The following is a 144179-nucleotide window of genomic DNA, read 5'->3' on the forward strand; positions in this document are numbered from 1 at the left end:
GGCGACACCTAAGGACGCTGATTGATTCTGCACTGATGCCTGACTGGATGCTCTGGACACAGCGGCTATTGAAACTTCCCCCACACATCCAGCACTGCTGTCACATGAGGATGATCCCCTCAACGCCAGACTACGCCTCGCAGACCAAATTCATGCCTGGCGCAGCATCGTACTCTCATCAACAGCTACTCTGGCGTCAGCATACCCATTGCCCTGCTCAGCTACAAGGTGACCAAGGCTAATCGCCGACTACTGCCGAGCTGGCCCAAGCTCTACCAATCGCAGCTGGCCGCCATCATTTCCTCTACTCCATACAGCCGCAACACGTCCGAGGTCATCAACCAACTCTGGCAGATCCAGTCTGCCTCCCCCCCCCCCCCCCCCCCTCCGCTCCCACTGCCGTGCCTCGCAACCTTCACAGTGCCGAAAGACAACAATCGCTGAATGATGCAGTGAATACACTCACCTCCCCTGCCTGCTGTTCCCCCCCCCTCTCCCCTCACCAACAGGCACTGTTTAGAAACAGACGCCACTTCAGAGGACAATGCTGTCCATGTCCAACCCTTCAATGGCCAAGCGATACTGTTGGTTCCACAGCATATTCGGACAGGAGGCTAGCAACTGCAGAGTGCCTTGTGCTTACCCACAAGAGCACAGTGGCCTGCTGTAGGTGCATGAGGTCACTCTACAACCACAAGAGGTCTTAATTAACCACACCTGCACAATTCCACCACCTCACGTTGCCCTTCTGTTGGCTCATGCTTATATGTTTATGACGGTCTGATCCAAACCCACTTCCTCATCAACACAGGTGCTGACGTCAGCACCCTCCCACCAGCTCAAGTGCCAACTACTCTCTAATCATCGTGGCATCAGTTACATGCCACAAATGACTCTGTCATTGCTGTTGCCAGCACCACCTCAGTCATTGTAGTTATCAGCGAAGTTCTCCTGGAACATTTTGTCCACCTTCCACCACTTCATCACACAGAAATACACCACTGGACTTCCTCCTAAAGTGTTTAGTGGTCTTCAGCAAACTTCGCTCTCTGATGTCCAACTATTCTTTGCTATGCACAGCAAATGACATCACAAGGTGCAGAAACACAAATCTTTGGCAGGCAATTGCTGACACTACAGCATCACTTCACATTCCCAATCACAACCTTGCTGTTCTCTGACATTCTCAACAGCCATGCTGCATGTCTCCCTCTTTGGAGGACACTAACATATTTCCAGAGCCTATCTGCAAGGAATCTGAACAGGTTAGTGAAGTGCTGTATCCAATTTCATTGCATGGTTCTGACAGTGTACCCACTGCTCTACCCAGTGACAAGGCTCTACAACATGGCATTTTCCTGGCCACAGATGTGCACCGTACTACCAGACCACATGCAGTTTGAGCTATTCACTATGGTACTGTTCATGGTCCGTAAATTACACCCAGCCCTCCTGTCCAATATAAACCTTCATGCCTCCCTCCCCACATACTGAGAGTGGCAAAGACCGCCACGGACAAACTAATGGAGGCAGGCATCATCCATCCATCGGACAGCCCCTGGGCTTCAACTTTAAAGCTCATTTTAAAGAAAGACAAATCGTGGTGCCTGTGTGGTGACTACAGGCGGCTCAGTGACTGAACTGTTATAGACAATTATCCAGTCCCTAAGTTACAGGACTTCACTCAGTTGTTAGCTGATGCCAAAATATTAAGAGTTATTGACTGTAAAACAGTGTATGTCCAGATTCACATGGTGGAAGAAGACATACCAAAGACAGCAATCACTACACCTTTTGGACTCTTTGAGTTTTTGTATATGTCTTATAGATTAAAAAACGTTGCACAAATGTGGCAATGTTTTATTGACAAAGTTTTGTTCAGTCTACCATTTTGTTATGCCTACATAGACGATGACGTTATATTCTCAACATCTGTGGAAGAGCATAAGGCTCACTTAGAACAAGTCTTTGGCAGACTATCTGCCTGTGGGGTTGTCATTAATGAAGACAAATGTAAGTTATGGCAAGCACACCTGACATTCATCCACCATCATGTAGATGCCTCAGGCATCTGCCCAACACCGAAGAAGACCAACAACTCTTTCCACCTCCTTCCAGCTACGAAGAGCTACATAGATTTTTAGGCGTCATAAATTTCTACAGGAGACACAGCCTGCACACGGCTGGGACTCTCCTTCCTCTGACCAAAGTCCTGCACGGGAAGAATACGGTGTGAAAATACTGCCTCAAGTGCTCAGTCTTTGATGAAATCAAGAATGGCTTACTGCACGCGACTACACTGGCTCATCCATATCCCGACACCCAACCTACTATAACAGCAGACACAAGTGACCTCACTATAGGTGCCATGTTACAACAGGAGACAGCCTACATTCCCTACCCTCTGCAGATTTGGTCTTGTAAACGTTCAGATGCACAGCATAAGTATTCAACATTTGACCGTGAGCTGCTCACCATCTACAAGGCCGTCTGCTACTTCCGACAAGAGATAAAGGGCAGACCCCTTACTGTTTATGCAAATCACCATTCCCTGGCTGACGTGTTACACAACCCATCTGAGGACCCGTCCCCCTGACATTTTCGATACCTCATTTTCATTTCACAGTTTATGACTGACGTGTGCTACATCGAAGGCTTTGACAACATTGTGATGGACTATTTGTTGTACATCATCTGTTCCTCTGATGACCAGATTGCTGAGGTGCAAGACTCGGCTCAAGACTTATAGAACCTCCTTCGTGACCCGCACAAGCCACAAACTTGAGCAACATACTTCCCTGGCTTCACCAAACCAGTTTGGTGCAATGTGTCCTGTGACTGGGTCTGACCAGTTGTCCCAAAACCTTTTTATAAAAAAACTCTTCAATCTCATCCACAAACACACACATTCTGGGGAATGGTCCTCTGTACTTTTAGTGGCAGAACATTTTGTGTGGCCCCATATGCGGAAAGACTGTGTCACATGAACCAGAGCATGCATCCCATACCAAAAGAGTAAAACAGACTGCCATGCTCAGTCCCCCCTTGGCAAATTCCCAATACACAAGGGGAGGTTCCAACACGTGCCCATGGGCATAATATGACCACATCTAGTCTCACATGGACAGCATTACATTATATCACTAATTGATAGAGTTACACAGTGGTTCGAGACCACACCTACTGCTGATACATCCGCCAAAACTATCAACAAAGTTTTCGTCAACATGTGGATTAAACGATTTAGTTGCCCTGTGTCGCTCACTACTGACCAGGGCAGAAAATCTCAGTCCTCTCTATTCAATGGACTGTGTCATCTTTGCGGCTGCAACCATTTTTGTACCACCACAGTCAAACAGACTTGTTGAAAGATTGCACCACATGTTAAAAGCGGTGCTAATGTGTCATTCTGAACCATGGACAGAAGCCCTTCCCTGGGTACTGCTTGGCATCTGCACCAACCATAAGGAAGACCTTGGTGCATCTTTAGCCGAGATCCTGTGCAGCGAGACATTCTCTCTTCCCACTGATTTCGTCAGATAGACTACATCCCCCTCTGATCATGACCTACCAGAGCTCGTCGCCCACATCAGATGCCACATACAGAACCTGCTTATACCCCCCCATCACATCATGCAATGCCATGCGTCTTCTTCCATAAGGACCCATCCAGTTGCTCACATGTGATGCTACGCTTTGACGCTGTGTGACTGGCAGTGCACCTGCTGTAGGCAGACCCTCATAAGGTAACTGCTCCCACCACAAATTCAACATCATGTTCGGGGCAAATGATCAACAGTCTCAGTTAACAGACTGAAGTCACCTTGGAACATCGCAAAACTGTCTCCACAGCTGCCATCTAGCCCTGCACTCAACCAACCATCTTTCACCCCTTTCACAATGCAGCTCAACCTTTCCAACTTTCTCCCTGAGGATATATTTGTGACACTCATTTACAAAAACATGTTCATCTTCATGCAGTCTGAAGACAGGAGATCCGGGATCAGCACGATTTCACACCGTTACCACCACTCCTCGCCTATACCAGGTGACACCTGGACACAGTGTAATTGACATCCTGACTCACTACCGAGGGCTCCCTCATAACTGCCCCGGTTTATGGTACAGCTGTCCCATCAACAGCCGACAATAGAACTATACCACTGGCCACTCCACCCTCAATGCCGACAGCCATGGCTGCTACCGACAACAGTGCACTGGTACAGACTACTTCCCGATATGGACATGCCCTATGGCCTCGTGCCAGCTTCAAAGAATACGAGATCTCTGGCATCACAGTGGCTATTGCCCACCACAGATCAACGCCGACACCTCGCTTCCTTGTAACATTTTTCCATCTCCTGTACTCTGCACTATGGGGGAAGGGGGCTCTGTGGTGCCATAGCGACTATACATGACCTCTGACTGACAAAATAAACATCACTGCCCTGTGCAGTAGAGTGAACAATAATATCTGTGATGGTTTAGTATGTGTTGAGCCCCTGACAATGTAATTCTGTTCATGAGATAAAGTAAGGATTTGTCTACTACATCCGGTATACCGTTTATTACTTATGCAGTCCCACTAGTACCACATTTCGTACAAAACTACACTACATTGTTTTATAAACTTTTTTTCATCAAAAGCTTTAGTTTCCTTTGAGAAACAAAAATCCCTTTTCATTTGTGTAATTTTTTAGTTCAAAAATGTTTCTCACTCAATTTTGAAGAAAGTATACAGTTAAAAAAATATGACTTCTTTCACAGGTGGTAGCACAAAATCTTAGCTTCTTTTCATAATTTGTAACAGTCATTGTGGAATAATACCATCTGTCAAGCATGTGCACTTAATTTGCAAATCTTATATTGAAAAAGTTTAATAGCATGCAACTTACTGAGCACTATGTTTTAGAATGAATATCAGTGCGAGTAAAACATAGCTAAAAGTACAAAAGAGATTTTGAAGTCGCAGTGACACTGATATCTATCTTCCTTCATGAGTAACTGTTAGTTATTAAATGGCATAAATGCTGTGATGGCAAGCTGACAGAGTCTGCACAGTTTTAACATAGTGTCAAACACTTCAGGGGAGAAAAACTAATTACTATCAAATTATTCAGGCCTAGTATCTCAGGTGATCTTAATCATCCATGTTCAGAAAACTCCAAACATATATGAGTTTTTCCCTTGGCAATGACATTATGTGGGAGAATCATCTGCTACCAAATTACAGTAGCCTATATGTTATATCATAAAAGCAATTAATTTTTCTCCATTTCTCGTGAAACTGCAGAAGCTCTTCATGCCTCTCCCTTCTTAAATTGATGTTGTAAACAGGGGCTTCTAAACATTTGAGCCTAAGGGTTACACGGCATCTTCCAGTAAGTCCCAAGAGCTGAGACCTAACTATAATCTAAGTTTTCTTGAGGCCTGATACCCTGCTAGTACTGCTTGGAACTCCTCGGTACAGTACAGAAGTTTTTGTGGTGCTTACCACTGCTGCCAATCTTTATGAGGTGACAATGAATGGCACTGTAGTAGTCACTACGCAGTGAACAGCTTATTGTTTGATCTTGAGCTGTGGCCTTAATTTCATTTCATATTCATTGTTACATATACCACTCTTGAAAGTAGTTGTAATGCATTTTCAAGAAATCTGGTTACTTCCATGTGTCATTAACATTGCAGCAAGTGATGAGAATGTAGCACAAAGTGCATATGGTGTCAGCACTGTGAGACATCCTCCCACCGAAGCACTCCTCGCTGCACAGCAGCAGTAGTGATTGCCTCTTTGTAATCTGAAGACACCTTTGGCATGGCTCAAGAAAACTTTGACAGATTATTCTTGTAGTTCACACTAACATAATGTAGTTTTAGAGTGGCGGTGGATTCCACTCTGCAATTTCTGTCGGCACTTATGAGCAAGTGTCCAGGTCATTTCACTGCCATGGTAGTAGCCTATGCACATGTTGCGTACTGTGGTAATAGCCGATGTGTGTACTGCGTACCGTGGTAATAGCCAATGCACCTGCTGCATATTATTATGACTACTTTATAACTGCCTCTGACAATGCTGAATGGGTAGCACTGAAGTCTTGCAGAGAGTAGAGAAGTGCAATAATACAGCAATTTGTGCTAGTTTCTGCATGGCTCACTCAATAGATAAATATGAAAACTTGACAGTGAATTAATAAAGGATTGCATGATTGCAGCAGTTGAAGAAACATGTCCAGAAAAAGCTAATTTATTTGAAAATATAATATTGTCAGCAAACATTGTGGCTTGGAGAAGTCCCGCTAGGGTCATCTTTGCTTTTGATTTTCCTTTGGCCAGCCTTGAGTCAGTTGTTCATTGTGGGTCCAGCAAGGGTGGTGTGTGGTCTGTTGGTCAACTACAAAGTTGGGAGGTTGGCCCTTACTTGATGTGCATGCTCATTGCTCATGTTACGAATGGTATGCTGCAGCCGGAGACGGCGGCAAAGTTGGGTTCTGGCAGGATGCATGGTGTTTGGTTTTGTGCTCACCATGCAGTGAACAATGAAAAGAACAGTTTGCCAGAGCATCACCTGGATTAACTGTCCACCTGCTCATATGGTTTGATTAAAGCAGGTGCAACTGTGTGCTTAGTTATATCTATTAATGGTTAATCAATGTTGTCTGCAGTCTGTGAGTTTGGTCCCAAGTGAGCCATGGCAAGTTAAGTCACACATGCCATGATAACGGGCCTTAGGCATTCCATCTTGGTTTCTTACTACTTGATAAAGGATCCGCATATATATGTGTGGAAGGCTGCTGAGCTGCTCACTATTTAGTGATTGTATGTTTATGTATGTGCTAACCGTGCCTTTTAAATACAAGTATCTACACGTTTGTGATGAGTAACAGAAGATGATGCTGTCTCATCAAATCACATCATATTTCATGAAAATGTAATTCTGCTTGTCCTTGTCCTTAAAATAAACTCAGCTGTTACTATCATGTGGCGTTATGGTGTTTAAATGAATGTTTAAGTTGCTGAGTAAATTTCTTTATTAACGAGTTTTCCTGTTTTAAATGTTAGTGTTTTATGTTTTGTGTAGTATGAATGTGGAAGTGCAAGTGTGCTGTTGTAGTTGATTTATGTTTCAGTTACGTGGAGTACACTGCATTTCGTCTGACTTGGCCGTTGCCAACAGAACTGTAATTGTTTGACTGGTTCCATGTGGAGGCCCTATTCCTCAGTATATCTTAAGTCTGCATCTCTGGCTCCATCAGGTCGCTAAGCTTGGTACCCCATTCCCCTGCCAATGTACTTTCGGGTTGATGTACAGCTTTGAACTTGTAATGTTAAGTAGCACTATGTCATTAGTGACCGATCAGATTCATTAAGGCTCCACTTGGTTAATTGTCCTTTTTTTATCATTCAGGATGTTGTTATTTGTACCTTGTGTGTGAGTTATAAAGGCTTAAATTTTTATAAAGCAAGGGGTTTTATGTGTTTATCTTACCAAGCAATCTTTAGATGCAAAGGATCTCTTTTATTAATTGTTTGTTATTTTAATTAGTGTTTATCTGTACTGGCACCTACTTGATTATTCTGTAGTCAGAAGTTTGGGCATTGGCTGCCTTCAGTAGGGAGCGTTAAGATTTTAGAGGAGACCTTTTTATTCCTTGGGTTTTGTAATATTTATTTACTTTATTCCTTTGGTATGAAATAATATTGCAAATGGAAGTCATTGTATAGCCTAGTCTTGCCAGTTTTGAGTTTGGCAAGTTTTGGTTTTATTAAATGTTTGTGCCAGGAGCAACTTTAATTAATGATTTATACATTGGTTAAGTCCCCCCCCCCCCTCCCCATGAACCATGGACCTTGGCGTTGGTGGGGAGGCTTGCGTGCCTCAGCGATACAGATAGCCGTACCGTAGGTGCACCCACAGCGGAGGGGTGTCTGTTCAGAGACCAGACAAACATGTGCTTCCTGAAGAGGGGCAGCAGCCTTTTCAGTAGTTGCAGGGGCTACGGTCTGGATGATTGACTGATCTGGCCTTGTAACACTAACCAAAATGGCCTTGCTGTGCTGGTACTGCGAACAGCTGAAAGCAAGGGGAAAATACAGCCATAATTTTTCCCGAGGGCATGCAGCTTTACTGTATGGTTAAATGATGATAGCGTCCTCTTGGGTAAAATATTCCGGAAGTAAAATAGTGCCCCATTCGGATCTCCGGGCGGGGACTACTCAGGAGGACGTTGTTATCAGGAGAAAGAAAACTGGCGTTCTACGGGTCGGAGCGAGGAATGTCAGATCCCTTAATCGGGCAGGTAGGTTAGAAAATTTAAAAAGGGAAATGGATAGGTTAAAGTTAGATATAGTGGGAATTAGTTAAGTTTGGTGGCAGGAGGAACAAGACTTCTGGTCAGGTGAATACAGGGTTATAATACAAAATCAAATAAGGGTAATGCAGGAGTAGGTTTAATAATGAATAAAAAATAGGAATGCAGATAAGCTACTACAAACAGCATAGTGAATGCATTATTGTGGCCAAGATAGATACGAAGCCCACACCTACCACAGTAGTACAAGTTTATATGCTGACCAGCTCCGCAGATGATGAAGAGATTGATGAAATGTATGATGAGATAAAGGAAATTATTCAGATAGTGAAGGGAGATGAAAATTTAATAGACATGGGTGACTGGAATTCGACAGTAGGAAAAGGAAGAGAAGGAAATGTAGTAGGTGAATATGGAATGGGGGTAAGGAATGAAAGAGGAAGTCTCCTGGTAGAATTTTGCACAGAGCATAACTTAATCATAGCTAACACATGGTTCAAGAATCATAAAAGAAGGTTGTACACATGGAAGAAGCCTGAAGATACTGAAAGGTTTCAAATAGATTGTGAGACAGAGATGGTAAGACAATCAACAAGAGACAAGAGACAATGAGACAATGGTAAGACAGAGATTTAGGAACCAGGTTTTAAATTGTAAGACATTTCCAGGTGCAGATGTTGACTCTGACCACATTCTATTGGTTATGAACTGTAGATTAAAACTGAAGAAACTGAAAAAAGGTGGGAATTTAAGGAGATGGGACCTGGATAAACTGACAGAACCAGAGGTTGTAGAGAGTTTCAGGGAGAGCATTAGGGAATGATTGACAAGAATGGGGGAAAGAAATACAGTAGAAGAAGAATGGGTGGCTTTGAGAGATGAAATAATGAAGGCAGCAGAGGATCAAGTACGTAAAAAGATGAGAGCTAATAGAAATCTTAGGGTAACAGAAGAGATGCTGAATTTAATTGATGAAAGGAGAAAATACAAAAATGCAATAAATGAAGCAGGCAAAAAGGAATACAAAAGTCTCAAAAATGAGATCGACAGGAAGTGCAAAATGGCTAAATGGCTAAGCAGGGATGGCTAGTGGACAAATGTAAGGATGCAGAGGCGTATATTACTAGGGGTAAGATAGATACTGCCTACAGGAAAATTAAAGAGACCTTTGGTGAAAAGAGAACCACTTGCATGAATATCAAGAGCTCAGACGGAAACCCAGTTCCAAGCAAAGAAGGGAAAGCAGAGAGGTGGAAGGAGTATATACAGGGTCTATACAAGGGCGATGTTCTTGAGGACAATATTATGGAAATGGAAGAGAATGTAGATGAAGATGAAATGGGAGATATGATACTGCGTGAAGACTTTGACAGAGCACTGAAAGACCTAAGTCGAAACAAGGCCCTGGGAGAAGACAACATTCGATTAGAACTACTGATGGCCTTGGGAGAGCCATCCCTGACAAAACTCTACCATCAGGTGAACAAGATGTATGAGACAGGCGAAATACCCTCAGACTTCAAGAAGAATATAATGATTCCAATCCCAAAGAAGGCAGGTGTTGACAGATGTGAAAATTACCGAACTATCAGTTTAATAAGCCACGGCTGCAAAATACTAACACGAATTCTTTACAGATGAATGGAAAAACTGGTAGAAGCCAACCTCAAGGAAGATCAGTTTGGATTCCGTAGAAATGTTGGAACACGTGAGGCAATAATGACACTACGACTCATCTTAGGAGCTAGATTAAGGGCGGGCAAACCTATGTTTCTAGGATTTTTAGACTTTGAGAAAGCTTTTGACAACTTTGACTTGAATACTCTCTTTCAAATTCTGAAGGTGGCAGGGGTAAAATACAGGGAGTGAAAGGCTATTTACAATTTGTACAGAAACAAGATGGCAGTTATAAGAGTCAAGGGGCATGAAAGGGAAGCAGTGGTTGGGAAGGGAGTGAGACAGGGTTGTAGCCTCTCCCCAATGTTATTCAATCTGTATATTGAGCAAGCAGTAAAGGAAACAAAAGAAAAATTTGGAGTAGGAATTAAAATCCATGGAGAAGAAATAAAAACTTTGAGGTCCACTGATGACATTGTAATTCTGTCAGAGACAGCAAAGGACCTGGAAGAGCAGCTGAACGAAATGGACAGTGTCTTGGAAGGAGGATATAAGATGAACATCAACAAAAGCAAAACGAGGATAATGGAATGTAGTCGAATTAAATCGGGTGATGCTGAGGGTATTAGATTAGTAAATGAGACGCTTAAAGTAGTAAATGAGTTTTGCTATTTGGGGAGCAAAATAACTGATGATGGACAAAGTAGAGAGGATACAAAATGTAGACTGGCTATGGCAAGGAAAGCATTTCTGAAGAAGAGAAATTTGTTAACATTGAGTATAGATTTAAGTGTCAGGAAGTCGTTTCTGAAAGTATTTGTATGGTGTGTAGCCACGTATGGAAGTGAAATGTGGATGATGAATAGTTTAGACAAGATGAGAATAGAAGCTTTCATAATGTGGTGCTACAGAAGAATGCTGAAGATTAGATGGGTAGATCACATAACTAATGAGGAGGTATTGAATAGAATTGGGGGGAAGAGAAATTTGTGGCACACCTTGACTAGAAGAAGGGATCGGTTGGTAGGACATATTCTAGGCATCAAGGGATCACCAATTTAGTATTGGAGGGCAGCACGGAGGGTAAAAATCATAGAGGGAGACCAAGAGATGAATACACTAAACAGATTCAGAAGGATGTAGGTTGCAGTAGGTACTAGGAGATGAAGAACCTTGCACAGGATAGAGTAGCATGGAGAGCTGCATCAAAGCAGTCTCTGGACTTAAGACCACAACAACAACATTGGTTAAGTAAATGTTCGTAGGGGTTTGAGAAAAGTCATATTGTAACGGTGGTGAGATTATTAAACTCCAAGCTGTCTTGTTGTATTACATTGTGTAAGGTAAATAAAATTGTTTAACACAAGCTATGTATGTTTGATATTATGGCCCTGCTGCTTTCTGTGTAATGCTAAGATGAAAATGTGTGTAACAAATGGTAGCAGAGCCTTCTATTCCTTAAAAAGGGGGTGGGGGTGGGGGTGGGGGGGGTGTGCAGATACATACATCATACATAGCTTGTGGTGTAGTTTTTATGTGCTGTTGATTGTGACCTTGTATATATATTCATCTATACTAATTCTGTTGTGTTTTGCAGTTACCATGGTCATGGTTAATGCACATGCAGTTCCCAGCATTGCTCATTTACGCAAGTAACATCTGGTATATGAACTCCAGATCAGAGGATTATCTGCCAAAGGAGAAGTGTCTAATCTTGCCGCCTGTCTCTGTGCCACAGTACAAACATGAATTACCTTCTCTCCGGAACTTTTGCTGCTCTTGGTGTCTCAGTAGCAGTTCGGGAAGTAACACAAACTGCAGAATTTTTAGAATTGTCTCGACCTACCCAGCATCAGGTGTATCATGTTCAGGATCATTTGGCACATTGCAGTGATTATTTGGCTGATATAACAATCATCAATCTGATGGGGTTGGATAACCACCTTCATCAGAAATTATGCGATAAACTGCGCTCATTGCAGATTCGCCTGTGTCCTGAACCTGAGGCCGAGATACAACCTTTATTGACTGAACAGTCGGCACTGGATAGTTTAGCTGATCAATTTGCTCATATGCCTAACCTGATATTGTTGCTTATTAAGGATATCAAGGAACTATTCTTGGATTCTGTGAGTGGTTGTTTGTATGCCTTCAGGTTCATGTGAATGCCTTACAGGTTTTTCACCCCATTTTGCTAGCCTTGCTTTATCCAGTAACTAAAGGCGGGTTAAGTATACTTTGGGCAGAAGTCTTGCAGGAACTTGGGTTGTTAGGGCAGCTTAGGCAACGTGTGTTTAATCAAAAACTGTCAGCATGTATGCATGCTCATTTAGAGCGAGAATATTATTGGAAAGTGCAGGCGCAGCAGGAAACCTCGGGACAATATTTTGATTGAGTATTGCTGTCGACACATTAGACATGCACATCCCAGAAGCACAGAGCATTGACCACATTACTGAGCAGATGTGGCCCTAGATCCATTCACATTTTATGTTTGCGAATAAGCCTTCCTCATGAAGACAGTTGCAAGATCTTGTAGATACAGCAGAAACTCGTGTGTTAGTGAGTCCGCGTATAAACAGAAGCAAACACCCAAGATCCAACCTTGTTTTCACTGTGGCGTTGATGACCATTTCGTTCACCAGGGTTCGAAGCTACGAGCTTCCCATCCTAATAGTTTACATTTAAAGAAGAGTGGGTCGGCTCATTGTAGGAATTGGCCAGTTAATTGCAGGGCTATTGGCCCATTGGCCACCCGCTCCCTCCCTTGTATTTGTACACACATTGGCAATAAACCTATATGTGCCCTACTTGATTCCAGCAGTTCAGTTTCTCTCATTGATCAGGGCTGGAAACTGGAGTATCGACATTTATGTCGATTTTCTGTTCTGAGGCTGGTCCCACAAAGATGTAGACTTGCGGACAGCCATGAGTTGCATTTGTTAGGCAAGATGCGTGGCAGTTTAGTGGTGCAGGGATTTTCATGGCCCATGGAATTTGCTATTGCTAAAAACTAGTGCATACCAGTCATCCTAGGCTGTGATTTTATGCATCATACTGGGTTAGTACTTGATTATCCTGGCAGTACCTTCCACTTTCAGTTCTCACCTGGAGACTGTTTTGGTTTCTGTGTCTGCTGCAAGGTCAGTGGGGTGCATACTGTGCACAGCTGTGAGGGCAACATTGATCTTAGTCACTTAGTTGATCTGCAGTGTAAGTCTATGAGGGAATGGTTGAATCATTATCCTGATGTTGTATTGAACAGGCTGGGTGTCATGACCTTTATCCAGTATGATATCCGTCTTCTGGATAGAATTCCTGTGCACCAGGCACCCTACAGACTTTCTCCTCCTAAGATTAAAATCCTGCAGGCTAAAATCGACTGTTTGTTGGAGGACGGTGTTATTCGTTGTTCTACCTTTCTTTATGCTTTGTTGGTCTTGCTTGTGCCTAAAGGGCAGGATGGCAATTTTCAAGCTGTCATTGATTATAGGGAACTGAACAAGAAAGTCATCCTGGAATCAGTTCCCTTGCTCGACCTTCAAAATTGTTTCACTTGGTTTTCGGGAGCACACTTCTTACCCATTTTGGACTTAAATCAGGCAAACTATCAAACTCTGCTGGCTGAGGACTCGAAGGTGGCTACAATGTTCTGTACCAATTGGAACTTATTTGAGTTCAATTGAGATCCTATCAACCTTGCAACTGGCGCAGCTGTTATTTCCCGTCTGTTGGATAATGTTCTGGGAGATCATAAGCATAACTGTGTTTATAATTATCTAGGTGACTTGGTTATTTTTAGCAAATCTTTCTCTGACCATCTTGACCAGGTTTTTTCTAGACTGTGGAGGGCTGGTCTTATGGTCAAGCCAAATAAGATTAGCCTGTGTCAGCCTTGTATTTCATTTTTGGGACGTGTGGTCTCTGCCAATGGTGTTAGAATTGATCAAGAGCGTACTAAGGCTTTCAGGCAATGTCCTCCCCCCAAAGATAAGAAGGGCATCACCAGGTTTATTGGCATGATGAATTTCTTTTGTAAGTTCATTGCTAATTTTGCGCAACTGGCCTCGCCACTTAGTGAGCTGCTTAAGAAGCATCACCCGTTTGTTTGAGGGGAAGAGCAGAAGCATGCCTTTGAAGCAATTAAAACTGCTACCTCCAATCCTCTGGTTTTAGCAGTACCTAACTTTAATGAGACTTTCATTGTGCAGACTGATGTTTCTCATGAAGGAACTGCCACCATTATTCTTCAAGAACACAAGACGAAAGGCGTCCTGTAGTGTCTCATTAGCCTACTTTGGCCGAGGCTAATTATTCCATTTATAAATGTGAGGCTTTGGCGGTCTTGGTCATGCTCACTCTTGAGAAGTTTATTTTTTATTTGGAACACCAACAGTTTCTTCTTGAGATGGACAATCAAGCCTTGAGTTGGATGTTAGCCAGACCTTGCAAGACCAGTCAGATAGCCCATTGGGCAGTCCGAATATCTGCCTTCCACTTTGCTGATGCTCTTAGCCAGATGCTCACAGAAGAGTTGGGGAACGTGAGGAGAAATCTCAGGTGGTTCTTGGAGTGAATAACATCCTAACTGAGGCACCTGGGCTCTTTGGTGATCTGAAGGCAAAGCAGGGAGAAGATCCCATATGGGGACCCATTCGCCAGCACCTTGAGGCGGGAGAGTGGAGTGCAGAGTACTTCCTGAGTAAGGGCATTTTATGTAAAAGGGTGGGAGCCCGGCAGGAGTTGAGGGTCTACCTATCTGGTGATTTGGTACCCATGGTGCTGCACTATTTTCATGATTCTGCTGTTGGCAGCCATCTTGGACTTTATAAAACTCTGAACCGGGTCCATGTGGGATTTGTGTGGCCATATACACTCCTGGAAATTGAAATAAGAACACTGTGAATTCATTGTCCCAGCAAGGGGAAACTTTATTGACACATTCCTGGGGTCAGATACATCACATGATCACACTGACAGAACCACAGGCACATAGACACAGGCAACAGAGCATGCACAATGTCGGCACTAGTACAGTGTATATCCACCTTTCGCAGCAATGCAGGCTGCTATTCTCCCATGGAGACGATCGTAGAGATGCTGGATGTAGTCCTGTGGAACGGCTTGCCATGCCATTTCCACCTGGCGCCTCAGTTGGACAAGCGTTCGTGCTGGACGTGCAGACCGCGTGAGACGACGCTTCATCCAGTCCCAAACATGCTCAATGGGGGACAGATCCGGAGATCTTGCTGGCCAGGGTAGTTGACTTACACCTTCTAGAGCACGTTGGGTGGCACGGGATACATGCGGACGTGCATTGTCCTGTTGGAACAGCAAGTTCCCTTGCCGGTCTAGGAATGGTAGAACGATGGGTTCGATGACGGTTTGGATGTACCGTGCACTATTCAGTGTCCCCTCGACGATCACCAGTGGTGTACGGCCAGTGTAGGAGATCGCTCCCCACACCATGATGCCGGGTGTTGGCCCTGTGTGCCTCGGTCGTATGCAGTCCTGATTGTGGCGCTCACCTGCACGGCGCCAAACACGCATACGACCATCATTGGCACCAAGGCAGAAGCGACTCTCATCGCTGAAGACGACACGTCTCCATTCATCCCTCCATTCACGCCTGTCGCGACACCACTGGAGGCGGGCTGCACGATGTTGGGGCATGAGCGAAAGACGGCCTAACGATGTGCGGGACCGTAGCCCAGCTTCATGGAGACGGTTGCGAATGGTCCTCGCCGATACCCCAGGAGCAACAGTGTCCCTAATTTGCTGGGAAGTGGTGGTGCGGTCCCCTACGGCACTGCGTAGGATCCTACGGTCTTGGCGTGCATCCGTGCGTCGCTGCAGTCCGGTCCCGGGTCGACGGGCACGTGCACCTTCCGCCGACCACTGGCGACAACATCGATGTACTGTGGAGACCTCACGCCCCACGTGTTGAGCAATTCGGCGGTACGTCCACCCGGCCTCCCGCATGCCCCCTATACGCCCTCGCTCAAAGTCCGTCAACTGCACATACGGTTCACGTCCACGCTGTCGCGGCATGCTACCAGTGTTAAAGACTGCGATGGAGCTCCGTATGCCACGGCAAACTGGCTGACACTGACGGCGGCGGTGCACAAATGCTGCGCAGCTAGCGCCATTCGACGGCCAACACCGCGGTTCCTGGTGTGTCCGCTGTGCCGTGCGTGTGATCATTGCTTGTACAGCCCTCTCGCAGTGTCCGGAGCAAGTATGGTGGGTCTGACACACCGGTGTCAATGTGTTCTTTTTTCCATTTCCAGGAGTGTATGTATCACATTACTCATCAATTTGTGGTGAGGTGTGATCACTGCAAACACGCCAAGCCTGTTTTGGGTGCCCATAAAGGTCTTCTTCAGCCACAGAGGGAACTCTATCTGCTAGATAGCTTCATCATGGATTATATAGGTCCTCTGCCTTGTAGGAGGAGAGGTAATTGTTACATCTTAGTAGTTTTTGATGCATTTTCGTGCTTCATGTGGTTGCTCCCTACTCACAGTGTTACAGCCGAGAACACTATCAACCAGTTGTCTAAAGTCTTCTCTTGGTTTGGTCCTCCGAAATCTCTTGTGCGTGATAATAATCCTGCTCTTGGTTCTAGGCTCTTTAAGAATTTTTTGCTTTAACAATGGGATTAAACACATCACCACCACACCATATTATCCTAACCCATCTTTTGCAGAATGGGTTAATAGGAACCTTAAGGCTGCTCTTAGTATTTACCATGCCACGACTCCAACCCACTGGGATGCGACTTTACTGTGGCTTAACCAGGCTTTTAATTCAGCCCGCCATGAGGCTACCGGGGCAATGCCTGTGTCACTTACGTTTGCCTACACTCTCAATTCTCCATTATCTAATCTCTGGAGTATTAGTGACCTTTTCCCTGCGACCATTACTCTGGTGGCCCAAAGAGAACATTGGGATTGAGCCAGGTGAAATATTACTGAAAAGGCTTCTAAGAAATCTGAGTCCATCTAGTGAGTTCTGTCTTTTCGTAAGATTTGTCAGTTGACACAGTTACAGTGTGTTTTGTGAAAAGGACGGCTTGAAATGTCTTCTGACTGGCGCCACAGAAGAAGGAAGTGTGTTGACTATCTGCATATCCATAAAACAGTGATATATAAGACAAACAAAAAATAGGACTTTGTTCAGGTTGGGAATAAGTGTTCTCATTTGAAGACTCTGTTTAAAAGTGAAGATGTTTCCGGTGATGACTCGTTGTGTTCTAAATGTTTGGCAGAATAACAACAATGATAGTATCTGAACAAGGTGAAGCCTCCCATGGTACAGATGATGCAGATTTTGCGTCATTAGAGGAAGAATTAAATACCCTGAATCAGTCAACTACATAGGTAGCTATTAGTCTTGTTAAGAAACTGTGGTCAATGAAGTTGAGTCATAAGCTCTATGCATCAAGAAAGTGCAGACAAATTACCAAAGCTATGGATGAACACACTACAGCAAAACTGACCACACTCTTCTAAATATAAATTCCATCTTCAGAAGAAAATGAACCAAAGCATTCTTGCACCTCTTGCCAGGAATTTTTCACAAATATCAATTCAGCTGTTGAATATTGTGCATCCTACAGTTAAAAGGTGCACGTTTTAACTATTATTTAACATTTTCAAACAATTTTGAACCATGTTCCATCAATATCAAAGTACATGGTAGACAACTCAAGAAATGTAAGGTGTGTGAAAGGAGTCTTTGGAAGACCAGATCCCTATTATGGTCATCCTGTAGAAGCAGCTCAAGTTCAAATAGTGCAGTCATTTTATCTGGAAGATAAATGAGACTGTTCTCACCAGAGTGCCAACAAAAAAGACACACTAACTGGAACAGCTGAAGGTCAAAAAGTTGTGAAAGTGAAGAGGTACCCGAGTTACAGTATTAGAGAAACTTTTGCAATTTATAAGAACAACTATACAACTTCACATACTGGAAGATCAAAATTTTATGCATTACGACCTAAGTGGGTAGTTCCACACCCACCTAGAGATGTCTGTTAATGTGTGTACTGTGTGTATTTTGAACTTTGTGTCGTAATTTTGAAGAACTTGGTGGAGCACATGACCTATGACACCTTGGTTGGGCATGTGAAGTCATTAGTAGTCTGTGACGTAAAGCAGGAGACTTGTTTGTTTCAAGAATGTGGTGACTGCCCTGGAAAGGGACTGTCTTTACAGCCACTTGGCCTGGAAGACATAGCAGATAACTCTGCAGAAATTACATATGCAACATGGGAGGAAAATAAACTAATTAAGAAAACTTCTGCCTTTAAAGTTTCATTGATGAACTTGGTACTTGGTCAGTGAGAGCAGCAACACCAGCATCTGAAGAAATTGCAAAAACAACACATTGCAGAAGTGAAAGGGTGTGCACAGGCTGAAGAACTGTGTTTAGTGCTTCACAGTGATTTTTCTGAGAACTGGTCTGCAATTCTGCCACAGGAAGTACAAGAGTACCATTGGAGTAGTAACCAAGTTTCAATTTTTGCAGAAGTGATATATTTTCAAAACAAGGCCACAAGTGTTGCAGTTATAAGTGATGACACAGGACATGACTCAGCACACGCTTTGCTAGCAATGCGCAAAATTCTTCTATTGCAAACAGGGGCAGAGAAGATCATCTTTATTTCTGATGGTGCTCCTAGTCATTTTAAAAATCATTACCAGCTGTTTGAATTTGTCGCCTTACACCAAGCGAGGTGCCATTTGGCATTTACCGGTGTGATGAGTGGCTTATGAACAGCCGGTTGATGATGAAATCCAAGTTTTCGCACCTTCCGCCTAACTGTCATAGTACTTGCAGCGGATCCTGATGCAGTTTGGAATTCCTGTGTGATGGTCTGGATAGATGCCTGTCTATTTCACATTACAACCCTCTTCAACTGTCGATGGTCTCCGTCAAACATGCTGTAGATGTCCTTCACATTTCCATTTCACTATCACATCGGAAGCAGTGGACCTAGGGATGTTTAGGAGTGTGGAAATCTCCCTACAGATGTATGACACAAGTGACACCCAATCAACTGACCACGTTTGAAGTATGTGAGTTCCACAGAGCACCCCATTCTGCTCTCTCAATTATGTCTAATGACTACTGAGGTCGCTGATACGGAGTACCTGGCAGTACGTGGCAGCACAATGCACCTAATATGAAAAAAGTATGTTTTTTGGGGTGTCTGGATACTTTTGATCATATAGTGTATCTGCTGATACTTATCAAGTAATAAGAAACCAAGGTGGAATGCCTAAGACCTGTTACCATGGCATGTGTCACTTGACTTGCCATGGCACACTCGGAACCAAACTCACACTGCAGACAACACTGATTAACCATTAATAGATATAACTAAGCACACAGTTGCACCTGATTTAGGCATAGTCCATATCAATTCAGGCAGGCTAGGACAAAATATTACCTTCTTAGTCTCAGATGTTATTGAATATAACATTTATGTTGAATTTAAGTAAGGAACATCTATTTTTCTGTTCTGAGATACCACCCTCCAAAGATGACAAGGTGCATACCATTTTGAAGATGCGAATTTTGGAAAAAAATTTAAAATGCTGTGTTTGGAACAGTTCTAGATATTTTACTGTTTTTTTTATTATTTGAAAGATAACTGCTTTATGATTACAAAGAAATCCTCAATTTGAACTTATTTGTCAAAGTTCTTCTACTGTAGTGTTCTTAACATTTTTTGTAATTTATGGAAATTGCCAATTCATAAAATTTTGATTTTTCTGTTGATTAGTACCATATAGTTCTACATTCCCTGGAAAGGAGCAGTTCCACTTTTAGGCTGAACAGATTTTGAAAACAACTGAAATTTTTGCCATAATTAAAACCTGTTTTATTACCACATTATCACATAACAGGCTCATAAAAATAAAAACCCAGCCGTATTTAACATAATTTTAGTTTTGAAAGATGAGTAAGAGATTCATTTTTCAAGCATTTAAAATGGTTCCAAAATGTTTATGAAAAGCCCAAAGACTTAAAGGTTTCAATTTATACAACTTCTGTGCACTCTGTTTTGTACTGAAATTAGCCAGTCAATGAACTAAAAATGTGTTCCACTGCTTCAGTATCTTCCTTTGATATAGAGTGATGCTTTACTGTTGAACCAATAGGAACTGGAGCACTTACAATATTCAAAACACTGCGAACAGGAAGTGAACAATCATGGCATTGTTGCTGCCCTTCAGCTGGAAACCTATATCCAGCAGCTGGTCCATGTGGTACCATAAGTTCACTACAATTTCATTTAACTCATAACTGGTGTCTATAATCTCTGCAATCCACGAGTCACAGTTGTTCACACACGTCACAAACATCCCCCTTCTCAGGTCATGAATATGAATATTATGCCACTGTTTCTGAGGCGTTGGCCGAATGAACGAAATTTCTTCTTTCTTGCTCTTTAAAGTGCGTGAAGTATGAATTCGCCCATCACTTTGACTCCAAAAATGTGTCTTCTGAATTTCTTTCACAGGAGTAATTGTTTGGACCATTCTTCTTTTTTCTGCTCATGGAATTCTTCAATTTCCTCTTTGGACAAAATAATGAGGGCTGTGGTTGTGAAAGATTCCAGGCCAAATGGCTGAAAAGACAGTCCTCTCTTTCCAGGGCAGTCACCACATTCTTGAAACAAACAAGTCTCCTGCTTTACGTCACAGACTACTAATGACTTCACATGCCCAACCAAGGTGTCATATGTCATGTGCTCCACTAAGTTCTTCAAAATTACCACACAAAGTTCAAAATTCACGCAGTACACACATAAAGAGACATCTCTAGGTGGGTGTGGAACTACCCACTTAGGTCGTAGTGCATAAAATTTTGATCTTCCAGTATGTGAAGTTGTATAGTTGTTCTCATAAATTGCAAAAGTTTCTCTAATACTGCGAGTCTTCTACCTCGTCACTTTCACAACTTTTTGACCTTCAACTGTTACAGTTAGTGTGTCTTTTTTGTTGGCACTCTGGTGAGAACAGTCCCATTTTTCTTCGAGATAAAATGACTGCACTATTTGAACTTGAGCTGCTTCTACAGGATGACCATAATAGGGATCTGTCTTCCAAAGACTCCTTTTACAGACATCACATTTCTTGATTTGTCTACCATGTACTTTTGATACTGATGGAATGTAGTCCAAAAATGTTTTCTTTGGAAATATCATGGGAATAATAGTCAAAACTTGCATCTTTTCACTGTAGGATGTACAATATTCAACAGCTGAATTGATATTTGTGAAAAATTCCTGGCAAGAGTGCTTTGGTTCATTTTCTTCTTAAGAGTGTAGTCAGTTTTGCTGTAGTGTATTCATCCATAGCTTTGGTAATTTGTCTGCACTTTCTTGATGCATAGAGCTTATAACTCAACTTCACTGACCACGGTTTCTTAACAGGACTCAGTAGCAATTGAAACAGCCAGATCATACAGCAGTTTGTATAACTGAGCAATCTCAATCTGCAGAGGGTGTCAAACAGAACCCTGCACCTAATGCAGACCCTTTTGCAGCTTTATTACACAGAATTGTGCTCTTGCTGAACACAATGAAGTGCAGCTGCAAAAGAAAGAGAACATGAGAAATCACAAGCTGGTAGGGAAAGAGAATGTGATATGCCCATTAAGTGAATCACAGAACATGACAGGCAACACGATGAAATGCATGTGGCATAAGAAAGAGAATACAATAAAATGCAAGATCCAAGAGAAAGAAATCACAATGAAGCAATAACAGCAAAACTAAATACTAGTTTCAAAAGCATTATGAAATAAGTCTCAGTAATGCAAAAGATCACTAAATTCCTGGCTGAAACAGTAACTAAATTAATGGGCGAAGCCAGTGCTATACAAAAGGCACAGAAAACCATTGAAGAGACTATAGAATAGTGCAAAGGGCACAAAAGAAGATGGAAGAGTCTGTTGCACAATTAGCACAAGTAGTAAATAGTTTCTGTCTGAATCAGATCCAGCTGCTACAGCTAAAATAGCTGAGCAAAGTGGGACTGTAAAGAAAGAATTCCATGACTGGTTGAGAGAACAAGACAAAAGATACGTAATCTGATTAAATCCGAAGTAAAGAGCGCGATAGCCAGCACTAGCGGCTAAGAAACCGTAGAGCTAAATAAAACTAAGAAACTAATAGCCACCAAGATGGAGCAGCTTAAGCAGTTTGGGAAGGACGAAATACCAAAGTGGCGCGAAGAAATCGTGACACAAATCCAGAACATTTGTCGTGTTGCGGTAACATTACTGCAACAATCACATAGTGTACCGCAGCCTGATGTACACATGCTCGATGGGTATGAATCTGTCCAAAAAGTGCAGGATCAATTTATGATGAGTATCAGTTATATGTGGTGTGAACTCAAGAACATCCTGCAGAGGCCTGCTTAGGGAACTAGGGATACTAACTACTGCTTCCCAATATATTTATTCCTTAATTGGTCATTAAAAATATATCACTTTTTCAAATCAATAGCTCAGTTCATGGAATGAGTATTAGAAATAAGAATAATCTTCACAAGGATTTAAAGTCAGTTACTCTTGTACAAAAAGATGTGCATTATTAACACACATTTTCAGTAACTTGCCACCAGCCATAAAAAGCTTAACAACCAATGAAATTCAGTTTAAGAGAAGCCTAAAGGATTTATTGGCTGGTGGCCAGCTCCCAATCTAACTTCTGCACCATTTCATTGCAGTAATGTGTTCATTGTTAATAAGTATTGTAGTAGTTCCATTGTATGTTTATTACCTTATAAATAAAAAAGAAACTTTTTTTTTATTTTAAATTCAGTGCATTAGTGCGATCTTAGTAAATGAGTGTTGTAAAATGATCCTTTCATATAGTGTTCATTAAAAAATTAAAAAGATGATCATTCCACTTGGGACCTGTGGAAGGTACATTAGCTTTTTTGTTTTAGTTGTAAATATTTTTCATTTATTATTGTTTCTGATATGTTCTGCATACTGGGGGACCTCCTCGCTATGGATCAATTGGAATGAAAGTAAGTCTAATCTAATTCAATCAGAGATAGCACCCCCACATACAAACAATCACCTAGAGCAACGGGGGCAGGCAACACTTTGACGGGTGTTTTAATGGATGAGAGCATATTAAAATACTGGCAGTTTAAATATTCATACCAGATAAGAAGCCAGTACACCCGGTTGTATTTATGCAGTTGTTTAGGAATGTGCTTCCTAAAACATGGAATGAACGACAACGCATACAGTTTGTAGCATTGCACATCCAAGGCAATGGAGCCTTGTGGGTGGCAGAAGCTATCGAGATTTATGATACATACAGTCAATTTGCAAAGGTATTTCTGTCGAAGTATTGGTATGCAGGAGTACAAGAGATATTACAAAAAAAGGTCTTTTCACTGGAAAAGTACAAGCCAAAAGTACAAGAGTTACGTTGGTATTTCGAGAGATACATTGCTCTCACTTGGTATTGGGACGATCCAGTGGCACAGAAAGACATGCTCCAGCTGTTAAAGGTGAAGTTGCCACCCAGTATCCGAGAAATATTAATTACTGTTCCAGATGGGGACTTAGAACATTTTCTTTCGTTGCTGGACAGTATCGATTTGATACAAGAGGATGTGACAAGTAGCAACCAGAACCACAAATCACAAAATGATATGCGCAATGGATATGGCAAGAATCGCCATAACAATGGCAGCTCACACCATAATGATGGTACCTCGCACGCCAGCACATCAACAGACGGTGACGGTAACGGAAATGGTCAATGAAAACAATCATATGTGCAAAGACCACACAAGAATAACAACAGATTCCACTCTGGGTACAATAACAGGAATAACCGCAATGTTTATTAAAAAAATAACAACAATCGGAACCATAACTACAAGGGGCAAGGTAATACATCTAACGTGCATGCCCAGAATCGAAATGATGATTGAGCCAACAGGTAAGATGTGCACATAGTTGAAGTGGCAGAGGTGCCAACCTCAACTGCGATGCATCTATAAAATAAGTGTAGCTGGCTTGTGAGTCACGCTCCCTGATGACAGCCACATGATAGAATTGGGGCAGAACTTTGCTAGAGAATGTGCACATTCTCTGGTACAGTGACGACAAGGACATGAGTTATTTACAGATAAGGGAACAACTTCTGAACAGAATTGTGAATTTGTACAGGTTGTTGTGCAAGTAGGAGGTTTTCCTACAATGTTCATTTTTTACACAGGCGCAAGTGCAAATCTTATTGAAGCAAATTTTTTTCCACAGGATTATTCAGCATCGAAAAGTACCGATGTTTCCAGTACGGAATTGTGTGATATCCACTGCTATTGGCTCCAAAGACCAACGAGCTATGATACAGGCACAAGTAGGTATTAAATACGAAAGTGGAGCTGACAGATGCACGTTCTTTGTTGTGAGAGGTCTCACAGTGTCCTGTCTCGTAAGCACTGAGTATATGCTGAATAGGGACGTAGCTATCGATCTTCCTCATGGTCAATATCACTTGAGGATTGGAGGAGAATTAAAAATTCTGAACCTGATTAAAACAAAAGGCCGGCATATCAGGCTGTGAAGGTATTCATGTGAAAATCATAAATAGAAGGTTGCTATGGGTTAAGACGACCCTAGATACCATAGCCTCGCACCAGGTGAATGGGATAGCCAGCAGTATGATGTAAACTCTTATCGCCATTCAGAAAAAGTCTATAGATGCAATGTCTTTGTCAGACGAACAAAGACAAGATTAACGTTTACTTTTGGAGAGATATGTTCAGTTCTTTTCCAAAAGGCCTGGCATCAAAAAATGATACGAATACCGGATGATTGTATGCCCCCAAAAGACCTCTGCACATGCAACCTACTCCGTCCCATGGTCTAAGTGCGAGGCTGCCAAATGATTCAGTGGTGCATCATCGAACCATCTTTCTCCCCATAAGCAGCTCTCTCTTAGACGGGGGCAAAGGAGATGGAGGGGTGCAAGTTGTCCTGGATGCAAGGACAATCAACAAGATTATTGTTCCAGAGATGACTCGACCTGAGAGTTTAGAGGAACAAGGAATTTTATTGGGTACAGTACTTGTCATCACTTGACTTGTGCTGCTCATGCTGGCAAGTGGAGTTAGCAGAAGAATCTAGAAAGCATACTGCTTTCATGTTTGCTGGCAGGTCTTACTAATTTAGGGTTTTTCCCTTCGACCTTAGTGTAAGTGATGGAGAGTTTATCTACGCCCTGGACATGGCCAAGGGGCGGATCAAGTTGCTGGATCAAGTAACATTGTATGTGGATGATTTGCTAGTTGCAACACTCTTGTGGGAAGATCAATGTTACAGTTCAAGACTTATTTCTTTTTACATCTTTATTGCCATGCAATGAACCGAGTAGAGGATGTCAATGAAAAAATTCAATGCCCTCATCTAAGTGTTGCTGCTCTGGAAAAAATATATGAGGACTTGATTTGTATATTGAATGGAAGGCATGATAGTTTTGAACACTTTTGGGAATTGTGTTTAAAAGAAAAACCTTCACAAGTTGATGATTCTTCGCTTCCTCGTAATCGAAGTATACCAAAGAAGTACGAAAACAACGAAGCCAGCTTACCACACACTTTTAAAACCCAAAGGTATACTACAAAGCTATTTACATTGAAGTTTGTGAAATGGTGCAACCTTGCATTACTGAGCGGTTTGCTTCAATTGGACTCACACAGGCCATTGCAGTTGAACAAGAATGCTTGCTTTTAGTAAACAGAGGTGAAACGAATTTGGAAAAATCAACTGAGTTTTTCAAAAATGACCTAGACATTGAGAGACTGTGCTTACAGTTGAATATGTTAGCTGATATCACTAATAAAAAATAACTGGTGTTAAAAAACACGCATGATGTAAGAAGGTACATTACACATGATCCTGCAGTTGGAGAAATGTTATGTGACGTGGTGAAGTGCATTAAGCTTCTCCAAGTAGTTTCAATCACAACAGCAACAACAGAACGGTCGTTTAGTGCCCTTAGACATCTGAAGTCCTATCTCCGATCAACAATGGGACAGAAGTGACTGAACAACTTGGCTGTTCTTCATGCTCACCGAGATGTTTTGGATGAATTGGATATCCGAGCAGTCAACAACAACTTCATATTCAGTAATCCAGTCAGTCAGTCAACATTTGCACCTTTCTAAAGACACTCTAGCCCTAATAATGGCATTTAGAGCAATATTAAAAATCTTGATAAAATAGAGAATTAAATACATAAATAATGTTAAATTTTCATTTTCGAAATATTGGTACTAGTTTAGTACTGTATTAGTTACTTTCAAATACCTAAATATTTTTAGGGTGTAAGACCCAATTAAAATCTGCTATTTACATAGTTTTTGACTGAAAGTATTAGGCATACTGTATTAACTGTATTAAAGCATTAACTTTGAGATATTGTTTTTATTTAATAGTTCACTTATTGATCAAAGTGCTATTACTGTGCGACAGGAATATTTTATGTTTTATTCTTTTAATGATAGTTTAGGATTTATTTAAATATAATTTCAGTCTTTTCCAAGCTATATATTAAGTGCTCTGTAATAGTCTATAAGCATGATTATTACTGTAAATTAAATTTTTATGAAAATACCGTGCGTGTTTATGTTTTGTTTCTTTTTTCACAGCCAAAAAATGTGTCAGGCTTGTCAAGTTTCCCGGAATGTTGAGTTATCAAGAGTTTTCAGGGTTCTAATGTTGATCATATGACTCTAAAATGCTTAAAAAACTTTAAAACTCACTATTTTGCATCTAAAATTTAGAAAATTTACCAGGGCAATACCACTAGTCTGGGGCGCCCCAATATTTTTTTATAAGTCGATACCCCTGTTGCATATTGCTTTCAGGAAACTTTTGATCCCATCATACATCTCATTATACATCCTACAGAAATATATTTACTTTAGAGGGTGTCTATCTAGTACTAAATCGTGGCACTGACATCATGAAGAACGTGAGTTGAGTTTTGTACAAGTTATGTTTTCGGAATCAATGCTAATTGCAAAGTTTGATGTTTCAAGTGAGTCATCATGTTTCAACTCAGATATTCTAAGTGTCTGCTACAAACAGATGTGAGTGATATAGGACTATAATTCTGTGTATGATTTGTCAATTCTTTTTCATATATAGGTGTAAGCTGTACTCCTTTTGAATTACAGATAACACATCTCTGCTCAAGGTAAGATGTAAATTATGGACAAAAGAGGAGCTAGTTCACTCAATTTCTGTGCAGAAGTTGATAGTGGGCCCTGGGTCCTTACTGAGTTTTTGTAACTTAAGCTGCTTTTCAGTACCACTAATACCAATCACTGTTTTCCTCATCTTAGCAGTGACAAGACTATTTAATGACTATATACCACTATTTTCCTTTCAGAGGGAACATTTGAAACAAAATTAATATTTTGGATTCTGTTTTGCAATTTCCTACTTCAGTTGTTGCCTTGTCACGATTACACATGAGTGAATTTACTTGACGTTTTGGAATAGGTCCTGTGATAACATTTTGCTACGAGAGCTACAGGAAACATCACACATAACCATTTTAGTAGTCATGAGTGTTACAAATAATATCTGCCTATGAATGGATTTTAGTATTGCTTTGCAGCTATTGTACAGAAGCTGCTATTTCTTAAATAGCTTTCTGGTACTTTTTATACACAAAGTGTTCTCTGTTCCTGTAATTATTCTGCTAAGTACGTATTCTTTTTAGAGCTTGACCAACTATTTCAGCTTGAGTCATAATTCCTGTATAAGTTCACTAGGCCTTAATAAAATGATTCTAGGTGCTGATAAGAAATGAGATAAGCTACTCATTATATTTTTTACTGAATGTACGAAATTTTCTGCTTACTGGCCCAGATAGTCATGTGGGTTACAGTACCACTTCCTGGACATAGAGGTAAGTCAACCATGGATTGAATCTGCTGGGTGGATTAACAATGAGGTTTGGCGTGTCAGTCAAACTGTATGCAGTTTCCCACATCTCACTAGGTGAATACTGGGCTAATACCCAAGTCCCACACCAGTTACATGATTTCACAAATGTTAAGATAACTTTTGCACACTTCACTTGGATAATACTACGTGCAGACAACTTTAGTGCACACATTCCATTCCATCCAGGGGCAAGGGGTGCTCCTTGGTGCCTTTTTGCTTCTACAAATGTACCCCAATCTCGATATGATCGTTGTTAAATGGGTTGGATCTTTTTGTCAACAAGTATAATAACTTTCCGTAATTGTTACGAGGCCTAACGATTGGTTGTAAGTAATTTTCAGAGAATGCTTTTACAATAATTTCACAGGAGGTTCTCTATTATCTGCTCGTTGTGGAGTTGTAAATTTACCACTCAGTTGTGAGGTGATTCAAATCTACAACTGTTATAGTATGACTTGAAAACAATTGTTCTAGGGCATAAAGGTTTTCTCTGAAATTCTCATTTATTTCTGGAGCTGAGTGGTGGCAAGTAGAATGACCCTGCTATAGCTTTTATCCCAATTATAATTGTTATTCAGGCACAAACCATTTCACATATAGACAACTATGGGGGTAAATCAAATATAAATGGGATTTTGGTTCCTGAGCATCTGTGGTCAGTAGGACTGGATCCGTGCTTCTAATATGCTTGGATGGGGTCATTAGGAGTGGGGACAAATCACTGTTCCAACTTCCAATCAATTCACCAGTAGTGCTCACAATGTCAAAGCAACAGATGCATCCCCTAATTATAAAATTTCTGGCTCGTGAAGGAATTCAAGGGATGGGAATTTTTCAGAGGCTGACTACACAGTTCATGGAAAAAACACTATCAAGGACTTACGTGTTTGCCTGGCATTAAGAGTTCAAGGAATGATGAGAACAAGTGGAAAATCAGGAACATTCTCAGAGTCCTTGGACCAATATAACAGACGAAAACAATTGTGTGCTTAAAGACATTTTCGAAGTCAACAGATGTGTGTATCCAAAATTGCAGAACAGTTCAGAATAAGTTATGGGAGCTGCCAAGCAATCATCACAAATGACAAAGTTCCATTTAGACTGCGCCAGGTGGGACTCTCACCTTTTGACTGCAGATCAGAAGTTGAGGTGGTCTGTCAGGGGCTTACAGCAAGGTATGCAAAAGAGGGTGATGCATTTTTGAGTCAGATTATGATCTGTGGTGAAACATGGGCCCACCAATACACTCTTGAGTCCAAACAATCCAATAATGAGTGACAGAGAAACAGGGACACAGCCTCAGTGAAAGCCAAGACTTGACTATTGGTTAGCAAGGCTCGTTCAAGTGTTTTCTTTGATAGGTGAGGCATTTTTCTCACCGATTTTTTGCATCAGTGATGTCAATTAATGGTTTTTACTACTGTGAGCTGTTGAAACAGATAAGGGCTGCTTATTGCTGCAAAAGACATGACAATGCCACACCCAACACTGTATCTCTAATGGTATCAAAACTTGAAGAAATGCAGTGGACTCACTTGATCATCCTTCCTACAAACTTTACCTATCATCCTGCGGTTTTCATTTGTTTCAGCCACTTAAAGAAGCTATAGGAGAGTACTGATTTGAAGATGATGAGTGCATGGAGGGATTCATGCACAATTGGCTCCTGACACAGCCAGCTTCATTTGACAATGCTGGGATACAGAAACCTTTCTTTTCACTGCGAAAAATGTATTTCTAAAGGGGGAAACTATGTAGAAAAATAAACTGTATTTGCCTTTTATGTTTCAATGAATAATTTTTTAAAATAAAATACCAATAATAATTGAGTTACCTTTGTATATCTCAACCGATTAAGGATCCTTGTCTATTGGTATAAATACACTGCCTCAAACCTCATTGAATTTGTCTTTCCAGTAAACACACTTTCCCCACAGAACTCTCACTACTATTGTTTTGGCCTCTGACATGTTTATGGGGATCCTGCACCCATTAATCCTGTGACACAAATCTAGTAGTTTATGGCTTCAGTTGTCAAAGAATCTCCAAAGTCTCTGTTCAGACCTTCGGCTCAGCACAAAACTAGTGATCCAAAATCACAGTCATTTCTGAAAACAATGTTAAATAAGTTCCCTTAGCATACATACTGATGATGATGATAGGTTTCTGGGCACTCAACTGTGCGGTTATCAGCGCCCGTACGAAGTCCCAATTTTTACACAGTCCCATTTTTTTCCACAGTCCAATATAGACACTGTCACGAATGATGACGACGATGATGATGACAGCAAAAACACCCAGTCCCTGGGCAGAGAAAATCCCCAACCTGGCCATGATTCAAACCTGGGATCTCATTATCCAGAGGCAGCAACATTACATAAATATTGAGTGTGCATAGTAGTTTTCCTTTCCATACTTTGGTGCCATTTCCCAGGGGGTACCATCATTTGCCATTAAGTTTGAACTACTGATGACTAATAGACCCTTTCCGTACACACTTCCTTTGATATCATGTAGTATGTAGATGGTTTTCCAATGGTACAACTGTACACAGTAGTTCAGGTTAACTGCCAGTTTATGATAGCACTCCATACTTGTTTGTGGTGGTTGTTGATCTATGGGTTCTACCCATATTCTGCTTCCCTTGTACAGAGTACTTGGTCCTGTTGCAGATGAGCCAAGTAGGCTTCTCTGCAGAGTAAACATCATCCATGAGAGTAGACAATACTTGCTGTACGTGGGTGTGTTCAGGTACTTATTTGTTGGGATAGTTCGTCCAAAACACCCTCACACATTTGTTCACAGTTCCTTTGAGTATATTCAAGGTAGATTTCAACCACGCACAAATTTCAGCCAATCCATTCCAAGTCTGGAGACAGCATCTTCAATAGGGTTCCACCCTATTTGAGTTGCATGAATGTACATCCTTCAGGTATATTGAATGTCTACTTTTATGACATTGACTTTTAGACCACTGAAAGTTCAATATCATAAATTTGTTCGCCAACTGACAACTGACGAATAATTATACTAGTATTCTCTCACAAATCTATTTTGAATGTCACAACTATGAAAACAGATTTACTACCTCCAGACTTAAACAGGAACAAATTTTCTCAGTCTGTGTTTGATTGAGAAGAAAGATAGCGGAATATTCCCCTGAGCAAGTACACAAAAAAATTCTCTCATTTGAAAGAGTAGGAGCAATTATTGATTTTCCAAATACAAACAAAATAGCAGGTGGGACTTCCTTACATTTTAAAACCGTATGTCATACTATGACTCAAACCTGGACCTTGGCTTTTGCAGGCAATGCCATTATGAAGTTATCCACGCATCACATGCCTCAAAACTTCCCTCCTGCCTCCCGAGCTTCTCAGCAGCATTCCTCATACCTTGTTAGACTAGCATCTCTAGGAAGAAAGGATATTACAGAAAATAGCTTGGGTAAATCCTCTCTTCAGTGGAGATGATTCAAACGCCAAATATTGACCACTGTGAGCAGCTAAAACTGTCTTGCATTATTCCAACTGTAAGTTATATATAAAACAAAAATGCAGAAAAACAGATTACAAAAGAAATAAGAGAAGTCACTTTTAGGTTATTTGTGGCTTTTTATTTGTTTTCTTCCTGGCTCATGAACAATACTGATAAATCCCGTCACAGATGGCTAATGTGAGCAGAAGTGCCATCTTTCAGTTAAAAGTAGGGGCTAATACCTTAAACACCACTCTAGTGTGTATCCACTGCAGATAATGCTTTGATCAGATGCATTTTATTCTGTTAAATTCTCCTCTACCCCTTGCAATCGGGGAGAGCCCTTTGAATCCTCATTATTATTTAACATTTTATCAACCCATTCTTCATTCACTATAGGGTTCGGTCAATACACACAATTGCTAAACATGGTTGTTTATAATATACACATTACCTGGAATGTAAATACCTACAGCAACTTCTATAATAACTGTATTCCTTTTTCCTATAATTCAAATTTGTTTTCCACCTGGAAGGTCTGTCAAGCACAGTACAATGGGCCAGCATGTTTTTTATCTCTGTCTCCTCACTTGTTAATGGTTAAAAACACACGTATCATATACAAACAGTTGGGACATCAAGCAAAATGATGGCTTAAAACTAAAATATTTGTACTGTAAGCTAATTACAAAAGTCTGTTAGCATAAAGTTTTCATTCATTACATTTAAGGACACTGACTAGTAAGTGTGTGCTTCAAATAATTTGAGTTAAGCTGTTAAAATATGCTAATAATTATAAAAATTAAATATGATTAACAAAACAATATGTAATAACATAATCACATTACGGAGTATAAATACTAATCTCTTATGACAGTGGCATTGTGTGGCACCCAATACTACAAAGAGAATTTGATTGAAATTGCTTTAATGTTAATCAAACTTGAGAATAAAAACTAAATTCACCATGTTACTTCCTTCCATTCACACTATTTTTCAAAACAATTGCTTCATTATTAAGTATATTGTTACACATTTTAACAAATTAAAGACTAATGGAATGATTTTATTTTAAAATCTCTTTATGAAGCAAATGTTTTAAAATTTTGCAAAGACACAATAAAACATCACATTGACTGAACAGACTGCTTTTCTTTCTACAATCTGCAGCAAATATGTCATATAAATAAAATATTTACATTTTATAAATGCAAATAAAACTTAGGCATAAATAGAAAATCTTTCCATAAAGCCTTTACAATTATATCACATTTCTGGACAGGCATGAGAAGTTAAACTTCTACATAATTGCACAACAATAAAGCATTACAGTAGCACTATTCCATGATCACGTTCCAATCTGCGTCTAGCTTTCAATGAAACAGTTCCCATTAGGTCAGATGGTGTAGGTAAACCAGCTGTATCACCAGTACTCTGTTGGTAGAATACTTCTGTATTTCCACACTGATAACCATAAACTGTCCTATCTTCACACCTGGAATTAAAAGGATTATATTTGAAACTGTATTAGACACAGTCCAAAATCATAAAATTCCAATAGTCAAAAAGTAATTACGGTTTTCAAAATGTTTCAAACTACTGACAACAAAAAGCAAAATGTCAGGATCTCAAGCTACTGGAATCAGAAGTTCTCTTTGGAAGGAAAACACGGGCATAAGGCTGAAACCACCTGTGTCACAGAAGCCGCCACACTGATATAACAATACGAAACCATGTGATGGAATAGAATCCCATCACCAGAGGGCAACAAGTAGGAATTTAATTATTAATGAGTAAATTAGCTTCCTTGCCAGGAATAAAACAACAAAAACATGGAAGAATAGTATTTAAGATCAAATGTTGGTTGAGAGAATAGGTAGTGGAACGAGAGTGAATACAGTACCAAGACAATTTTACAAACATATTAATAATACTTCACTGATTTCATCACTAAATCCAGAAGGTGTAGTGACAATATATCACTGGCAACATGAAAAAAAGTGACTTCAAAGAAAAAGAACTGTGCTAACAACAGCACTTCACGCATTATTTCCTGTAGCATAATTTCGCATCTAATTCAGTTCCACGCACTAAGATCCTTAGTATTTTCCAGGCAAGCTGCATTTGTTCTCACCATTAATAGTTAGGTGTCACAGCTACAATGGGAGACCTGTACTTGTTTAATGCTTATCTGTGCACCTTATTCCACAATACAATGTGCAGATTTAAAAAATGCACTGTCTACCATGAACATTATTTTAGTTAAGTTAAAACTGCCAGGAATAATATTATTATCTTCAGATTTCTCTGTCACGTGTACAATGTCTAACTCTGTGTTAATTAATAAAAATTTTCAACAAATAGCACCTTTAAATTTTTATACACTTGAAAGATGATCCACACTGAGAAACTTGCATATTAAAATTATATGAAATTATGAACAAGGATTCTCATTATAACAACAGCAACACTATTTTTGTTTATATCCTTTATTGTGACTTGAGTAAGACATTAGAAAGTTGATATAAAAACTATCACTTAAAGAAATGTGAAAGAGAACTCATTCTATACTCTGGCATTACCAAAAGAATTGGTATAATGAAAGGTAAGAAGAGTTATGGAAATCACAATGATTCAGCTCAAAGCCATCATCCCACCATTCACTGTAGTCAGTTCAGATAAACCACAGAAACCCTAAACCTGAATAGGCGGACATGGATTGAACTTTGCTCTTCCTGAATGTGACTCTAGTGTCTCAATTACTATACCACCTCAATCAGTACAGGGTAAAATATCTTGGATGTTCAGAAATAAAGCTCTTCCCAGTACATCTACTTTTACTTCCTTAATTCATTCTGAAAATTATCATCTCCAGCATGAACACCTCTCATTGCCCTCACCTTACAAATTCTTGTTTACATACTTCTATATCTATTGCATTCTTTTGTGCACTGTAAAATAAATGTCTTGTATGTGAACATATTTCCTGCATAGACTGTTTTTATTAACATTGACTCTTGTAATTGTTAATAAATACAGCGTATGCAGGAAAAATGTTCTCATGTAACTAAAAGACAGAATTATTTTATCATGGATACACCACAGTGAGCTGTATATTCTTTATTGTCTGAATAACATAGTCTACATTTGATATTTTTGAAAACAGATTTCAGCCAGTATAGACCACCCTCAGAATTGAAAATGCACACCACTTGCTGCAAAGATGTTTTGGATCTGAAAATGACTTATACTGGCTGAAACTGGTTACCAGATATATAATAAAATTATTGTATATACTGTGTTATTCAGACAAGTTCTCACGTAAAACATGTACTTCAGTTAACAAGTATCTTAATTCTGCATGTTGACCCTCAGGTTAGTGAAGATGCTGTTACTCAGACAAATCATAACTAAAATTTTTTTAAAATATACATTTACCTTACAACAATTTCAGTAAGATTTGGTGAATGAATAAAGCTTTCATGTAGGCAGCTCACTGTATCAAGTTCTGATGGTCCCCATGGCCCTCCTCTATGCAGCACATCCCAGTTAGGGTCCAAACAGAGGAAACTATACTGTTCTGAAACTTCCGTGTGAGGAAAGTATTCCAGACAGTGTTTCAGACGAGCCTCCAGATGGTTTAAGCCATTGACACTGGTTTGCCACTGACAGGAAGAAAAGGCAAAATAATATTTGTAATTTTTGCAGATACATTATAAAGCATGTTGTAAATGGAGACTGTACATGTCTGAAAATATGTTCAGCATACACTAATACACTTTTCATCTAAAAAGTTGAATCAAAAGAAACACAAAACAGCTCTTCAAAATTCATGCCAGCACTGTGATGTACCTTATTTCCTAATACAGACAACAACATCATAAACATGTCATAATAGCATTGTAGCAAGAATGTCGCTACAACAGTCATAAGAACGAGTAAGATTATGTATGTAAGTGAGACGTCGATTGCAGTTTATGAATGCAGTTGGAATATTCATATAAATTGCTAGTGCAGACCATCTTGATCGTTATTGCTATGTCATGGCTCACAGACCTCCAGTACTGCAGCACTGCATCACAGGTGGCCTATGCCACAAGTCACAGGGGCTACATTGGCTAACATCCCACTGCAATTCTGAGGGCATGCCTCACTGGCAGGTGGTTGCGGTATCACTACCAAAGGGCACAGTTGGCATAGCTCTAATCGCTTATGCAGGTTCCTTTTGCTCAAAAACCGGAGTCACTGTGTTCTGGCACTTCAGTAATATTTAAACTAGTAGTCGCCATTCTCGATAGATGTGTTCTCTGCGCAATTACACAAACCACTGCTGCGGTTCCTCAGTCTGAAGCTTTCCTAGAGTCATTCCACAACCTGTCGGCCCTTATCAGCCTACCAACCACAAATCTTATGCCTCCAGTGTGATGTGGAGCACCCAGCAATCACCCCCAAGCTACACTGAGACCTCTCAGTGCGGACTCCTGTACATTCTTTGTGAACCACACATTGATTCTAATAATAGTTACTCATATTTTTTGTAGAGCGTAGTCCTCATGACTTAACGTTTCTTTTTCTCTCATTTGAAAGACAGAAACTTAATTGTGAACAATTACCTATGTTGGCTAGTTATGCTCCAAAGAAGGAGAGTTGAAGTTTTATGTTCAGTCTAATAAATTTACTTTGCATTGTCCACCTGGGCTTTGGTTTCTCTGTGCTAAAACTGGCATGAGCTGCTTCAATATGGAATGAGGTTTTCTGTGGACTCACTTTGCATATTTGTATTATGCCTCATGTAGACGTCATTTCTTTATGTGCCTTCCAAGTTTCTGGTAGACTAATGTTTGTTATTCACTCCAGTGTGTCTACATCTATGGATGCGACTATTTAGGTCTTACAACTTTTCCAAATCGTTCCATACGCTCAGGAGTTAATGTTACAGATGATGGCTGCCATCACAACCTTGCCATCAGGAATCTCCACATGGTTGTCTCACATCAACTTGTTGGTAAAGGGATCCTGGATAGAATTTTCACTGTGCCGTGTTTCACAAAAAGGTGAGGGCACAGCCCCCCTTGAACAGCACATCACCCATGGGATATCAGATGATGCCCAGCAGTGTGGTTTTTTTTTCCCCCCTAAGCAGCAGCAGAAGTTTATCATCTGTTGCAACAGCTCAATTCTGAGGTCAAGTCTCATGCTTTGCATTATGAACGTTCAGAATCCTGCTTGTTGGACTATTTTGGTTCTCAAGTGAACTCGGCAGCTACCCACAGCAAGTTTTTTAGCTGTTGTACACAAAATGGACAGTCAAATAGGGAGTGGGTAGCCCAGTTGCAAGGCCATTCGAGGGATTGCCATTTCCATTGTTCATATCCTTAGTGCAAACAGTTTTCGTGGTACTGCAGATCAAGGAACAAGCTGTTATGAGAAATGTATTGCCACCTGGGTTCCCCTCCCCTAAACCTTTTTCTATGCAGCTGTAAAGCTAAAGTAATGACACCATCGAAGTAAAGTGTTAGTTGAGCAGTCAAGTTCAGTAGCAACAGCCTCCCTGACAGCCGACATCTTTGTGGTTTACACATCCGCCGGTCCATGAACATTTTGCGATTGAATGTACTCAGTGCCCTTGGTTTGGAAGTCCACAGTTCAATCAATCGCATTAAACTGTTTGTCTCAAGCTTCTACCTGCATAAATTTTGTGCAAAATATGCCTCAGTTTTCTCACATCCATCAACCAGTGCCACCAATTTTGAAGTGCACTTATCTTTGTCCTTTAGTGAACATAGGTTTTCTTAAAGCATATAATGTTCTGTTTGCTTTGCACAACAAGCTTCATCTTTAGCTGCAATACTTGCAGGAAGGAGGAATTCTGACTCCTATTACAGTCAGTGGGCCACACCTATAGTGATTGTTAGGAAACCAAGTAGATCATTCAGGATTGGTGGAGATTTTAAGGCAACTGTCAATGCCCAGTTCATCATTGACACAAACCCTATTCTTAAAGTGAAGGATATCATGGTGCGCCTTGCTGGTGGTGAAGTTTTTGCAAAAATGGACCTACAGAATACTTGCTTGCAGCTTCCATTGGATGAAGCCTCCAAAGATATCTTGGTCATCAACATCCTATTTGATCTTTTTCAATATAATTGTCCACCCTTTGGTATCATCAGCGCACCAGACAATTTCCAACACTATTTGGAACGACTCACATGGGACATTCTAGGGACAGCAAATTATTTGGAGAATACCACTGTCACTGGTAAAGATGCGCAGGATCTCACACCTAATTTCAAATTCTTGTTTGGCTTGCTCCAATGGGCTAATTTGAAATGTAATAAGGAAAAATGTTGCAGGTGAAATATCTGGCATATGTTTTCAGCACAACTCAAATTAGGGTTAGGTCAACTGAACTACTGCAGAAAATTCATTCCCCATGTGGCAGCTATTCCCAAACCACTACATAAGCTCCTTTGCAGGAATGTTAAGTAGCAATGGTCCTCTGCTTGTGACAACACTTTTCAAGAGCACAAACAGGATCAATTCGCTCAATGTGCCTCATGGTGTACAATCCTTCCAAGTCCCTGATACTGGTGACAAATGCGTCTGACTGCGCTTGGGTGCAGGTCTTTCTCACAAATTTGACCACCTGACTGCATTTGTTTCCAAGACATCAATGCAACTGCAGCGAAATTAAAATCAAATCATGTCTGTGTTGAAAAACTTTCAGAATTATGTGTATGGATGGAGATTCATCCTGTTAACGGATCACGCTAGTACACAGACCAGGAGCAACAACTGCCTGCAGAGATGGGCAGTTTCCTCTTTGGGTACCACTATGGAATCCAGCATCGGTCCACAATGCAACACGCCACTGCAAACATCCCATCGTGTCTACCGTTGGGACAAGACCCTCAGATTGATACGGCTCCTGAAGCCTGCTTTTATATGATGCTGAAGCTGAAGCAGCAGTGGCCGGCTTGCCCTGATGCTGCAGTCATCGTATGTCGATCGCCAGAGGACACAGTCCTCCAAGAAGTAATGCAATTAGTGAAGAACAGTTTGTCACTGGACTGCAAGACTCCTGAACGTTGGGACATTCAGGCCTGTTGGTATTGTTGTTATGAGATGTCCTCTGTCAAAGACACCCTCTAGTTCCCTGGAGATAATGGCCCCACCAGAGTGGTCATTCCACAAGCACTCCAACACTGCATCATGACATTACTTCAGGAAAGCCATTGTGGTATGGTCGTCACCAAATGGTTGGCTCACCAACACATCTTCTGGAGGGGCACTGACAACAATGTCGAACACATGGTTGTGGCATACACGACATATCAAAGCAAGACGGCAGTACTGGCTCATCCGTACTTTCATTGGCCTGATGTAACGTCTCTATGGTTCTGCATTCATCTAGATTTTGCAGGGCTCTTCCTACACTACAGTCGGTTGGTCGCCATAAATGTCAACCACAGTTTCCAATACATTACATGGATACAGTCAACATCATCAACAATAATCATCCAGGCCTTATCTCACATGTTCTCAATTCAACGGCTGGGGTCCTCAGTGCACATCAGCAGAGTTTTGTAGTTTTTGTGTGACAACTGCATAGCTTTGGCACATAAAGCACCAATTAACACTTCTTAAAATGGACTGGCAGAGAAGTTAATCCACACTTTCAAAACTCAACTGGCACAGCTGCGCCAATATCATGGTCTCCTACAGTCCCTCTCTTGCCTCGCATCTGTTGTCTGTATTGTCACTGCTGGTGTCTATACTGCCATCGTTATGCCTTTCAGGATATAGTCTGGGGGAATAATTTTTTCCAGGGGTCACGAAGTGGGTACCGACTCATGCCATGCACCTTGTGGGCACAGTAATGATCAAGATCTAACTGCCTCATAGCTCCCACTGCAGAAAGCATACCAACCTGGTGTGCACTCGCAGGGTGTAGACTATCTAGACAGAATAATCCCCACAATTTTCTGTTCCAGAGTTTGCCCCATCAAGGCCCAGGAACATCGATCACGACCACGACCACAGGACTCACAGGACACAGGAGCTGAGGAAACGAGTCTTCTCATGGGCCAGGTGCACACTCCTATGGACTTTGATGGCACTCCCCTGATCCTCCATTTGCCCAGGATGCCGACAGTGGCACCACCACCTTCTGGCATGTCAAGATGTGTCACCATATCTCTTCTATGGGAGGATGTTGTGTGGGTCTGACAGCCCTCCAGCATAAAAGCAATGAATCACGGGTGGCCTACATCACAAATCACAGCAGCGACATTGGCTAAAACGGCCACTGCAAGTGCAAGTGCAGGCCTCACTGGCAGGCAGAGGCAGAATCATCATCAAAGGGCACAGTCAGTGCGCACCTACCCACGACAGAGACGTAATGGTGAACTATTACTTGTGTTGTGTAATTATGCTATGAAGAAGGAGAATTGAAATCTTGTTTTCATTCTAATAAACTTAATCTTCATCCAAAGCAAATCAGCAACCAGTGTCTTTCTTCAGGGCTCCAAAATTATGGAAATTGCATGGGGGGAGGTTGGGGCTTATGGAAGATGTGCAAGGGCTTCCCAGCAAAACTTCCAAAGCATACTCTAAACAGTTTTGGCAACTTGTGGGCAGGCAACTCTGCAATAGAATGATGTCATCCAACAACATTCCTTGGTGTTTAGACTTGATGGGGCACCTCTGTTTTTACAAAGCCACCACATACCACTGTGCATTAATTGTGGTGCCTTGTTCCAGATAGTTAATGAACAGCAGGCCCTTGCATTCAAAGAAAAAGGTTATCACAACTTTTCCAGAGGTGGCATTCGTGTTGTTTTGAGTTTGCAGCTGAAGTTTTGCTGAGAAGTCTTCACACATACTCCATATCGTTCCAACCTCTCCATGCAATTCCTGCAATTTTGGAATCCTAAAGAAAGACATTTGCAGCCTTCAATCTGCTTCAGATGAAGATGGGTCCAATCATGGTTCCACAGGCAACTGCAAACATTTTTCCACAAAGGCACTGATCATCTTGCCTCTCAGCAGGCTAAATGTGTTAACACCTATGACAATTACTTTTGAAATTATGAACAGTTTCTTACTTTTCCCAATCTGTCTTGGTTTCATTTGACTGCCCATTGTAGAAGATATACTGCATCCAAAGAAATCCATTGCGAATAATCCTCCTCATCCTTTTTAATAATAATAATAATAATAATAATACCAGATATTACAGCAAGCATATTATTAAAGATCCCAATACCACAACAGATAAATGCAGACTTTGCAAACAACAAATAGAAACAGTAGATCACATCACAAGCGGATGTACAATACTAGCAAATACAGAATACCCCAGAAGACATGACAATGTAGCAAAAATAATACATCAACAGCTTGCCTTACAACATAAACTTATAAAACAACATGTTCCCACATCCAAGTATGCACCACAAAATGTACTGGAGAATGATGAATACAAATTATACTGGAACAGAACCATTATAACAGATAAAACAACACCACATAACAAACCTGACATCATACTCACTAATAAAAAGAAGAAATTAACACAACTAATCGAAATATCCATACCCAATACAACAAATATGCAGAAGAAAACAGGAGAAAAAATTGAAAAATACATCCAACTGGCTGAGGAAGTCAAGGATATGTGGCATCAGGATAAAGTTGACATTATACCAATTATACTATCAACTACAGGAGTCATACCACACAATATCCACCAGTACATCAATGCAATACAGCTACATCCAAACTTATACACTCCTGGAAATGGAAAAAAGAACACATTGACACCGGTGTGTCAGAACCACCATACTTGCTCCGGACACTGCGAGAGGGCTGTACAAGCAATGATCACACGCACGGCACAGCGGACACACCAGGAACCGCGGTGTTGGCCGTCGAATGGCGCTAGCTGCGCAGCATTTGTGCACCGCCACCGTCAGTGTCAGCCAGTTTGCCGTGGCATACGGAGCTCCATCGCAGTCTTTAACACTGGTAGCATGCCGCGACAGCGTGGACGTGAACCGTATGTGCAGTTGACGGACTTTGAGCGAGGGCGTATAGTGGGCATGCGGGAGGCCGGGTAGACGTACCGCCGAATTGCTCAACACGTGGGGCGTGAGGTCTCCACAGTACATCGATGTTGTCGCCAGTGGTCGGCGGAAGGTGCACGTGCCCGTCGACCTGGGACCGGACCGCAGCGACGCACGGATGCACGCCAAGACCGTAGGATCCTACGCAGTGCCGTAGGGGACCACACCGCCACTTCCCAGCAAATTAGGGACACTGTTGTTCCTGGGGTATCGGCGAGGACCATTCGCAACCGTCTCCATGAAGCTGGGCTACGGTCCCGCACACCGTTAGGCCGTCTTCCGCTCACGCCCCAACATCGTGCAGCCCGCCTCCAGTGGTGTCGCGACAGGCGTGAATGGAGGGACGAATGGAGACGTGTCGTCTTCAGCGATGAGGGTCGCTTCTGCCTTGGTGCCAATGATGGTAGTATGCGTGTTTGGCGCCGTGCAGGTGAGCGCCACAATCAGGACTGCATACGACCGAGGCACACAGGGCCAACACCCGGCATCATGGTGTGGGGAGCGATCTCCTACACTGGCCGTACACCACTGGTGATCGTCGAGGGGACACTGAATAGTGCACGGTACATCCAAACCGTCATCGAACCCATCGTTCTACCATTCCTAGACCGGCAAGGGAACTTGCTGTTCCAACAGGACAATGCACGTCCGCATGTATCCCGTGCCATCCAACGTGCTCTAGAAGGTGTAAGTCAACTACCCTGGCCAGCAAGATCTCCGGATCTGTCCCCCTTTGAGCATGTTTGGGACTGGATGAAGCGTCGTCTCACGCGGTCTGCACGTCCAGCACGAACGCTGGTCCAACTGAGGCGCCAGGTGGAAATGGCATGGCAAGCCGTTCCACAGGACTACATCCAGCATCTCTACGATCGTCTCCATGGGAGAATAGCAGCCTGCATTGCTGCGAAAGGTGGATATACACTGTACTAGTGCCGACATTGTGCATGCTCTGTTGCCTGTGTCTATGTGCCTGTGGTTCTGTCAGTGTGATCATGTGATGTATCTGACCCCAGGAATGTGTCAATAAAGTTTCCCCTTCCTGGGACAATGAATTCACGGTGTTCTTATTTCAATTTCCAGGAGTGTATATACAACTACAGAAATCAGTAATTATTGATACATGTTCAATTACCCGAAAGTTCCTAAATGCAATATAACATATACCGTACTGTTAAAAGGAAGTGCCGCTTGATCAAGGTCCATGTCACTCCGTTTTTAACCAGACTTAACGTCTGGGAAAGTGAAGAAATAATAATAAAGTGATTCCTCGAGTTTTTTTTTAATTTATTTATTTATTTATTTATTTATTTTATGATTGATTAACTGTGTGCCTTTCAGTGTTTGGTCCACTTCTCATTTTAATGCACACCATTTTAAACATCCAATATAGGCATCATGTTAAGATGCTGTGAGCTGTGTTATTACTCATATTCAATGCTTGAACTCCATCTTGACTGTGAAGTTTTCTTGGTGTCATACTGCTACTGATGGCAGAGATGGACTCCTGAAGCTCACTATGCTCTTTGATGCTCTGATGACAAGATGGCTGGCAAGATCTTAATAAATTGAGTGGTTTCTTAAACTGAAACCTCTGTCTCAGTTTATTAAATTTTCCGTCATCTTTTATAATATTCAAGACAGTGTTCAGTGGCAGATGATCCAGTTCTAGTCAGGTATGTCACCGATGCTCCTTCCATTTTTGCTCAACTGTCCTAATAGTCTGATCAAAATATGACATGCCACATTCGCATGGAATGTGGTACACACATGGTTTTTGGAGACCTAGATCACTTTCAACATTACAAAGACTTATTTTTGTTGATGGGAAGGAAGGAAGATTAAGAGTTTAACATCTCGCTAACAATGAGGTCGTTGGAGATGGAGTTCAAAGCCCAGATAAAGGAATGATGAGGAAAAATCAGCCTTACCCTTTCAAGGGAACCATCCTGGGATTGCCATAAGCAAGTTAGGGACACCGTGGAAAATCAAAATCTGGATGGCTGGAGATTTGAACTCTTGAGTCCAGTGTGTTACCCACTGTGCTACCTTGCTTGGTCTTTGTTGATGGGGCTGAAACACAATGGCTGCAACGTTTCCATGGGAATCTACTGATCCTTTCCGGAGACTGGGCCAGCATAAGGCAAGTAAGTGATTCTTCACTCTTCGGTTTCTCAGTTTCAAGTTTGGCTCAAGTGTTGATTCTAAATGCAACACCCACTAAATATGCCAATCTCAGCACTGATTCTTCAGAACACTATTCATAGGTGCTGTAATTCTTCAGCGAGGCTCTCCTTGTCTGCCAGTGTTCGAGCTCTGTGGATCAAAGGCTATTATGTATATAAGTACCAGATGTAGAAGCATATATCACTAGGGATAAGATAGATACTGCATACAGGAAAACTGAAGAGATCTCCACAGAAAAGAGAAACACCTTTATGAATATCAAGAGCTCAGATGGAAACCAGTCCTAAGCAAAGAAGGGAAAGCCGAAAGGTGGAAGGAGTGTATAGAGGGTTTATATAAGGAAGATGTACTTGAGGGCAATATTATGGGAATGGAAGAGAACATAGATGAAGATGAGAAAGGAGATATGATACTGCACGAATAATTTGACAAAGCACTGAAAGACTTCAGTTGAAACAAGGCCCCGGGAGTAGACAACATTCTGTCAGAGCTTCTGATAGCCTTGGGAGAGCCAAACATGACAAAATTCTTCCACCTGGTGAGCAAGATGTATGAGACAGGTGAAATACCTACACACTCCAAGAAGAATACAATAATTTCAGTTCCAAAGAAAGCAGGTGCTCACAGGCTTGAAAATTACCAAACTATCAGTTTAATAAGTCACAGTTGCAAAATGCTAACACGATTCCTTAACAGAAGAATGGAAAAACTGGTAGAAGCCAACCTCACGGAAGATCAGTTTGGATTCTGGAGAAATGTAGGAACATGTGAAGCAATACTGACCCTATGACTTCTCGTAGAAGATAGGTTAAGAAAGACAAACTTATGTTTATAGCATTTGTAGACTTATAGAAAGCTTTTGACAATGTTGACTGGAATAATCCCATTCAAATTCTAAAGGTGGCGGGGGTAAAATACAGGGAGTGAAAGGCTATTTACAATTTGTACAAAAACCAAATGACAGTTATAAGAGTTGAGGGGTATGAGAGGGAAGCAGTGTTTAGAAGGGTGGGAGACAGGGTTGTAGCCTACCCCCAATGTTATTCAATCTGTATACTGAGCAAGAAGTAAAAGAAACAAAAGAAAAATTTGGTGTACGAATTAAAGTCCACGAATAATAAATGAAACCTTTGTGGTTTGCCAATGACACTGTAATTCTGCCAGAGATAGCAAAGGACTTGGAACAGCAATTGAAGGGAATGGGCAGTGTCTTGAAAGGATGATACAAGATGAACATCAATAAAAGCAAAATGAGGATAATGGAATGTAGTCAAATTAAATCAGGTGATGCTGAGGGGAGTAGATTAGGAAATGAGACACTTGAAGTAGTAGATGAGTTTTGCAATTTGGGAAGCAAAATAACTGATAATGGTTGAAGTAAGGAGGATATAAAATGTAGACTGGCAGTGGCAAGAGAAGCATTTCTGAAAAAGAGAAATTTGTTAATACTGAGTATAGATTTAAGTGTCAGGAAGTCCTTTCTGGAAGTATTTGTATAGAGTGTAGCCATGTATGGAAGTGAAACATGGACAAATAAATAGTTTAGACAAGAAGAGAATAGAAGTTTTTGAGATGTGAAGCTACAAAATAATGCTGAAGATTAGATGGGTAGATCATGTAACAAATGAGGTACTGAATAAAATTGGGGAAAAGAGAAATTTGTGGCACAGCCTACCTATAACAAGGGATCGGTTGGTAGGACATATTCGGAGGTATCAAGGGATCACCAATTTAGTGCTGGAAGGAAGTGTGTGTGTGTGTGTGGGGGGGGGGGGGGTAAAAATCATAGAGGGAGACCGAGAGATGAATACAGTAAGCAGATTCAGAAGGATGTAGGTTGTAGTAGTCACTTGGAGATTAGGAGGCTTGCACAGGATAGAGTAGCAAGGAGAGATGTATCAAACCAATCTTTGGACTGAAGACCACAACAACAAATACCAGGGAATGAGATCAGAAATGGGAATTAATGGAAAGCTGAAGAAAAATCAAATAAAAAAGAAATAAAAGCCAGACTTCACCATTTCTGTCAGTCCTACCAAAGTGAGAGAAACATCTCAAATTCCTTTAATGCATGTTCTTTTCCAGCCTTGCCATACAGTTTTGGAAATATTACCTGTTTGAAGACACATCTCTGCAATTTGTGTTGTGTCTTAGGGGCCTCCATGTCAAAATACAGATTGCATTACTCAAAAGTCCTGCACACACAGAATGATTCTACATGGACACAAAAATGACGGAGAACAGAATTGCTCCAACTTATTTCCACAATTAGCAGACTGAGACTACCTGTTGCTTGACTTGGTCACTCCTATGTAAGGAACAAGTAACAAGTGAAAACTGATGGACTTCAGAACCACTGCATGACAAGTTTTATCATGCTCACCCTCTGCATACTCATATGGTGTGGTTAAACATCTGCTTATGAGAAGGAGACACACACATACACTAAGATTTTCATGCCAAGTTTTCGAAAAGAAGGTGTTTTCAACAAGAAATTACCAAATATTTGAGCAGAAGGTTTCTCTGTAAAATGACAATTGCTGAAGGTGTGGTACTGCATCTGAAACCTCTACATATATAGCCAAACTGTCCACATAAACTTTATCATGCCAACACATCATGGGGGCAACAATAAAAGCAAAAATTACAATGCTGAATTAAAATACAAACTATCCCCAACCCTTGAAAACACAGAATTCCAGTAATTTGCTGACCATACACCTATCACTCACAGCTCAGCTGAGCACAATAGACCAAATACCATTTACGTAAATAAAACTCAGAAAATATAGCCTAAAAACTTTGCATTCCACATAATAGGTAAGTGGAAGCTAGTCAATGCTAAAACATTCCCATTATATCACACTCAGGAGTCATCCATACCAGGCTTCCAGAAAATCTTTCTGCAATTGACATCACGAAAAGCTTCATAATACTGATCGAAAGTCCACGAACCTTAGGGTCTGTCAAATTGTCCACAACTCTTTTACAGTGAAACAATATTAATGTTAATTTTTGTACTATTTATTATTAACAACACTCTTGTCACAAGCTTTATTAAAGTCCCTAACAGTTTTCTTGGTAATATCTTTGTCTGACTGGTCATAACAAATTGTTTTCCTTTGGTGTCATTACTGTGGTCTTCAGTTTGAAAACTGGTTTGATGTGACCTCCATGCTAGTCTATCCTGTGAAAATCTCTCTGTCTCTGAATAACTACAGCAACCTATATCAATGTAACCCACTTACTGTAGTCAAGCCTTGGCTTTCCTGTAGCTGTAGAATTACAACCCCACCCCCCCCCCTCCCCACAAACACATACATACACAAAAAACCATCCCACTATTACCATATTTGTGGTTCCTTGCTGCCTCAGGATGTGTCCTATCAACCAAAGTCGAGTTATGCAATACATTTCTTTCATCTCCAATTAAATTCAGAACCTCTTCATTAGTTATACAATCTACACATTTAATCATCAATATTCTTCTGTTCACCACTTTTCAGTAGTTTATTTTCTCTGCTTGTCTGAACTGTTTATTTTTCACGTTTTAAATCCATACACGAGTACACTCCAGACAACTACCTCCAGCAAAAGGCTCCTAACATAATTTCTTTTTTCAGGAACACTTTTTGTGCTATTATTAGTTTGAATCTTATATACTCTACTTAACTCATGATGAGTTATTTTGGTGTCCAAATAACAAATCTCAATTACTAGTTTTAGTGTTTCATTTCTTCAACCAATTCCCTTAACATCGCCTGAAATGATTTGACAACATACCATTATTCTTGTTTTACTTTTGTTGATATTCATCTTATAACCTCTTTTCAAGACACTGTCCATTCCATTCAACTGATCATCAAAGTCCTTTGCCATCTCTGACAGAACTATAATGTCAATGGCAAATTTTAAAGTTTTTATTTTTCTCACTTAACATTAATTTCCTTTCGAAATTTCTCCTCAGGTTTTGTTTACTGCTGGGTCGCTGTACAACTACTGCCTCCCTCTGAGATCCTTTGACTCATAACTGCAATCTCGTTTCTGTACAAGCTGTAGACAACATTCCACTCTCTTTATTGTATCTCAGCTGCCTTTGGTATATCAAATAATGTATTCCAATAAACGCAGTCAACAGCTGTCCCTAAATCTACAAATGCTAAAAAGTTCGTTATATCATTTACAGTCCATCTTCTACAGTAAGTTGTAAGGACAGTACTGCCTTGCATGCTTCTACATTTCTCCGCAAACCTAACTGCTCTTCCCCTAGGTTGGTTTCTACCAATCTTGCTAGTCTTTTGTAAATAATTCTTATCATTCTAGCAACCATGACTTATTAAACTGATGGTTCAGTAGCATTTTTACTTATTTTATTTATTTAAGCTAATCTGATTCCTCTTACATCGAACCATGGTTTCACACATACAGTATCATTTTTATCTAAGAAATATCAATTTTAATATGAAAAATGTTATTACACGATCTGAGTGTCTCAAGTGGCAGTGTGAGTAAATTATACTGCCTATGCAATACACTGAAGCACAAAAGAAACTGGTACACGCATGCATATTCAAAATACAGATACACTCCTGGAAATGGAAAAAAGAACACATTGACACCGGTGTGTCAGACCCACCATACTTGCTCCGGACACTGCGAGAGGGCTGTACAAGCAATGATCACACGCACGGCACAGCGGACACACCAGGAACCGCGGTGTTGGCCGTCGAATGGCGCTAGCTGCGCAGCATTTGTGCACCGCCGCCGTCAGTGTCAGCCAGTTTGCCGTGGCATACGGAGCTCTATCGCAGTCTTTAACACTGGTAGCATGCCGCGACAGCGTGGACGTGAACCGTATGTGCAGTTGACGGACTTTGAGCGAGGGCGTATAGGGGGCATGCGGGAGGCCGGGTGGACGTACCGCCGAATTGCTCAACACGTGGGGCGTGAGGTCTCCACAGTACATCGATGTTGTCGCCAGTGGTCGGCGGAAGGTGCACGTGCCCGTCGACCTGCGACTGGACCGCAGCGACGCACGGATGCACGCCAAGACCGTAGGATCCTACGCAGTGCCGTAGGGGACCGCACCGCCACTTCCCAGCAAATTAGGGACACTGTTGCTCCTGGGGTATCGGCGAGGATCATTCGCAACCGTCTCCATGAAGCTGGGCTACGGTCCCGCACACCGTTAGGCCGTCTTCCGCTCACGCCCCAACATCGTGCAGCCCGCCTCCAGTGGTGTCGTGACAGGCGTGAATGGAGGGACGAATGGAGACGTGTCGTCTTCAGCGATGAGAGTCGCTTCTGCCTTGGTGCCAATGATGGTCGTATGCGTGTTTGGCGCCGTGCAGGTGAGCGCCACAATCAGGACTGCATACGACCGAGGCACACAGGGCCAACACCCGGCATCATGGTGTGGGGAGCGATCTCCTACACTGGCCGTACACCACTGGTGATCGTCGAGGGGACACTGAATAGTGCACGGTACATCCAAACCGTCATCGAACCCATGGTTCTACCATTCCTAGACCAGCAAGGGAACTTGCTGTTCCAACAGGACAATGCACGTCCGCATGTATCCCGTGCCACCCAACGTGCTCTAGAAGGTGTAAGTCAACTACCCTGGCCAGCAAGATCTCCGGATCTGTCCCCCATTGAGCATGTTTGGGACTGGATGAAGTTTCGTCTCACGCGGTCTGCACGTCCAGCACGAACGCTGGTCCAACTGAGGCGCCAGGTGGAAATGGCATGGCAAGCCGTTCCACAGGACTACATCCAGCATCTCTACGATCGTCTCCATGGGAGAATAGCAGCCTGCATTGCTGCGAAAGGTGGATATACACTGTACTAGTGCCGACATTGTGCATGCTCTGTTGCCTGTGTCTATGTGCCTGTGGTTCTGTCAGTGTGATCATGTGATGTATCTGACCCCAGGAATGTGTCAATAAAGTTTCCCCTTCCTGGGACAATGAATTCACGGTGTTCTTATTTCAATTTCCAGGAGTGTATATGTAAACAGGCAGAATATGGCACTGTGGTCAGCAATGCCTATATAAGACAACAAGTGTCCGTCACAGTTCTTAGATTGGTTACTGCTGCTACAATGGCAGGTTATCAAGATTTAAGTGAGTCTGAACATGGTGTTATAGTCAGTGCACGAGCGATGGGGCACAGCACCTCCGAGGTAGCATTGAAGCGGGGATTTTCCATATGACCATTTCAGGAGTGTACCATGAATATCAGAAATCTGCTGAAACATCAAATCTCTGACATCGCTGCGGCCGGAAAAAGATCCTGCAAGAATGGGACCAACAATGACTGAAGAGAATCGTTCAACATGACAGCAGTGCACCCTTCCGCAAATTGCTGCAGATTTCAATGCTATACTATCAACAAGTGTCAGCATGCGAGCCATTCAATGAAACGTCATCGATATAGGTTTTCAGAGCCAAAGGCCCACTTGTGTACCCTTGATGACCACACAACAAACGCTTTATGCCTCGCCTGGGCCCGTCATCACTGACACTGGACTATTGATGACTGTAAATATGTTGCCTGGTCAGGCGAGTCTCGTTCCAAATTGTATCGAATGGCCAGACATGTACAGGTATGGAGACAACCTCATGAATCCATGGACCCTGCATGTCAGCAGGGAACTGTTCAAACTGGTGGAGGCTCTGTAATGGTGTGAGGCACGTGCAGTTGGATTGATATGGGACCCTCGATACGTCTACATATGATACTGACAGGTGACATGTACATAAGCGTCCTCTCTGATCACCTGCATCCATTCATGTCCATTGTGCATTTCGGCGGACTTGGGCAATTCCAGCAGGACAATGCAACACCCCACAAGACCATAATTGCTACAGAGTGGCTCCAGTAACATTCTTTTGAGTTTAAACACTTCTGCTGGCCACCAAGAACATTATTGAGCATATCTGGGATGCCTTGCAACATGCTGTTCAGAAAAGATCTCCGCCTCCTTGTACTCTTACGGATTTATGAACAGCCTTGCAGGACTCATGACGCCAATTCCCTCCAGCACTACTTCAGACATTAGTAGAGTCCATGCCACGTCGTGTTGTGACACATTTGTGTGCTCGTGGGGATCCTATGCGATATTAGGCAGGTGTACCAGTTTCTTTGGCTCTTCGGTGTAATAAAGTTAATTCTGGCAGTACTTGTACTATTGCAGCTGCTGCCACTAATAGTGATGATGCTGATAACAATAGGAAAAAGAACAAGAAGAATAAGAATAATGGTGACAATAACGATAGTGGCAGACAGAAGAAAAATTTATATGTGTACAAAATAGATTTTTCTGGTATAGCGAGTTCTGGGGAAAGGAAATTCAAGGAGACTGCAATGGCTACGAATGCTGGGAAATGAGGAAAGTTGGAAAGAAGGATGTAAAAGGGTAACAAGTGCACACAGGAATAATGGTAATCCTTAATGTTGCTTTAGCAGATATGTCATTAACTATCTTCTGAAGATGACGATGTTACTCAGTTGTATAATATAATGTAGGATGTTATTCCAGAGTCAGGTTCCTGTTACTGAGATGCATTTCGAGAAAGAAGCTGAACAATGTGTGGAGTAGGACACAAAGAATTTTGTTCTGATAGGAAAACATGTTTCTGTCACATTGTTCAGACAAGAGATTTAAGATCGATGAGAAATATGAGGGACAGTTTTCATTAATAAGGCAGTAAATAAGACAGAGTATGGAAATCTTTGCATCAATTGCCTGCATGCAGGCAGGATATCTGTGCATAATATGGTGAAATATTATCAAAGAGTTGAACATCACAGGTATAATGAAAAAACAAGCATTCACACCAGTTCCAGGTACCACAAGCTTTCCTGAGAATGGCCTTCCAGAATAACATCGCTCTAATCAATAATTGGAAGGATAACTGTTTGTACACGTTTCTTATTCAGGTCCAGATAGAGATTTTTTTATTTCTGTAGGGCACAGAGAGATGCTGATGCCTTCTTGTTCATTGCAGTTATGTGCTCAGTCCAATTTAGGTTTTCTTCTATAATTATTCCTAGACTCTTTGCTGAAGGAGAGAAGTTGATATTTTTCCCATTTACGGTTAAAGATTGTAGGCATTCCTCATATTTTGGGCTAATGAGTGCAGAATTACCATTAAGTACTGCTTGGGTTTTGGATGGGCTGAGCTTTAACTCTATATGCGCTTCACCTATTTTGATAGTGCACCGCGGTCAGTAATGAGATTCTCGATAGCTGTCTTCAGGTTTAATGGTTTTGCTCTTGGGTACAGCTGGAAGTCATCAGCGTACATGTAGTATTTGCAGGAGGAAAAAACTAATGAAATATCATTTATACACAATGAGAAGATTATAGGACCTAACATTGGGCCCTGAGGGATGCCTAATACTACCCAACTTCACTGTGACTTTATGGTTCCGGGTATGGTACACTGCTGGTGAAACATCAGGTATGAACAAAACTCTTGCACTGCACTTGGCAAGAAATTTAAGCTGCTGAGTTTGGCAAGTAAAATGTCATACTCAACAGTGTCAAAGGTTTTGTGAAGTCTAAGAAGCATATGATAGTTGCCTCTCGTGCACCTGCGGCAAGATTCAGATCATCTAGATTCAGATCATCTGTTACCTTTATTAAGGCAGGTAATATGCCGCAATGTTTACAGATGCTGATCAGTATTAGTCTATTCTAGTAGGTTGATTGTAGTTAAGTCGTTTGTTAGTTGGTGATGGACAATATGTCCTAATGCCTTGGACAGTGCAGGAAGCATGCAAATAGGTCAGCAATCAGAGGGTACTGTGGCAATGTCCCTTTTAAGCAATGGATTAACTAGTCCCTGTTTCCAAACACTTGTGGTTAAAGACTGGTTGACAATAATCTGTCATATTGGGCAGTAGTGGGTCATTAATACGCTTCATCATTTGGACTGTGATGTCATTATGTCCAGTAGATACTGATCTGATACATATGATGGCTTTCTGATGGTACTGCAAGTAACATGCTTTAGATAGAATGTTTCGGAGCTGCAGTCACTTACCCCCATGAAATAATTAATGAGTCTCTGTTTTCTTTGTGGTTCAACTGTGGTTGTAGGTAATGTGAAGCACCAGTTCAGTTCATTGGTTGGAACTGTAGGATCAGTTGCAGCTTTTACTTTGCCTATACCAAGACCACACAGGTTTTTTCCTTAGGGCAGTGGTCCATTTCTGTTGTCAGTTATTGTATGGGCATGCCCGAGTTTTGCATTTCTCACAGCTTGACTGACTCTGTTTTGCTTCTGCTTGTAAGTAATATGTTTTTCAGATATGGGGCATAGGTTGGATGCCCGATGTGCAGTGTCTCAGAGATTCATATTCATACCTGCCTTTTATGGAACTGGAATGATTTTCTTTATCTTGATGTCTGAGGGTATTTTTCTCTGTCTCATATATCTTGTATACAAAGTGGGACCGTTACGTTACAGCTCACTCTACCAAGTATCTCAATAATTCCATGGGAATGTCATCCATTCTAGGTTACTGGTTTCAACTTTTTCAAATTTTGTCAAATTCTTCTTGCAGTATCTTTTTTCCCATCTCATATACACTCACGCAAGCATCAAAACCCTCTTACATTTCTCCTCTAGCCTTTCCTGCTTTGGCATTTTGTTTTTTCTGTCAGTATCATTTTTTTAGATGATCTACCCCCTTCCACCTGCTTCACTTTCATATTTTCCCTTTTTGTCAGTTAAATGTATCCTGGATTATTCAAGGATTTTTTCTGGGCCTTGACTTTCGGCTTATTTAATCCTTGGCTGCCTTCACCACACAATCTCTCAAAGCTACCACTCTTATATTGTATCTTTTTCCTCTGTTTCTGTCAGTTATTGCCCAAAGCTCACTTTCAAACACTCAACAACCTCTGGGGTTTTCAATTTATTCACATCTTCCTTAATTTATTCGGTATTAATCTGCAGTTCTTAATCAATAAATTATACACAGAGTCCATAGCTGCACCTAGAAATGTTTTGCAGTTTAAAATTTGGTTCTGAAATTTCTCTCTTACCTGTATATGGTCTAACTGAAAAATCTTTTTCAATTATATAATTCTGTATGTATAGCTTTTGGGTACACTGGACTTGAAATTAAGATTATAACTGCTTCAGTAGTGCGAAAATACAATTAAATTAATTATACCCAGGCACATGAATGGCTTGAAGACTTCTTAAGTAACAGAACCCAATATATTGTCCTCAATGGCAAGTGGTCATCAAAGACAATGGTATCCTCAGGAGAGCACCAAGGAAATGTGATAGGACTGCTGTTTGCTGATGATGCTGTGTTGAATGGAAAGGTGCTATTGTTCAATGATTGTAGGAGGATACGAGATGCTTACACAAATTTTCTAGTTGGTGTGATGAATGGCAGCCAGCTCTAAAAAAAAAGAGGAGACTAATAACAGGATACTAGTGCGACCCACTGTTGAGTACCTTTTGAGTTTTGTGATCCACAACAGGTCGGATTAAAGCAAGATATTGAAGCAATTCAGAGGTGAGCTGCTAGATCTGTTACTGGTAGGTTCGAACGACTGCCAAGTGTTATTAAAGAGCAGTATTGAGAAAATTTAGAAAACCGGCATCTGAGGCTCACTGTAGAGAAATTATACTACTGTCAACGTACATTTTGCATAAGGCCATGAAGATAAAATTAGAGAGATTAAGACTTTTATAGAGGCATATAGACAGTCGTTTCTCCCTCACTCTGCGAGTGGAACAGAAAAGGAAATGTTTAGTAGTGGTACAGGATACCCTCCAATACGCACTATGTGTTAGCTTGCGGAATATGTATGTAGATGTAGATTATCGGTTTTAATGGTCTTTCAGACAATGTTTTATTTGTATTATGTTTCTATCACTGGACTATGAAATTTTTGCCAAACGCTCCAAGTATTCTGAAAACCAAACTTTTAATCAGTAATACATTTATGAAATCAGAGTAGTGCTATGCTGTGACAGGCACACAGAAAGGGCAATAAATTGCTTGGTTTTGGGCAATGTACATATGCATGCAAGGATGGGTGTTTGGTGGGGACAGGGACGAACAGAATGGAAGAGGGTTTGTAAGGATCATGCCAGTGTGTACCCTGTAGGTGCATTCAGGGGAGGTGGCAGGCACCTGCATTGTTTCTCCCTAAAGCTTATGTAAATTTCAGTTTTCATACAACTTAAACATATCATGGACAAAGTTGATTTGTGTGTTTGTTTTATTTCAGTGTATTACTCGTAACCAAAACATTCTTGCTAACCATGCATTCCAAAGCAAATAATCAGACATTTAATAGTTCTAGGATAGTACTAGGAACAAGAACCTTAAGCTGGATCACATCTAGAGAGCAATCAAACTGTCACACTACATAACATTAAATGTTCTGTGATATAGAAATATTGACCGCCACTTAAGGTATCAAAGCACAAACACGAGTTCTGCCAGATAATATCCACTCCCAAAATGAGACAGGACCACAACTAATTCTTGCGAGGCTACACCTATGTTGTGGATGAAATTGAATTCCACAAATTTAGATACATGGAGGACTCGTGTTTATGTTTCCAAAATGTTGACTCCAAGGAAATATTGTGGAATTTGCACAACATGATTCGGCGGCAAACCCATGAAGACTATTAACAACATATCTGCCAGGAAAGCTTAAGGAGTCACATGTCGACTTACGTTGAACATTGTGTTTCCCTAGTCCCCATCTTCATCAAATATGCCAAAATGACAGTCACACACCTTATCATCTATGGAAAGAATGGCCTCTAAATAAGCCTTTTTAGAATACAACTAATCAGTGTCGAATGTAATAAGAAAATAGCTCAAGAACCATAGGTGCACAGCAATTAAATTTGCCTCCCCTAAAGAAGTTTTGATTTATGAAAGATTTTTTTTTTTCTCTACACCAAAACCACCGCTTTGAACCCTCTCTAGCCATGATTTTTCCCAAAACTGTTTCTCCATCTCTATGCTGCTCAAGGTAGCACTTCAGTTTTAAAGATGGCGGCCAAATCGAAAGTGTATCATGTGTCTCCACAAAAAAATGTAAATTTCGGTAGTAAAAGGAAAATGTGTGCAAGCTGTAAGAATGAAATACTGAAGCTGAACGAAAGGATATCCAGTCTACAGTTTACAATCGATGCTCAAAAGTTGGAAATAAGTAAACTACAATCTGAAAAAGGTGAGACGCTAATGAAGAAAGAAGACTCGGTCTCAGGAAAATGGAAGATAATGACTGAATTAAGTTGTACTCAGAAGGTGAAAGGTCTGAAAGACAGTGAGCATTTAGTGCAAAAAAACTCTTTTGAAGTGCTTTCTGCCGTGGATTCAGTGAACAAGTCGGAAAGGGTTGAAAAGTTGGAAAACAAAGTAGGCAAACCGTTGGTCATTGTAAGTAGGTCAAACAGTGAAAATACTGCGTCAGGAGATATTCTAAAAACTCCAAAAATAAGTGGGCACACCTACACTACCACAGACTTCAATGCAACAAAGATAACTACGTTAAAAAACGCATCTCCAGCGAAACTGCAAACTGAAGAACGTTTAGAATATGTGCACCAAAAAAACAACACTAGTCAGGTGACAAGAAGAACCTAAATCCTTACAAAAAGTGTGAAACACAAAACAATCTGTATGTTAGGTGATAGTCACGGCCGTGAAATTTCTGCAGTGTTGATAAGAACATGTAGTTTCAAGGCATCTGGTTTCATAAAGCCAGGGGCTCCATTGAGTGAAATAACGGACCGAACAACATCAACTGAAGTAGCTAGTTTGAATAAAGACGATTTCGCCGTGTTAATAGGAGGATCAAACGACGTCTATAGAAACGAGACATACAAGGTTATTACAGAAATGTGGAAATGTTTAAATAATTTAATCCACACAAATGTATTCATTGTGAACATCCCACATCGTCATGATTTACCACCCTGGTCCTGTGTGAGCCGCAAAATTAATGTTGCAAACAAGTGTATCACTGAAATATGCACTAACTTTAAGAATGTTGATATTGTAGATATAAACAGATTGGAGCAAAGGTTCCATACAGTCCATGGACTTCATTTAAATATGCCAGGAAAGAAATTACTAGCTGAAAAAATATGTAATCGCATCTCGAAGAAGAGTGAAGAAAAAAGTATAAGTGACAAACAAAAGGAGATTAAGAAGTGCTTTAGATGAGTTACAAGCTGTTCCATCGGCCAAACACAAATTACCAAGTGGTTTAATCCAATTAGGTGAGAAACAAACAATCAAGTTGTCAACCAAACGAAAATTATGAAATGGTTTAAACCGAAGAGGACATATGTGGATGAAGCAAAACTTATACAAGCTCCAGAAGTTAACTCACCTGCTGATTGCCACCAGCAAACAGAAGCCACACACAAGAAAGATACGGAAAATTTGTTAGGGTAAGTGCTGTATTAGAAATGCATTAGATAAAGAATCAGAAACCATTTCAACTAAAGTTACTAAATACCCAGATTTTGCTATACTACACCATAACGTTCAGTCACTTACAAATAAAATTTCCGTGTTGGAAGCTCTACTCCAGTATGCACTAAACGTAGACATAATTTGCATTACTGAACATTGGCTACAAAATGACGAAGTAAAATTAACCTCAATCTCAGAATATAGATTAGCAAGTCATTTTAGCTGAGAGTTTTCCAAACACGGTGACTCTGCTATCTTTGTGAAAGAACAAATAAAGTTCTGTGATGTCAGTAAAAGTTATATTGACCCAATTGGAAAAGACTTGGAACTTTCCATTACTAAACTGCCAGAGCTTAATTTCATAGTTATTAACATATATGGAGCACCAAGTGGAAACCTGCCAGTCTTCATGAATAAACTAGAGGCTCTGCTGAATAGGATCAGTACACTAAATATGAAGATATTGCTTTGTGGGGATATCAATATTGATTTTTCAAAAGACAGCAGCACCAGAGATGCTTTGATAAATATGACCAATACATTCAATATGATCCCCACAATACACTGCCCAACAAGATTAATAGAATGCACAAATTCCATTATTGACCAAATATTCATCTCAGAAACAAGTTACAGTTTGGCAAGCAGAGGACTGAGCAGGGGTTATAGTTATCATGAGGCACAGCTGCTGTGTATAGAAATGCCAACAAGTAGTAGTAGTTCCAAAAAAGTATTCGAAAAAATAACCTTTTCTGAAGATAACATTAGAATTTTTAATCTCTCACTGGCGAATGAAAACTGGGAAAGCACTGCCACTCAGAACAATGTTGATAGCATGTACATGAGTTTTCAGAGCATCTTTCTTCACTATTTTAATGTAGCATTTCCATAAGTAGTAAAAAAAGTAAAACCTAACAATAATAAGCAATGGGTAACTAAAGGAATAAAAATTTCCAGTGAGAGAAACAGATTTCTGCAGTACTGTTGTAAGAAATATAGAGTAACCCAAGAATTCGCAGATTATTCAAAAGCCTACAAAAGAATCTATGGTAGAGTAGTCAAAGAGGCAAAAATTATGTGGAATGACAATTTGATAAAAAATTAATCTAACAAAATGAAATCCATGTTGAGAGTTATAAAGAAAGAAACTTGTAGTTCAGCTCCAAAGAAAAAGAATGTTTCATTAACACTAGAAGGCTCAAAAGTCACAAACCCAAATTCAGTTGTGGAAAAATTCAATGAATACTTCACTTCACTAGTTGAAGACCTCATTTAAGTACACTGTCAAGGACCAGCCCCAAGTTTCTCCAGCAAGTCAGTGATCTCGACTGCTTCTATGTATGTTTATGAAACAAACACCAATGAAATTATAAGTAAAATTAAATCATTAAGCAATAAAATGTCAAGTAGGCTTGATGACGTACCTGATTTCATATTAAAAGCATGTGCTCACCAAATAACAAATACCTTGGCAAAAATTTTCAACCTCTCTTTAAAAACTGGTGTATTTCCAGACATTTTTAAAATAACAGAAGTTTCACCACGGCTAAAAGAAGGTTCTTCTGAAAAAATATCAAACTACTGACCCGTGTCACAGTTAAGTTCCTTCTCAAAAACTGACAGCAATTTTCGAATTCTTAGACTGCATTTTAAAATCCCTTGATCAACATAAATTACCTGCAGGTATTTTTCTAGATCTATCAAAACCCTGGACCATAACATTCTGTTCAAAAAATTACAAAGACGAGGAGTAAGAGGTGTAGCACATAGCTGGTTGTGTTCATACCTAAAAAACCGCAGGCAGAAAGTATCAATCAGTATGAATTCAACAAAATGAATAAAACAAGAAACAACTCCTTTCTTTCTAGTGAATTACCAATAAAATATGGTGTACCACAGGGCTCAATATTAGGTCCACTACTCTTCTTGATTTATGTGGACGACCTAGTTGAATATATGAGTCTCACAAAAACTATCCTGTTTGCCGATGACACCAGCATATTGCTCACTGGATCCAGGCCAGAAACTTTGCAGTCCACAGCAGAAAGTTCTATGAAAAGACTTTCTGAGTAGTTCACAAAGAAAAAACCTCATTATAAATACAGAAAAAACTGTGTGTGTCGATTTTCATTTAATTCCTCCAAGTAATCAAATGTCTATTGAAGCATAATTAAAAAATGATCCCCTAGAAAACGTAAGTGTAACAAAATTTTTGGGTCTGTGCGTTCAGCAAGACAAAGTGGGACGCACATATAAATAACTTACCTAGAAAACTATCATGTGTACTATGGCCTAAGAATTTTAAAGGTTACAACAAACAAAACAACAGTACTGCAGGCATACTATGCACAGTTCCACTCACTAGTCTGATATGGTATTATTTTCTGGGGATACTCAACTCACAGTGTATAGGTTTTTAGAATGCAAAAAAGAGCTCTAAGAATAATTTGTGGCCTTAAAAAGATGGAGTCCTGTAAATCCCATTTTACTGAGCTTTGTGTTCTAATGCTCCAAGTTTATTCATTTATGAAACTATCTTGTTCACTAGGGACTACCTCCTGAAAACAGGCAAACTGCTAAAGAACAAAAATGTACACAACTATAGTACCAGAGGGAAATCAAATATACATCAAAAATATCACGGAACAACCACATATCAGAGGAGCATAATTAACATTGGTGTAATACTACACAATAAGATACCAGAGGAAATAAAAAATGCTACTCATCCGATATTTAAAGCTAAACTAAAGGCATTTCTAATGAAGCACTGTTTCTATTCTGTGGTGGTGGTGGTGGTTAGTGTTTAACGTCCCGTCGACAACGAGGTCATTAGAGACGGAGCGCAAGCTCGGGTTAGGGAAGGATTGGGAAGGAAATCGGCCGTACCCTTTCAAAGGAACTATCCCGGCATTTGCCTGAAACGATTTAGGGAAATCACGGAAAACCTAAATCAGGATGGCCGGAGACGGGATTGAACCGTCGTCCTCCCGAATGCGAGTCCAGTGTGCTAACCACTGCGCCACCTCGCTCGGTTTCTATTCTGCCAGAGAATTTCTGAATACGTAACAAAATTAATTGTAATATGTACCTATTTTTAATTTGTCTACTATTTTGCTAAGACTATGTATTATTGTAACTCATCTTTGACCCGGCCAATATCAATTGTACAATTTGTGCTGTATGATAAAACTGGACCAATAAAAAATCAAATCAAATCAAATCATATGTCAGGAGCACTGAATAACCAGTTCTTAAGAAAACCATGATCAAATTCCTAATGAATATTCTCAAGTCTATGAAACTATCATGTAAAAGTCATTACATATTTTAAAATTTAGTCTCCATTTTCAGCAGCACTATCTCATCAGCATTAACAAATACAAAGTTTATAGAGTGGAAATTTTCTGTGTGAGACAATTATTCTTAATCTGCAAAAGAGTAAAAACAATCTATATGAACTGATCTTGAGATCGCAGGAGACTGGTTTACACACTGGCAGTAAGGTACAGTGCAATGTTATGTAGTGACACTTCACATGTAACATACTGTCTGCAACTTATCTTAACACATCCATCAATATATATACGTTTTTTTCCCAAAGTTCATTTTAGTTAACATATTGATCATGGCTGCATCATACAAACAAACCCAAATGGAACTTGGTGTACGTTCTGATTGCCAAGACATATGCAAGTTTTTGCAGTGTTAGTTGAACATCTACTACTTTAAAATTAACCAGAAAATGAAAATGACATCAAAATATGCAGTTCACAGGTAAATAATTGTCTATTGTAAACTATGGTCTTACAAATGAGCTATCCATATACCTGTTGAATACAGCTCAGGACGCCAATTTGACATTACCTCTCTCATACTTTCCAAACTCTGGAAGGCTGTCCTGAATAACCCATTCAGTAAATGCACTGTTCACGAAACTCAAAGATCTGAATAAGAGGTCATGTGCGGAGCACAGTTTTTAACTATCAGAAAGTTTCACAACAGCGTAAATTATGTTGCCGAGTGGGAAGATCATTTCGGAAATTTCCTTGTTTCCTCTTTTCACTATAATATGAAGTTTAAATACAGTACTGGCTAATTAAATATAAACTTGTCATTTCCATGAAACTCTACATTTGCAGTTAGAACTTACCAGTGAATGAATAATCTCAGGATCCTGAGCTGCAGAAAGTTCCAACACAAGTGCCATGGTCATATGCTGCTGCCTGTATACATATAAACAGGCTTCTTTTGGTAATGGTGATTGGTGGACTTCCTCCTCCATTTTTATGGTGTTACCGGATTTCTCTGTGCACTTTATATTCTCTGTTTTGGCAGGAAAAATGGATTCTTCATGAATTTTTGAAAATTTTAAATCTGAAAGTTCATTAAAGCTTTTATCTTTTTCACTGATGCCACCTGACTTTTCATCATGAGCTAACAAACTCAATTTGGACAGAAGAGGGGTGAGTTGCAATGGACCAGTATATTTTGGTAGCACTGGAGAGTCAACTTCACCTTCACAGCATGAAACAGATCTCTGTCGATCACTGTCTCCACAATCTTCACTCATGTTAATTGTTTTTAAAGGTAAGCTAAGAGAACGTCTGTACATTTCCTGTTTGGACAAAGAAGCACCATTATCTGACGCACTTGCAATTTGACCAGTTGGACCAGACTGCAAACTGCTAGAGTTGGCGTGGTTTTCAGTTGTTACATTTGAAGAATGGGTAACATCAGGTACACTAATTTCATCCTCATGGGACACAAATTTCATATTACTTGCAGCAGTATTTTCTTGTGTTCTCTCCATATCTAAAAGCTCATAATGGCGCGAAACATATTCATCAAATAGGGAATGTGATATTGGTACACCATCCCAACGAAAAACAGGAAACAGAGGATCTGTAATTGTATTAAAAAAATGTTTCCCTGGAGATAATTTTTCTTCTGGAGAAATGTCTTCCTCATGGCACAATTTCCGAGTAACTCGTGGAAGACCAAAACTGTAGTACCTTAATGGAACTCTTTTACTTGTGATCTTTGTGTTTTTATTAATATCATTTAAACTGAGGCTGTGACCTTCAGTTTCACAGTAATTTGACAAAAAATTGTTGATTGACTTGGAATTTTTAAGGGTCTTTTGTTTAAGTATCATCTCATTGTTTCTCTTAAGGAAAGAAGGAACTTTTTCACATTTGGACTCCTCATCATTCACTGTATTATTTGAACCACGACAAATTGACATGACCTTTGCATGCAACACCTTACCAACATTCAGTTCTTTTAATGGTGTTGCAGCAATACTATATGAAGGTTTGTCAGGCATGTCATTGTTTAGTGATGCATTTTCTCCATTTAAGCCATTGAAACTAGTACTAGTTTCAACATGTTCTCCATCTTCTTTTTCTTCTGGCACTGTAAATATTCTTGAAGTATCTCTCTTCATAGACGACAACTGTTCCTTTGTTGTCTGTGGTTTTCCACTGGAGACCTAAAACAAAGAACTACAGTAGAAGTGGAACGTGTGGTAAAATATCACACACACATTCTTCTAGTACATCTACTTTAGCAGTCCAGAAAAAAATTAGAATGTAACCAAATACAGTTACTTGCAGTTTTAGTTACTTTGCTCCCTTTTTCATTCACAGTAAAAACAAGGAGATGCTAAATGAATGCTAAATATATGCTTTGATCTCAATTTTTTATGCTTCATCTGATCAATGTATTTTTCTATAAAATTGTGTGCGAAAATATTGTCTTTATACACAACCAACAAACTTATTACAGGAAGTACGACTTCTCTTGTAATCTAATGAAACTTCCTCACACACTTCGTTCATTAGTAACTTCAAGTATTTACAGTTAAAAACTGTATAGTAACCCTGAATAGAGCTATATGAAGGAAAGCAGCTGGTGTGCAGAATAGGAATGTAGGAAAAAAAGGCAGCAGGTGTAAGGGATAGTATTCTGACATACGGATACTGGTGCTACTGGGTTGTGCGATGCACAATGACCCGACATGAAGGTCTGGATTGGGAGGGGGTGACAGGACGAAGAAGAGTGGGACTGTTGGGAGGATGGTGTGGATGCAATGGTTTATCAGAGACTGAGATCAGGATGATTAAAGGAGAGAAGGATGTACTGAAAGGATACCTCCCATCTGCGTGGTTCAGAAAATCTGGTGCTGGGGAGAAGGACCCCAATGGCAGAGGTTGTGGGTGGGGGGAGACCCCACACATGTATGTATGTATGTACGTATGTTATGTGCTCTCTATCTTGTTAAAGGATTTTTTCGAAAGCCATCAAGTTTTTATTGTCTTTCATGTGGCTGTCAACAACTCAAAACTTCTACTATTCAGTGAGTGGTCTTGTTTACTCCTAAATTATTTGCATTCAAGCAGAACTTTTCTTACTATGTTACTTACCATATTAAGTATTTATCTGATTGACATGTTTTACCTATTTTCACTCTATTATGATAATAATAATTTACTGTGGTAATAAACATTTGCTCCAGAAAGTAAGCTGCAAGCCAACTGTGCTTGACTAATAAGTATAATGCATAGACCTTTACAAAGATCTTCAAATTTAAGGTCCTCTATTCTTTATAGCAACATATCGCTATACTGGGAGATGAAGAAGCTTGCACAGGATAGAGTAGCATAGAGAGCTGCATCAAACCAGTCTCAGGACTGAAGACCACAACAACAACAACATCGCTATACTGTGAGATTCAGGAAGGACCCGCTGCATATACAAAAGCAATATTATCACTCACTAAACAAAAACTGTTCTGTTGACATTTCTGATAAATATTCTGCTATTTGATTTGAAACATAGAGTATGAATTGACAAAAATTATATATATATATATACAAAGATGATGGGACTTACCGAACGAAAGTGCTGGCAGGTCGATAGACACACAAACAAACACAAACATACACACAAAATTCTAGCTTTCGCAACCAACGGTTGCTTCGTCAGGAAAGAGGGAAAGACGAAAGGATGTGGATGTGGGTTTTAAGGGAGAGGGTAAGTCTTTCTGCTCCCAGGATTGGAATGACTCCTTACCCTCTCCCTTAAAACCCACATCCTTTCGTCTTTCCCTCTCCTTCCCTCTTTCCTGATGAAGCAACCATTGGTTGCGAAAGCTAGAATTTTGTGTGTATGTTTGTGTTTGTTTGTGTGTCTATCGACCTGCAAGCGCTTTCGTTCGGTAAGTCACATCATCTTTATTTTTAGATATATTTTTCCCACGTGGAATGTTTCCCTATATATATTAATAGAGGGAAACATTCCACGTGGGAAAAATATATCTAAAAACAAAGATGATGTGACTTACCAAACGAAAGCGCTGGCACGTCGATAGACACACAAACAAACACAAACATACACACAAAATTCAAGCTTTCGCAACAAACTGTTGCCTCATCAGGAAAGAGGGAAGGAGAGGGAAAGACGAAAGGATGTGGGTTTTAAGGGAGAGGGTAAGGAGTCATTCCAATCCCGGGAGCGGAAAGACTTACCTTAGGGGGAAAAAAGGACGGGTGTACAATCGCGCACACACACACACACACACACATATCCATCCACACATATACAGACACAAGCAGACATATTTAAAGACAAAGAGTTTGGGCAGAGATGTCAGTTGAGGCAAAAGTGCAGAGGCAAAGATGTTGTTGAATGACAGGTGAGGTATGAGTGGCGGCAACTTGAAATTAGCGGAGATTGAGGCCTGGTGGATAACGGGAAGAGAGGATATATTGAAGAGCAAGTTCCCATCTCAGGAGTTCGGATAGGTTGGTGTTAGTGGGAAGTATCCAGATAACCCGGACGGTGTAACACTGCGCCAAAATGTGCTGGCCGTGCACCAAGGCATGTTTAGCCACAGGGTGATCCTCATTACCAACAAACACTGTCTGCCTGTGTCCATTCATGCGAATGGACAGTTTGTTGCTGGTCATTCCCACATAGAATGCATCACAGTGTAGGCAGGTCAGTTGGTAGATCACGTGGGTGCTTTCACACGTGGCTCTGCCTTTGATTGTGTACACCTTCCGGGTTACAGGACTGGAGTAGGTGGTGGTGGGAGGGTGCATGGGACAGGTTTTACACCGGGGGCAGTTACAAGGGTAGGAGCCAGAGGGTAGGGAAGGTGGTTTGGGGATTTCATAGGGATGAACTAAGAGGTTACGAAGGTTAGGTGGACGGCGGAAAGACACTCTTGGTGGAGTGGGGAGGATTTCATGAAGGATGGATCTCATTTCAGGGCAGGATTTGAGGAAGTCGTATCCCTGCTGGAGAGCCACATTCAGAATCTGATCCAGTCCCGGAAAGTATCCTGTCACTTTTGTGGTTCTTCTGTGGGAGGTTCTGGGTTTGAAAGGATGAGGAAGTGGCTCTGGTTATTTGCTTCTGTACCAGGTCGGGAGGGTAGTTGCGGGATGCGAAAGCTGTTGTCAGGTTGTTGGTGTAATGCTTCAGGGATTCCGAACTGGAGCAGATTCGTTTGCCACGAAGACCTAGGCTGTAGGGAAGGGACCGTTTGATGTGGAATGGATGGCAGCTGTCGTAATGGAGGTACTGTTGCTTGTTGGTGGGTTTGATGTGGACGGACGTGTGAAGCTGGCCATTGGACAGGTGGAGGTCAACATCAAGGAAAGTGGCGTGGGATTTGGAGTAGGACCAGGTGAATCTGATGGAACCAAAGGAGTTGAGGTTGGAGAGGAAATTCTGGAGTTCTTCTTCACTGTGAGTCCAGATCATGAAGATGTCATCAATAAATCTGTACCAAACTTTGGGTTGGCAGGCTTGGGTAACCAAGAAGGCTTCCTCTAAGCGACCCATGAATAGGTTGGCGTATGAGGGGGCCATCCTGGTACCCATGGCTGTTCCCTTTAATTGTTGGTATGTCTGGCCTTCAAAAGTGAAGAAGTTGTGGGTCAGGATGAAGCTGGCTAAGGTAATGAGGAAAGAGGTTTTAGGTAGGGTGGCAGATGATCGGCGTGAAAGGAAGTGCTCCATCGCAGCGAGGCCCTGGACGTGCGGGATATTTGTGTATAAGGAAGTGGCATCAATGGTTACAAGGATGGTTTCCGGGGGTAACGGATTGGGTAAGGATTCCAGGCGTTCGAGGAAGTGGTTGGTGTCTTTGATTAAGGATGGGAGACTGCATGTAATGGGTTGAAGGTGTTGATCTACGTAGGCGGAGATACGTTCGGTGGGGGCTTGGTAACCAGCTACAATGGGGCGGCCGGGATGATTGGGTTTGTGAATTTTAGGAAGAAGGTAGAAGGTAGGGGTGCGGGGTGTCGGTGGGGTCAGGAGGTTGATGGAGTCAGGTGAAAGGTTTTGTAGGGGGCCTAAGGTTCTGAGGATTCCTTGAAGCTCTGCCTGGACATCAGGAATGGGATTACCTTGGCAAACTTTGTATGTGGTGTTGTCTGAAAGCTGACGCAGTCCCTCAGCCACATACTCCCGACGATCAAGTACCACGGTCGTGGAACCCTTGTCCGCCGGAAGGATGACGATGGACCGGTCAGCCTTCAGATCACGGATAGCCTGGGCTTCAGCAGTGGTGATGTTGGGAGTAGGATTAAGGTATTTTAAGAAGGATTGAGAGGCAAGGCTGGAAGTCAGAAATTCCTGGAAGGTTTGGAGAGGGTGATTTTGAGGAAGAGGAGGTGGGTCCCGCTGTGACGGAGGACGGAACTGTTCCAGGCAGGGTTCAATTTGGATAGTGTCTTGGGGAGTTGGATCATTAGGAGTAGGATTAGGATCATTTTTCTTCGTGGCAAAGTGATACTTCCAGCAGAGAGTACGAGTGTAGGACAGTAAATCTTTGACGAGGGCTGTTTGGTTGAATCTGGGAGTGGGGCTGAAGGTGAGGTCTTTGGATAGGACAGAGGTTTCGGATTGGGAGAGAGGTTTGGAGGAAAGGTTAACTACTGAATTAGGGTGTTGTGGTTCCAGATTGTGTTGATTGGAATTTTGAGGTTTAGGAGGGAGTGGAGCTGGAAGTGGGAGGTTGAGTAGATGGGAGAGACTGGGTTTGTGTGCAATGAGAGGAGGTTGAGGTTTGCTGGAAAGGTTGTTAAGGGTGAGTGAGTTGCCTTTCCGGAGGTGGGAAACCAGGAGATTGGATAGTTTTTTGAGGTGAAGGGTGGCATGTTGTTCTAATTTGCGGTTGGCCTGTAGGAGGATGCTCTGAACAGCCGGTGTGGAAGTGGGAGAGGAAAGATTGAGGACTTTTATTAAGGATAGGAGTTGACAGGTGTGTTAATTGGCTGAGTTGATGTGTAGGTAAAGGATTAGGTGGGTGAGGGCAATGGATTGTTCAGTTTGGAACTGGTATAGGGACTGATGGAAAGAAGGGTTGCAGCCAGAGATGGGAACTTTAAGTGTGGGGCCTTTGGGGGTAATGCCAAATGTCAGACAAGCCTGAGAAAATAAAATATGCGAGCGTAATCTGGCTAGGGTGAAGGCATGTTTGCGGAGGGAATGTAAATAAAACTTAATGGGGTCGTTGTGGGGGTGTTGTGAGGGTGCCATGGTATTAGAAGGTGGAAAGTGTAACATGAGGTTGAGATGAAAATAACTGGAGAAAGTAACAGGAGATCTGTTGTGAAAAAAGGCGAAAAAGTGTTGGTTAAAGTTGGGCTATGTTGATCCTGTGGTGAACTTGGGTTGGTAGAGAACGATGTGCACATAGGTTAGGTGGTTGTGTTGCCGCCAAAACACGTTAAAGGATGGAGAGATTTGGGAAAATTTCGAGAAAACGGCGTGTAAATGTGTTAAAAAGAGTGGTTTTGTGGTGGCAGATTATGAAAATGAGGCTAACAATAGTCTGGCGAAGAAATAATGACGTTAAAACATGTGGGAAGCGGCTAAAAATTATCAGTGATGTGGGAAGAACGGAAATGGAAATAAAGCGAAAGTTATCAGAACTAGAAGAAAAGGTTGTTTAATAGCTGAAATGAACTGTTTGTGGACTAGAAACGGTGGATTTAATAGCAGCGGTAGTGTTGAAAGCGGAAAAAAATTTTTGGTTATGGTTTGGAAGTGGGTGACGTATTTTTGAGTCTATATAGGCGGGATAAAATTGTATAGTAGATTACGGTAAAAAGGAGAAGGTGAATACAAAGTGAAACTACTGGCACAAACAAAAAGAGAAAATAAGATGACAAAAAAGATTTCGAAATACAACAGTGACAATAACAAACGTAATTGTTGGGTTCAAATTAATGATATAAATTAATAGAGGGAAACATTCCACGTGGGAAAAATATATCTAAAAACAAAGATGATGTGACTTACCGAACGAAAGCGCTGGCACGTCGATAGACACACAAACAAACACAAACATACACACAAAATTCAAGCTTTCGCAACAAACTGTTGCCTCATCAGGAAAGAGGGAAGGAGAGGGAAAGACGAAAGGATGTGGGTTTTAAGGGAGAGGGTAAGGAGTCATTCCAATCCCGGGAGCGGAAAGACTTACCTTAGGGGGAAAAAAGGACGGGTATACACTCGCACACACACACATATCCATCCACACATATACAGACACAAGCAGACATATTTAAAGACAAAGAGTTTGGGCAGAGATGTCAGTCGAGGCAGAAGTGCAGAGGCAAAGATGTTGTTGAATGACAGGTGAGGTATGAGTGGTGGCAACTTTAAATTAGCGGAGATTGAGGCCTGGTGGATAACGGGAAGAGAGGATATATTGAAGAGCAAGTTCCCATCTCCGGAGTTCAGGTAAGTTGGTGTTAGTGGGAAGTATCCAGATAACCCGGACGGTGTAACACTGTGCCAAGATGTGCTGGCCATGCACCAAGGCATGTTTAGCCACAGGGTGATCCTCATTACCAACAAACACTGTCTGCCTGTGTCCATTCATGCGAATGGTCAGTTTGTTGCTGGTCATTCCCACATAGAATGCATCACAGTGTAGGCAGGTCAGTTGGTAGATCACGTGGGTGCTTTCACACGTGGCTCTGCCTTTGATCGTGTACACCTTCCGGGTTACAGGACTGGAGTAGGTGGTGGTGGGAGGGTGCATGGGACAGGTTTTACACCGGGGGCGGTTACAAGGGTAGGAGCCAGAGGGTAGGGAAGGTGGTTTGGGGATTTCATAGGGATGAACTAAGAGGTTATGAAGGTTAGGTGGACGGCGGAAAGACACTCTTGGTGGAGTGGGGAGGATTTCATGAAGGATGGATCTCATTTCAGGGCAGGATTTGAGGAAGTCGTATCCCTGCTGGAGAGCCACATTCAGAATCTGATCCAGTCCCGGAAAGTATCCTGTCACAAGTGGGGCACTTTTGTGGTTCTTCTCCAACCTCCAACCTAAACTCCTTTGGTTCCAACAGATTCACCTGGTCCTACTCCAAATCCCATGCCACTTTCCTTGATGTTGACCTCCACCTGTCCAATGGCCAGCTTCACACGTCCGTCCACATCAAACCCACCAACAAGCAACAGTACCTCCATTACAGCTGCCATCCATTCCACATCAAACGGTCCCTTCCCTACAGCCTAGGTCTTCGTGGCAAACGAATCTGCTCCAGTTCGGAATCCCTGAAGCATTACACCAACAACCTGACAACAGCTTTCGCATCCCGCAACTACCCTCCCGACCTGGTACAGAAGCAAATAACCAGAGCCACTTCCTCATCCTTTCAAACCCAGAACCTCCCACAGAAGAACCACAAAAGTGACAGGATACTTTCCGGGACTGGATCAGATTCTGAATGTGGCTCTCCAGCAGGGATACGACTTCCTCAAATCCTGCCCTGAAATGAGATCCATCCTTCATGAAATCCTCCCCACTCCACCAAGAGTGTCTTTCCGCCGTCCACCTAACCTTCGTAACCTCTTAGTTCATCCCTATGAAATCCCCAAACCACCTTCCCTACCCTCTGGCTCCTACCCTTGTAACTGCCCCCGGTGTAAAACCTGTCCCATGCACCCTCCCACCACCACCTACTCCAGTCCTGTAACCCGGAAGGTGTACACAATCAAAGGCAGAGCCACGTGTGAAAGCACCCACGTGATCTACCAACTGACCTGCCTACACTGTGATGCATTCTATGTGGGAATGACCAGCAACAAACTGTCCATTCGCATGAATGGACACAGGCAGACAGTGTTTGTTGGTAATGAGGATCACCCTGTGGCTAAACATGCCTTGGTGCACGGCCAGCACATTTTGGCGCAGTGTTACACCGTCCGGGTTATCTGGATACTTCCCACTAACACCAACCTATCCGAACTCCTGAGATGGGAACTTGCTCTTCAATATATCCTCTCTTCCCGTTATCCACCAGGCCTCAATCTCCGCTAATTTCAAGTTGCCGCCACTCATACCTCACCTGTCATTCAACAACATCTTTGCCTCTGCACTTCTGCCTCAACTGACATCTCTGCCCAAACTCTTTGTCTTTAAATATGTCTGCTTGTGTCTGTATATGTGTGGATGGATATGTGTGTGTGTGTGCACGCGAGTGTACACCAGTCCTTTTTTCCCCCTAAGGTAAGTCTTTCCGCTCCCGGGATTGGATATATATGATGTAACTTACCAAACAAAAGCGTTGGCATGTTGATAGACACACAAACAAACACAAAGACACACACAAAATTCAAGCTTTCGCAACCAACGGTTGCTTCATCAGGAAAGAGGAAAGGAGAGGGAAAGACGAATGGATGTGGGTTTTAAGGGAGAGGGTAAGGAGTAATTCAAATCCCAGGAGCGGAAAGACTTACCTTAGGGGGAAAAAAGGACAGGTATACACACACACACACACACACACACACACACACACACACACAAATATCCATCTGCACATATACAGACACAAGCAGACTGGCTTGAAATGGTAAACCTGAAAAAGTGAGAGAAACAGCAATGCACTGTTGCACCGGAGTTTGGTGAGCTTATTATGGTATCACAAAATTCTGCACAAAACAGGTACGAAATACTCTGACACACTGATACTTGGTTTAAACACTGAATTCTAGTACAGTCCGTAATACAGTACATCCACCTTTCATTGTCGCTATTCAGTTAATACCTTAATGAAAATTGTTATAAGTAATACACTTCTCTTTTTAAACCAACAGTTCGATTCATAGAAACAATACAAGGTGCCCTTCATCAAGGAAGATATTTTCTACAGCTTTCCAACAGCTATAAAAAGTTTAGCTAACAATAATGTATAGCTTAAGAAGGGCCTAAAAAATTAATGGTGGACAACTTTCCCTACTCCACTGATCAGTTTCTTAACAGAACGAATTGATGCACATATTATTAACTATATCACATTATAAGGATGTTATGTAATGGCAGCTTCAAGACTGTAATGTATGTATGTATGTATGTATGTATGTAAGAGAAGATATGAAGAATGATGAGATGCAATAGTAAACCAGTGAACCTGAGCTCCAAAACAAAATTTTGAAGGTTATTCGGTAATATTTTCTGAGTATTATTAGGAATAACTGTTCCACTGACTCCAGTGGCTTATTGCAGAGAACTTTCATTTCATTTGATTTTTTTACCAGCGCTTATCTTTGTATCTGTTTTGCACTGAAAACATTTGCACAACAGTACAAATGTCAATAATGTCCGCAGTGTGTCTTGCCTGAAAACAATGATGGCTGCTTTATTCTTATCCCTAAAGCTTGCAATCAGTGCTGCTCAGTTGTTTTCATTTTCAGGTTTGTTTTTACTGGCAGTGAGAGTTGTGCAGTAGCATTGATATGCAACAATATGGGTAGGTTTACTGATCAAAAGTCAGTCACTGTGAACCCTGTGTACGAGTTCTCTGAATACACTGGGAGAGAGGCATGACGAGAATATGCTGAGCTGTTTGCACAGAGCTGGCGATCACATTGCAGTGTTTTTGCATCTGAGGATCATAGCATTATTTTGTGTTTTGCGTTTGATACTTTCACTTTAGTGATTGCCTAAGTACAGGTTTTTTCCCTTCTATGAAAGTATTTTCATAGAAACAAAGGTAGTTGGGAACAAACTAAACAGAGAAAAATCATAATTATGTTGACATGAGCCACCAAAGAAAACAAACTCTTATATCAAAATACTCAGAAAATATCCTTAAACAACCTCTCAAATTTTGTCAGTGGAGTTCAAACTCATCCTGTACAAAATTTTAGACTGCAAAATGACATCTGTGAAAACTTATTTACATATAAGGTACCATCTCCATTTTCCTGTATATATACTCATCTAACATGACAGTGTCACATGGGGGCAACAGAAGTTCTCTTTTTCTGTTTATGTCATTGCTATATTCTCTGAAAGAATTAGCAGTTATTATGATAAACAATGCCTCCATGATGTTTCCTCTGTTTACACCTTGGTTCTTCAGTTTTTCAGAACTATGGCAATACAGACTGGCTGAATGGGCCAATTCTCAAGTAGAAAGAAGGAAAGGAACCACCTCCAAGGAGAGCACTCTTGGACTGAACTAACCTCGTACTTGCCAAGTGTTTTAGTTTATTTCCTCCCAGTAATATCTTGAGGACTATACCAATAAGAACCCTATTTTATACTATCAAGATTTTTTCTCTTAACGTGACAAAACTAGTTACACAGATTTTGTATCTGACAATCATGAATGTATCAGGTATAGACATTAATAATCACAAGTCACACACTTAACTGAAACCCTGTGTATAAAATGTGTTGAAATCCATGGTGATGAACTGTTAGGGAACTAACACACTGATAAGGCGATCAATCAAGTTCAGCAAGCCTCACGCTCTCACTATTCTAGCCCGCAGACAAAAACACTATCTTATAAAATTTACATTCTCTGTCTTGTTAGATACTTATTTTCTGAGACAATGCTGCTTAAGATGACATATTTTTTTCTACAAGAGCAAGTAGTAAGATTTGTTACAAAACAGATAATTAGTATTTCACAGAATATTCTCCAAAGATCTTGGAAGTACTGTACTCATTTTCTAGTACACATGACCTTTCGTGATATTTTTGGTTGATAAAAACTCATCCTGTACAAAATTTTAGACTGCAAAATGACATCTGTGAAACTCAGTTTATTGGAAAATGTGACACAAACAACCACACCACTACACAAGAATCTTTATTCGTCACTGATTATGCATGTAGCCTATGGCTAGGAGTGGAAGTCTATATCCTGATGCAAAACTCTCTTTACAAGTTGAGCGTAAATGTAATACCCAAGATTGGTTATGCCTGCAAAATCCAAAGTTAATTAAAAGCATTCTTACAGCTACTACCTCAATAAATTATCTGATGATCTACATACAGAATATATGAATACCTTTAGTAGTGCACTAGATAATGACATCACTGCAATCATGATCCTTTGAAATTTATTAACGTACCCATGAAAATGATAACATGTTAAAAAAAGCACCGGGAGATAAAAATCAATTGACTGTTATAAGTTATAGTGTGACAGTCTCCTTCAGTGTTGGATCTTTCTTGCTAATTGCTGAGATGCTCATTTAATGCCTTCATGTGACAAATCTGATAATCATTAGTTAGTGTTAATTTTATTGTAGCAACTATTTCTCAGTTCACTTATACCCCGAATTGTTTTACACCCTAGGTGTTCTGCTCCATAATGTAGTCTTTGAAACAATTATGAATGAATTAATGAAAGGAAACAAAGAAGACCAAATCAATATAGTCAGTTCTTTCACTCAGAATGTCAGCAGTCTGGTATCACAAAAAACAACCAGTCCAGATTGTGAATTCTGTTAATTTTTATAAATATAAAGCATCCGCAATAAGGGCAGACTGTTTTTTTGTTTCAGTGTACTCAGTTGTGATGTAATTTGTTTCCCTCTCCATGAACCATACTGATAACATGAACCCTATCATAAAGCAAGGATAGGTCCTAATTATGATAACTACAATGGTAAATATCATCCTTTTACCTTTGGTTGCTGTAATTTTTGTATAGAAATATTCTTGACAGATGTTCCAATAGTATTCAAATTTGTTAACATTTTACTATATTCATTTCCATCGACATACACTTTTAACAGCTGCACACCTATTGGGAGGTGGAAATGTGTTTCAAGGTGTTCAGCTGGTGACTGAAACAGAAAGACCAGAGAGATTGAGCTATCTTACACAGTCCCACTGGTCAGCTGTGTTAAGAACCACATGTCAAAATTTATTTTCTAGTATAAAATGGTGAAATGAAATTAATAATATAAACAGGTGTTCTTTTAGTACTTACTCTAATTCTATATGGATCAGTGTAGATAATTGTTCTTGTGAGATCTGGGCTCAGCTGTGTTGCAACAATCCTACAAAGACAGACAAAATTTGTGTTTATGAAACAAGAAGAGCCAGAAGGAGATCTCATAAATTGTTTAACTTTTGAATTTACCTATTCTGATGTAGAATTGTTCCACTCAACACACCTTTCTTCTCTTGACAAGAATGAAGGATTTGTATTGCTTCTAAGAAAATACTGCTGGCACTCTGAAAACATTTATTAAAAATTTACCAGGTGCTCTCAACAATGACAAAAAAGACCATATAATCTTCACCCAGAAAAGTAATACCAATGATTATGAGATATATTACAAAAGTTACTGAAACTGGAGCAAGGCAAATAGTGGCACAAAAGGTACATTTGCTGACTCCAACTACAGAATATCTACAAGGGGAAATTTATGGCAACATAGGCGAAAAGTTAATTTAAAAAATAATAAAAACATGAAGCTAAGCAAGAGTGGGCAACATGTCAGAACTTTTGACTCAAAACAGGCATAAAAGGCAAACCTATGATGGCACATGCACATTACGATATATGTCCCTTTTGGCAAGAAATCTAAGGCACTTTTCCTCCTCTTCACTACAGTATATCATTTCTTAGGCATTGCCTTGACCTTCCAAAAGAAGAAGCACCAGATCTGAAAGTTCATTACTACTTATCTTTGCAATTTATTTGTTTGCTGAAAATCTAAATTTAAAAAACCAATTAGGAATTTGCTCCCCATCCTTCTAGATATGACTCCAATAACTTAATTACTTCTTCACAACACTCAGTTTCTTATATCTGTAACACGTTTCTCAATGGAGAACTGCCAAACAGTCACTAAATGTTCAAAGATTGGTTTCCTTGCACTTAGATACAATCTGTAGTATTAGCACTGTTATCTGTCTCTAGTGTAGCAGTTACTGCCCTCTGGTAGTATTTGTATTCATTTCTCGAATTCCTTTTGAGTCTGCTTAAGTTCATTTGACCTGGTTATTTTCCTTTAATTCTTGTCTGTTACTTCGGGACTGTTTCATCTTGTACCTCTTGCAAGACTTTTGTCAGTCTATGAATCTCATAGTCAATGCTGCCTTCAATCTATAAAAGGTTGTATGTCACTACAAACTGATATAATTTCTGCCAGTCTGCTTTACTAAATAGAAACTATGTGTTGCGTGTGTTTTTGTGTCACACTTGTAGCAAAGTTTGTGATTATGACATTATGATTGCTGTGTGTAGCCGTGTTGCATACTTCCCACGATACAATGAGCCTATTAGATGTTTTATTTGCTACTGTAAAGTCAGTGTTTGATTTTGCTTCTGCTCTGTTGCTGTATGTGTAGGGCTGACCTCCCTGTTAACTATATATAGGTTGGTCATGTTTATCTTGTCATTAATGCAGCATCCCTGGCTATCTGTCCATGATGAGGGCCATAATGTTGAACAGGTGTTCGTATCTGCAGTGATAGTTATGTTGTTCATGTTGTGCAGTTCTCTCTATCCATTCTCCATGAGGATGGTCTTCATCACAGAATTGCACATAAATTGATGAGACTACCTATGTGTCATTCCCTTTACATATTTCTCCAGAATTACCTGGTCAAAGCATAGTCGTCACATCTTTGTCACAGTCCACTGCCTGTTGACTAATGTGGCCACAACTTCTGGAGTGGTACTCCCTGTGATCACTATTGCATGGTTTGCGAAACGAATCAGATGTTCATTCCCTGTGTATGGCTCCTAGGAGCATACCACATCCACACACCTCATCCAGGGCCTTTTCCAACTCCACATTTATGACAGTGCTCTGTATAGTGTTTCGTTGGAACAGCTCCAGGGATGATTGGTGAAATACGAGCATTTCATGACTGTTCCTAGTCAAGACAAAGACTGCATGCCATGTGCTCTTGCAGACACACTGTCCATTTGGTCCAGATCGAACACTTGCAATCTTCACATATATGCTCTCCCTATGAGTTCATGGGGATCTGTTGGGAGAGTTTCAACCTGTAAGATCTTTTGGTCTGATTGTTCACTATAGGAAAAACATACTGTGCTCCTTTTCGAGTTCATCTTGAAAGTCATGAAACACTGTGAGGTTTCAAAGATATCTTGCTGTTGCAATCTGTAAATGCACAAGTTCTCCTCCAGGGGTCCAAAGTCACAGAAGCAGTTTTGTTGGATTTTGCAAACATCTTATTCTGTTTCTGCAGTTTGTGGTTTGTGATCAGTTTCCTCTTTGTGTTTAGCAGATGTCTGGTTTTGTGTGTTGTGTTGTCTGCGAACTGTTGCAGCTGACTAGATGCATCTGTTTGTGTGTGGTCATCATTGTCAAGTTGTTGCTTATCCCATGTTTTGTTGGTTGCTGTTTATTGTTGCCGATACAGTCTTTGTTCTGTTATGAAATGTGATGTGCTGCATATGGTTTTTGCTGTGAGTATGTAGTCCCTTGAAACAAAGTGCACTGGCTTGATGTATCAGCTTCTTTTTGTCACATCACATTCCTTTTTCTCTATTGCATCTGTCATTAGTTTTGCAGTCCGCCTACTCCTCCTGGTCACCCGGCTTGTCTTGTGTTAATGGATTGTGTGTTCATATGTGTGTCTGGTCTTAGATTTGATCTGAACTATCTCAGTGATATGTCTACAATGTAAGGAAAAGGTAGACTCCTGCTTCCCGTAAAGATGAAATGTTAAGTTGCAGACGGGCGCAATTGAAAGTCACTTACACATTAACTTTTGGTCAAAGTGAAAAAGAAAGAGAAACATACACCATTCACTCACACAGGTAAGCAGACCTCACACACATATGACCACAACTCCGACAGCTCTGGAAGTGCCACAGTTGGTGGTCATGTGTGCATGAGGTGTGCTTGCTTGTGTGAATGAATAGTGTGCGTTTCTCTTTCTCTTCTTTTTCTGATGAAGGCTGTGGCCAAAAACTAAAGCCTTTTAATTGTGCCTGTCTGCAGCGTAACACATCATATTTCAGTACGTAGCAATCTATCTTTTCCTTACATTGATGATATCCCAACCCAAAGTTTCTATTGTTCGATTTCAGTGATACATCTCCAACAGAAGGGTCTGTTTGGTGTTAGTCTGCTGGTGACTCTGATGTTCTAGCAAAGAATGCACTTGGTTGTGCACTGTGTGTGTGTGTGTGTGTGTGTGTGTGTGTGAGAGAGAGAGAGAGAGAGAGAGAGAGAGAGAGAGAGAGAGATTTCCCTACAGTACACCGGCACATTCCATTATCACTAATACATTCCCCGTTTATGACATTATACTCTAATTCCTCAATGCATAAAGCAAACACTATTTGTGTAAATGTGTGTTGGTATAGTCCATGCTTCAGTTGCCTAGCTATGTTGTAGTCCATTAGGCCCTGCATTACAATCTTCTCTCAGTAGTCTATTATACCAAAGTATATGGTACATACACTCCTGGAAATTGAAATAAGAACACCGTGAATTCATTGTCCCAGGAAGGGGAAACTTTATTGACACATTCCTGGGGTCAGATACATCACATGATCACACTGACAGAACCACAGGCACATAGACACAGGCAACAGAGCATGCACAATGTCGGCACTAGTACGGTGTATATCCACCTTTCGCAGCAATGCAGGCTGCTATTCTCCCATGGAGACGACCGTAGAGATGCTGGATGTAGTCCTGTGGAACGGCTTGCCATGCCATTTCCACCTGGCGCCTCAGTTGGACCAGCGTTCGTGCTGGACGTGCAGACCGCGTGAGACGACGCTTCATCCAGTCCCAAACATGCTCAAAGGGGGACAGATCCGGAGATCTTGCTGGCCAGGGTAGTTGACTTACACCTTCTAGAGCACGTTGGGTGGCACGGGATACATGCGGACGTGCATTGTCCTGTTGGAACAGCAAGTTCCCTTGCTGGTCTAGGAATGGTAGAACCATGGGTTCGATGACGGTTTGGATGTACCGTGCACTATTCAGTGTCCCCTCGACGATCACCAGTGGTGTACGGCCAGTGTAGGAGATCGCTCTCCACACCATGATGCCGGGTGTTGGCCCTGTGTGCCTCGGTCGTATGCAGTCCTGATTGTGGCGCTCACCTGCACGGCGCCAAACACGCATACGACCATCATTGGCACCAAGGCAGAAGCGACTCTCATCGCTGAAGACGACACGTCTCCATTCGTCCCTCCATTCACGCCTGTCGCGACACCACTGGAGGCGGGCTGCACGATGTTGGGGCGTGAGCGGAAGACGGCCTAACGATGTGCGGGACCGTAGCCCAGCTTCATGGAGACGGTTGCGAATGGTCCTCGCCGATACCCCAGGAGCAACAGTGTCCCTAATTTGCTGGGAAGTGGCGGTGCGGTCCCCTACGGCACTGCGTAGGATCCTACGGTCTTGGCGTGCATCCGTGCGTCGCTGCGGTCCGGTCCCAGGTCGACGGGCACGTGCACCTTCCGCCGACCACTGGCGACAACATCGATGTACTGTGGAGACCTCACGCCCCACGTGTTGAGCAATTCGGCGGTACGTCCACCCGGCCTCCCGCATGCCCACTATACGCCCTCGCTCCAAGTCCGTCAACTGCACATACGGTTCACGTCCACGCTGTCGCGGCATGCTACCAGTGTTAAAGACTGCGATGGAGCTCCATATGCCACGGCAAACTGGCTGACACTGACGGCGGCGGTGCACAAATGCTGCGCAGCTAGCACCATTCGACGGCCAACACCGTGGTTCCTGGTGTGTCCGCTGTGCCGTGCGTGTGATCATTGCTTGTACAGCCCTCTCGCAGTGTCCGGAGCAAGTATGGTGGGTCTGACACACCGGTGTCAATGTGTTCTTTTTTCCATTTCCAGGAGTGTATTTCAGTCAACAGTGTATGAGGCAGAGAGCATGTTTGCATGTTGACTTCGGCCTGGGCAACTGTGTAATGCCAGGCACATATATCCTGGTAGAGTGTCATCTGTACTACTTACTCATGGTGTTGGAATTGAAGTTTACAATGCAATCGACATTCTCACCGTCATTCTCTTGTACCACGTCAGTGAACATGTACATGGTCCTATACAGTGATGCAATCTCTCTATCACATAGTTGTCTGTATGACACTCTCCCCAGTCCACCTACCTTATCGCAGTTCCTTATTCACCTTTTGCGTGGTGTGCACCCTACACTTTCAGACACCCTGCAATCTGACTGTTTGGGGTCTGGTTTGCCACACTTGGCACAAGTTACTTCCCGTTCTCTACATTTATTTTCTGCAAGGTCTAGGTCTTAAAAATTACAGCACTGTTGAACACACACAAAATCTTGGATTTGCAGCTCCTTAAGTCGATGTATACTTGGTCCTTCAGGAGTGGAAGGTAGCGAACTTGAGGGCTCTCTTCAGTTATACAGGGTGTTACAAAAAGGTACGGCCAAACTTTCAGGAAACATTCCTCACACACAAAGAAAGAAAATATGTTATGTGGACATGTGTCCGGAAACGCTTACTTTCCATGTTAGAGCTCATTTTATTACTTCTCTTCAAATCACATTAATCATGGAAGGAAAACACACAGCAACAGAACGTACCAGTGTGACTTCAAACACTTTGTTACAGGAAATGTTCAAAGTGTCCTCCGTTAGCGAGGATACATGCATCCACCCTCCGTCGCATGGAATCCCTGATGCGCTGATGCAGCCCTGGAGAATGATGTATTGTATCACAGCCGTCCACAATACGAGCACGAAGAGTCTCTACATTTGGTACCGGGGTTGTGTAGACAAGAGCTTTCAAATGCCCCCATAAATGAAAGTCAAGAGGGTTGAGGTCAGGAGAGCGTGGAGGCCACGGAATTGGTCCGCCTCTACCAATCCATCTGTCACCGAATCTGTTGTTGAGAAGCGTACGAACACTTCGACTGAAATGTGCAGGAGCTCCATCGTGCATGAACCACATGTTGTGTCGTACTTGTAAAGGCACATGTTCTAGCAGCACAGGTAGAGTATCCCGTATGAAATCATGATAACGTGCTCCAATGAGCGTAGGTGGACGAAACTAAAATGAGCTCTAACATGGAAATTAAGCGTTTCCAGACACATGTCCACATAACATCTTTTCTTTATTTGTGTGTGAGGAATGTTTCCTGAAAGTTTGGCCGTACCTTTTTGTAACACCCTGTATTGTTTGGAACCTTTTACCCCTTTCTCCTGTTCTGAATCATAACTTGACTCATCTCATGAATTCCTATTTATCTAGATCAGCACTTAAGATGATTTTGTACAATTTGGCAAGATAGTTTTCATCAGAAAGTGTTATCAGCACTTGATACATTGCCAAGCACGGCCACCTCTTTTCTGACTCTTCACACCTAATGTCCTTTATCAGAGTGCAGTTTTCCCTACATCTTTGTGGTCAATCTGTGATGCTTTTTCTACTGTTGCCATGATGGCCGTGGATTTGATGGTCTTTACCCTAATTTTGTATTCTCTAGGACTGAGTGTCTTCGTCAAGGTTTCCCTAACAGCATACATATCTTGATTATTGTTTACTTTGAAAAACAGAACATTTGTTTGCTATGCTCACTACTCCTATCCTAGGTTCTACCTTATTTTCTGGCTTGCTCGCAGTGCCAGTCACAACTATCTCCATAAAGGAAGTGGTCTTAATTGGTTTCTAAGTTTTATATATTCCTGCTTCAGTTTCTTTATTTCTACCTCTAGTCTTCAATCTTGTCCTTCCAGTGCACTCGCTACAGCCAACTCGCAACATAGGTATTCATTTTCTACATGTGACACTCTATTCTGTTTTTCAAATGTTACTTATGTCAATGTGAAGGCCCAGGTTTTGTTTCTAACTTTCACTGTGATTGTTGTCAACGATCTTGTTTGTTTCATTCAATCTGAAGGTCACTCAGTATCTCATCGACTGCTGCAATTTTCTCTGTAGTTGAAGTGCTCTAAATTGCATCTTGATCAGATTGATTAGTTCTGAATTAGTTCTCTTATTAACACCTGGTTTGCTACTCAGTGGTCTCCTGATTGTTTGTTTGTTTTGTTTTAGGGCGCAAAAACAACTGGGGTCATATGCACGCAAATCAAAAGTACAGAACACACACACACACACACACACACACACACACACACACACACAATAGAAATCAATCCCAACTAATGTAAGAGAAGACAGCTAAAAACAGGGACGCAGAGAAACAACTAGAAAAGACACCACACAGAAACAGAGGTCCGGAACTAAAAATTAAATGGCCTTCACCATATTGCTACAAGAGGTAAAAAGTAAAAACTGGTCGACAGCCTGCATGTCATTTGCTAAAACGGCCAATAACTCAGATGGAAAACCAAAGCAGGAATGTAAACGGTTAAAAAATGAGCATTCTGTCAGGTAGTGATGGAAAGTTAAAACTTCGGCGCAATGTGCACAAAGGGGGGGGGGGGGGGGGGGGGGGGGGGGGAGTGCCACTTAACAAATGACAGTGGGTAAAAAGGCAGAGCCCAACATGCAACCTAGTTAAAGTGACCTCCTCCCAACGGGAGGGCTGAGAGCAGGTCGTCCAAGCCGCTGGGAGAGGCTTAATAATGTGGAGCTTACTCCCATGAAGGGAGGAGCAATGGCAATGCCAAAGTGATACCACCTTCCGACAGACGGCAACAAAGAGATCATTGGAGAGAATTTAGGAATTAGTGGTCTGAGGTACAAGGACTGCAGCCTTGGCAGCAGTGTCGGCAGCCTCGTTTCCTGGCAGCCCGACATGACCAGGAACCAACAAAACATCACACTGGCTTCACCAGGAGTGAGCAAGTGACAGTTTCCCTGGACCTGTTGCACTGATGGATGGCTGGTGTACAACACACTTAGACTTTGAAGGGTGCTAAGAGTGTCTGAGCAGAGGAAACAATTGAATAGTCTGTGTCGGCAGATGTACTCCGTGGTCACATACAGAGGGTAGAGCTCGACTGTAAATACTGAGCAGTGTGCCAGAAGCCGATATCGAAAAATGTTGGCGCCAATGACAAAGGCACACCAGACACCACAGTCAGTCCGAGAGCCATCAGTGTATGCAAAGTTATTATTGCGAAGTTCCATGCTAAGGTCGGGAATCCGAAGGTGATAGAGCGAGACTGGAGTAGTGTCCTTAAGAAGAGAATGACAGCCAAAGCTAACATATGCCACTTCACGAAACCAAGGTGGTGAAGGGTTCACACCCACTGGGAAAGCTGCAGGTAGTGTGAAGTTAAACCGCTGGCGAAGTGCCGAAAGTGAACTCCAGGAGGTAAGAGAGAAGAGGGACACACCCCCTACTACTGATCAAAGGAATCATCTAAGAAATAGGCCATGAATGGCAGACAGACAGCATGCATACCTGCTGAGGGGAAAGTCACGGTAGTTCAGCAGCTTCAGCATACAGACTCTCAATCGGGCTAATGAAAAAGGCACCAGTGGCCAAACGGATGCCATGATGGTGGATAGTGTTGAGACGGCATAATAGGGACGCACATGCAGATGCTTAAACAAAGCACCTATAGTCTAGTTTCGAATGGACAGGGGACTGGTACAAATGGAGGAGAGTAGTTCGATCAACACCCCAGGAAGTACCACTGAGGACACACAGGACACTGACAGACCATGTACAGCAGGCTGCCAGGTAAGAAACATGGGAGGACCAAGAGTGTCGTCTACTGAGCATTAGCCCCAGGAATTTCATAGTTTCAATGAACAGAAGAGCAATAGGCCCAAGGTGTAAGGATGGTACAAGAAACCAATTGTGCCACCAGAAATTCATACAGATGGTTTTATCAGTGGAAAAACAAAAGCCATTGTTGACGCTCCAGGAGTAAAGACAATCAAGACGTCACTGAAGATGACGCTCAGTGAAACTGCTCTGTGGAGAACTCCAATAGATGGCAATATTGTCAACAAAAAGGGAGCCGGAGATGCACGGCAGGAGACAGATGACAGCAAAGAGGACAAAGCTCAGGACGGAACCATGAGGCACACCAGTTTCCTGGATGAAGGTGTCGAACAAGGCAGAACCCATGCACACCTTGAAAAGTCAGCTTTTAAATATTTCTGAAGGAAACGGGGCAGGCAGCCATGGAAGCCCCACATGGAAAGCGTACGGAGGATACCAGTTCTCCAACAGGTGTCGTAGGCCTTCTCCAAATCGAAAAACACGGCCACAGTCTGGGATTTCCACAGAAAACCATTCATGACATGGGTGGACGAAGTGACGAGATGGTCAACTGCAGAACGGCATGCTCAAAATCCACACTATGCAGTCGTTAGTAAATTGCAAGACTCAAGCTACCACACCAGCCAGGCATGAATCATAAGTTCCATCACCTTGCAAACAAAGCTGGTGAGACAGATGGGGCAGTAGCAAGAAAGAAGGTTTTTGTCCTTTTTAGGCTTAGGTATGGGTATGACGGTAACTTCATGCCAATGTACGGGAAACGTGTCCACTGCCCAGGTGCGGTTGTACATGTTAACAGAAAGTGCTTGCCCGCAAGAGAAAGATGTTGCAACATCTGAATGTGGAAAGTGTCTGGCCCTGGGGTGGAGGATCGCTATGGATTGAGAGCATGATTTAGCTCCCTCATAGTAAAGGCAGCATTGTAGCACTCACGATTCTGGGAAGAGAAGGGTATTGCCTGAGACTACTCTGCATGTTTCTGCTGGAAGAAGGCAGGGTGATAGTGGGAAGAGCTCGAAATTTCCACAAAATAGCGGCCCAAGCTGTTGGAGATAGTAATAGGATCCACGATGACATCATCTACTACTGTCAGGCCAGAAATTGGCAAATAGATCTCAGTCCTGGAGAGCTGTTGGAGGTTAGCCCACACGACAGCGGAAGGGGTGGAACTGTTAAAAGAACTAGTGAATGAAATCCAGCTAGCTTTTTTGCTATCCCGAACAACCCGACGACACTTTGCAGACGTCTGTTTATAATGAATGCAGTTTTCCATCATAGGATGACAGTTAAAAATGCAGAGCGCCTGCCTCCACGAGGAAATTGCATTGTGGCATGGCTCAGTCTACCAAGGGACTGGGACATGGCACGCTAAAGAGGAAGTGCGAGGAATGGAACACTCTGCAGCAGTAAGGATAATGTTTGTGAGATATTCCACCTGGTCATCACAACTGGGGAAATATTGTTCTTCGAATGTTGCCAGGGAGGAGTAAAACTGCCAGTCAGCCTTAGTAAGCTGTAATTTGGGTGTGCGTGCAGGTGGGGTAGGAGTCAGAAAACAGACTGCACATAGGAAGTGGTCACTTGAGTAGGTGTCAAGAAGAACGGACCACTCAAGACGATGGGCAAACTGTACAGTGCAGAAGGATGGGTCCAAAAGTGAATAGATGTGCGAGGAGTCGGAAAAGAAAGTGTGTGCTCCAGTGTTAAGGCAGGAGAGGTTAAGTTGGTTAAGAAGGTCAGCCAAGAGGGCACCTCTCCAACAGGTCCTGGGAGAACCCCAAAGGTGATGATGCACATTAAAGTCACCGAGTAGCAAAAATGGGGGAGGTAGCTGCCCAATAAGCTGAAAGAAGTCTGCCCTGGTGACACTGAATGACAGAGGGACATAAATGGCACAGAAGGAAAAAGTCAGGTGGTGGAGGAAAATGTGAACTGCAACAGCTTGAGGATGGGTAGTCACGGAGATGGGGTGACTATGAATGTCATTCCATATGACCAGCATGATGCCCCCATGAGAAGGAATGCTGACCTCAGGGGGAAGGTCAAAATTAACTGGGAAGAAATGTGAAAGCTCAAAGCTCTCATGAGAAAACAAATTTGTTTCCTGAAGGCAGAATACAAGGGACTCTGTGATGCTAAAAGCAGTCGTAAATCCTCTTTGTGGGACCAAAGGCTGCAAATGTTTCACTGGAGGAGAGTCATGATGGGGAAGAAATGAAAGGATATTACCTCGGCAGCTGCCGAATGGCAGCCTGCAAAGACTTGCTGCTACAGGGCACAAAAGCAGGATCCTCCTCCATGAGGTCCACAGAAGCATCGGCTTGCTTGTGCTGTGTCTGTGGAGTCCAACACAGAAAAACAGTTGATGGTGCACACCAGCGACACGGAGGCCGGCCAGACTAAGGTATCACATGGCAACACTGTCAAAGAGGATCTTGTCTTTGTTGGACTTCTTCAAGCCTTTCCAGTTAGCAGAGAGACGTAGGAAGTCTTCACGGGAGTACTACCCCCCTTTTCAGCCTACCGGTTGTGTAGCTGGTGGCTTCGCCCTTGAGGCGAAAGTTTGATGGCTTGTTGCTCAGCTGGACGAGGGGATGACGATGCTACCTCGACACTGGGCAATTTCACAACTTTAGAGCTGAATTTGAGGCTGCATGCCAGGGTGGCCACGTTCTTCATGGAGCAAGAGGTAGTAAGAACAGAACTATAAGTGCCAGATGGGAGAACGTGGGGTTTGCAACTAGCCAGTAACTTGCGAGTGACTGGGTAAGGCACTTTTTCCTTTACCCAGATCTCCTGGACAACCTGCTCATCAAGATGCAAGGGACAATCCTGAGAGGTGGCATGGCCACCGTTGCAGTTGATACAGCAGGGAGGAGGAGGCGGGAAATCGCCCTTGTGCGCATCCCTACCACAGGTTACACATTTGGGTGGGTGCTGACAAGACATACTTGTGTGGTTGAAACGATGACACTCGTAGCAGTGCATCAGGTTCGAATGTAAGGTCAGACTGTGATAATTTCATAGCCGGCTTTGATCTTGGAGGGAAGCACTACTCTGTCAAAAGTGAGGTACTAAGGAGGAATCTACCTTTCTCATCACCCGATGGACGGCAATGACACCGTAATCAGAGAGGTATGATTGTATTTCGGCCTCAGTCAGACCTTCAAGCAGCCTAGTGTAAACAACATCACAGGAAGAATTCAGAGTTCTATGGGCCTCGACACGAAGAGGATAGCTGTGGGGAAGTGATGGGATAAGCAGTCGTTGTGCTTGAGAATCAGAAATAGTCTCCAAAAGCAAAGTGCCATTCCATAAACGAGAGCAGGATTTCACATGACTGGAAATTACATCAACACCTTTCTGAATAATAAAGAGATTTACCATTGCAAAGGACTGGCTGTCTTCAGTACATGAAACCATGAGGAACCATGGTGCAGCTGGAAGGGTCTTAGAATCGTTAGCCTGATTCAGTTTATGTTTTGTAGACGTTGATTGTGAAGATGATTGGCTTAATGTGAGAAAATCCCCCATGATTGTCAGTGTCTCCAATCGTGTACTCCTGCCAACTGAGGGCCCCCTTCACAAGGGGGCACACCCACCTTAGGTGATTGTTCAAACCTTAGGTCACACTTCCCCAAACACCTGACAGAGGGACCAACTGGCAGTTTGGGAAGGTAGCAGCTCAGGCAATCATCCATCCCTGGGTCTGGCCTGTACCGGGGGTATGTGCAAACCCTATCTATCTGTCAGCCCAGGGCTGGGAATTACACGTTACCCAGTCACCTGTTACGCATCAGACGCATGGGCTGGCCGTCAGGAGTGCACAGGGAGGAAGAAGAAAAAGAGGAATCTCAAACGCCGAAGCAGAGGAACAAGAGGAGAAGGGAAACAAAGAAAGCAAAATGGAATGAAAAACAGTGGTGACACTGTTCTTATGTCAGCGAAAGACAATGCAGAGCATTCCGATTAACCATTAATAACCCAAGGGTGGGGAAAAGGAATAGCAAGAGGATAGACAAGCAGTATGGAAGGGAAAAGATACTGCTAAGGCTGGGGCCGCAGGGTAGCCAAGCACAAACCCACCAAAGAGTGGCGAGCCCCCTAGGGGTGGCGTCTTGTTTCTTATCATCTCTGATATTACAGTTATCATGCTATTTGGACTAATGGTGGCTGCTGCCAGCAAAGCCCATATAATTTACCCCAGTGTCTGAGTTACAGAACAAGTATGGAACCCTACAGGATAGAAAGCTGGCCATCCTCATCTCAAACAATATACAGAGGTGAGATGATGGGAGCTTCCATCAACTACAAATGCCATGCGACAGCCAACCCCTAATTTAACAGTGAAGCTCTGAGATGTTATGGTACAAGCTGAGAGTTTGAATCAGGATATCAAACAGTTTCACTATTGAGAACACCAGCAAAACAGCTTTTTGTAAGCTACACCACAATGGAGCACTGCCAACATGTTCCACAACAGCGTCAACTGAGTCACCAGCAGTTGCCAGTGACAGCTGGGCAGCTGGCAACACTTGATGTGGAGCTAAAGGCATTGTGTTGCTCTCTCAGCTCAGCTGACAAAGCATGACAGACTGATTAACAAGAGCACCGCCTTGTAATAAGCAATGTGAGAGGGTGACGATACCTCCAAGCTAGCAGTGACCAGTTGCACTTCAAAACAGTTATCCCTCAAATGTGTTATTTGCACCTAATCTCTCTTCCAAATACCATGCACCAAAACAAATGTCACTCATGGCACTTGCGAGAGTAAATAGCAACTGTTAACTTCAACTTTTAGTATGCAAAAACCTCATCTCAGCATGAAGTTGATATCAAGACAATCTTGGCTATGTTTGCCAAATATAAACTGCCTCCGATTCGTGAACTTAACTTTCACTAAAATTCAAAATTATCTCATACAGAAAAAAATCCCTACTTTATCATAAAAAGGTAATAAATTGCAGTGAGGTGCTGGAAGTACACTGCATGTGGGGGGGCGGCAGGGGGAGGAGGGGAGGGGGCGCATGAATATGCAAGTGTGCGCACACGTCACAGAATGGTAAAAAGATGTTGTGAAACCACAATGACAAGCTTCAGGTGTGGATAAATAGAACACTCACACAGGTAAAAAGTAACGCCAGAACCAACACTCAGACAAACAGCAGAAGCAAGTAGTGGCCAATCTTCAGTGTTTGCAGCCAACTGGAGTGGGTCCTCACATCCGTAGATCTGACCACAAATCACACAGATGTAGCCAATACAGACATGCAAAACAGATGTTCCCTTTGGGAAGAGTGAAGGAAAACTCACTTTACAATAGGGGGATCTTCCATTGCTTGTAGATTGTTTTTAGCGCTATAGATGTATTTTGGAGCAAGAAATTTGTCAAGATCTGAGTGGAAGAAATATCAAGCTCAACAGAGGAAGGTGGAAGTCAGAGCAAAGAGATTCTATATGAAACTTCCTGGCAGATTAAGACTGTATGCCAGACCAAGACTTAAACCTGGTGATCTTTGCCTTTCGCGGGCAAGTGCTCTACCAACCGAGTTATCCAAGCATGACTCACAACCCATCCTCACAGCTTCAATTCTGCCAGTACCTCATCTCCTACCTTCCAAAGCTGTGAGGACGGGTCGTGAGTTGTTCTTGGGTAGCTCAGTTGGTAGAACACTTACTGTGAAAGGCAAAGGTCCCAAGTTCGATTCTCAGTCCAGCACACAGTTTTAATCTGCCAGGAAGTTTCATATCAGCGTACACTCTGATGCAGAGTGAAAATTTCATTCTACACTCCATATGAACTGCTGCTCCAGCACCAAACCTGGGTTGTCTTTCTAGGCGAAGAAAGCCACTGCTGGGGAAAAGGATATGGTGATTCAGGTGTTCAGGACAATTGCAAACATGTATTGCTTAATTCAGTAACAACTTGCAGTGCCTTATATGTAGAGGAGGAATCCCAGGAGTCTGTCTAAAAGGCCAACTGGAAGTCTGATCCCGGTTTGATGCACAGGGTGTAACACACATTTTGCCAATCGAAAACTAGAAGTCATGGGTGAAGTTTCATTATGGCAGCTTGTAGCTGTTGTTCAGCAACTGCAGTAAATACAAAAGTCAGCGTATAGGAACAGTGAGACCATAAGCCCCATAGCCTCTGTGTGGGGCTCCTTTCTCTTGTGTATGAAGTGTACCGCAGGATGCTAGACTTGAATGTGAAACAACTGAAAAAAATGGAAAATCGTGAATAAAACTCAGATGATGAGTTCCGAAACCCCACTCACACAGTGAAGTAAACATGTGGTAAGTCCAAGAGGTGTCACAAGCCTTCTAAAGTTAAAGAAGATAGAAATGAGATGTTGCTGATGGGAAAAATCCACCCTAATCACAGATTTCAGGTAAACTGAAAAGGTCAGTTGTTGACTGACCATCACAAAATTCACACTAGGAGTTGGACAAAAGAACCTTCGGCACTCCAGAAACAATAAGAGATCACAAGAACATGATGTCAGTAAACCACAGATAGGTGTTGCAACATTTGATTGTAGATTCTATTCGGTCCTGGGACCGTGTCATGGCCGAGGAAAAGAGTGCTAAGGAGTTTCCATTCAGTGAAAGGAACATTATATGGTTCCAGATGTAGTGTAGTGTAATCCTTCATCCATCTTTCATGCAGCTGGAGGGTGGAGGAGTAGTTGACAAACACAGATTATCGAACGAAGTTTCCACCAAGAGTTCCAATACAACAGGAAGGTCAGTATGAAAACTGCCTGTCTAAAAGGATAACAGGAACACCGGTTGCTAGCTGGTAGCCATATATACAACACAGCTTGGCCCACACCTGGGGAAAACAGGCATGGACGCCTATGATAGTGACATCTTATTTCCCTACACAGAGTCTTCTAGAGTTTTACTACATTGTGTGCCCAAGCACAGGGCCCTTTAAACCAATAAGGTTTATCAATGACAGATGATAATTATGTCGCTTGGGAGTGTCAGTCAATGATCTATGATTGCCTAGGAAATTTTCTGTGTCCAGCATCAGACTGGTTTCTGATGAGGCTTTCCTGAGAAAAGGGGCATTGTTAGGTCTGCTGCTGTTAGTCTAGTGTTAGTTGTATCCTGTAGTACATCATCAACATTCCCTTGTGGAGTAGCACTGAATGATTTGGTAGAGGAAGGTAGCACTCTGCTTGGGTGTGCTATTTGAGTGAGAAAATTTCCCAACTGGAATTCAGGGCCCTGATACAGATAAAGTGGGAAGACAGAGCATATTGCCACATTCATGAGGTTGGTTGGTTGATTGATTCGGGCGAAGCAATCAAACAGCTTTTGCCCAAAATACAAACATTTAAAATAGCATGTGGGGAAGAAAGTATGGCTTTTCATTGCAACATCAAACAATTAACTTTACCTTTTCTGGTAATATATCCCCTTTGACAACCAAAATATATGTACAAGTGAGTATACTGTTATCTTTTGGTGCCTGTTGTCTATGATAGATGCAATGGACACACAGCTGTTCCAAGTTTGTACACAGTTCTTCATCTGTCTGCAAGGTGCAGTCGCAATGAACAACAAGCTCCTGGGCTATATTGAGGCTCTTCTCATGAATGATGATGATGATGATGATGATGATGATAGGAATCTCACAACGCTTCTCACAGAACTGTCACTGAGTATGGTTACAATATTTATCAGGACGAAGCTGCTTTGTTAATAGATCTTCCTTCCCCAGAATTTCACTCAATGTGGAAAGAAAAAATGATCTTGTGGTCCAAAAAATATATCTTCAGTTTGAGCACAGTCCAGGTACTGAGAGGAGATTTCTCTAAATTCCTTTTGGATCTGCTATCCTCTTATAACACGACCAGAGAAGGAAAAGATTTGGGATACACTATGTGATCAAAAGTATCCCGACACCTGGCTGTAAATGACTTACAAGTTTGTGGGACCCTCCATTGATAATGCTAGAATTCAATATGGTGTTGATCCACCCTTATCCTTGATGACATCTTCCACTCTTGCAAGCATATGTTCAGTCAGGTGCTGGAAGGTTTCTTGGAGAATGGCAGCCCATTCTTCATGGAGTGCTGCACTGAGGAGAGGTATCGAAGTCAGGTGGTGAGGCCCGGCACAAAGCCAGCGTTCCAAAACATCCCGAAGGTGTTCTGTAGGATTCAGGTCAGGATTCTGTGCAGGCCAGTCCATTACAGGGATGTTATTGTTGTGTACCCACTCCGCCACAGGCCATGCAATATGAACAGGTACTCGAACATGTTGAAAGATGTAATTGCCATACCCAAATTCCTCTTCAACAGTGGGAAGGTGCTCAAAACACCAATGTATGCCGGTGTTATGATAGTGCCACACAAAACAACAAGGGAAGCAAGCCCCCTCCATGAAAAACACAACCACACCATAACACCACCACCTACGAATTTTACTGTTGGCACTACACACGCTGGCAGATGACATTCACCGGGCATTCGCCATACCCACACCCTGACATTGGATCACCACATTGTACTGTGATTTGTCACTCCACACAACATTTTTACACTGTTCAATCATCCGATGTTTACGCTACTTACACCAAGCGATGTGTCATTTGGCATTTACTGGCATGATGTGTGGCTTATGAGCAGCCAATCGACCATGAAATCAAGTTTTATCACTTCCCCCCTAACTGTGATACTACTTACAGTGGATCCTGACATAGTCTGACGTAGTGTGATGGTCTGGATAGATGTCTGCCTACTGCACATTATGACCCTCTTCAACTGTTGGCGGCCTCAGCCAGTCAACAGACGAGGTCATCTGTATGCTTTTGTGCTGTACGTGTCCCTTCATGTTTCCACGTCACTGTCACATGGGAAACAGATGACCTAGGAATGTTTAGGAATGTGGAATGCTTGCATACAGATGCATGACATAAGTGACACCCAATCACCTGACCATTTTCGAAGTCCATGAGTTCCGCGGAGTGCCCCATTCTGCTCTCTCATGGTATCTGACTACTGAGGTCACTGCCTGGCAGTAGGTGGCAGCACAATGCACCTAATAATAATAATAATAATAATAATAATAATAATAATAATAATAATAATAAAGCATGTTTTTGGGTGTGTGTGGTTACTTATGATCACATAGTGTATCTTTCTACATTGAAACAATATATTCTCTCCAGTGAGACTGCTGGGGTCTTGCAGCCATCAGCATGAGAAAATTTGATCTTCCTCACTGTGAATCATCTGTTATTCTGCCACCTGCTCTGACAAGTGGCTCTCCCCGTAGGAGCCACCTCACTATAGCAATGGCTGTCCTGCACAGTAACTGTTGCCCAGAATCCCAATGCCCCAGAAACTGACAAGTACATGCTCTTTAGCACACACGGGGAGTTTTCAACTCTGTCACCAACAGAGCATTCCTTGCATTGTCAGGAGACAAAGACTGTACAGCTCCTAGGAAACTTCAAACAATGGACTGGCTGTCGTGTTAGGTTTCAGGGACCTAACTCTATCCACATTCACAAAAGGTGATTATGAGACAATTGCTGGGTGGGAGGTATGTTCACCGTTCTTGGCAACCTTTCCCACATAGCAGACACAATTGTAAAATTTTGAAAGAATGGTGGCCAAATCCTGAAGCAGGGGCCAAATGTGAGTTAATCAAAATTAATGAGGAAAAAAGGTCTGCAAAATCAAAGCAGTCCAACCATAACCAGTGGTATAAAAATGCCAGGTTGTCAACAAGGAATTTGTCCTACATACTATGTCAGATAAAAGTAATAGTGTGCCGAAATATAGCACAGATAAGGAAGGAGTATTGCAATGGTTAGGAAGCCCATGTTTGTGTTGTATTTATTCTCAAAAAAGTTGGGCCCAGTGAGATGAATATAAATCAGTTACAAATAATTAATTTTCTTGGGTTTCAAAGAGTGAAACTGTTTCACTTTTCCTATTGGTTGATACACTACTTAGTGACATGTCACACAGGGTGTAGAATCAATATATGTTTTGAAATTCATACTCTTTTACTATTTCTGAGTCATTAGTTCATAAATTAAATAAAGCCAACTACTTTACATTGCCATTGAAGTAACAAATATGCAGCCATCTATGAACTATGAACTGACTATTAAACCATGAAACCTTAACAGATCAGGGGATGACACATCTACTTTAAAACAAAAATCTAAGTGTCTACTAAAATAAAACCTTCAAGCTCTGAAGAAGATCCTAATAGTTTAGCATATAGTCACTTCTTTTTTTCTACTTTTTGTGTGTTTCTCCATGACTAAGCATTTCATCTTATCACTGACCCATCCCTTGAATGCATGCTAATTTTCCGCCTACAATTACCCATTATTATACTTGTTACAGTGACCAAAAAAATCTTGCTGTTGTCTTTATCTCTACAATACTAGAAAGTCCAAGATGGAATACAAAATACAAACAATGAAAAATGTGACGATAACCACTCATAGTACACCTACAGCACTGAGCAACACAGACACACAAACAACAGTTTTATAATTTATTCATTCATCTAGAGAGCTTTCAATAAATGTCCTCCTTCATTCTGACCAAAAAAAAACTAAAAAACAGGGTGGTCCAAAAGTCACTACCTGTAACAACCTAATTGATAACAAAATAAAAAATTGGAATTCGGATATAACTGAACACTTTACTGACGTCTATAATTGAACACTTTACTACAGCTACATGATTATTTATAACATTCCTTCTCAAAGTGTTTTCCATCACTATTGATAAATTACATCAAATGGTCTATTACTACAATATCAGTGAGTCACTGTCGGAATTGGCCAACTCATGAAAATACCTGGGTGCAACACATTGTAGGGATATGAAATGTAATGGTCACACACGCTCAATCGTAGGTAAAACAGATAGTAGAATTCAGTTTATTGGTAGAATACTGGGGAAGCACAATCAGTCTACACAAAATATTGCTTACATTATTATTATTATTATTATTATTATTATTATTTGCTTAAAGGGACTAAACTACAGCGTCATCAGTCCCTCCATTTCATGAGAGAAGCACGTAAAAATGAACAATGTGAAAAAAGTTTGGACTTAGCTGCTCCAACTATATAAGCAAGTCAAAGATTTTCAAAATGGTGTGACAGTAGTTTAACACAATAGGTAAAAGAAAATTCAGATAATCCAGGCAGCATTGTGCACAAGATGCTCTAAAGGTACAACATGGTGAGAGGGGAAGAAAGTAATCTGACTCTGCATGGAAGGTACCGACTGCTTAGAGAGGCACTCTTCCCCCTCCCACAACCACCCCTAACACTGAAAGTGGGGGTGTATTATAGTTTAGTGTAAAATCCTCTCTCTCTCTCTGGAAATGCAACACTTTGGTAGTGGCTGTCTCGTCATCTGCAAGCATCTGAGGCAGTGGGGTAGGCAAGCTGAGAGTGTGCTGCAGATTGGCAAGCAGGGCGCACACAACAAGAACATGTGCTATCATCAGTAGACTTCTACAGCTGCAGTGAAGAGGGTCCTCCCTACACAGAAAGAACTCATGGATGAGTCTCATATGGGCGATGCGTTTTTGGCAAAACACAATGGCATCTTTCCGAGAGGCCTGGAAAGATGTATGCCACAAGTTAGTGGACTCCTTAATCATGTGTAACTTGTTTTGGGTCATATGGCCTGTCATTCCAATTTCCAGAGGCTTAAAATATTGTATCGAAGTTGCAATCTTAAGTCTGTGCCCAGTATTCTGATGTCACGATGCTCTCCTGTAGTTGCGTCTTTGGCTAGATGGTTGGCAAGTTCATTTCCTGAAATGCCTATGTCGCTCAGTGACCAGATGAAGATGACTCACTTTCCAGAGTTGTAGAGGGCAACCAGTAGGACCTGGATGTTGGTGACCAAAAGATTTTTGGGATATGCCTTTTAAGCAACTCAGGGAATCGCTACAGATCAGAAAGTTCATTGTGACCAGGGATTTGATGAACAGCAAAGTCTGACATATGGCAACTAACTCCACAGTGTATTACACTGCAGGGAGTGCTTCTCATGTTCCCTTGCATGTGCAAAAGTGTAGTCAATCCTGTCATCGACTTTTGATCCACCCGTGTACATGCATCTGAATTAGAATAATTGTAGAGGATTGCAAGAAACACTAGCCAGAGAAGGGTAGGACCAGCATCCTTCTCGGGGCCACAAAAGAGTCCATCCATATCACAGGATATGGTACAGCTCACAGGGGATGTCAAGTGGGAGCTCTAGGAACACAGGTCCTTCAGTAGAAAATTGAGCCAGATCCCAGCTGGTCTCCCCAGTTTTGGGTGATGCGCAAACAGTCTGAACTGTTGGTAGTGGAACAGTGTTGAATGACATGGGTGAGTAGGTAATTGAAAGACTGTGATTGCGTAACTTGCCAGAATCTGCTGTCATCTAACCGCAGTGGCGGGACACCGGCTTCCGCCAGGAGGCTGTCAACAGGGCTTGTACAGAAGGACCCCGTTGCCAAGTGCACGCCAATGTGGTGAACAGGGTCCAGCAGGCTCAGTACAGATGGTGCTGCCGACCCATAGGCAACACGTTCATAGTCCAAGCGGGAAAAAAATCAGCACTCTGTAAAATCTCAGAAGAACTACAAGGGGGGACCCAAAAACAACCGGAATTTCTTTCTAGAAAGAATATACTTTATTGTTTTCAAATACAACTGAATCTCCTTCGAAGTACTCCCCATTAGCATTAATACACTTTTCCAAATGTTCATTCCAGTGTTTGAAGCACCTTTTAAATTCATCCTATTTGATACCTGCTAGCACTTTCATGACATAGCATTTTACGTCTTCCACATCCGCAAAACACTTCCCTCTCAAGTCTCTTTTCATCCCCGGGAATAGGAAGAAATCCGAGGGTGCTAAATCCGGCGAATAGGGCGCGTGGGTCAAGGTAGTCGTGTTTGTTGAGGCCAAAAACTGGTGAACGCTGAGAGCCGTGTGTGCAGGAGTGTTGTCGTGATGCAGGAACCACACACCAGAATCCCACAAAGCCGGACGTTTTCACGCCAAACTTCTGCGAAACCGGTTCATAACCTCCAAATAGAATTGTTGGTTTACTGTCTGGTTTTCAGGGACAAATTCAGAGTGTATGATCCCTTTGATGTCAAAAAAAACAGATCAACATCGTTTTCACATTCGATTTCACTTGTCGAGCTTGTTTTGGTTGAGGTGAGCCGGGTGACTTCCATTGTGATGACTGTTGTTTACTTTCTGGATTGTACCCATAGCACCATGACTCATCACCTGTAACTATTTTGTTGAAAAAATGTGGATCATCTTTGAACGCATCCTACATTATGAGATAGGCTTGAACGCAATGACCCCTTTGATCTCCGATACGAAGCTTCGGCACGAATTTTGCTGCCACTCTTCGCATCCCCAAATCGATGGTCAAGATGCGCTGAATTGAGCTCCAGGAAAACCGGACAAGTTCTCGAGTTGGTCGATTGTCCTGCGTCGATCTTCACTGATGAGATCACGGATTTTGTCGATGTTGTCTTCGCTTTGAGCAGTTGAAGGTCGACCGGAACGGGGCTGATCTTCAACCACCATTTCTCCCTTTTTAAACCAAGAAAACCATTCGTACACTTGCGTTTTACTAAGAGCATGGTCTTTGTAGGCTGTCTGAATCATCGCAACAGTTTCTGCTGCGTTCTTGCTGAGCAAGAAACAAAACTTCACTGCCGCACATTGTTCGTAAGAACTGGACATTTCCTCGTGTCACATCTGCACTGTACGCACACTCAAAGAACTGCCAAAGAAACCACACTTCTCACTGTTGGGTGACGCTGCGTGGCAGAATGACTCAGCAGAGCTCCTACTACAACCCTCTGGCGGCGCAACCTGCTACTACAAGTACACAATGTGCAGCGTTACGATTCCGGTTACTTTTGGGTCCCACCTCTTATGTGGTCCGTACCCCATGAGGAGTGACTAAGAAAATAGAGAGCATTCAGCTTCTTCATGCAAGATGCCTTGAGCCAGCAGACATGCGGCAGCGAAGTTAGCTTATGGTCAAATAAAATACTTAAGAATTGAAGAGTTTTAATGACTTCAAGTAACTGGACACCAAGATAAATTTCTGGGTGTGGGTGAACAGTCTGGAGTAGAAAAAAATTCAAGACTCATGATTCTGCATGGGAAAATTGATAGTCGCGTTCCAGCAACCACTCATTGACTCTCCAGACAGCCCCCTAAAGCTGGCACTCAGCAGTGCACAATGATGCAGAGGAATAGTACAGGCAAAGATCATCCATGTACAGTGGCGGAGAGACTGTGGGGGCCACTGCATTCATGATACCATTGATGACAATAACAAAGAGCATTACACTCAGAACTGATCCCTGAGGGACTCCAGTTCCTTTATATATTGGCTCCTTACAGTTGAACCTATCCACAGCCGAAAATGTCAGAGAGATAGGGAATTCTGGATAAAAATGGGTAAACTGTCCCAGAAATCCCACTTATGCAGTGTAGCTAGTATGTGATGTCACCAGGTGGTATCATATGCCTTCTGCAGGTCAAAAAACACAGCAATCAGATGTTGGCAGTGCAGAAAAGCATTGCGCACTGCAGATTTCAGATGAACTCTATGCTCTGTGGTGGACTGGAAAGCCCGCAAGCCACTTTGGAATCATGATATATGCCCTCCAGCTACAAGGTGCCAACAAAGACGATGGTTGACTATACGTTGAAGTAGCTTACACAGTCCATTTATCAGAGACATTGGCTCGTAGTTAGTTAAAATATGTGGGTCCTTTCCCAGTTTCAGGACAGGAATAATAAAACTTCCCGCAGTTAAGAGGAAATTCTCCTTCCAGTCAAATATGATTAAAAAGCCCAATGATATGTTTCCTGCTGTTGGCATGAAGATGTTTCAGCATTTGATTGTGGATTTTGTCAGCTCCAGGGCACACATCTCAACACTCTGCCAAAGTACTGTGCAACTCCCATTCATACACTTCAGTGATGTGTGCCGCAAAACATTTGGCAAGTACCACGGGATCAGTGCAGATGTTACCACTGACAAGGTGATGGGGTGGATGATTGCATAGGTGACACATACTGCTCCCAACACTCGTGCTTCATTTTCTTTATTAAAAACTATGTTTTCACCTGGAGTCTCTTGAATCCTATTAAATTATCCATAGAGGGTTTGCGCTTGTACCACAGAAATGCCAGGTTGGCACTTGTGCCAATGAAGCGCCCTGCGGCATTCCCTTATAGCTATATCTTCAGACAACCATGGCACTGGTGGTCATCAGAATGAGCCAGAGGAGTATGGTATCTTAGCTGCGGTAGTACCACTTTGTTGATATCCATCACATGACTGGTTGCAAAAAAGTAGCTGTAGCACAGATAGCCTGCCAGTCAGCTTTCCGAAGCAGCCAACGTGGAGCACGTTCCAGATGTCTGTGAGTGGAGAGAGAGAAAATGAAAGGAAAATGGTCGCTGTCACACAGATTACAGTGGACACACCACTGAATCAGGGGTAAGATACTCAGGCAGCAAGCTGTGAGTTAAATAGTTAACTATTTTCCGTGGGCTGCACTGAAATGTATTGTACTTCTAGCATTGAGTAGGCAGTTGTCCAGGTCTGAAAGGAGGTACCCAGCCTCTGAGAGATGTAGTATCACCGCCCTACAGAGTATTATGAGCATTAATATCCCCCCGAAACAGGAAGGGAAAGGTAGCTGTTCCACTCACTCTAACAGTTCGTGATAATGGAAATGTCTATCTGGGGATAAATAGACATTACAGATTTCATCCGAACTGACAGAAATTAATGTCCACAGCCTCTAGCTCTGTGGTAAGGGGCACCTACTCACAGAAAATATCAGGGCACATGAGGGTACAAGCGCCACTCAATGTTTTCTCAACTTTAAGCGATTGGTACAGTAGGATTTTTAGTTTTTCAGAGCAGGAAGATGTGTTGCTGTAAACAGTGTTTCCTGAAGTGCTATGCAAATTACAGAGTAAGTAGCCAGTAAATGGCGGAGTTTGGTCAGATGGTGATAGCAGCCGTTATAGTTCCATTGACGGAGCACTGGAGTCTGGTCTGAGAAAGTCGTGAATGGAAAAGGTGGGTGTGATTACTTTGCTACCAGGCTGCAGTTCACCTGGTTGTGTAATATCTTGTAAAGATGCACATGTTTGACCTTCGCAGGGGTGGGGAGCGGAACATCTGAAATCTCAGAAAGTAGTTTATCTTTCTGCTTGTCCTCCTTATCCATGTGAGACTTCAATTTCTGGGAGTGAAGAGGACCATACTTTTCATTGGCCCACAGTCAGTGGCTGCTAGTCCTTGCCTCAAGAGAGGGGACCTTGACAGATGTCCTTGCCCTGACGACAACAGATGATGACTAGGCATCTCTGGCCACACCGATAGTGTGTCAACCACCAGTATTGCAGGGGTGCAGAGGTAGGGGGTGTGAGATCAGACATTCCCTCCCCCAACTGTGGGGCAGGCCCTGGAATGTGACCAGGGCCAGGAGGTGTCGTGCAAGACCCCGTCATTATGTGAGGTACAGACTGTGACACAACAGTCACAAAATTTGAGACCTTATCAGTCAGGTAAAGTCTTTCAAACTTATTCTTTGCATCTTGATAAAACAGGCGGTCAAGGGTTTTATTCTCCTGAATTTGTTTCTCCCTCTTAAATACTGAGCATTGTGGTGAACGAGGAGGCTGCAGTTGACACACTGAGGGGGTTGGTCACAACGGCTGCCCTCAAGGGATGCCCGTCTATATGCCCGGAGGATAGCCTCATTAGAACAGTGGGATGACATGTGTCCTAACCTCTGGCATCTGAAACATCTCTTCGGAGGAGGAAAATAAGACGTGACATCACACCTATAAACCATGACCTTAACTTTCTCTGGCAAAATGTTGCCGTCAAAGGCCAGGCTGAAAGCGCCAGAGTCCATTAGTCTCTTTAGGTCCCTTGTGGAAGCAGTGAACAAAATGGACTCCACACTGCGCCAGATCAGTATGCAGCTCTTCATTAGTTCGTAGCATTAGGGCCCGATGGAAGATAACATCTTGAATTCTACTGAGATTGTTTTGAGGAAAAATTGTGACTGGTATATCTCCTATCTTTACACAGATCTGAAATGCCTGTGATCGTTTGGCATGCGATGTTTGGTCAGCACAGATCCATTTCTCATCTTTTCTATTGCTGCAACCTCCCCAAAACGATCTTCAATATTCTCAATAAAAAACAGTGGCTTTTTTGTAGAGTTGAAGGATCCACCATAAGTTCAGGAACAAACCAAGAACACAGCATAGTGTCAACTTCCATCTCTCCTTACCTGGCTCTCGTCTTGAGGCACGGTTAAAGATGGAAATGCCGTATGATTATAAACTTCTGCAGCAAAATCACTGTTCCTGACTGTTGAGGCAGCTGTGTTGACACAGCCACTGTTAAGATTAATTGTGAATCATCCGCCCTGATGTGACTCACTCCGATCAGAGGCTCACCTGTGGGTGCCATCCCGCCAAGGCAAAGGTCACCTGGCACAGTAGTCATAGCCCAGTTTGCCAATACCCCAAAGTTGATAGGCACCTACTCCTTGGCCAACATGGGGAGGTTACAGCTCAGGTGTCAGTAGTCAAATCCCTGCATAGTCATGGGGCTACCACTGAGTGGGTACATAACACCCCTACCGTGACAGACTGGCTACTGTGCTGGATTTTGGGTGCAGAGTAGATTAACTTGATTGGCGGGTGCAAGAGATAACACCACACTGTGGAGAGTTAATGAATCTCACTAAGGTATTGTTTCCAAATGGCCCAGTCTTCTGTAAAATTTGGAAAGGGGAGGTCAAACCCAAAATGGGGACCAGAATTTAAAAAGTAAAAAAAGGTGAGGGAAAAGCATTTAAAAAGCAAAAAGAGGGAAAAACCTTCAGAAGTCCAAAGAATAATCAAAATATCAAGGTAAGAATGTGACCAAATAAAAAGACTCCTATTAGTCGCCTCTTACGACAGTCAAGGAAAGGCTGTGGGTCTTTTCTAGACCTCGACACCACAAGTGAAAAGATAGCTTACAAATCATTGGTGTAACCAGTGAGAAGGGCAGTGTGAGTGCTCACAGGTTTGTTTGATCCATGGGGAGTCTCACAGAGACAATGAAGAAACTGAACTGGCGGACTCTTGCAGATAGACGTAAACTATCCCCAGAAAGTCTACTAACAAAGTTCCAAGAACCGTCTTTGAATGATGACTCTAGGAATATACTACATGCCTCTAGGGACCATGAGGATAAGATTGGAATAATTACAGCAGGCACAGAGGTATTCAAGCAATCATTTTCCTTGCACTCCGTATATGAATGGAGTGGGAAGAAAACCCAGTAAGTAGTACAATGGGATGTACCCTCTGCAATGCACATTACCGTGGCTTGCAGAGTATAGCTGTAGGTGTAGAATGCTTAGGCATACTTTTTTATAAAGTTGTTTATTAAATTCAGTATCTTCAAAAGCTTCTTTCAAGTCCTTCATTGTGATTTTTTAGTGTACACTTTATCTTTAATATAACCCCAAAAGTAGAAATCCATTGGTGATCTAGGCAGCATTTCTATTGGCCTTGCTGGTCAATAACTTTCCCACCAAACACCTTGTCAACACAGTTTTGCAATAGCTATTGCATAACACGGTGGGGCACCATCACATTGAAAGTGAAGTGAATTGAAGTTACTGTAGTTTATTTGTAGTCCTGGAATGACATAGGTTGCCAACACTTCCAGATAGTTCTTCAGTTACTGTTCCATCAAACAACCACATCCTAATTAGTACAGGACAAGAGATACCATCCCTAATGTAACACCACATTGATTTAACTGGCTCTCAAAAACAATTCTATGGTTCTCTTTATACCAATAGGTAAAGCTGTATCTATTGAAATGGCATGATAATTTGAAAGTTGTCTCATCACTCCAAATTACCTTAGAAAATGACTCATTATCATCTTCTCTGAATTCATTTAATATTGTATCACAAAACTGATGCTTAGGAATAGGATTGTATTCCAATATCCCATGTTTGAACAAGTTATGTAGTTTGAATTTGACAATAATATTGAAAAGGATAGCTGCTACCCACCATATAGTGGAGACGCTTAGTCACGAATGGGTATAACAAAATAGACTGTCAAACAAGTAAGCTTTTGACCAAAGAGGCCTCACACACACACACACACACACACACACACACACACACACAAAACCACACACACACACACACACACACACACACACACACACACAAAACCACAGTCTCTGGCAGCAGAGGCCAGAAGGTTTAATATTTGAATCTGACATTCTGCAAAATTCTCTATGCAAAAGTTGATAAATAACCTACTTCTTATGGCTCTGGATAAGCACTTTTAGAACTTTAAGCTTAGTTTCATCACTTATTAATGGCCTACCTGACCCGTAGCAATCGGCTGCATTTGCACGTTGCTCAAAATGTTTCCATAAATTGTAGACACCCTTCCTTGTAGATGGGATAGTGTCGAATTATTATTCCACTCATTTATTATTACATTGTAAGCACCATGATATCACATTTTTAAAGCAAAAACTCTGTCTTCATTAGATATCATCAGAACAGGTTAGAATCAACAATGTCAGGGATGTCTGGTTTAATAACAGTACCATCTGGTGTCTGTATCTATAATTATCAGTAACAAACAAGACTGACTAAATGTTTTCAATGTGTTACAATGGGTAGTCACTTTTGGCCCACCCTACATTATTGCACTTTGTTAATATAAAGACTATAACTATTCTAAAAATAAAAAATTGATCTCTTCTGATATGTTTTAACAATTTCCAGTATTCTTACAACTCATTAGTACAAACCTTTGGCAGACGAACGGATGGCATGTTTGCAAAAATATTGCCAGAATGCTGCACTATAGGCACATATATTTCAAAAATCTGCTGCAATTTCTCTGCAAATTTGCTTCCATCTGGGCCAGCAGATGAATGTATGGTCTCAAAATCATTATGATAAAATCGAAGAAGATCAAGTAGTACTTTAGATCTGTATTTAAGTATCCATTCATCAATGTTCTGGTCCGTGCCCACTGTCTGTTAAAAATAATTCGAAATATGAAATACACAATAAATTATGGGCTAGCAGAATTTCTTCAAAATTATTACACAAATATATTAAAATTCAATTAACTTCTCGAAGATTTTTTCTTGCGAAGGGAAATGTATCAGTTATTGTGTTGCTTATGAAGGAAAGTACGGAATGTTAATATGCAAAATAAATGTGTTCCAGAATTAGTACAATTTTATTCAATCATCAGTTAATTATGTATAATGTGATCATTGTGGACAGTAGTCAAGTCATTCAAGTAGTTTTTTCCAAGCCATATTGAGACAGACATTAGAACTCCCATATTGAACAATCAGGTTTCTGCCGGTCATTCGCATCTTTCTTGCATGATATTTCAACTGTGTGACTTGTAGTCTTCTTCAGGTGCTGTCTGATACTGATTCCAGAATGGAACGAGTCCGGTATTTATGCCTATGTTGTGCTAGGTGCTGTGCCTGTGTCTCGCACCGTATCAGGTGCCGTGTCAGGCACTCAGTTTGTGGTACATGCCAACCAAAAGCTGCGACTGTAGTGTTTTCTTCTAGCTGTGGCTGTTCTGAACACTGTGCGTGTACTTTATGGTTACTGTCATTGTCAACTTTGCTATATGAAGTTCTGAATGATGTAGAAGTCATGCTAGACATTTTGTGTTCCGACTGTCATCATTTAAACCCTCCTGTGATCTTGGACAGTTACTGTGGTGTGCTGTGTCAGGCACTCCACCTGACCTAAGAATACAGACTTAATACCTAAAGCTGTTGTACCAAATCTCAAGCGGCAATTTGAACACCACCGGCCTGAAAGTAACACTACAGGCACTCCTTGTGGGCACAGGCCTTGAACAAAATGCCTGATACGGCATTCCACAGTAACAGAACGTTCTAGATCACAGGAAAGCTTAAATGACAAAATTTGGAAGATAAAATGTCTAGCATGACTTGGATGTCATTCAGAACTTCATACAGAAAGATTGACAACAGATAATAACCACAAACTATGCGCACAGCAATTGTAACAGCTGTGGCTAGAAGAAAACACTACAATTACTGCTATTCGTCAACGTGTTCCATTGCCTGGTGCATTGTGGATCAGAAACGGAGCACCTAGCACAACACAAGCATAAATACCAGACTCGTTCCATATGGAATCAGTATAAGACAGCACCTGAAGAAGACTGAAAGTCACGCAATTGAAATATCATGCAATATAGATGCGAATAACTGACAGAAACCCAACTGCTCAAAATGACAAAACCTTGGTACAAAATCCTGAAGGCATTAGAACTGATTATACCATTCATCAGTAAAATTCTTCACATTTTTTAGTGTATCATGAATATATCTTCAAAATGAGAATTTTATGTAGAAGAGTAAAAGAAAACGATGTAATAAACCTATATGATTGTGCCACTTCTCATGTGTTAAGAACTGACACTGATTCACTCCCATAAAGCCATAAAACATAACACGTGCAGGATATCTTATGATAAGACATATGGGCAAAAACAACTTATGTATACAGACTATAATACAAACATCCAGTCATTTGTATATGACAATTTACAGACCTAAATTACACCAGGAAAATTGAGTATGCAGCAGCTAAATGAATTAAATGTATTCTTGACACATAGCGGATTCTTTGATTTAAAAAAGAGTTCAGATGCATTGCAGTTATTTCATAGTGCCTACACTGTATGCAAAATATTCCAAGATTTGTCCTTAAATACACGGACATTGTATATTTTGGAACAGCAAATATTTTGGGGCCGAACATTTGTAGGTGGAAAAATGACCTGTAATTAGCATGTTCTCCTTGAGGAGGAGGAGGAGGAGGAGGAGGAATGCATTAATACAATTTGTTTTGGAATGACCCAGTATTCCCGGGGATCAAATGGTTCAGTTTGTTAGAATGTTTATTGGGCTACATACATCATGTCACAAATCTCAACTTGGAATGATACTGCAGATAAAGATAAGAAAGGAAAAAAAGATTTTAGAAATCTTGTCGATATTAAGACTGGAACACTTGCTAAGACTTGTTACACACGGAAGAGGAAATTAATCACACCTTGTTGAAGAAAGGATACCAGCAGCAGACACATACCAAGATCTAGGAAATTTTGTCATCTGCAAGGTCAGCTTAATAAAAATGAAGTGTTTTTGAAAACTGTTACCAAATGACCTAAATAGATGAAAAACATTGCACACAATAAATTAAATGTAACATTGTAGTAAATAAATTACATATTGTACAAACTTTCAAAAAAACTGAGACTAAAACAAAATCTCTGGCTTATAGTTTAAAGCAGCTGCTCTACATTTATTTTAGTATGATATATAATAAAGAACAAATTTTATATGCTTCTCATTAATTATTAACAGTGCATAAAGTGTTAAAGAAAATGAGCAACAACTGAATTTTGTTATTTCACTGAAATCAAATTTAGAAGCAGTGTCATACTCTACCAACAAGACAGCTGAATCTGACAGTCTGCAACACCTGTACATGGCCTTACATAGCACTTTTCTGATCATCTTTGTTTTGCTGAAACTGCACTGACAAAATGCTGCAGTCACTGGAACTGACATAAACAACATCAAAACTTTACCATCCTTTGAACAAGCATATCGAAACCTACCAATTAAAAAAATAAATAAAAATAAACTTCAAAATAACCAAATGAGAAGCTCTTCTACTGGAGTCTGAAAGCCACTGTTTCATTAATTAGCTCAGCTGAATCAATATTTCTGTTATATTTGGCACCAGCATTGCTGCATATATTTCAAAATTAGATACAGAGCTATCATTTAAGATGACCATGTCAGGAAATTAAAAGTGAGATCAAATAGTGCGTTATATGAGAGATCTGTTTCCCATTTTATTTACTATTCTGTCAAATATGTTGAAGCAGTCTAGCTTCAGTTGTTTCACTCTAACCCTCAGTTGGCAGAGAAAGGGAAAAGTCAGAAGCCTTAGACTGTTAACAAACATGTTTGCTTCAGCACCTGCTGGCCAACCTTTGAGGTCCTACATTACTGGAGCAAAGAAGGAGCAAAAATTCTAGTGTTAAACAAGAGCTAGCAGTGTAGGCAGCATCAGTATGAACCAAGCACACTGATGACACACAACCCACGACACCTATTCGGTAGCAGTTATTTCTTTATGACGGATGAAATGGCAGTGTGACAGCAGGGTATCTCTACAATCCGGAGTCACTGGAAAGGGTTCTTCTCACAAGCAGAAGATACACCCATGCTCATAAATTAAGGATAATGCTGATACAAGGTGAAACATCGGTCTGTTGGATGGTTTGCGGGTTTAATTCACCTCAGGGTATGACCATGTGGTGTATTTGACCTGTGGTCGTCACACGGTGGCACTGGCAGCAGTCCACATACGCAGAGGTGTGTTGGTGCATGTCAGAGTACAGTGCAGCGAGTAAGTGTGCAGACATTTTCAGACATGCTAATGGTGACAGTGTGTTGAAAATGGCTCAAAGAATGCATATTGATGACGTTATGGGCGGTAGAATACTCGGGCGACTGGAGGCTGGTAAAACACAGCAGGTCGTAGCACGGGCCCTCCGTGTCCCACAAAGTGTGATCTCAAGATTATAGCAATGATTCCAGCAGATAGGAAACGCGTCCAGGCACTACAGTACGTGAAGTCCACAGTGTACACCACCACAAGAAGACCGATATCTCACCATCAGTGCCCACAGACGGCCACAGAGTACTGCAGGTAGCATTGCTCAGGACCTTACCGCAGCCACTGGAACAGTTGTTTCCAGACACACAGTCTACAGACGACTGAACAGACATTGTTTATTCACCAGGAGACCTGCGAGGTGCATTCCACTGATCGCTGGTCACAGGACAGCCCATAAAGCCTGGTGTCAAGAACACAATACATGGTCATTGGAACAATGGTCCCAGGTTATGTTCACAGACAAGCACAGGTACAGTCTGAACAGTGATTCTCACCGGGTTTTCATCTGGTGTGAACCAGGAACCAGATACCAACCCCTTAACATCCTTGAAAGGGACCTGTATGGAGGTCATGATTTGATGGTGTGGGGTGTGATCATGATTGTTGCATGTAACCCCTGCATGTCTTTGACAGAGGAACTGTAACAGGTCAGGTGTGTCAGGATGCCATTTTGCACCAGTATGTCCACCTTTTCAGGGGTACAGTGGGTCCCACCTTCCTACTGATGGATCATAACGCACGGCCCCACTGAGCTGCCATCGCAGAAGAGTACCTTGAAACAGAATATATCAGGTGAATGGAGTGGCCTGCCTGTTCTCCAGACCTAAACCCCATTGAGCACGTCTGGGATGCTCTCGGTCAACATATTGCTGCATGTCTTCAAACCCCTACAACACTTCAGGAGCTCTGACAGGCACTGGTGCAAGAATGGGAGGCTATACCCCAGCAGCTGCTCGACCACCTGATCCAGAGAATGCCAACCCGTTGTGCGGCCTGTGTACATGTGCATGGTGATCATATCCCATATTGATGTCGGGGTAAATGTGCAGGAAACAGTGGCGTTTTGTAGCACATGTGTTTTGGGGCGGTTTTTTCAACTTATCACCAATACTGTGGACTTACAGATCTGTGTCATGTGTGTTCCCTACGTGCCTATGCTATTAGCGCTTTTGCGTAGTGCCACTTTGTGCGGCACCACATTCTGCAATTATCCTTAATTTATGGGCACGAGTGTAGGAACACGAGGGGTATGAGAACTTTGGTGCTTTCCTGGTTAATTTTTAAAGCACAATTTTTTTCTTGTTTTTAACTGGTCAGGTTTTGCACCCACTCCACACTCCATGAGTGTGCCCTTGGCAGGGACCTATCTCACCATGGTCTCAGAATGGTCCTGATCAGCAGTCACCTAAAGTGACTTACAAGAACATAGGAAAATGTAAATCAGAACGAACTGTTGGCTATTTAAACCCTGTTCCTACTGACTCCGAGTCCAGAGTCTTAACCACTTTGTCACTTTTACCTAGGTATTACAATTACGAACAACTTAAATTGGAAAGAACACACAGAAAATGTTGTGGGGAAGGCTAACCAAAGGCTGCGTTTTATTGGCAGGACACTTAGAAAATGTAACAGACCTACTAAGGAGACTGCCTACACTACACTTGTCCATCCTCTCTTAGAATACTGCTGTGCGGTGTGGGATCTTTACCAGATAGGACTGACGGAGTACATTGAAAAAGTTCAAAGAAAGGTAGCACGTTTTGTATTATCACGAAATTTGGGAAAGAGCGTCACAGAAACGATACAGGATTTGGGCTTGAAATCATTTACAGAAAGGCGTTTTACGTTACGATGGAATCTTCTCACGAAATTCGAATCGCCAACTTCCTCCTCCGAATGCAAAAATATTTTGTTGACACCGACTTACATAGGAAGGAACGATCACCACAATAAAATAAGGGATATCAGAGCTCGTACGGAAAGATATAGGTGTTCATTCTTTCCATGCGCTATACGAGATTGGAATAATAGAGAATTGTGAAGGTGGTTCGATGAACCCCCTGCCAGGCACTTAAATGTGATTTGCAGAGTATCCATGTCGATGTAGACACCTCAACTGACAACATAAAAGTCTGTGTTTTGCGTTGGGCAGGGGAGGTGGGAGGGGGCATTGAGAGCAGGGGGGTGAGGGGGTTGGGGGGGTGGGGGTAGCAAGAGATTGAGACATGGGTCTAATGAAAGAAGCAAGAAATGATTATAGCAAAATTTCAGAACATATAGTGACAGAGGAGCTCCACTTCCTCATCAGGCACGAGGAAGTATATACAAATGTTCAGTTTTTATGTCACTACAAAAATCACACAATACATTGTGACTAGTGTTTTCCTGATTTCATTTATCTTCATATGAAACTCTCAAAGATATTACACGTGTTAACTGAGCTGTTACAGAAAGTACAGAAGAACAAATTTCTCATTGTTTAATATGACTAGCTCTGCAGGCCATATTAACCACAAACAAAGAGTACTAGGCACATTCCACATACTTGGCACTGTATCTGTTGAACATAGATCAAAAACAAAGAAAGTTGTACATACTATAAAATGACAAAAATTATTTAGCAATGAAACTTGGAAAACATGATCAGCAGAGATGTGTGGGATAGTATTGCATGCAGAACTTCTTTACATTATTGGTAAATTTCACAGCTTCCGTCACGTAATCCATTACATTTGATAGAACACTAACAATGTCCCTCAGGACTCTATGCTTATCAAACAGTAATAGGTGTACTTACCAATATGACACAGGTCTGCTGTGGGAAGCTTAAAATGAAAAGCTTTAATTTCACTACTCATGCAGCCTGTGTTGAAACAATGCTCAGTGCTTGGGACAGGCATCTTTGTGGAAGATTATTCAATTGAAAATATGATCTTGTACAGAATCTAGTCATGAATTATATTGCCTTTAGCTTTCAGATGAAAATTAATTTAAGTAAAATAACTATCTTCATTTATACTTGGCAGTTCATTGAAATATTGGTGGGATAGGATTTAAAACACACACAGTCTACGATATGAGTTATTGCTTTCATCATGCCTCTCTGTGATTAATTAGTATAGTATTATTTACAGATCTATAAAGTAATAGTCCATATGGATATGTGGTATGGCGTATTACCAGATTTTTTCCTAAAATAAATTGACTTTTGTAAGGTTTTTCTTCCAGTGACATGGTTCAAATGTCTGCTAAATCAGATTTATCACAATTCCAGTGTCACATCCTCGCATGTTCACCTACAGTCAATTATACTTACCTTCATTATGTAATTCCACACTACCCCAATTCAAAACTGATCCCGCACTTTACAATAATAGCCCAGAAGACATTACAGATTTGTTATATAAGCAATTACTGCAGTCTTAAAGTTCTGAATCACTGACCCAAAACTCCCATCACCTTGCCCAATAGCTATACTTCTGTATTCAATTAATTCCCTATTTCAGTATATTGTAGCTCACAGCTCTCTAATCACATTAAAATACTTTTAGATGGTGCTATCTTATAGATGGACTGAGAAAGCGGCATCTTAGACATTTAGTAGAATTCAAATGTCATAAAAACATAATATCATGTTGCATTTAATACTGAAACATTAAAAACAGACACTCCATGACAGAAAATGCCCCTGAACAGGCTGTCCCATTGTAAAACTGGTTTAATGATGGATAGTGTCTAATTGTTTAGTGATATTATAAATATTTAAACAATGAACAATTGATACAATAAAAACTCACAAGGATAAATCTTCCACACTGCCATACGAGGAATTTCCCACTGTTCAGACACAAGATATTGGGACAGCTAAAAGACGACCTGAAGAACTGTGTTGCCCCCATAAGCTGCCCACACAATACCATTTTCTGCTGCTCAGTTACCCAGGCAGGATGAAAATAAACAACAGCTTCTTGTGGATCATCCTCCTCCTTCTGACACTTCTGTGTGTCGTACACAAACATAATAAACAATTCCCTGAAAGTAGATAAATCACGTAAAAAGAGTACCAAAAAAAAAATACTGAAACACATAGACCGAGTGCCATTCTGTAACTGTATTTACACATCTGGTTCTTACTTTGCCATATTTAAAGTTACAACTCTTTCATGTGATCTAGTGGGTGACACTGGATCGTAAATGTCCGGCACTCGTTTTTACGGCTTACAGAGTATATTTATTTACACTGGCTAAAACTTCAGTTCCAAACTGTTTTGCTGTGCTCGGGGCGGGTGCGTTGCGCACAGCTTTTGGAACACATTGTGTTATGTAAGCGGTCAATTATTCAGCCCATATTTTCTTCCTTCTTTTTTCTACTGGATGACTGCATGCAGGTGTTCATGCATTCCAGAAATTACATGACAGTAGCCAAGTCATCCCGAAAATGGTGTGTATTTCCAAACTTGACAGCGCCCAAATTCATCAAAACACGCATGATCTAGCTTTCTAGCACTAGCTGTCACAAACTCCGACTATTAAATATAATCTTTGTTCATTGCGTCAGAGATGTGCGTAAATTATCTTAAATTCTCTCCGATTTCGTATTTGTTGTCCGGTGAATAGCCTGCCGAAGTATTACTTAACCTGTTTCATTATGATAGTTGTCACATAGATGTTTTGGCCTTTTTTCTCAAATGTAGGCATCATTTCACAGAAATATTTGACTACGCAAGAATTTAATTTGCAACACCTGTTCCATGGACTACATTGTTACGTAATCTTTAGACTCTCTCTACTGCATATCGGAGCAGATTTTTCGCATGTTCGTTTATCATCGAACCTACCTTAGGGAATCAAGGAACATCCAACAAATCGCTACCAGTAACTTCATTTCTATCCTTTCATAAGTGAATTACCATTCAAGTTGTGTATACATTTATTATTTTCTGCCACAAGACTTTCCTATGTTGTTGGTAACATTTTGATTTACATATTACATTTTATAGACCTATAGCATTGCTACCTGGCTTTCTAAAAATTATTGAACATCTCTTTTGAGCTCGGCTGACAAAATTTTTCAATCAGAATAATATATTACGAGAAAGCCAGGATGTGTTTAGAGAACAGTGTTCCACAGAGACTACCGATCGATGTGGCGCAGTGGTTAGAACATTGGACTCGCATTTTGGTGGACAATGGTTCAAACACGTGTTGGGCCATCTTGATTCAGGGTTTCCGAGATGTCCCTAAATCGCTTCAGGCAAATGCCGGGATCATTTGATTTGCCCTTTGAAAGAACATGGTCGACTTTCTTCTCTAATCCGATGGGAACGATGATCTCGTTTTTTTGGTTCCCTCCCCCGAGCCAACCAGCCACTGAGACTGCTACTTTTAATTTTGTCAGCCACATCTGAAATGCAGTTGACGAATATTCCAAAATCGCATATGTTTTCTTAAGGCCAGTCAACATACATCGATCTACCTTCGCGTATCACATCGGCGCAGACAGGTCATTGCGTGTGAATAAGAGATCTGTGCAGATTTGAGTTGTGTGCAAACCTTGATGTCGGAGGTTTGATCGAAATTGCTCTAATCTGTGGGTTCAAATCACATCTTCACAGACAAGTTGGAGCTTATAGACTGGAGGTCGCCGCACATCTGGTGCTAAAACGTGTTTGAGTCAGCTGTTTGTTCACTCGGGCGTTTCTCGCCTGTGTGTGCATTGTGAATTTGCAAATGGTAGATACACTTCAGTATTGTAGAGAATTCATTAATGAATTATCGAAATGTATGGGAGTAATACAAGTTTGTGGAAAATTAAAAGCAGAGAATACAGTGTTAAGAATAAATAGGCAGCTGCTTATGATTCTTTAATTGAGAAATTACGAGGGGTTCACCCAGTGACAAATACGAAAACGGTACTGCCACATAAAAAAACAGAGTAATGAAATCTTTTCGTTTTGGCGCCGGGGAAGGGGGGGGGGGACCGCTAGCATACTTTCACTCAGCAGCGGTACTGTGCTTTGCCGTAAATCAGTGTGAATTGTGCGAGCGTAGCAGAAAGAAGTAGCGCATCTTTGTTCTAAAGGAGAGTGCAGTCAGAATACTGTGTTGAGCTGATGGCGGAAGATCTTGGAATAGCGCCTTCAGGGACATACTTATTATTATGCTTATTTTACTTCCTAATGTAATATGTGTTTCATAACAAAAGTGCTTTACAGGAGAACTGTAGAATTCACTACCACAATACTATAATGCAGATATACAAAATGCAATTTTATATTCTCGTGCTAAAATCGCTGGTAAACTTCAGGTAGGAAATTGGAAATCTCGCCTTAGAAACAAACTGAGCTCTAGCTTATTGGCTATGTATATAAATTCTAAGAATGTAATATATCTCACTGCTTTCATGAAATCATCCTTCAGGGCAGCGTAAATAGCTTCAACTGTGGTGGGTATGATTTTATTCAATGCTTGTTTCGAAATTGTAGTAGGAAATTCTAGATCTTTGTAGTTCCTGTTACCAGGCATCTATCCTCATCCAAGTCTTATATGCTAGAAGCTATGAATGTCAAATCCTCAAATAATTCCACAGTTGTCGAGCTCGCCTTCCAGTTCGTCAAGTACATTCATGTGCAAAAACGTCTTAGCTTAAGCAGACGCTATTTAGTTTGCATTTTTTTTAGCAACACAAGTTGTGAATGCAGACTGTAAAAGAATTTCCTCCATTTCTGAATAAATGAAGTAAACTTTGGGGTCACTGAAAGATTGTGTAGTCGCTTGCTACATCGACAGATGGTGCGCGAGCAGTAGATTGGGACTGGTGTCATGTGAACATACTGCGTTTGCAGCACTCTTTTGCATGGACAGACATTTGCTCTGAAATCTCCACAGATCGTTACCTGTGGACAGACCTTTAGATCTGTCAAAGGCTTTTGATAATATAGATCATTCAGTTCTCTTAAACAAACTGCATCATTATAGTGTGTGAAGTGCATCAAATGAGTGACTGCAACCTTACTGAAGTAATCGGTCTCAGATTACAGACTTCAAACATAAGTATAGTACCACTACACAGAGCTACCATAGCCTAACATAACATATGTGATAGACTGCAGAACTACCTTCCATAGCCATCCTTACTGTCATCCAGAGTACCACAGGGCTCTGTCTCAGGACCACCTGTGTGAAGAATGCAGGAGCAGTACTGTTTGCAAATTATACTAGCCTGCTTATTGAAGCAAAAAATAGATCTCTTACCACCTCTGTAAGTATCATCACAGGTGAAGTTTCTCAGTGGCTCTATAGAAACAGTCTCATATTAAAGCCACAAAAAGCTGTTATTTTAAGCTTTCAGACTCAGCAAAAAAGCAGAAAAGTCAGTAATTCACATCAAGAATCAGGATATTGAAAATGCCACTGAAACAAAAGTTTCAAGGCCTTCGCCTGCAACAAAATCTAAAATGGATTTCCCACATATCATCCTTAAAAATCTCTAAGTTAACATACAGTAGCGCTCAAAAGTATTTTGACAAACCATATTAACTGGATTAATTAAAAACAAATATGAAACATGAAAAACATTAATTTATTTCATTGATGGATATTCAATGTTCTACAGAATAGTGACTGCAACCTTACTGAAGTAATCGATCTCAGATTACAGACTTCAAACATAAGTATAGTACCACTACACAGAGCTACCACAGCCTAACATAACATATGTGAAAGACTGCAGAACTACCTTCCATAGCCATCCTTACTGTCATCCAGAGTACCACAGGGCTTGTTCACAACCTAATAGAGTGTATTTTTTTTAATAAGGAGAATGGTGCAGCAAAAGTATTTTGACAATGTTGAAAAAAACATTTTTAACTCATAAATATCATCTATCATAATAAGAAAATCAACATTTAGTGGGATATCCCTTGGCTTTTATAACAGTCTCACACTCTTCCGGCAGTGAGTCGACCAATATTTGGAATCGATCCATCGGAATTTTATCCCACTCATTTTTAAGAGCTTCAGAAAAAGCGTATTTTTCGAATAATTTTTTATTCTTATTCTGCTATCCAACTCCTCCCACAGATGTTCTGTAGTATTCAAATCTGGACCATGAGTTGATCATTCCAGAACCTTGACTTTTTTATGTTTAAAAAAATCACTAATTTACTTGAACTTGTGCTTGGGGTCGTTATCTTGTTGAAAATACCATCCAGATAGTAAGAGGCGTTTAGCGTTTGGTAGCATTTGAGTCTTCAATCCTTATTCACGAACGAATCGATCCATAATACTTTCAATTTGAACTAACGGACCAACTCTAGAGCATGAAAAACATCCTCAGACCATCATGGGAATTTGGTACCGAAAGTCGTATCTTTGATTTACAGGATGTCGAACGTTCTTGCTACCATCTGTTTTTTACAGATACTAAAGGCTTTTTCGTCGCTCTTCGTCCATATACTCCAAAGAGTTTCAAGCGTCGTTTGACAGTGGAAATGTGAGTATTAACTTTATATTTTTCTTTCAATTCTTTTTGTATCATTACAGACGACCTGCGAACATCACCTGTAATAATTTTTCATGATATGATCGACACTGTTTCGTTTATTGTAGTTTTTTCCATGTACTAACGTGCTGACGAGACACATTAAAAATACGAGCAACTTCTGCGCTTTAGTGCATTTATCATGGCGTTTCTAAAGTCACTGAAATATTCCTTACGTTTTGGCATATTGAAATAATAACAATAAGTAAATATCAGTAGAAATCAAAACTAAAAAGCAAGTAACGTCAATTGCGGAGCAAACTGCTTGTCAAAATATTTTTGAGTTCGCTGAAAGTTGCATTCGTCTGGCAGCGCAAAGTATAAACAAAAAAATCGCAACCTGACACCTTCAAATAATCGCAGTTATTTTGCTCTCCACTATACTCAGTTCTAGGGGACTGATGACCTCAGATGTTAAGTCCCATAGTGCTCAGAGCCATTTGAACCATGCCTAATCTTGACTGTTGTGACCAAGTGTTGTCAAAACTGAAATCTAACAGATATTTTTACTTAACCTGGCTTGACAGCCTCTGTTAAGATATTCATCTATGGAGTGGAAGGAGTTGCCTATCAAAAAGTCTTTCAAACTCTGTTTGAACCATGCTTTCTCTGAATACTTTGTCCAGCTATTCAATCTCTAGAATTTATTTTGCAATCACATAATTGTTTCATTGCTCCGAATGTCATTAATGAACAGTAAGCAATGTTCATCCAGACACGCAACTAATGTGACGTGATGGTTTGTGGCATTCTGTAGAGTCACTGAAATACTGTTTACATATGAGATATAAGGAGGTCGTCTGTGTTGTTACCCCCGGATGATAATTACACGAAATATTTGTCAGGATTTGTAAGCAGTGGGGCCAAAATGGTTCAAATGGCTCTGAATACTATGCGACTTACCTTCTCAGGTCATCAGTCGTCTAGAACTTAGAACTAATCAAACCTAACTAACCTAAGGACATCACACACATCCATGCCCGAGGCAGGATTCGAACCTGCTACCATAGCGGTCGCTCAGTTCCTGACTGTAGCGCCAAGAACTGCACGGCCACTCCGGCTGGCGCAGTGTGTCCCTGAGGTACAGAATAAGCAAACACCAAGAAGTAAGTTTAAACAGTTTATTAAAAAGACTGATTATAAAACACACACACTACACGCACCCATCATCACTGTGTCTGACATCCTAACACCGAGTAATTATGGTCGTATCGAAAGGCTCCATGCTGAGCTAAGGAAATGGACACATTTGCGCCCAAGGCCGCGCTAGTTTTACAGCGCCCTGCTGATGGTGGCCAGTGGCATACTCTCTTGTGGCACACTGCGGCCAGATGCACGTCTAAAGACCAAGTAAATTGTCAGCATTCCAAGAAAGGTTGGCTGGAGAGCACGTGTTACATACTGTACAGCTATGTGCAGACCCTTATATCACACTCCCCAGAGAAAAAAAGAGCAACCACAGGTTGCTCAAAACGACCTCCTGAGCGTTATGAATTACTTTCGCCATTTGTGGCATCAGAAGGCATTGCACCATGTGTTTCATTTGCAGACACAGCAACGTTCAGTACAGGATGACAATTTCATACATGAAAAATGCTGTTGACAAAAGACAAATTAATAAAAACAATAAAAACACAATACTGACAATCAAGTATGCATTAACATTACTGGATGAATCGAAGGACTTAATTCTATTTGCTGCTTCAGTGAAGTTTAACTCATTAATGGCAGAAATTACATTTTCATGGACATCCTTAATTAAATAATTCTCTTCAGAATAACTTGATAAGGAATGCTTTCCATATGTTAACATGTATGAATCATTCTAACAAACAGACAACATTCTCATTAATGGCAAATGTCCAGAGTGGCATTCAAGACTAATCCAATATTATTCAATTTGAGTGTAAAGGGTAGCTTAGGTGTATCATAATTTTTACATGTAAATGTGACAACAAGGGCGGAGATAAATGAGAAAATTTTACCTTCAGAACATTGTTTAAGAAATGGATGATAAAGATGCATTAAAATTCTACGACAATCATGTCTTGGGGGATGATTCATAAAGAATTCTTTCTCACAGCTGTACTTTCTACTGTCTAAGAATACTGCCTCATTCAGGGCAAATTAACTTATGACTACGTTTACACATATACAAATCGTTTTCATTTAGGGACACAAAATATCTTCGATACTTGCTGATCAGTAGATAAACATTTAGTACATACTTTACACGAATACCTGCCTGTCTCCATTTCACAGGGTAAGTATAAATCTTATACGTTGCAAAATTATGCTTTGATCTAGCATTTGGTATAGAAACAATAACACTTAATTCATCTTTAATCATTAAAGAGTTTGTGGTGGTTAATTTTTAGTAAGCATATAAATTGTATGGGTTAAAACAATAAATCATAGTACATGTTGCATCTAGCTTTCGTTCAATTGATAGTAGGATCTGTAAAAATATTCTGGCTGTACTAGTACACTGCTCAAACAATCATTTTAACTACTTTCTTCGGCTGTTCTTAAGTTAAGGTCACCAATTATAGTATTTGATAAACTATCAGTAATCTTAACAAAATCGAGTTTAAATCTAAGTGTGACTCACAGCATTTAATCCTTGGAATAGTTCTGGGATATTTGCGTTAGTCTCATTATGAATTATGTGGAAATGTGAGATAAATTGCTTGACAATCTGTTCCATGAAAACCGTGTGTCGTAATCGTTCTTTGCATATTTATAATATGATAATTTCATTAGAGAGGTTAGTGGAATTTGTACTGGACTGTTGTTCAAAAGCTAATATTTTGCCTTTAACGTCCAGTAGACCTCGACTAGTTAAAGTACCAAATATAGTACGAAGGAGACTCCCTCCAAAATCATACCAGGCACTTCTACACCTAATTATAGTTTTGCACGGCAAAAACTTTAAAAAACAGTAAATCCCTTGTTCATAGTTAGCAAATGTAGACTCTACCTGCATTTTGACTGTGATCCAGTTATTATACAAAGATGTACCCATTTCCGATGTGGTATCATTACCCTTAACAGAACGAATAAGATCAATCTGCTTCTTTACAGAATTGAACTGTTGCTGGATTTCAATCAGATTGTACTTGAGTACAGGTTTTGCATTACTTGTTGAAACTACCATGTCTGATCATGATTCAAACAAAAGACCTGTACTCTGTGGTACTATTACTACAGCATTTGTAGAATATGCTATCATAGCAAACATTAGAATAAAAATGAACATGGTTAGTTAGTTTTAATTACTAGAGTTAACAATGAACATAAGATAAATGAATTGCTTGTGGTAACCTGTGGAATAAAAGGTTTAGCTTCACTTGTGCACTCTTGTTATAGCTTCAGTACTAAATTTTTACAACACATTCACATAAGCACATGGCTGAAATAAACACATGCATTGCGCTCTCACACACTACACACGTTTATGCAGATTGTAGGGGTGTCTGGAATAGGATCGCTTGGATGTGGCGATGCCTCAGCCTCGAAGTCTGGACTGCGACCTCACGATTCTCGCATCCTGGGTTTGAGAACAGCAGGTCTGCCTCTCGGTCGGTCCTCATCGTCTTGCAATGCTACAGTAAATCTATCCAGAAACGGCTTTACATGATTGACATGAACGAGAATCGAACGAAAGGGCAGTTGGAGCTTAAGAGTGGCTGGCGACAACACCTCCAAGATCGGACATGGTCCTTTCCAAAACTTCTTAAGCTTTTTGACTTGACTCTTCTTTAACACCACATTGCTTAGATACACAAGATCTCCAATTCGATACTGTGGCACTACTGCTTGGTAGTCGTGTTATCTACCTTGCTGAAGAAAGGATTGCTGATACCGCTGTTTCACTCCCCTCCATGCTTCCTTTAGTTATGCACTAGATCCTTTACATGTTCATTGCTGATTCTGGCAGTCGATCATGCAAAGTCCAAGGGTGAAAGCACTCTTCCATAGATGATCTCATATTTACTTAGGCCAGTTGAGCTGTGCATTTTGGCATTGTAACACCTTACCAAGTACAGTAAACAAACATCCCGATTGTCGTGTTTGTTGCCCACATAACGGCTAAACATGTTAATAATTGTTCTGTGGACTCGCTCAACTCTTCCATTTCCTTCAGGGTGTGCTGGTGTAGTCCTTAACTGAGTTATTTAAATGAGCTTCAAGTCTGTTTAAGTAATTCACTCATAAAATTCGTCCCTTGATCACTAATTATACTTAATGGTGATCCAGACTTAAGAATCCATTCTTTTACAAAAACTTTAGCTATAGTCTCAGCACTCTGATCAGGTATTGGTATCATGAGAAGGTATCTAGGGAAATGATCTAACATTGTCAATATGTATTTGTTTCCATCTTTAGGCTTAGGCAAACATCCTATAACATCTAGTCCTACTCTTTCAAAAGCTTCACTTCTCTCTGGCAGTTCTTGCAATGGTGCTCTACTTTTTCCTACTTTATTCCGTCACTTACAGGAATCACATTGTAAAACAAACTCGAAAACGTTAGTTTTGTGGCTTTGCCACCAAAACATTTGAGCTATTTTAATGTTTGTTGCTTTTTAATCACTAAGTCCTGATAATAAATAATCGTGTTGCTCTCTCATGATTTGCTCCTTCATGCTTTCTGGAATAACTGTGTGGTTTTTCCTTTACTAGTGATTTTGTCCAATAATCCATCTATTTCGACAAAACGTTGATCATTTTTCCATAATTTGCAGCGTGGATCTTCTTCTACAGCAGCGTTTAACTCTTCTTCTCGACTTATTGTAACACAAACATTGACTTTTCGTCTCATTGCATTAGCATTCCCATGGTCTCGGTAAGTGATCCTTTAATCCTAGAATTACCAACTAAAGAAAAACAAATTTCGTTAATTGTTATTAACTTTTACTAACAACATCCTTTTTAAATAGGTGCAGATGTATAAGTAGGTCCAGGACCTGAAAACGTCTTACCAATAATTACATATTTTCCGTAACATATACACAAGAGAAAGGGTACTTTCTGATCACCACAAAAAATGTTGAGAAATGCACATTTCGGTAATTTTCATTGAGTTTTATTAGTAACATACTTTTTAAAGATATACAGAGGAGTAAGATGGATCCTGAACCTGAAAATATAAAAAAATATTTGTTGCAGAACATCACATTCGCTAATAAAACTAAATTTTTGTGTTACATTCTACCGAAAATTTCAAAACAATTACAGAGTCTGTTATAAGAAACCATTAGAAACAATAAATATTATTTCAAAATTTGAAAATACAAAGTACATGAATAGACTACAATATACTCAGAAGTTGGGTGTAAAGTACCCTCCCTCTTCCCTTAGTACTTCAAGACTTAAGGGCAAAATGTACACCCAATTGTAGCAAGGATTCCTATTTGCCAAGACAACTATTGAATACACAAATTACAGAAAAGTTTTTGCTGAATCTTTCCAATATGTGAATATTTCAGAGGCAGAAGCCAGAAAGACAAGCATTCACACATTGAAAATATGAACCAAGTTCTATTTCCTCCTCTTTTTCGCAAAAACAACTGCAATGACTAAATAGACTATTCTATGAATCATTTGACGACAAATTGTCCTTGCAATGTTTCACATGTAAACATGCTCCTTTGATTATGTATGTCACAGCGCCCACAGAACACAAAAGATAAAAATGACAGACCAAGCACAGACACATATGAAACGAAGCAATCCCATTGGCTCTCGTTTTCCTGAAATACTACTGGCTATTCACTTTTCGGCCCGAGGTGTCCCTGAAGATAAGTAATTGCTCTTCCAAGCCGTTTGCCACCTCTGATAGAATTACAAGCTCATTAGCAAACATAATTCTTCTCCCTGAGCGTTAATTTCCTTTCCAATTTCTCCTTGATTTCCTTCACGGCCTGTTACATATAGAGATTAAATAAAACTGAGAATAGAGGACAACCCCATCTCACCCCTTTCTCAATTTCTGCCTCTCTCAGAGGTCCTTTGCCTCTTACAACAGCGGTCTGGTTTCTGTATCAGTTGTAGAAAACCTTTCACTTCCTGTTTTGTATCCCTGCTATCTTGAAGTCTGGGGTTGTTTAGCCTGTCTCATGTATCTTGTCCACCAGGTAGGAGGATAATTTTGTCAGGACACAGTCTCCTAAGGATCTTATAAATTCAGAATGAATATCATCTGTTCCTGCTGCCTTGTTCTGGATATCTCTCATCACCTCTTCCTTTTGATTAATAATATCTTTAAGTGTTTTTTTCCTTTGTAAAACTCTTCTATATATTCCTTCCCCCTTTTAGTGTTAGTACTGGCATGCAACTAAGCTCTTAATATTCATACAGCTGCTTCTCTTTTCAGCAAAGAAGTATTTGATTTTTTAAAAGTGCCACCTATCTTTCCCAGAGACAATCTTAGTAGTACAGCTTTAAATTTCTTTTCTGGATACTTGTGCTTTGCCATTTTGCACTTTCTGTCAGGGTCATGCTTCAGACATCTTAATCTCATTTCCATGCTTAATTTGCTATGTATTTAAAATTTCTTCTTTTGTCAATTAAATTTAGCAGCTTGTGTGTTAGGCAAAAGTTTCTACATGACCCTATATTTTCTAATTTTTTTTCATCTGCCATCACTATACCATTCATTTACCTTCTACTGTATTCCCTTTCCCTGTTACAGCCAATCATTGCTTAATGCTACCAATGAAACTGGTTCTTTCAATTTATCTATTTTTACTCTCCTTAATGTTTTACTTTGCTACAATTTCTTCAATTTTAATCTGAAATCCATGTCTGCCTCTGTAAATGATTTGCACTTTAAAATCTTGTTTTGACCACATATTATGTGATAGATGAGAAGTGTACTTCAGTATACAAGTTAATGATTTTTAATAAATATTTAGGGAACCTGTAACTTTATCTCATAATTTGTGACAAAGAGGTATATGGTCATGAAATCTTGGAGTTTCAATTTTTCTTTATGTGCTTGACATCTGGTTAAATTTTATAAAATAGTTCCTGGTAAATCTTGAGATGCAGAAAAGCTGATGTGAAATTTAATGTACTTCCTAATAATATTTGGTTGGTAGCAGAAAGCAGCCTTCCTGCATAAACATATAAAAACACCATTAAAAAGTGAACTTTAACATGATTCACAGCTAAATTGGTTAAAACATCTTATATATAATGTCGTGGATAAGTAAATTGTCTGTATTACCTGCATTGTGAAAAATGCTGCAGTGTATGAAGAAAAGTTATTCAAAGTTCTAGAATGTTTTTATGATATCATATAAATCAGTAACATTAATAATAAGTCATATGCAATGATATGAAATAATACATTAGCCAAAGAACAAAGAATTATCAAGATTAAGTTAAAGAACTATTTTACTGGTGATAATACACAAGTTGCAAGCACATTTAACAACAATTTTAGTAACTTGTTTGACATTGCAGGGTCAAATGTATCAGTTAAAGGGGTAATAGGATATTACTTGTAAAACAATTCACTCTACAAAAATATAATCAACTTCAAGCATTACCTTTAATATTTTTCGAAATTAGTCAATATATACAATTTCACAAAAACAAAAGCTTATACAGTCCAAATAGATTGTTGCATTTCATTATTAATAAATCTCTAATTTACTCATACATGTAATAATGCATTTCTAGCCATTCAAATTCTTTATCCATATTGACTGAAGCATGAGATTACTTATCTTTATGAGAAAGGTGACAGGAAAAATGTAAATAATTAACACCAAATTTTCATACTGGCATCTGTTTCTAAATTTATTGAGAAAGGAATACTGGTGATTAAAGTGCACTATAAAAACCACCCTGAAAAGGTAGTCAATAAAAAAACATTTCAATTACTCTCCACTTCTTGATACTACTAAATCCAACTGATTGCCTATTAATATCGTTATTTATGTTCTATACAATCCTCCAAACAACAGACTTGATTTAGATATCAATATATCTTGCAAAAAAACTGATAATCAGTTATATGAATGCTGATTTTCCACCAGTTATGAAGTATTAACGGAGCTCTTGAAATAGTGGAAGAATTCGTTTCTTCATAAATGATATTACCTGTATACAAGTCCAGTGACATACACTCTTACATGCATTGTAATGGTAATACAACACATCCACATTTAACTTTGGCATCTTCTGATACTGGCTGTTACATAACCAGAAAAAAATACACTCCTGGAAATGGAAAAAAGAACTCATTGACACCGGTGTGTCAGACCCACCATACTTGCTCCGGACACTGCGAGAGGGCTGTACAAGCAATGATCACACGCACGGCACAGCGGACACACCAGGAACCGTGGTGTTGGCCGTCGAATGGCGCTAGCTGCGCAGCATTTGTGCACCGCCGCCGTCAGTGTCAGCCAGTTTGCCGTGGCATACGGAGCTCCATCGCAGTCTTTAACACTGGTAGCATGCCGCGACAGCGTGGACGTGAACCGTATGTGCAGTTGACGGACTTTGAGCGAGGGCGTATAGTGGGCATGCGGGAGGCCGGGTGGACGTACCGCCGAATTGCTCAACACGTGGGGCGTGAGGTCTCCACAGTACATCGATGTTGTCGCCAGTGGTCGGCGGAAGGTGCACGTGCCCGTCGACCTGGGACCGGACCGCAGCGACGCACGGATGCACGCCAAGACCGTAGGATCCTACGCAGTGCCGTAGGGGACCGCACCGCCACTTCCCAGCAAATTAGGGACACTGTTGCTCCTGGGGTATCGGCGAGGACCATTCGCAACCGTCTCCATGAAGCTGGGCTACGGTCCCGCACACCGTTAGGCCGTCTTCCGCTCACGCCCCAACATCGTGCAGCCCGCCTCCAGTGGTGTCGCGACAGGCGTGAATGGAGGGACGAATGGAGACGTGTCGTCTTCAGCGATGAGAGTCGCTTCTGCCTTGGTGCCAATGATGGTCGTATGCGTGTTTGGCGCCGTGCAGGTGAGCGCCACAATCAGGACTGCATACGACCGAGGCACACAGGGCCAACACCGGCATCATGGTGTGGGGAGCGATCTCCTACACTGGCCGTACACCACTGGTGATAGTCGAGGGGACACTGAATAGTGCACGGTACATCCAAACCGTCATCGAACCCATCGTTCTACCATTCCTAGACCGGCAAGGGAACTTGCTGTTCCAACAGGACAATGCACGTCCGCATGTATCCCGTGCCACCCAACGTGCTCTAGAAGGTGTAAGTCAACTACCCTGGCCAGCAAGATCTCCGGATCTGTCCCCCATTGAGCATGTTTGGGACTGGATGAAGCGTCGTCTCACGCGGTCTGCACGTCCAGCACGAACGCTGGTCCAACTGAGGCGCCAGGTGGAAATGGCATGGCAAGCCGTTCCACAGGACTACATCCAGCATCTCTACGATCGTCTCCATGGGAGAATAGCAGCCTGCATTGCTGCGAAAGGTGGATATACACTGTACTAGTGCCGACATTGTGCATGCTCTGTTGCCTGTTCTATGTGCCTGTGGTTCTGTCAGTGTGATCATGTGATGTATCTGACCCCAGGAATGTGTCAATAAAGTTTCCCCTTCCTGGGACAATGAATTCACGGTGTTCTTATTTCAATTTCCAGGAGTGTAGTTGATTCTGGCAGTGAACACCATACGATAATTTTCAACTTCAAATACGAAACAAAGCAAAAAGTAGATTAAGTACATGAACACAAAGCAGCTTAAGCTGCAAGATGGCAAAATGGAATCAATATCTAGAAGAATTAGGAGAAAAAATTATTTCGTGTAATTTTGATTTCATTAAAAATCTAACAATGAAAAACAATAAAAAAACTGTGTAATAGCATATAAGGCAGCCAAAAGAGATATCATCAAAGAAAACAATTTAGTTTTGGACTGGCACACTGGCAAAACTGAAAATAGATAGAGAGAATGTAAGGAAGAAAGCTGTATCAACAGGAGAAAAAGTGATATAGAATGGAGAAAGATGGAAGCGAAATTTAAAAAGATAGCAAATGAATCCAAAAGAAGTGCTTTCAGCAAATTCGCTGAAAACTTAAATTACAGAAAAGACTTGAACAAGGCCCATAAATTAGTTCGAAAATTTGAAAACAATCCTGTACTACAATATAGAGACAAGTCGTCATTTAACATGGTTACCAAATAACGAATTTTCTTCAAATTTTTACGCGATACTCTACTAAGTGTTCATGCAGACATAGGTTGCATATTTTTGAAAAATACGTTTGGAATATGAATATATATAAATAATATTTTTTTACTACTATACAAACACAAGTCATTGTTTAGGCTTGTTACCAAAAATCTCAAAGAGATCTTGACTGATTTACTGCTCATTTTTAGAGGATATTGAAACAGACATTCAGACAGAGATACGCTAAAGATTTTTTTAAATATTTATGGGCATATACATATTTATATCTATTGTTTAAAGTGGGCCTTTAGGAAAGGTCTCAAAAAGTTATTGGGCAGTTTCCTTCATCTTTTTACAAGATATTCTAAAAAAAGTGGATGGATTTGGTTAGACATTTACTTAATATATATGGTATATAAATATATATGTACTACATAAATGGGAAATATTATTAGCAAAAGTCTCAATAAGTTCTTGACCAATTTAGTTCACATTTTTAGACCGTTATCTAATAAACATTTGGGCAGACATAAGCTATATAAACACACACACACACACACACACACACACACACACAACATACTTAATACACAGTGCAGCGATCCCTTTTATTGTTAAGATCTTGTCAACTGCAAACATGATGATGAGTTTGTCTGCAATCAGTTGCACATGATGTCCAGCATTGTAACACTATCTCATATGAATAACCCGGGGAAATGTAGTTAGAAAAAGTATCAGAAAGTTTTTAACTGATTTACTTTATAGATTTACATGACACTCTAAGGAACATTCTCAAAGATTTCTTGACCTATTTACTTCACTGGGTATCGGGCTGCGCTGTGCCACTGTCATTGCGGCCACCTCGAGCAGATCTCTACTGTGCTAATGTACATGACATAGCTACGTGATTTCCAATTAGACCTTTGCTTTCACTCTCAAGATAAAGCGTTCATATTCCTCCCACCAGGTGGAGGCAGTGGCCTGTGCTGTGTCTTTGGATATGAAGTCAGTTGGCGCTGCACTCTGCTGGAGATGGCAGTTCAGTTTTTCATCTTTAAATGTGCTGTAAAAGTAAGGTACTGATCACTACTCTCACAGAAAATATCGTTTTTCCCCGTCATACGTATTATCTACATTTTTTTCTGGCTATGAGTATAAGCTGTTTCATTATGAAATGTTGCTGTTACAAGCCAGCCTCACATAAATTCGCGTGTTTGACGGCTCTGTGATGGTTTCGTACGTTACTGCTAATGAAATAACACTGTACATTTTAGACACAATTTTTTGTGGCGAGTTTTACAACCATAGCACCTGATTCTACTGTTTTGGGTGTCAGAGCTACTGCACAAGTCTCCATTGGCAGGAGGACGAATGTGCAGTCCTATTTTTCAGTTCCTAAGCAAAACAAATATGTGCATTGTAGATTCTTTTAGCGTTCTACACGAACTTCTCAAATGCTTTGGCTTCAAGAACTTTGTCAACACAGAAACAAGGCTAGCCCAGTAAGGGTGCAGCATTGCCGGCGTTCAGCGAGTGTTGATGCAGACACAGTATCCAAGTGTGATGTGGGGGAAGTGGCATGTCTGGAGCGTTCTTTACCTTCCCCAGTATGGTGTTGAATAAATACACAATTGTTCCTACTACACAGTGTACAGCTTAAACTTTAACTTAAAATGCTGTATGACATTATGTGCCGACCAAACATAACCAACTGTTTAAGCAAGTGGAACTGCTTAACTTTGGATGGAATTACACAGTGACCTGACAGCTATACATAGCCCTACAGGTTTCTGCAGGCAAGCTACTTCCCTTTGTCCTAGCATCTCGAATTCTGACGTCATAGTAAAGCTTTGCCAGCAGTCCATCATACAGCTGAGCCGTCATGCCCTGATTGCCATGTTGGAGCGCCATCCTGTGTTCCAGGTCAGCCATCTTGGACTCTGACATCAATTTATGCTAAGCATAATGGCTCTACGTCATAGGAGTGGGTCGGGGAAAACACTAGTGCAGTCGAGCTATATTTTGAATTTCCAATCATTTTTGTATTTCAAGCCAAAATTTGAATTTCCCGACATTTTATAAATTTATGAAGTCATCAGTGACTCACTTCGGGCCAGAACGCCCTCTACATACTTGCTGTCACCGCCACACTCAATGCTAATGGTCATCAGGGGTACTGCAGAACCTTGATTCATTGCTGAACACAGTGTGATGTCTTTCGGTCACAGCACCACTCCAAACGCAGGCAGTTGTGCTGTAGTGTTAACGGCAGCCTGTGCATGGAGTGGTAATTCCATAATCATGCTAGTGCCAGTCTGGGATCAATGGCGAGGGGTGACACAGAATGCTAACGGGGATCTATTACATATTCTCAGATGGCAGGCAGAGATGTAAAGGGGCAATGAGATATTTAGTACACAGTATAGTGATCCTTCTTTTTATTGTTAAGATGTTGTCAACTGCAAACATGATGATGAGTTTGCCGGCATTCAAGTTAACGTTATGTCCAGCATTGTACCACTATCACATCTGAATGACCCATAAATCTGGATATAGCACTATTCGACCAACCATCGAAATGGAGACACAGAGTGAACCTATTTCTTGAATGTCCCATAAATCTGGATATTGCACTATTCGACTAACCCGTAAAATGGAGACACACAGTGAACCTATTTCAAACTCTGTCAGGTGATGATAGTGTCTCTTCATACAAGTATGCAGCACCTTCTTGTTAGTCAAAGTGATCACTCAATAACTGATGCAATTTATCCACCTTATACGTTGCTGCAGGCCTGGTAACAACACTCGACATAAACGATACTAATACACTTTAATTGGAATTATTCCAATCACAGAAGATTGCAACTTCGATAATTTATATAATCATCAATGGTATGTACATGTAAAAAGATGTATTGATATCTTATCTTGTCTTCTGGGTGTTTCACTTCTGTTCTTAGGCTGTGGACTTTGACTCTAATAACTAGTTTTACTTAGAAGACAATGTCTTAATTTATTATTACTATCGTTAATTCGCCATTCAGGAAAGCGTTAAAACACAATCAATTTTTATGGCACTTTTTTGTCTCTTTCTTTTCTCTTTCCAAGAAACCCTCATATATTCACTGTGTTTCTTCTTCGTCTCTTCTGCCCACTTCTTCCCTAGTTTCTTCTCTTTTGGTATTTCCTCGAATTTCTGTTTCCGGATTTTTTCTCTGTATTTTTCTCTGTTTGTTATTTCTTCTGTAGAGATATTTAGTTTCTTGAGGTCTTCCAGGGTTTCCTTTGCTCAGTTAGTTTTCATCATATTACTCATCACTATTTTAAAAATCTTCTCGATCAGCCTATTTTCGTACCTCCTATAAATGTTCCCATATAATTTAGCCCTTCTTTTTCTGATGTTGTCTGTAATTGTCTCTGTATGTATAGTTCTTTTGTCGGTCTTTTTATCCAGATCCCCTGTCTCTGAACTGACCCATAGATCTTTCTCAGAATTTTCCTCTCTTTCTTTTCCAGTTCCTTTATTTTCGTTCTTCTCCTGATTACTGCAGTTTCTTAGGCATACAAGGCTTCTGGTAAGACTATTGTTTAGTAATGTCTTAATTCGGCATTAACTGAAATACTTCTTTTGTTGTAATGATTCCATGTTAGGCTGTAAGCCTTTTGTAGCTTTGCAACTTTTTCTTCATTGGCTGTCGAATTTAGTCCTGTTTTCTGTATAATCTCTCCCAGGTATTTGAAACTTTCTACTTGTGCTATCTTTCCATACTTACCAATGGGTTTCTGTCTGTGGATTTTGTATCGATGTACTGGTGTTTTTCATACCAAATTTGCAGTCCTGTTCTGGCTGCAATTTCATGTAGTGTCCCTAGGGCTTCTTTGGCTTCTTTTCTGTTGTTTGTTCTGATGGCTCTATCATCGTCAAAGGCCAGAGATTTTATGTTGATGGTTCTATTTTTGTGACTCCTCATCTTTAGCCCATTGACTCCTTTGTCCCATGGCCTGATTATTTTCTCTAAAACTTCATTAAATAAAATAGCTGACAGGCCATCTCCATGTCTCAATCCTGTCTTCATTTCGAACAGTTCCGAGATCTCTCTCGTGAACTTCACTTTGGATTTTCGTTTTGTTAATGTTTCCTGGATTAGTTTTCTGGTCTTGTTGTCTGCCTTCATTTCTTCCAGTGTACTGAAAAGTGTTTCTCTGTCTATGGAATCGTAGGCCTTCTTGAAATCAACAAATGTTATTATGGTGTTTCTGCACTTTCTCGTTGTTAATATTGTTCTCAGACACCAGATCTGTTCACTGCACGATCTTCCCTTCCTGAACCCTCCTTGGTACTCTCCGATATGTGGTTCTATCTGAGGTTCTAGGCAATTTAACAGAGCTTTGGATAGAATTTTGTATGTCACAGGCAGTAACTAAATTCCTTTATAATTATTAGGGTCTCTTTTGTCTCCTTTCTTGTGGAGGGGGGTGTATTAGGGCTGACTTCCACTCTTCTGGCACCTTTTCTGTTTCCCAGATGTTTTCGATTATTCTGTGTATTTTGGTTGTAATGTTTTCATGGTCTAATTTCCATATTTCTGCAATCAGTCCATCTTCTCCTGGTGCTCTGTTGTTTTTCAATGATTTTATTGTTTTCACTATTTCTTTGTGTGTTGGGGTTTCGGAATGCTGGTTAGGTTCTGGTGTAAACTGTAATCTCTGTTTTGGTTCATCACAGTTGGGTAATGTGTCAAAGTATCGAGCTAATATTAGACAGTTTTTCTTCGGATTTGTCTCCACTGTTCCGTATTGTCTTTTGACACATAAGCTTGGAGGTTGATATCCTGTCATATTTTCTCGGAATATTCTGCAAAAATTCCTTGTGTTGTTTCTGGTGAAGTCCTCTTCTATCTCCTTCAACCTACTGCTTTTGTAACATCTTTTTTTCTCTGCGGATTATTTTTGAAGTTTTTTTCTGTATTCCGTTGAATTCTTTCAATTTTCTTGTGTTCTAAGGCTGTTAAATTTTTTCCAGGTTTGTATTCTGTCTTCTATAGCTCTGTTGCATGTCATGTTCCACCATCGATATTGCCTTTTTTCGGTGGTTGCCCCAATTTTATCAGTTCTCTCATTTTTTCTGATAGTTCAGTCCAGTTCTTGCTGTTGACTTTCGCAATTTCTTCTATTATTTCGTTCTTGTATAGTTGCAGGTACTCTGGATCTGTTCTGAAAGGTCAGTTGGTTCTCTAGATTTTTCTGTTGGCTATAAATTTTGCTTTGATTTGGAGAAGGTGATGATCAGACACAAAAACTCCTTTCCTAGTTCTTACATTCATTATTTCTCTAGCGTTTTTCATATATATTGCTACATGTGCTATCTGAAATTCTCCTAGAGCATTCATGGGGGATTTCCAAGTTACTAGTTTTCTGTGTGGGTTTTGGAATTGCATTGACATGATTTTCAGCTCAAAATTCCTGCAGAAATTTATCAAGTTCTCTCCATTTTTGTTTGTTCTCTTGTGGGCCGTGTGTTTCCCTGTCGTGTCTTGGAATTTTCTTTCCTTACCTAGCTGGGCGTTGAAATCACCTAGTAACACTTTCATTCGATTCTTGGGGATTTTTCAGGTAGTTTCTTCCAGATCTTTATAGAATTCCTCTATCATCTCTGGGGTATTCTTGTTCTAATTATTTGTGGGAGCATGTGCACTAATTAGGGTATAGATCGTATTGTGAGTGTTGAATTATTTTCTGATTTTGAGGTGAAATCTATTACAGAGTCCACTATCGATGTATGTACTACAAATCCTGATCCAAAGAGTTTCCTGGCATGGTTATGGCTGGTTTTCCCTTATATACTCTGTAATTTTTTGAATCAAAGTGGTTCTCATCTGCAAATCGTATTTCCTGTATTGCCATAATTTTGATGTTAAATTTATCCATGGTGTTTGGTAATTGTTTCAATTTACGTGCTTCAGTAGTGTGTTTGTGTTGAGTGTTTCCATGTAAAATATTCTCTTTGTCTCGTAGGTTTTTGAGAAGCTCCGATTTTTCTCTTCATGACATACCCAATCCCCTGGAATCCAATGATCAGGTCTATTACCCAGTCTTACTGACTAGGGCCCAGGGAAGTGGAATCTTTCCCAGTGTTCTGTCATAATTATTGGTTCATGTTGAAGTTTTGGTGGTGAAATCACGAAAGATCTCACACGATTTCGACTGGAGTTTTGAGTTCCAGAAGATTCAATCACAGCCAAGCTCACAGAACCAACAGACGCTGCGGACCAGAGTACCGGTGGCTACCACATAGACTTGTCTGGTTTTTTGGGCTTCACCTGTAACACAGGCAGGGGCCCTCACAGGGTGCTTTCATCCAGAGCTAGATGGACCCAGGCTTCTTTTAGGAGGTGTTACTCCTCCCCCTCCTCCTTCCTCCTCACTTGCAAGATGAGGCCGCGAGCTGGGGACTGGCACTGGTGGAGTTACAATGTCTTAATTATTATTAATTATTTATGATATCAATAAATTTTGTAATATTTTATTAGACGAAATGCAGTTTCAATTTTGTAATCCTCTGATCAAACAAAGTCGTTTGATATACATCACAGTAACACTCTAAAATTTGCTTTTTATTTTTGTGTTTTTCCAGCGACTTTTGGTTTTGTATGTTTTTGGCCATTCGACCTCCTTCTGAGCTCTATTCAGTCAATATAGAAATTGCATAAAAAAAGAACAGGCAATTTTCAGGGCACTGAATCTCATTTACATACAGTAATTTATCCATGTAACTTGCCCTCTACTTAACTTAACCCTTTCAGACTTGGTGGCCAGAATGGTGTACATAAAGTTTATTGACTAATATTTCTCTCACAAGAAATATCCTGTGTATCCAAAGCCACTGTGCACAATTGTTTTAGCCATGTGCAAGCAGCTACTGCACTCTTGTCAGCAGTGACTAAGTAAGTAGTGAATTATACCCAGTGGTGTTGTGTCTCAGTGGGAAGGCAATATTGCTTGATTTTATTGCTATAATAGTCACGTTTTAGATTTTGTTTATCAACATTTGATGTGGATACTCTCTTTTACAAACACGTAGACGTTGTTTAATTTTATTGTGTTATTTACTGTGTAAGTATAGAGTTGTGTACAACTGGTCTCTGTAATTGTGTTGAAGATAAATCATAATCTAAAATATGAATTAGCTGTGTTGGCATAGCTATGGTAGTTATTTGTTGTTTTTCTCACTTAATTTCAGAATCAGCAACAAGGAGGAGAATAAGTGGCTGCACACATGATTTATTTTTTATGTTGGCGCTGTTTGCATTACAAGTATGGATAAGAAATATCTTTCTCTGGAGGAAGACTGAGGCTTGATTCTAGACATAACTGAAAATGGTGAAGTTTCTGACATTAATTTGAGTGGAGATGAGGAGGGTGACTATGTACCACTTACTGAAAGGCAAGTTCCACAAAAACCAAAATGTGTTGTAGCAGATAAAGTGGGTCAGTATTATACAGGGTGGTCCATTGATAGTGTCCGTGCCAAATATCTCACGAAATAAGCATCAAGCGAAAAAACTACAAAGAACAAAACTTGTCCAGCTTGAAGGGGGAAATTAGATGGCGCTATGGTTGGCCCACTAGATGGCGCTTCCATAGGTCAAACGGATATCAACTGTTTTTTTTTTTAAAATAGGAACCCCCATTTTTTATTACATATTCGTGTAGTACGTATAGAAATATGAATGTTTTAGTTAGACCACTTTTTTCGCTTTGTGATAGATGGCGCTGTCAAAGTCACAAACGTATAAGTACGTGGTATCATGTAACATTCCACTCGTACAGACGGTATTTGCTTCGTGATACATTACCCTTGTTAAAATGGACCGTTTATCAGTTGCGGAAAAGGTAGATATCGTGTTGATGTATGGCTGTTGTGGTCAAAATGCCCAACAGGCGTGTGCTGTGTATGCTGAAATTACGGGACGATGACAGATTTTTTGCACACATTCTATTTAGCAACGAAGCGTCATTCACCAACAGCGGTTACGTAAACCGGCATAATATGCACTATTGGGCAATGGAAAACCCACGATGGCTGCGACAAGTGGAACATCAGCGACCTTGGCGGGTTAATGTATGGTGCAGCATTATGGGAGGAAGGATAATTGGGCCCCATTTTATCGATGGCAATCTAAATGGTGCAGTGTATGCTGATTTCCTACATAATGTTCTACAGATGTTACTACAAGATGTTTCACTGCATGACAGAATGGCGATGTAATTCCAACATGATTGATGTCCGGCACATAGCTCGCGTGCAGTTGAAGCGGTATTGAATAGCATATGTCATGACAGGTGGATTGGTCGTCGAAGCACCATACCATGGCCCACTTGTCCACCGGATCTGACGTCCCCGGATTTCTTTCTGTGGGGAAAGTTGAAGAATATTTGCTATCTTGATCCACCAACAATGCCTGGCAATATGCGTCAGCGCATTGTTAATGCATGTGCGAACATAACGGAAGGCGAACTACTCGCTGTTGAGAGGAATGTTGTTACACGTATTGCCAAATGCATTGAGGTGGACGGACATTGTTTTGAGCATTTATTGCATTAATGTGGTAATTAGAGGTAATCACGCTCTAACAGCATGCATTCTCAGAAATGATAAGTTCACAAAGGTACAGGTATCACATTGGAATAACCAAAATAAAATGTTCAAACGTACCTACGTTCTGTATTTTAATTTAAAAAAACCTACCTGTTAGCAACTGTTCATCTAAAATTGTGAGCCATATGTTTGTGACTATTACAGCGCCATCTATCACAAAGCAAAAAAAGTGGTGCAACTAAAACATTCATATTTCTTTACATACTACATGAATATGTAATAAAAAATGTGGATTTCTATTTAAAAACACGTAATTGATATCCGTTTGAACTATGACAGCGCCATCTAGTGGGCCAACCATAGCGCCATCTGGTTTCCCCCTTCAAGCTAGAGAAGTTTCGTTTGATGCTTATTTCGTGAGATATTTGGCCTGGTCACGATCAATGGACCACCCTGTATATATATATACACTCCTGGAAATTGAAATAAGAACACCGTGAATTCATTGTCCCAGGAAGGGGAAACTTTATTGACACATTCCTGGGGTCAGATACATCACATGATCACACTGACAGAACCACAGGCACATAGAACAGGCAACAGAGCATGCACAATGTCGGCACTAGTACAGTGTATATCCACCTTTCGCAGCAATGCAGGCTGCTATTCTCCCATGGAGACGATCGTAGAGATGCTGGATGTAGTCCTGTGGAACGGCTTGCCATGCCATTTCCACCTGGCGCCTCAGTTGGACCAGCGTTCGTGCTGGACGTGCAGACCGCGTGAGACGACGCTTCATCCAGTCCCAAACATGCTCAATGGGGGACAGATCCGGAGATCTTGCTGGCCAGGGTAGTTGACTTACACCTTCTAGAGCACGTTGGGTGGCACGGGATACATGCGGACGTGCATTGTCCTGTTGGAACAGCAAGTTCCCTTGCCGGTCTAGGAATGGTAGAACAATGGGTTCGATGACGGTTTGGATGTACCGTGCACTATTCAGTGTTCCCTCGACGATCACCAGTGGTGTACGGCCAGTGTAGGAGATCGCTCCCCACACCATGATGCCGGGTGTTGGCCCTGTGTGCCTCGGTCGTATGCAGTCCTGATTGTGGCGCTCACCTGCACGGCGCCAAACACGCATACGACCATCATTGGCACCAAGGCAGAAGCGACTCTCATCGCTGAAGACGACACGTCTCCATTCGTCCCTCCATTCACGCCTGTCGCGACACCACTGGAGGCGGGCTGCACGATGTTGGGGCGTGAGCGGAAGACGGCCTAACGGTGTGCGGGACCGTAGCCCAGCTTCATGGAGACGGTTGCGAATGGTCCTCGCCGATACCCCAGGAGCAACAGTGTCCCTAATTTGCTGGGAAGTGGCGGTGCGGTCCCCTACGGCACTGCGTAGGATCCTACGGTCTTGGCGTGCATCCGTGCGTCGCTGCGGTCCGGTCCCAGGGCGACGGGCACGTGCACCTTCCGCCGACCACTGGCGACAACATCGATGTACTGTGGAGACCTCACGCCCCACGTGTTGAGCAATTCGGCGGTACGTCCACCCGGCCTCCCGCATGCCCACTATACGCCCTCGCTCAAAGTCCGTCAACTGCACATACGGTTCACGTCCACGCTGTCGCGGCATGCTACCAGTGTTAAAGACTGCGATGGAGCTCCGTATGCCACGGCAACCTGGCTGACACTGACGGCGGCGGTGCACAAATGCTGCGCAGCTAGCGCCATTCGACGGCCAACACCGCGGTTCCTGGTGTGTCCGCTGTGCCGTGCGTGTGATCATTGCTTGTACAGCCCTCTCGCAGTGTCCGGAGCAAGTATGGTGGGTCTGACACACCGGTGTCAATGTGTTCTTTTTTACATTTCCAGGAGTATATATATATATATATATATATATATATATATATATATATATATATATATATATATGCTGACACTTTCTCTGAAGATGATGCGGAGGTAGTGAGTACTGAAATGTACATTCTATTCAATGGAAACAACCCAGAATTAGATAATCTGTGTGACAATATAATAATGAGACTTAAAGAACCTATAAAAAGAAATCACAAGCCTCTAAGTATCATTACAGTAACTTAGGAACCTCTGTACTTTGATGAATCTGAATTGTATTCACCAATAAAATGCTTCAAAAAATATGTACCTAACGATTTGTTCAGTTATACCAGTTTATACTAATACTTACGCATTACAACAAGGTAAATCTTCATTCAAACAGCAACTCCTAAAGAATTGGAGGTGCTATTTGCTCTGCATTTATTGACTGGCACTTTGATATTTCCCAGAATACACATATAGTGTAATACAACTTTGAAAGTAAATGTGTTTTGGGAAAACAAGTTGGGTGACAATCTGGAGAAGCCACTTGGAAATTGTATAAAGGCAGGTCAATCTACATAGCCATTCAGAAGTGCTGCAGTGAACTTCATATAGAAGAAAATGTTTGTGTGAAAGAAGGAATTATTTCTTTCACTGGGAAGTTTTCTGCAAAACATTAAAGGCAAACCAAGCCCATGGGGAACCAAAGTCTTAATGCTGTATGGAAAGAGTGGAATAGTGCTTGAAGTTCTTTTGTATCAAGGTGCTACAACTGAACTAAATACTGTAATATATAAAAAATTTGGATTAGGTTCTGTTGTTGTTTTAAGATTTTCTGTTCTACTCTCAGAAGCTGAAGCTCATAAAGTATATTTTGACAACTTCTTTTCATCTTATCATATGTTTCAAATCCTGAAGTATCAAGGTATCACTCCAGCAGCGATTGTCCGACAAAGTAGATTTGGAAACAACTTGCCATTTTCTGGTGATAACATAATAATGAACAAATCTGAGGTATCTGCGAAGAAAACACTAGTGTTGATGCCATTACTTTGTGTAAGTGGGTAGAAGAATAAAGGTTTGCCTTTCTTCAGACAATCTTCTGAGATAAGATTTAGTGCCAGTATCGCCTTGTGTCTTTCTACCTATCTAAGGAACCCAAGGTAGTCTTCCCTGAGATCGACTTCTACCAGTTTTTCTATTCTTCTGTAAATAATTTGTGTCAGTATTTTGCAACCATGACTTATCAAACTGACACTTCGGTAGTATTTACACCTGTTAGCACCTGCCTTCTTTGGAAATGGAATTATTACATTCATCTTGAAGTCTGAGACTATTTCATCTGCCTCATGTACCTCTATGAGTATTTCGCCTGTCTCACATATCTTGCACACAAGCAGGAATAATTTTAACATGGCTGGCTCTCTCAAGGATCTCAAAAATTCTGGAGGAATTTCGTCTACTCCAGATTCCTTGTTTCCACTTGTGTCTTTCAATGCTAAGATTTAGTGCCAGTATCGCCTTGTGTCTTTCTACCTATCTAAGGAACCCAAGGTAGTCTTCCCTGAGATCGACTTCTACCAGTTTTTCTATTCTTCTGTAAATAATTTGTGTCAGTATTTTGCAACCATGACTTATCAAACTGACACTTCGGTAGTATTTACACCTGTTAGCACCTGCCTTCTTTGGAAATGGAATTATTACATTCATCTTGAAGTCTGAGACTATTTCATCTGCCTCATGTACCTCTATGAGTATTTCGCCTGTCTCACATATCTTGCACACAAGCAGGAATAATTTTAACATGGCTGGCTCTCTCAAGGATCTCAAAAATTCTGGAGGAATTTCGTCTACTCCAGATTCCTTGTTTCCACTTGTGTCTTTCAATGCTCCATCAAATTCTTCTTGCAGTATTATATCTCACACTTCATCATCGCCTACTTCTTTTTCTCCTTCTAGAACATTGTTCTCAAGTTTGTTTCCTTTATACAGGCTCTCTGCATATTCATTCCATCTTTCTGCTTTCCATTTCTTTGCTTAATACTGGTTTGCTATCTGAGCTATAGATATTCATACAACTGCTTTTCTTTTCTCCACATATCTCGTTAATTTTTCTATAGCTGATATCTATCTTTCACCTCTATGTATTTTTCCTCTCGCCATTCCTTCTTAGCCATTTGCTTTTTCTGTCAATATCATATTTTAGAAGTTTATATTTCATTTTATCTGCATCATTTGCTGCATTTTTATATTTTATCATTTCGTCAGTTAAACTCATTATCTCCCCTGTACAGGAAAATGTTTTAAATCCTAACAAAGAGTATTTACAATGAGCTTCTCTGTACTCTGCGTCAGTCACAACCTTGTGGTGTCAGCCAACAAACAGTTGCTGCATGGCAACATTCTACTGTATGTCTACTCAGGTAATAGTGGTACATGCAAATCGACTGCTGTTTTCGGTGATTTCCTGGAAAAGAGAGCCATTTGCTCCTAAACTTACATGGATCTGCATTGAAGGACTACAGGAAGTAGATGGAGTGATCGGTTGAGAGGGAGAGAGGAAGATGTTGTTGCAGGTCATTTATCAAGCATTTAACGACTTTCTTCCGCTGTTCTTTTGGGACGCATCAGTTATGTGGTATAACCTGCGATTGACTTGTTTACAATTGTGTGTTCTGTGTGTCACGTAGACCGGATCTCTGCCACATCTTGGACGTAAATCGAGTCTTTAGTTTCATATAGGTACAAAACGAGTTTTATCATACTTTTCATGTTCGTCCTATCCTCAATGCATGCAAGTAGATCATCGGAGAGAGGGCAAGTCATTGATAGCGCTTTAGATTTACGCAGAATGCTTTAAACTACGTCTGTCTGTATCTTCGTCATGCATAAACCACATGTTTCTTCTTCATAACAATCTGTTATATCATCACAACACTTTCATATCTACTACACACCGATAAGGTATGTAAACGTCCTCGAGATGAGCGCATCTGGAGAGCTCTTGTGACATGGATGGGTGCCGTGAGTATGATTGGTGTGGAACAACTGTTATGGACTCAGCTTGTTCTGCTCCTTCACGAGACGTGTAATGTAGGGGTTGAGCCATGCTCCAGTTCGCCTTTGTGCCATTGACAGGTTGGCGTCATGTATTGGGATTGTCATCTCTCGTTTTCTTCGTCTGTTCACTGGCGCCACTATGTTTGCTCTTTTTCTCTGTCCGTGAGTGGCAGCAGCGGCGTTTATCGATAGCGAGTACTGTGGTACTATCTTTGGAGCGACCTCTAGTTTTCGTGTCAGGGCAGTTCGGTTGGGACGGAGGACCAGTGAGGTCCGCACAGCCCCAGGACTCGCCGAGGCAGCTGGCAATACATGCACTACCCCATGGAAGGACGTGGTCACGAGAGTGCATGATCACGCTAAGGACCGGATTCAGCTAGTTTAATTTGAATGGATCGTTAAATCCGAGTAATGAAACCGCCACCATTGTATGTGTGTCCATCCACCGAAGTGACCTCATGGTAACAAGCTGTTAGTTGGCGATTCATACTGGGACATTTGCCTTGCCTGACTTGATCCAGAGCGACCGTTGGTTGGTCGTTCAGTCGGTCGTCTCAACGGACGACGTGTATGTGGTCTTCCGACGTCTTCTGGGTTCTCTGAGTTTGTGTCACCTTGTAATTCGTCCCTGTTGCTCCACAGTGACTGGTTTTAGTACTGTTTGAGTTATTTGTAGAATTCTTTTCGAGTATCCGTGTGTATCTAGTGTGGTTTTGAATGAGCAGTTATTTTAACGCTGTCTACGTACTGGATTCGTGGAGGCAACTTGTTGTGATTACCTCGGATTATTCTTGTGTTTGAACATGTTCGCTTGTATAATTGTTATCGTTTTACGATGTCAGGAGTGTAGTCCGCCCATCTGCCTGTCATGGGTTATTCTATCATGTTTTGGGCATCCTGTTAAGTGAGTATAACACTGGGCTGCCTGTCTCACCGCTTACGCAGCTGTAGGGACTTTCTCAGGTCGATCCTTGGAGTACTGTCTGTGGAGCACTCCCTTCTGTATGTGATCTGATTGTGTCAATTGTTTAAAAATAATATTTGTTTAAGTTATTACTATTGCTTGTGGCCTTCGACCGACAAATAATTTGAATTCTTCTTAATAAGGCCTTCAGCCGTCAGTGTAGCTTGTGTTACAGTCAATTTTTAATGATTGTTTTAAAAAATTATTTTGGTATTTTTTTAACATGTAATTGTCTTCCTCATTTGTAATTCAGGCCTTCAGCCATTAATTGTTGTGAAGTATTGCTCGTGGCCTTCAGCTGACAAATAATTTGCATTCTTTCTTAATAAAGCCTTAAGTTGTTACTGTAGCCTGTGTTACAGTCATTTTTTAATCATTGTTTTAAAAATCATTTTGGTATTTTCAACATGTAGTTGTCTTCCTCACTTGTACATCAGGCCTTCAGCCGCTGATTGTTCTGAAGTATTGCTTGCGGCCTTCAGCCGACAAATAAGTTTGAAATCTTTCTTCATAAGGCCTTCAGCCGTCAGTGTAGCTTGTGTTACAGTTAACATTTTTAAAAAAAGATTGTTTTTTTAAATTATTTCCTTACATAAAGTTAATGTGTTTACTGTGCAACCAACGGTAACTGATTAGGACCCGTCCACACCTTTTCCTGCTTTCCCTAAGTCCCACGTTGCTCCTGTTCGGCCGCCAAAACGTCCCACATCTGAGGGGTCTACTTGAGTAGCTGCAAACTAAATCAGCGATTATCCAAAGAATGAGAGAATGCTGTGTGATTCTCATCCATATAGGGAAAGATGGGTAATCGCAATCGTAAATTACGCACTATGATTGATGTGCTAGAAAATATGTAGATCACTGTCTGGTATGCTTTGGTGTATATGTTAAAGAATTAACAATGAATGGACGTACTGAACAGTCATCTATCTACATTTACAATCTAATACATGGTACTCGTAAAGTAGTGTAAGGGTGATTTAGCAATAATACAAAAATTGGGGAGCATGCTGCTGCATTATTGGTCGGTGTTGAAATTATAGAAAAACTGGTAAAATTGCTAAAAGTGGTCGCACTATCATTTATGACGTTTATTACAGTACACCAACAGTATCTTTTCCATCCCATCTGTCCATTGGTACGCTGTTGATTACCACGTAACGACAGACTGACATCGCTTGTTTGAGATGGAGAAGAGTCTTGGCAGGGGGGCAACACATTACAAGAGGGCCTAGCACCGAAACAGTGAGCAGGTACACGACTGCAGTACGAGAAATCAATCGAAATTGTGAAAGATTACTTTAAATGTGCAGCCTGTCAATTACCTTTGGATATCTGTTTGGAAATGCACCACACTGCCGCAAAACTCTTCTAGTTTCCAAATGTTGCGATGTCTTTTACTTAAAATCATCCTGTGTGTGTGTGTGTTCTGGGAGCAGCAGCATAATTCACACTGTTCATGTCCGCTTTCAGTCAGAGCCAATGGATCGAAATGAGTTAATGCAGCTTGCAACATGATGCTGATCTCAGTCATGGTGGAGAAAACAAAATGCCTGGCGATGTACAAAGGTGTGTCATACGGCACTTGGACGTGTTACAGCAGAAAAAACAATGCATCAAGCAACAAAACAGGGACCCTCTCTAGTCACTGATAGTCTATGGGATATGGTCCTCCTACAGTACAGGCAATGACACTTTACACTGGTCTGTGCAGGCGACTTCGATCACTGAGTGGATCGATACCTGTATACTTAATGGGGGTCAGCGCATATGCTCGATGCCAGCATGCAGACTGGGACATGGTAAAATCTTATCAAGTTCTCTACTGGATAACGTTAATGGAACTTTTATAGTTTGTAGTTTTTTATTCTCTGTTGGATGGTACAAAATAACAATGATAGAGAGAATGTTTGGGTGACAGACATGAAAGCACCCTGACGGATCCAGATCTCCTTCGGGCTGCAGTACCTATATGTAGTTTAGAGATGAACCACAACGTGGTAGCAAAATCGTCATCCTTCTTCCAGTTCCCAAGCTGTATTTTTCTTCTACTACCTCACGTTGCACAAGAAAGCTTTGTTGGCGTTGGCCTTACACATCGTACACTGTCGGCGGAGCTACAACATCTTCCCATTTTCACCGAATAGGAAAAACGAGGTCCTGTTGCATTAACTCATCTCACCCTGTTTCCACGTGGAATGCAGAAGGTGGCAGATACAGCGAGCGCTCTACGACTTCTGCTCAGTTCCGACTTAAAATGGAATGGTCACATACACAGAGCAGCAGGGAGGTAGGGCCGTGACTGAGCAACTGTTACAAGATGCATAGGGATTGCCTAGAAAACCACAGTGGAGTTTTACTGTAGCAGATGGGTTCGAAAAAGGTGACTCGTTTTCGAGATATGAGAGTGGCACAAATATGGTTGACTAGTTGCTGTAATCAATAAAAGACATCTCCATAGGATTCAATGTAGGTATGTTCTTGAATGGAGAAACTTGATTTCAAATCACAGACAGCATTTCTACCAGAAAGCGTAACGCTATCAGCGACTCTTGTGTGTGCCTGTAGATCCAAGAACACTTTTTAAGCAGGGAGACTGTAACATAGTTGTTGTGATCGTGTTTTTAATAGCGTGGTCCTTACGCGAAATGTATGTTGCTGGCGATAGAATCCTTCTCTGGTCAATTTCAAATGTCGGTTCTCAATAGTGTTCCTCAAAAAGAACATCGTCTCCCCTTCGGGGATTTCCATTTCAACTACCTGGTGAGTCTAATCCGATTACTGAAAAAGAAAAATTTTGCGCCATGCGAAGTGACTCTCATGATCGACGTAATTCATAGGCCTATCAATTTGATATCAGCGACATGCCACCTGGTGGGTGGAGGTGATGGCTAGGGCACCATGGAAATGACTTGGCGTTTTTTTCTTTGGGATGATATCTTTTAATAATATTTGAATCTCTCCCCTACACAGCCGGCCGGAGTGGCCGTGCGGTTCTAGGCGCTACAGTCTGGAACCGAGCGACCGCTACGGTCGCAGGTTCGAATCCTGCCTCGGGCATGGATGTGTGTGATGTCCTTAGGTTAGTTAGGTTTAATTAGTTCTAAGTTCTAGGCGACTGATGACCTCAGACGTTAAGTCGCATAGTGCTCAAAGCCATTTGAAACATTTTTCCTCCCCTACACAGGGAGAGACTACCATCGTAATAAAATCAGATATATTAACGAATTTATAAAGTGATATGTAGTATAAACCTGATATTTACAACTTCTCTGTGCTGTTACTTTATGTGAGAGTCTCAAAGTGAGGAGACATCCTGCAACAATGGTAGATCTTAGCACTCCATCATGAGCCAAAAATGAGTTTAATACTCTAGTCCTGTGATGCAGCAGGACATGACAGATAAGAAAAGATATTTTTCTACCTGATGGGAGAATACATAGAGGGTCTACAGCCTATGCCATAGAACTGTACAGGATTTTCACAACAAGCAACGATACTTTAACGATGTGAAAACGCGCGTATGGTCAGATTTCTTCCATCTTCGAAAATAACTAGTATAAAAGGGAGAAATCTGCATTTCGCAGAGAATTTCGAGTTGTATGACCAACAACATCGCTGCCTCCGATTGGGTAAAGTAGATTTTTTTTAAACTAGTGTGCCTTTGTCAGGTTGGTATTGTTTAGAACCACTGTATACTTCCAAGCTGTACCTGCTTGTTTCACAGTGCACCACGGCTGGCTGCAGCGGCGTTCCCGAGGAGTCGGGGACCGGAAGTAACGGACTAACTCAGCCTGGGCCGGGTACAAGGAATGCGCCGACCTGTCTGATCTTGCCCACTGCAGCAAGGGCTGGCGACGTGACCAGTGTGCTGCGTTATCACGACAGAGAGATATATGTGTGTGTGTTGCATGAGAAAAGACTCAAAAAGATGGACGTTTGTGCAGGACGTATTGATAACACCTGAAACTCCACCACTCCTATCATCCCCGCATGCCCTCCATGGCTTGGGGTGGTGCATTCTGGTATACATACACGTCCACAACTGTGGCTGCAGCCATAGCTGTACTTTCCTCCAGTCCCTGAACGTTGGCGCTGATGATGTACAAGAAAACGGGCATACTGTGTGTGGACATCTGGG

The 144179-nt window shown here is 41.2% G+C and overlaps 1 protein-coding gene across 1 annotated transcript; it reads right to left on the minus strand.

The window, feature by feature from the left end:
• Positions 1-31532: 31532 nt before the first annotated feature.
• LOC126259664 (uncharacterized) lies at positions 31533-111386 on the minus strand. The gene is made up of 9 exons (XM_049956606.1): positions 110977-111386; positions 110640-110874; positions 103107-103337; positions 74632-74726; positions 74479-74548; positions 74171-74332; positions 61362-62702; positions 34854-35080; positions 31533-32910 (listed from the first exon to the last, which is right to left on the minus strand). The coding sequence occupies exons 1-9, from the start codon at positions 110982-110984 to the stop codon at positions 32742-32744; spliced, it is 2538 nt and encodes an 845-aa protein (XP_049812563.1). The 5' UTR covers positions 110985-111386; the 3' UTR covers positions 31533-32741.
• Between the last annotated feature and the right edge of the window lie 32793 nt (positions 111387-144179).

Source organism: Schistocerca nitens, chromosome 1 (assembly GCF_023898315.1).
Source record: "Schistocerca nitens isolate TAMUIC-IGC-003100 chromosome 1, iqSchNite1.1, whole genome shotgun sequence".
In the NCBI taxonomy this organism is placed as follows: Eukaryota; Metazoa; Arthropoda; class Insecta; order Orthoptera; family Acrididae; genus Schistocerca; species Schistocerca nitens.

Bases quoted from the DNA above. Each gene is read 5' to 3' on its own strand.
- LOC126259664 (XM_049956606.1), bottom strand. The intron at 103,338-110,639 runs GTGAGTTTTTAT...TATTTTTAACAG, and splicing joins AGTGTGGAAGATTTATCCTT to ACAGTGGGCACGGACCAGAA. The intron at 35,081-61,361 runs GTAAGTTCTAAC...TCTTCCTGTCAG, and splicing joins CTGAGATTATTCATTCACTG to TGGCAAACCAGTGTCAATGG.